We start from the raw sequence: 144,179 nt of genomic DNA on the forward strand, positions 1-144,179 counted from the left end.
GTTAGAATCTGTGCACTGACGAAGAGTGAGACAATTGAGATATCAAACGGACTCTTGTGCAAAATCCAAAGGTATTCCCCGAAACTAGACTTCTTGAGTGAACTATAGGAGAAAACCCCATGCAATTTGACATTGTATAGCCCTCCAAGTCCACACCTAAAGTTGCTGAACTATTCTGAAAAATTCTGCAGAAACATGTTTTGGTCGATACTATTGGTCGATACCATCAACCCAATTTATCTACCAACAGTGTTGCTCAATCCGGATTTAAAGATTCTGTGGAATATTCCCTACTCTATTTATTCCATCCTCGTGTTTTGAACCCTATTCTAATCATTGAGGAACCTGAGAACGTGGATGAGACTCCTAAGAACTCCTCCTTGGTAATGGTGAAGCATCTTCCCCACTAATCATTGCCAACCACTCACTTCCACTTTCTTGCTCTTCTCTCAAGGTATGACTCTCTCTCCTAGTCTCTTTCTCACTCATCTTTACTCTCATTTTACTGTTTGGACCATGGCCAAGGTGCTGCAACCTTGCAAACACCTTGCCATGAGTCTTCTATACCTCATACATTGATGTTTTCCCCAATCTGCTATGATTTACTTACCTTTTGATCATTTACTATGCATTTCCATGATTTGTTGCTTACCAACTTACTTTATTTACCAAAACTGAGATGAAGACTATGATTAACCTAATCTATACCTTGCATATGATTTCAATATTGCTCCTAAGTTATTCCCTACCTAATCCACTATGTTTTTTCCCAACTTGCATTAAGAAATAGCCAATGCCATGATTAACAACTCTTGAACTTGATATGCCAATTTGGGGATTTCTAATTTGACCATTGGATGATGTTAATTCTATGATAATTAGGGTCTCTATAGTGTGTTTAGACTATTCCCCAAGTTTCGTATCGATCCGAGACCCGAAAGACCAACTTTGAGCCAAAACCCAACTTGCTATCCGAGACTCTTTGGGTCGATACTATTGGTCGATACCATCGACCCAAAGTATCGACCAACAGAGTTGCTGTTAGCAACTTTTGCCTAATTTTGATTCGTTCGATCTCCGATTGTTCTGATTTCTTCTCTAATCCTTCATATATGTTTGTTTAGGGTTTTAAGACTAATTGGGCCACTTGCTTGTGATCTTGGACCATCTTCTTCTCCAACTCAAGTTAAGGATAGTTATCGTTACAATTACTTAGGATGTGTGGTTTTGACTTGATATTCCTAACATAGTGAACATAATCTCTATCTCATGTTCTTACCATTTTAGACATGCTACATATGTCTTATAATAGTAGCATTGTGTTTACATTAGTTTTATTATAATGCCTTATTATGTCTATCAATTTCAATATATGATGAATTATGTCAATGTTATGAATAGAATGTTTACTATGATGTTGTATCTTGTGAATTGATATGATGGACTTGGGCATGTGATTGCTTAAGTATAACTTGGGATTGAGAGTACCCTACTGGTGCTTCTGTCCTTGGACATCAGAGGGAATAGTATGGGATGTTCTTCGAAGATGTCCATCAACGCTTTCCCGGGTTATTGGATGACATACATAGGACTTGTCTAGTGGTGTTTGGCTAGGATGTCCCTATCATATCAGACCCGAATCGGAAGGGCATTGAGACCGAAAGACCCGTGGTAGTAGTGTGGATTTGTGGGCGCTCAAGACCGGTAACCACTCCGTGAGAGGACATAAATTACATTACGGATACCCGAAAGGGGCCATTTATTGGTAGGGGCTCACGGGCACTCAAGACCTGTGAAATGATCCGTGAGGGGACGTGAGAGCTTCCCGTCTACTATTTGTGGCTGACCAATAGGGTTGATGAGTCAGGTGAGTAATATCCGTGACTCTGGTGTGAAGGATACCGGAAAGGATCCCGAGAGGGGAGGAATGGACGTATCTGGAACTGACATGACATGACTAAGTAGATGACTTGCATTGGGCTAGGCTTTACCTTGACATGCGCCAATACTTAGGCCAAATGGTGATGTGAGAGAGTGGTGACCAAAACCCCAACCATGGATTTGTCCGAGAGGGATGCAGGACCCAATTCCCCCCGGTGATGAGTGACTGAGACTACCTAAAGAAGTATGGTGCTATGACCTAAAGCATGTCTACCATAGATGACCAGCATACTTAGAGTAGAATCATATTGCATCATATGTCTCATATCATCTGCATTATTTTATTATTGTTATCATGTGGATTATGTGTTGTGGAATAACTACCTTGCTGAGTTCTTTTGAACTCATTCTCTTATGTTGCAATGTTGTGTTAGACTACTCTACAGGTGATTATTCTGATGGTATGTTACCCGAGGCGGACTCGGATACCCCATACTACTATCCGGAGGCTAGCTACCATGAAGACTTCGATGACGATACCGAAGACGATCCTTCGGCGTATCAGGGTTAGCCCTTGGATAGTTTGGGAGCAGCCATGTTGGATCTCTATGGTCTTCACTTTTGAAGAGAACTTATTTATTGTAGAGGAGACTTATGCGTAGATGCCCATTCCCTTTCTTTTATGTCTGTTAAACTTGAAGGAAGCGTAATAACTTTTGAATTATCTTTATAACTTGGGATTTGTAATTAATTAGATTTGACCTCACTTTCCGCTTGATTGAAGGAGTGGATACCGCCCACTGCTTTCTTAATTTTATCTAATAAGATATTTATTTCCGCACTTTGATTATCTTTGGTATCTCATTTCCGAATTCTATTATTATCAATTGCTTAGTTTGATATTGATTGTTCATGATTGTGTTATCGTCAATGTGGGTGGTGTGGTCCTTGGACTATGGATCTTTGGGGCTGTGGATCACATCCCGGGTATGCCAGATAGGGTACCGGCTGGGTGGATGTAACAGAAAGGATCCTTTTGTCCCTTGCGAGGTATTCGGCAAGGTGACCCCTTTCCCCATTTATTTTGGATCTCAGATTCTTAACTCTATTATGAATGTGCGGAAAATCAAGGTTTGATCAAGGGTATCAGTGTTAAGAACAAGGCTCCCAATATCTCTCATCTCCTGTTTGCTGATGATTGCTTAATGTTTTCTGAAGTGAATCTTTAGCAGGTTAGTCACCTCAAAGCCTGTATGGACCTCTATTGCCAACCTAGCAGCCAAGCAATCAATGAGAGTAAATCAACCTTTACTTTCAGCCCTAATACTCCTGTCCGCTTTCGAAGATGGTTTGCTAGAATCCTCAAAATTAAATATGGCAAAGGTCCTAAAAAATATTTGGGTTTGCCCTCTAACTTTAGTGTCAAGAAGTCATCTATTTTTAAAGATGTGCGGGAGAAAATCAACAAAAGAACCCTTGGTTGGAAGGCTAAATTACTCTCTCAGGCTAGGTGTGAAACCCTCATTAAATCTGTTGCCTCTGCTATTTCTTCCTATGCAGGATCTCACTTCCTTCTATCGGTGGAGCTTCAGAATGACATAAGGAAATCAATCACTAATTTCTATTGGGGACAGAAGGGAGATGAACACAGAGTACACTGGATGTCATGGTTTAGAGTGCAGATCTAAGGCTAAGGGTGGCCTTGGCTTTCGGGATCCCATACTACACAATCAGGCTTTGCTTTCAAAGGTGGCCTGGAGACTGTGGGCTCATCCTAAATCCTCTTAGGCCAAGTTCATTAAATCAGTGTATTTCCCTAATTGTAGCTTCCTAGAGGCTCGGAAAGGCTCAAGCCCTTCGTGGGCTTGGCAAAGCATTATTAAAGGCATGGAAGTCCTTCAGTTGGGTCTCCTTAATCTGATTGGCAACGGAGTCAACACCCCAATCTGGGATTCAAATTGGATTCCAGGCTTACCTAATTTCAGAATTTCTTCTGCTAAGCCTAGCAGATGTTCAATCCAATGGGTCTCCGATCTTATTGAGCCCATTACGAGATCATGGAACAGGAATTTATTACAGCATCTTTTTACAAATCAGGAAATGAAAGGAATTCTGAAAATTCAACTCGGCCGAATACCTTCTGAGGACTCAGTATGTTGGGGAGGAGCTTCCAATGGAGTATTTTCTGTCAAAAGCTCTTACCATCTAATGTGCAATGGTAGGGATTCCCAAGCTCTGCTATCTCCTTCATCTTCTCATCAGCATTTATGGGAAGGAGTATCACCTAAGGCATGGAAGTTGATATGGAAAGCCCAATGTTACCCTAAAGTTCAGAACTTTCTATGGAAGGTAGTGAATCAAGCTACTGCTATGGAGGATAATTTACAAAAGAGGCAGATCAAAATCGACCCTACTTGTAGAAGATGTGGTAAAAGATGTGGAGTCAATTGATCACCTCCTGTTTGAATGCGATCTATCTTGGGCAATTTGGTTTGGTATGGGGCTCTCTGGTATTGTGGAATCACTAGATCAGAAATCCTTGATAGAGATCATCAACAATTGGGGGCAAGCTTCATTTTCTTGATTCGAAGGCAAGCAAGGAGGCATTCAGTCTTTTTTCTTTCACTTGCTGGTTCTCCTGGTTGGCAAGAAATGATCTTTACTTTAATGGGTCGAGTTGGAGCCCTGATCGGATTGTAAATAGAACCTGGAAGGCTTATCATGAGTTTTGGTACACATCGAAGTCGGCTAATAACTTCTCTGATGGTGCGATTAGGGTGTGGATCCCTCCTCCAACTCCCTCTATTAAGATAAACTCTGATTTTTCCCTCTTTGAAGAAGAAAACCTTGCTTGGGGTTTGTGTTGAGAGATTTCAAAGGATCCTGTCATTTCGCTACTTCAATTCCCTCTGAGTCTTCTTCTATCCTCACTGGAGAGGCCATGGCTATTAGAGAAGCAGTCTTGTGGGCGAAGAATGAAGGTTTGATAAATGTCTTCTTTGAAAGTGATTCGACGACCCTAGTTCATTATTTTGTAGACCCTTTGTGCCCTGTTCAACTAGATGCCTATTGGGTGGTGGAGGATATTCGTCAGTTGTTAGCTTTCGAATCGTCTTGGTTTGTTCAATTTGTCTCTAGATGGACTAATTCTGTAGTCGACAGTCTTGCTAAGAAGGCCCAGTCCATTGCAAGTAGGACTGTTTGGCCTAATTCTGTTCCTTGGCTTCTTGAAGCTTGTAATCAGAATGTCTTGGCTTTTTCTTGCCCTTCAGCTAATTGAATATCTATTTACCAAATTTTTTTTTTTGTTATTGTCTCTCGCCATTACCTGCCACTCCTTGAAGCTCATTCCAAGGAAGAAAAGCATTTATTTAGAATCAAGGCTGAGGGGGTAAAAGGCATATTGGGCATACAAATGTTGTGCATACATACATTTGGGCATTTATGTTTTTTTGGTTTGCCAATCCCGGTTTCCAAGGCTTTGCGCTGACTAATCCGGTGTTCGACCCGGTCGCACAACTGGCTGTGGTGGGTGAGTCTCCCAGCGGGGAATTTTTGCATCCACAAGGTTTCGATACCGGAACCTTGCTTAAGCGGACCAAGGGATTTTTTGGGCATTTATTTTCAATTGCATTAAACTCACTCAAGGGGTTAGGTGTCACATCCTTTGATAGGTAATACATTTTCTTTATACTTGTATTCTTGTTGTAGTTCTAGTATAGATTGGATTATAATTGTGAGGGAGTTCTTGCCCATTAACAAAGACTGTAAAATGATGCTCATACCCTAGTAAATTTTTTTCTTTGAAATGTGATTGTGCCCTACTGTAAATCTCTCTTGAGATAAGAGAAAATTGAATGTAGACTTTTCAGTTAAACCACTATAAAATTTATGTGTTGGGGTTGATTGCAATTTACTCAATTTACATTATTTACTAATTTAGTTCCAATTTGCAATAAACTGAAAATTTTGCTTAAACCATTAGTAGTAATCTATTCACCCCCTCCCTCTTTGTTTACATTTATATTCTTCTTCTTCTTCCCAAATGATGAAAAAAATTTCCTCCTTCACCTTGGGGCCTTGACCAACTTGTGTTCTTATTGATCCACCACCACCACCACCACCACCACCGAACCACCTCTTCCCTTCCGTATAATCCTGCTAGGAAATCCTCTGAGATAATAGATCTAAATTTGCTACCAACGCTCCTCCCTCCTCCTGAGGATGTCAAGTGGTATGGCTTTGGTATGAATCGTATGATATAGAAAATGAATATCCAAAATTAAAACTGTACCGTATAATTTTGTATTTACATTTACAAAACAATTACTGTACCGTTAGGGTACAAAAATGATATATATAAACCGTACATATATGGTAGTAATAATATACAATATATAAATGGTACAAAAATGGTATTAAATGGTAAATACAGTCCAATTTTGGTATACATTGTCTAGTATTGCACCCAAAGACGTTAGCGTACGGTATTGCAATACCATTTTTGAAATGGTTCAGGACAATACAGTCCTACACTGACGGTTTTGGTATAGGGTTTCAATACCAAATTGACACTCTTACCCCCTCCAAACATGGTAACTCACCCACTCCTCCAGATAAGACAATCGCGAGGGAAAACAGAAGTATTTTGAGACATTTTCAATTTGCCCTAGCTTGTAAAGGTTCAAAAAACCAAGATAAGAAAAATGAACGAAGGAACTATAACGAAGTTGCAAGGGTTTACCCATGGTAAATTATTTTAGTGAATTTCACCCAGTTCGACAATCAGCGATACAAAAGTCGCACCGAAAACAAAATTTTTAAAATTTGTTGGAATATGTCGAAAAATCGCCGATTTACCGGCGAACCAGCAAAATCTTGGCTAATATCACCAGATATTTTTTCGTTTGCAATCCTGCAATTCTACTAACAAAAAATCCAACCACATCCCTGATATTTGCTGATCCTCTGCAGCTCTACAACTCAAACACCAGCAACAAAATCTAGTTTAGAAGGTGTGAAATATGCTCTGAAATTGAAACCCTTCCATCTTCCGTTGTCTTCTCCTCTCAGCGTCAAAACCACTGCCTAAAATTGAAACTCTGAATCTATGGAACCACCGCCTCTCTCAATGTTTCTCATCTTTTTATTCCGTTTAAAACCTCAATGAAGTTTGAAGAGAGAAGAAATTTCTTCTCTTTTCAAAGTGGGTGGGGTTGCATGTGAGATAAGTTTGAAGAGAGAAGAAATTTATTCTCTTGGGGTTCCCTGAGGATGGGAATTATGGGTTAATGGGAAATTTGAAGTGTGAAAGTGGGTAGGGTTGCGTGACATGGTTTCATGATAATAGGAATTGAGATTTAGGAAGACTAAATTGAGGAAATATCGGCATCGCTGATTCGCTAGTTTCGGCAACCAACGAAACGTGAAGTCTCGACAAGATTTCGTACTTTGGGTTCCCCTAAGGGAGAAGGCACCAACTGTGGCTTTGCCCAAGGCCTACCCCTTGCCCCCTAAGATAAAAACCTGAAAAATATGGTTTTGGCACCTGCAATTCATCCTGTTCTCAGTTCACTTTCCCTACTTCCTTATCTGCTCTCCCCTCTCCCCACCCCTAACCCTCCTTCACCCTGCAACCCTTCCCCCAACTCCTCCCTTCAATCTATTTGTTCATTTCTGTTGAAACCTGCAACTTCTCACATTAGGTGTCAAATTGAAAGCCTTTCTATTTTTGCTTTTCTCAAGTCTCATAAAAGGCTAATACAAAACCCTTGAGATTGATGTTCAAATTAAATACTTGATCCCATGGCGAAGGCACCTTCTTCCCACCATCCTGTTTTCCAAGCTTTCCCAGTGTTCCAGAATTTTATGATTAGGGTTTAGCCATCGCAATGAAACTTTGGTGGTCTAAGATTCAATTTGGTTGATTAGGGTTGGTTACAGCTTTTTCCCCCTTGAGAATGAAAAGTATTTTGGAAAAAAAAATAAAAAAGTTCTTAATGCTAACGTTTTCAATCTACAATTATGAACACGTTTTCAATCTACAATTATGAACTGGGTCAATTTGTCAATCATGCCATTAATTTAGCAAACCTTAAATCCCCTGATACTGTGATACAACATCCCACCAGCCATCCTGCTGTTCTCATGGTTGCAGCTATTAAAACCCAAGCACCCTCCGGCCGCTTTCTCCCTCCTCTCTTAAGAGAAGTTGAAGAGTCGTACAGACTTAAAAGTTTAAAGAAGTCCTTAAGATTCTGTTAAAATCAAGAACAATTTCATTCTTCTGGGAATTTACATATGTTATAGGTTTTGCAGCCTATCTTACACTCAATGCTGCTACATTTACAGGATAAAATATGTTTCAGTGGTAGGTTCCCCCTGTTATGGCATCTGTTCAGTTCGTCAACCACCCGTTTAAGTGACTCACTTGCATCCCCCAATGCCCAAATTAAGGATATATGAGGGCGCGGATCCTGTTGACATCCACAACAAAATGATTCAAAATCTTATAACAAGGATAAGCAAAACCATGACCGAAGCACCAATTCACTCTTCAATTATTATTTTAGATGATGTTGTATCAAAGGATAGTGATTCTAACCTTGTAAAACTCAGGGAGATTGTGTAGCCTATAAATCTCATCCACAGTGTGAATCTGTCTTGTAATCTGCAAGTACATGAATACAGGATAAATACAGCAAGGTTGAGATGAAAACTAAATTTTTGAGAGTTGCTGGCAAATATGTTAGCAATCTGAGCATATATACACAGGAAGAGGTCTAGTTACTAGAAAAATACACCATTCTACTGTAAACAAATTTCAATAGCATCCGTCGTTGAAACCTGAAGTGCATCCTCAGGGGGGGGGGGGGGAGAGGAAAGAAAGAAAGAAAAATAATCATCGAACCAAATACTGAGTGAAGTGTAATCCACAGATCTAATGCATCAGCCACTCGTCAATCTTTCCCAAACGAACCCAATACAAGCCTAGAAAGTGGGGTATCCATATTACCAGCAAGCTGACTAGCCCAATCCAGTAATAAAGTCCAGCACAAAGGTGACCGTAAACTAAATGTACTATGACTACTACTCCAGATCTCATTGGTATCTTAATATAGATCAGATTTCAGTCCAACAACTTATTGGAATTTAGGAATAAAATCCATTGTTGTTGGTTATCTTATGCACCTCAACTAGGATTGGTTAAAGTTACCCAAGTAATTAGTAACATATGGAATCCCATAGATGTATTACTGGTAAACTTTAATCAAGAATAAAAACTTATTATATGGGCTAATTTGAATGATATGTTGGGAATGACCCGAGGCTTTGAAGCTGTACATGGAAGACACATTTTCAAAGAGAATGAAAGGAGATCTAGTTTTGAAAATTTTCTGAATTGAAAAGATAGAGGTGCCTTTAGTTACCTCCAAAAGAGGGAATAATATTAGTCAACTAGATTTCTTCCAACAAGAAGGTCCAATATAATGTTAATTGTTAAGTAAGAACTTTAAGGTTATAGCTGGAGAAAGTCTAACCACAACAATCCCTGACTGCATAGAATGGTAAGAAAGGTAAGCTTATTTCCTTAGGAGAATATGGGGGCGCCCAAAAGGAGATACCTCTAAATTGTTTACTGAAGAAGTAGTGAAGTGAAGTGGGCCATTGAAGGAGATACTAATTTGATGTGGACTGAGATAACCAGTTGTATTAAGAAGGTAAGAAAGTTGTCCCATGTGAACCTAAAAGAAAATGTCATTCCTTCAGGAGACTTGGTGGGATGATGACATTCAGGCAGCCATTTAGGACTGAAAAAGCTAGTCCTCAACCATCGCAGAGGATCTAAAAATAATAGATTTGTCAGAAGATTGTACAGAAAGAAGGATGTAGATGCATGAATTCATAGCAATCACAAATGAACGAGAAAAATCTATCTATAAAGCAGATAAAAGTAGGGTTATGAAAAGTAGGGATATCAACCATGTTGGAAGTCTTAGAGTGAAGAGATAGATAAGGTTATTTCTGCAGCCTATCAATGAAGATACTTTGATCAATAGTCTTTCAGAAGATTGCATCACCAAGACACCATATGTGGTCATACACAAAAACTTATGTGGTTCAAGTAAAAGAAGCTTTAAGGATGATCAAAGTAAGCATAAGGGCCCAAACAAGGTCCCAATACATATGTGGAAAAGCTGAGGAATCAAAAGTTTTCATCATAGCAAGGTATTAAAAAGATTCTGAGCACAAAGCATTGTGAATCCAATTTGCAAAAAATTAGGTGATATATGGAACTGCAATAATTATAGAGGCATAAAACTAATGAGTAATATTAATAAATTATGAGATAGGAATTAGGATTATGGAAACCACGAGACAATACACTACTTAAGAGACTAAGAACCCATCTAGACATTTATAGGTCTTTGTTGAACATGGTCGTGTCACTAGAAACGACTTTCCCGAAGCTTATCACTCATGGGAGCAACTCTCAAACCAACTCTAATATGATCATTCCTTATCTTATCCTTCCTAGCTTTGCCACTCACCCATCTTAGCATTCTCATTTCTACTCCATTGAGTTTATTTATATGATTCTTTTTAACAGCCCAACATTATGCACTGTATATCAAAGCTGGTCGAACGACAGTCCTACAAAATTTTTCTTTAAGCTTTAATGGAATACGTCGATCACACATGACCCCGGATGCACCTCTCCTCTTTATCCACCCTATTTTAATTCTTTAGGAAACATCATCCTCTGTATCACCTCTTTTATTTATGATTGAACCTAGGTACTTAAAAGAATCACGCTGAGAAATCTCCTTATCGTCAAGTTTCACCACCTCATCATCTACCCTATCATGACTAAAATTATAAACTAGATATTCTGTTTTTGTTCTACTTAATTTAAAGCCTCTTGATTCCAAAGCTGCTCTCCATGATACATAGACATAATTAAATGTAATTACAATGGTGGCAGCAGCAACTGTAAGAATTGAGGGTGGAAGGGCAAAATTCCTCTCAAGAATAAGATTAATACAACAGTATCAAGTATACTTGAATACAACTGATTGTAGATCAATGATCCATATGGCCGATCCCATTTAGTTGGGATTAGGCTGATATTATTATTTTTTGCCATACATTTTTCCACTGGGAGCAAATAATGTCATTTCACATGTCTCAAACAGTGTTCAAGATAATGACAGCTCTTGATTATGCCATAATGATATCTAACTTCCAAAATCTCTTTGAAAACCTCTCATTAACCCCAATTTAAAAACTTCTGGGAATCAGACGAAGAACGATAAAACTGAAGGTGTCAAGCTCTATTCCACATATAGAGGTGTAATTTACACACTCCTTTCACATATGATTCAGGCCAAGTCCAGTATCTGCTACTAATGCCAATTATTTCAGTAATATTAACAGTAGATGGTGCAGTCTTAGCATCTCAACTTCCCAAGAACAGAAACTGGCTGCAAGGTGTAATTAATACAGTTATCAGTAGTTTATTGAATCATAGCAAACTTAAACCCTAACCATGTGCAACCCCATCAAGTATTGAAGTAATAAGAATATTAAACACGTGGTTTACAGTTGTAGAACCAAACAGTCATTTCCAAATAAAGAATTGCATAAATCAGAAATAATTTCAAAGGACAAAAGGGTACCTCAGCCAAGCCTCTGCTAATAACTTCCATTGAAAGGAATGATCGCGTATGGTCATCATTGACAAAAACTTCCCACTTATCAAATTCTATCCAGTATCTGCTTTCAATTTATTTACAGCAAAAGTGAGTTCAATGTCATGAAAGCAAAAGAAATATAGTAATTATTTTCCGACCCTAAAAAATGAACCAAAATTTATTATTGTGAAAGTTGATTCAACCGTCTCCGAGGCTGAAGTTTCTGGCGAAGCATTGTTACTATTGAATCAATTTGATGCACTCGAATTGGAACAGTTCTTCCCAAACTTATGTGGAATTCCCTTCCTAAGGCAACTTTTTCCAGCTTCTGATTGTCTTTGGACAGCACATCAAGTGGAATGTCAACGTCCACGACATGAAGGCCAGGCATGAGAGATGCAATGTTTTTCAGTAACGGTGCCAGCTCTTTCCTTGATGTAAGGGGTATATAAACTGCAAAAGTGAAAAAATTATGCAAATACCAAACTCCAGGAACATGGACAATTTAAACAGTGTTAAAATAGTTCATATATTTATTTAAGTCATCACCAAATTCAAATAGATCCCAAAATGCATTTGAAGTAGTACTCGAAATTTGTATAAAGGTGGATGCAAAGAAATTCCAAGTGTAAAAACTTAATAGCTAAGATAGAAATGAACCCTCCTTGTGTGGTAGTCAAGGCAACAAGGTGAGGTGAGGCAATATAGGACAATGAAAATAAAGGCGACACCAAGTAGTCTTGAACAAAAAAAGGACCACGGCACCTACCCGTCGCTAGGCAACACTTGACGACGCATTGACAACTATGCTTCCTTGAGATTAGTCTAAGAAAAGGGCATACACAAGTATGAACCCTGCAGGTTCTTTTTTGAGGGGGAGGGGGGTCATAGACTCATAACGTATGAACACTTATGCGAGAATAGACTAAGAATTTACAATTATGAAAGTCAGCATTCTGAAAATTAAGATAACCATTGGCATTTAACATGGAGCTAAGAACTTGAAAACAAAATCAGAAATTCTTCAGGAGAATGATTCACGCATTGTACCAGCTAGCTATCATGTTCCTTTATATCACATGAGTTCAGATCATGATTGAGAAGCATAGACTTTTCTTAGAGCTTTAATGCCCAATAAATTACATTAAAATGTTTTGTTTTTCCTTTAATAGGTAAGGCTATAGACCCATTCCCTGGCAGGCCGGACTCCCTAATACATAGAGTTTGATAATTGTGGCAGCTATTCCACAGGAGATTTGAAGGCAGAGGCTTTGTAAAGATTGTCACATTTGGAATGGACCTCCCTCTGTATTGGATTTAATTATTGTATCTTAGATCCTAATAAAGAATAACTCTCCTATGTTGGAGCTGAATAGAATTTTTTTCAACTTAGTTTGTCACATTTCCACAGGAATTATGAATGTAGCTATGCCCCAAAATTAAATGAATATGGATGACATCTCTTATGAAAGACTAACTTATAAACAACAGTTCCAAATGTAGTTATGTCCCAAAAATTAAATGAAGACATGAATCAATAAGAAAATGGTATTCAATGAAAGAAAGATTATAATCTGGATTCTATCCCTAATGAGACTGTATTTTATAAACAGAAGTCCCAAATAATCCTTGAATCCAGTCGATAATCACAAACAAGCCTAAAAAACAAACCTAGAAATGAATTTCATATCTGATGTCTTAAAACAATAAACTGTGAAAAAGGAATGTCAATTATTTTCAACAAGCTTAAGTAGAAGCAGCAGCAGAGTCACAGTACTTTTCCAAACATAGTTGAGATTGGGGTTGCAGGAGCCGCAATTGAAAGTTGGAGAACGAACAACAGCCAAGTTTAGTTGGTAGTTGTATAAAGTGTAAAAAGCTATCCCACTAGGGGGGTCTTGGGTTCTAGCCCCAAATTGCAGCAGGTTTTGGATTGTTAGATGTCGATATCTGTGGAAAAATTTTCAGCATTTTGTATGGAGCTCTTCTGCATAGCAACAAATTATGCATCAGTTATTCTGGATGAAGACAGGGTCTTCAAATAGCAACAGATGTAAGCTTGATGGATGATTTACTGTGGCCTCTTAACAACAGCTTGCAGCAATCAAAAAGATATTACAGTGCTTGCGGCAGTCTTGGAATAGCAACAGCAGTAGGGAAAACCAAGCATGGAAAGGATGAAGAGAAATGAGAAGAAGATAGGATCATAGGAGAGAGAGAGAGAGAGAGAGAGAGAGAGAAAGAAAAAAGGGAGGAGGGTGTTAGGGGCATAGAAGGACATTTCGGCAAATTTCGGGTGAAATTTGCCAAAAATTGTCCGGTTCGCTGCATACTGAAACTTTATCGGCACCAAAAAAGAAAAATTAAAAAGATCAGCGATATATCACCAAAATATCATGATAAATTGCCGAACAATCGATTTATCAACCATTCGGCGATTTTTTTCGCAAAATATCGCCAAATTATCAATAAATTCAGTGATAAAATCTCATTTTTGGCGAATTATCAACTCTTTTTTTATGTATTTTCTCTCTCTTCTCTAGAGCTTCTCTCTCCTATTTCTTGCACTCTTGCCATTTTTTCCTCGATCTTTGACATATGTGGTACATTTTGCTTCATTCTTATTAAGATTAAAGTGATTAATCACACACAATCAAACAAAAATAGGAAGAAAAGAGACAAATTTTACCCAGGTTCACCTTAATGTGAGGCTACGTACAACATTAGGTTTTTCACTATATTCTTTTTAAACAACTCGTTACAAATCTTATGTTACAAGATCATGATATTCACAGGCCCAAGCTCAAAGTGAGCGGGACCCCGTGTTCGTCGGCAACAAAATGTGAAGCATGAGCCATATTCAACAATTCTTGATGGGTATAACATTATTTGTGACGATCAAGCGGGATTTCACACAGATCTGGGAGTTCTAGTTTTGGCTATATGTAGTCGAGTATGTGTCGATTAACAACGCCAATTTGGGTGATGTTTTAGGCCAAACTAACAATCCCACTATGTTTATAGGCATCAAATTAGGCTAGACACCAAATTTGGGCCGAAAATAACCTAAAATACCCCCCGAAACAGGGGACCGAAACTGGCTGAAATTTCGGCAAATTTTCGCTGTTTTGCCAGTTTCTCCAAAGGGCAAAATGGTGAAATTCGCCGAACTTTCGCACCTTGGTTAGGGGATGGGCTATTCAGTTTTGGGTCTCTCACCTGCAGCTATTCCAGCTCTTGAACAAGGATTTCACTAACACAAGTGAGAGCACAAATGCCTCATAATTTCATTAAGTATCAGCTTCTTGCTGTGAATCTCTTTACTCTATGTAAAGAATGAGGTGTAGCTTACAGAAAGAGAAAGTAAAACCTAGCAACTCTTTGGAAAATAGAAACTAGGAAATGCTTTACAACTCAACTATCTAAACAAGCAAAGACAACTGAATAGAAGCTCAAGCCTATTTCCCAAATACAAAAACAAAACCTAACCTATGGCAGCAGTAGGATAGAGCTTTTCTCCATGTGAAAAGGCCCATAAGATCTTACTCTGAAAACATCCATACAACGCAAACATGGGTTGTGACACTGTTTATGGGAACAGTAATATGAATGTTGTGTTGACATCTTTTTCTTGGCCCTTCTAGAAGACCTACCAGGCTGGCTTAATCAGGCCCATCTGGAACTGATTCATGCACCTAGGTTCTTCTTCTGGTAATCATGGTATCTACATCAACCATCAGAAGAAACTATATCCTTGCCTATGCTCCAGCAGTGTGAATGTCGCCTATCACTGAACAATATAAGAATGATGTCTCAAAAACCTTTCCGCGTTCTAAAAGCATATGATTGTGCCCTTGGCTATGCTCCAGCGGCGTGTATTTAGCTTATCTCTGAGCAATATAAGAATAACTATCTCAAAAACCTTTCCTCATCCTAAAAGCACATGTTTGTCCCCTTACTATGTACATACACCAAAAGCAATATAACGTTCCAGAAAAAAGGAAGGGAATATATAATCAACTACTTTCATAATCAGAGAAAGTAAAGAACTTCCTGACATGGATCAGTCTTTCTTATTCTGAATACATGGCTCCGATGTTGATAATATTTTTCAGAACACCCATTTCGGCAAATTTTTCTCCACACTGCCAGTGTGGGTGACTTTCACTGTTAAACAAATTAGTGTTATTAATGCATTTTCTTTTAGTAAACAAAACCTGTTTGCATGGGAACAAAGGCAACACACCTAGAAGTGCCTATGGTTTTTTCCATCTGATTCCTGTAGTTCTCATCTAAATGTGTTGCACCCCATACCATTTTAGTAGAATAACAAGCCACAGAGCTAGTATGAAACTTCATATACATAAAATTAAGAAACAGACAATCTTATTTTTTTAAGAAAAACACCATGTCATGGCCCCAATAAGGAAAGACTCTATTGACTGTGCAACCAGTTCTACCACATGCAAGATGATTCAACAACTTTGATAGTAATAGATGGATCTAGATTGAACATCTTTTCAGGTTCAAGACCCAAACTAAAATAAGATCAGTAAGCATGGATCAAGAGACATGAGGTAAGTTGCTTCTTCTTTCATTCAATAGTCTTTGAATGCAAAATTGTATTAAAAAGGTTTTTCAACTTTAATGCTGACAACACCATTTTATCACAGCATATTTGGATTTCTTGCGTTTCATACCTTGCTTTGATGCTTTGATTTATGATTCGTTACCTGATGACTTAAAGCACCAGCTTTGCCAAGTGATATCAGTCAAGATCACTAAAAAGGGAAAACTATTCCTAAACAGCACACCAAGGGAGGGTTCCTTTGATAAACCAAATATCTGCCACCTATAATTTCAGATGATGCAAAAAATTTTGTGGACAGACAGATCTAGAGTTTCCTTCCTCATAGTTAAAATTTCGTTTGAGAGAGAATTCTTCCAGACTCAAATTCGTGAGTGGGAGATGTATATTTATAATATTTGAATTACAAGTTGAATATTTGAATTTGAATTACAACTTGTTTACAATCAAACTCTGCAACTTGTCGACACTCTGACCATAACTCAAACTCTCTTTGATCGGTTGGTGATAAGATCAATTGAGGATAGAGTTAGTTACGGTGGATTCGGATTTGAATTTGAATTCAAAGGCTTATCCTTAGACTCCCCCGCAACTTCATTGGTCGGGGATAGACAATGAGCTTGGATTTTAATAATTTGAATCTCGGAGCAGATAAACCTCAATGTTTGCAATTTGGTCTCCTGTGGGAACGAATTGGATTGAACAATCTTTGGTGGCAACTTGTTCGCAAACAAAATGATAATCAATCTCAATGTGTTTGGTTCGTGCATGGAAGACAGGATTAGTAGCAAGGTAAGTAGCTCCAATATTATTGCAGTATAGAGTTGGTGCAGAAGTGACAACCCCAAGTTCACACAATAGCTAATGTAACCATATCAACTCAGCGGTAGCAATAGCAACCCCTTTGTATTCAGATTTTGTAGAGGAGCAGGCCACAATGGGTTGTTTCTTAGAACTCCAAAAGATCAAGTTAGGGCCCAAGTAAACACAATACCCACTTGTAGATTGTCAATCAGTAGTTGAACCGGCCCAGTCCGCATCACTAAAGGCAGTGAGAGAAAGATTAGTTGTGGGCCGAAATAGAATCCCATGGGATGGGGTCTCTTTTAGATAACGAAGAATTCATTTAACCGCAACCTAATCATCAATTGTAGGGCGATGCATATATTGACACAGAAATGCTATATCGGGCGTGTGAGTCAAATACTGAAGGGCACCCATTGCACTTCTATATTGGGACGAATCATCATAAAGGGGAGGTTTCTCAAAGGTTGCTACGGTGATGGAGGTTGGGGCGCTACTGATTTGGCTTCATGCATATTGGTCCTTCACAATAAATCTAAAGAATATTTTGACTGGCAGAGATGTAAACCGTGTGATGAGCGACTGACCTTGACCCCTAAAATCTAGTTTTAAGTCACCAAGATCTTTGATGGCAAATTCCTTGCCAATGGCTGTAATGACATAATTAACCTCAGATGAACTAGATCCAGTGAGGACAATGTCATTCACTTATACAAGAAGCTATATTGTTTGATGTGCTGAAGTACAAAAATATAGTGCCGTGTCAGATGAGGACTGTGAGAATCCCAGAGTGAGTAAATAACTGCCACGCCGATGAGACAATACCCTAGGGGCCTGTTTTAACCATATAAAGCTTTTTCAAGGTGACATATATAAGTAGGTCTCTCTGGATCAATGAAACCCTGTGGTTGAACCATATAAACCTCTTTAGATAATTCACCATTTAAAAATGCATTTTGAAGATCCAATTGGCGAAGAGTCCATCATTGGGCAACTGCTAGCGATAGAATCAAGTGTATGGTAGTAGGTTTGACAACGACACTAAAAGTGTCAAAATAATCAATTCCTTCACGCTGATGAAATCCCTTGGCAACCAAACGAGCCTTATAATGTGAAACAGAGCCATCACTGTTTCGTTTGATTCTGTAAACCCATTTATTTCCACCCAAATTCATGTGGGGCCAATGAGGAACTAGACTCCAAGTACCATTACATAACAGAGCATCAAATTCATCGCTCATAGAAAGCCTCCATTTGGGGTATTTACTAGCAATGGTAAATGAGGTGGGTTTAGTTTTAGGATTATCAATAGGAGAGGTGGCTAGGAGGTTAAGTTTAGAGAAGGTTTTGAGATGACCCATTTTGGATCTGGTTTGCACATGGAAAGGTTGAGGTTGAGTTGGTTGGGATGGTGGAGGTGGTTTTCGGGCTAGGTTTTTAGGTGGGTTATGGGCTAAGGTTTCGAGTGTGGTGAGAGGTTGAGATAGAGTTTTAGAGATTTCAAAATTTGAATATGAATGTGAATTTTGAGTCGGAAAGAAGAATTCAAAATTTGAATTTGATTAACAGTTCGGGTGGGGTGGGAACATTCAAAATTTGAATATGAATTGGAATTTTGGGTTGGATGGGAGATTTCAAGATTTGAATTTGTATTAGAAGTTTGGGTGGGGTGGGAAAATTTAAAATTTGAATTTGAATTGGAATTTCGGGTGGGATAGGAGATTTCAAATTTTGAATTTGAATTTGAAAAGAGACTATCAACTGTAACCATGGTGGGATTGGAGTGCGAGCGGGATGGGTGGTTGGGAGGTTGAGTTGCAAAGGGAAACTTGGTTTCATAAAAAACTATATGTCTAGAGATGTAGGATTGGCCAAGAGTTGGATCATATATACATAATCCTTGTGTGAGTTGTTGTATCCAAGAAAAATACATTGTTTGGAGCGATATTGAAGCTTGTTTTTGTTATAAGGCCATAACCAAGGAAAACATGCACATCCGAAGATTTTGAGAAATAAAAGATCTGGATCTTTGTGATATAATACCTGAAATGGAGATTTTCCCCAAATACCAATGTAAGCATTTTGTTGATTAAGAAGACGGCCGTTTCAAAGGCGGTTGACCAGAAATAAGGGGGACTGAAGCACGAGCCATAGGAGTGATGCATGTTTCTAATATATGTCTATGCTTCTGTTCCGCACTCCCATTCTGTTTTCAGAAGTGTGTAGGCATGAGTACTGATGAGATATACCACTCTTTTTAAAAAAAATGATCAAAATACTCATATTCTTTAGCACCATCAGATTAAAAAACTTGAATCTTGAAATTAAAGACATTGGCTACACAATAATAGAATTGCTTGAATACTGAAATTGCATTAGAATGACGTACAAGTGGGAAAAAATCACGTAGATCTACTGTAATCATCCAAAAACGAAATATAATAACTATAATCCTGTGTAAATGGTGACAGAGAGGGGCCTCAAATATCAGAGTGCAATAACTGGAATGGAGTTACAACCTTTGACTTATTCAACTTGAAAGGTAATTTATGTGATTTTCCTATATGACATAGGATACACAAAACTGGTGGAGTAGATGAAAGTTGGTGCAGGCCAGAACTACGAAAGAGAGAGTCCAAAGTTCCCTTTGATGGATGCCCTAATTAGTCATGCCACACTTCTTGAGACACGTTCGTTGAGATAAACAGAGGGAGATGCGGATGGTTGATGGAAGCGATAGAGGCCAGCTTCAATTGATCCTTGAAGTAGAACAATCCCTATTTCGAGATCCTTCACAAAGAAAGAACTTGGAGGAAATTCCACATAAACATCATTATCACGTGTAAATTCACTCACAGAGAGCAAATTTTTAGTATTAGAAGGAACATGTAGTACTTTAGATAAAGTAAGAATTTGTGAAGGGGTTGATAGAGAAGCACTATAATATTTTTTATATGCAAACCTAAGCCATTACTAATGTGAAATTGATTAGTACCATGGTAACAAGGAAAAAATTTCGATCAACACCAGGATTTTAACCCTAGAAAAGGCCGAAATTTTTAGGTTTCGATCGAAATTCGACACAAGAAAAGGTCGAAATTTTTAGGTTTTGACCCCTATTATTTTTTTTTAAAATTTCGACCCAAGTTTTTGGGCCTTATATGACGTCCATTTCATATGATTCCTTGCCTCTTACTTAATTAAAACATAATAAACACAATGGAACTAATATTTTGCCTAAAAAAAAAAACACTACAAATTTATCATTCAAGTATACTACCAAATGACTGGTTTTGACAAGTACAAGTTCTATTGCATACAGACATAGAATCATCAGCATACATAAATTGTTTGATAGAATAGTTACATATACAACAAGTCAACAAAATAAAATGACCAACTAGATCAATTAAGTTGAAGCCCATATATCATATATACATATGTATTTTGAATTAATTTAAAAAATAATTATTAAAATCAAGAAATGAAAAAAATGGTAGTAAATAATAAAAAAATAAGTTTAACAAAACACAATCATAGATCATAGTCCTAGACTAAACATATATTAATTTTAAGGGAATATAAGATCATTAAAGGCATAAACAAAACGAAAATAAATAAAAGGGATGTTTGGAATTGTTGGGTATGGCTCATGCTTCACATTCTATTGCTGTCAGAGTTACCTTTGTAGCTGTTGTGGCTTAAGAGGTGTTTGGAGGCAAAAGATGAGCAAAAGAAGTGGTTGAAGGCAAACGAGTCATGGAAATTAGGTGAAAATGGAATAGAAATCAACAAAAACCGAGGAAAAAAAGTTGGAATGTTGAAATGGTTGAAATTTTGGTCGAAACCTTTGAAATGGCTGAAATCTCCAAAATTTCGGTCGAAACCTCCGAAATGGTTCAAATCTCTGAAATTTTGGTCGAAACCCATAACTTCTCCGAAATAATTGAAATTTCATTTTGGATTTTAAAAAATGCAGGCATTTTGGTCGAAATTTCTTCTATGCATGGTAAGGCATTACTGTATCCATGTGGGTTACATTGGACGTAACATGATGAGTGACACCTGAGTAAGGGTACCGAGAAGGATCAAATGAAGCCGTGGGTGCTGCCATGAAAGCTTCTGAGGAAGAATTCAACTTGGAGGCATTGGCTCTTGGTGCATACCGAAAATAACATTGCATCGCTGTATGATTAGTTTTGTTGCAAACCTGACAAGTAACCATAGGGGTAGGGAGGAGAGGGGGAAGATGCGTTGCATGTCAACCACAATTGGAGTAACCTTAAACTCGTCCTCTACCATAGCTGTTAGAGAGGTCACAATTTCGGTTAGGGGGTGGGCGGGTTGATCTAGTGGATAGATTAACTTCTGATGAAGGCAAGTGAAGTTGTTGTCTTGTTTGATCTTTGAAGATTTCTTGATTCAGTAAAAGGCCTATGAAATCATCTAGACGAGAGGTAATAGAGGTGGCAAAGGATTCATATTCATGACCTAGAACAGGAAGCACTGTGAGGATAATATCAACATTGGAAACTGATGAGTAACAACGGTGAGATGGTCAACAATAGATTTAATCTTTTGAACATACTCGGCCATAGAAGAGTGGCCTTTGCGAATTTGCAAGAGTTGGTATTACAGTTGCATTACGCAGGCTTGAGATTGGGAGGCATAAGTTCGTCCAAGGAAGCTCCAAACAGGGTGGGAAGTGGTGAGACCAACAATTTGAGAAAGAACACTTTCAGAAAGGGAGGAGATGATCCAAGATAAGATCATCTAGTCTTGCTTGTGCCATTAAGAATATACAAGTTTAGGAATGGAGGTTCGTGTGGCTGATGTGGTGGAGGGATTAGGTATGGTCTGTCGAGGAGGTGGATTGGTTCCATCAACATAGCCATAAAGGTCATGTGCATGAAGTAAAGGGAGAAATTGCGATTTCCCTAGGAGATAGTTGCTTCCATCAAGCTTTACAGGTAGGAGAGAAACGATGTTGGTAGTTGAAATCAGAGGAGAAGCTATGGTAGTGGTGGAGCTGGAGGAAGTAGGTAGACTCATTGTGGGGAGAAGAGAAGGCCATGAGGATCGTGTGGACAGAGGTCAAAGGTTGAGAAATTGATACCAAGTTAGAATTTCGTTTGAGAGAGAACAATTGAGAGAGAATTCTTCTACACTCAAATTCATAAGTGGGAGATGTATATTAATATTAAATTGAATTACAATTTTAATATTTGAATTTAAATTACAACTTTTTTACAATCAAACTCTACAACTACACTTTAACCATAACTCAAACTCTTCTTGATCGGTTGTAAATAAGATCAATCGAGGATAGAGTTAGTTACGGTGGATTTGAATTTGAATTTAGAGGCTTATACTTTACGCTCACATATCATTTTCCGGCCTAGATGGAGTTTACCAAGTGGCAAATAAAGCTTTGGAAAATTAGAGACTATGAGAAGGTTGGTGCATGCCAATTTATGGCCAATTGAGAATGGAGGAAAGTGGAACTAAGGGTGCATGCTATGGTCACTCAGCCCTCATCAACAGCTAAGAAGACAGGGGAGGTTGGTATACAGTGTAGATGAGGTGTACAGGGCACAGGTCCTTGGCATTTTCCTATAAATAGAAGAAGAGAAAGGACTTCAATGTGACAAAGACTTGCATATCAACAGAGGAAATAGAATCTGTCATGTGGATTTTCAATTCTAGAGATACTCTTTAGCGTCTGTACATGTATTCTTTTGGGGATTTTCTAAAAGTGATACAGTGGGAGAAAATCTTGTTAATGGGTCCATGAGTAGACTGGCAGGTGAGGGGTGTAAGTTGTAATTCTTATCGCAATAGTGAAGTGAGCTTGGTGTGATCGCCTGGTGCACTTAGGCCACTATACAAAAACAGAGGAATCCTGTATCTTTGCATCCACTACCTTTTTCAAGTTTTTATTGCTTTTTTACTTTGATTACATATGGCATGTTCCTAAGTGCCGGTTAATGCAGTTAATTTATGCACATTTATCCCCTAAAGACTTTGTCTATTATGAATTTCCTAGTTTCTGTTATAATAATAATAATAAAAACGAAATTGTTTTATGCACATAAGCTTCTACATGAATTCATAACTGCAACCTAAGGGGATAGAAATTAGAAACAAATCAAACAAACAGCAAGACAAGTCAAAACTGATGTAGAATAGTGACTAAAAGCTGAAAGTGAAATGGGTGAGAACCTGGAATAAAAATATGTAGAGCGTAATTCCCCTCAACATGTGGAAAGCTCCTAATTCGATTTCCCTGACCAGCTTGCAAGTACTCTAATGAAATCAACATACCCACAATATGAGCACCCAACTGATAAATACCATTAATCAAAACCAACAGTATCTGTGTCTTTTCTACGCCGGAATAATATCAAACCAGATCATTCTACAGTAGCAAGGACCCAGCAAGTAAAGCGAAAACCTAAAACTTGAAAAGCCAATCTCATACGAGAACAAAGAAAGGAGTAATTGCCCTGGAGGTCATTACCCAGAGAGTTAGGTGGCTGAAGAAGTTCCAGAGGCGGTGGTGGCAAACATTTCAATTCTTCATTATTTGAATTCTGGAGTTTGCCGTTGTTGCTTCTTCGAGGCGAGTCTTTCAACTCGGAATCGGAGTTGGACTCGGAGGAAGAACTTCCGTATGTAGCTCTCAGAGCATCCATTCTCTCCCTCCACCTAACCCGTGAATCTTTTTTCTAGTTTTACTCCTTTCATCACTTCCTCACTGAAACTTGTAAGTACAAAACAAGGTATATATTTTCCCAAAATTACGGTTTTGCCACTGTCGACTTTTCTATTTTTCAGCCATGGACATCATTTGAAATTGGGAAGCGCGCCACAGGGGGGAGGGGGAAGTTTCAATCTTCGGAGCAAGCGATTAACGTCTTCTAGTTCTAGGGTTGTTTTTCAGCTATCTTTTTTTCGTATTTCAGCTTAAATCTCATCTCTTTGAGCAGTAGAGCTTCGATGATCCATTGAAAGGAGAAAAATGAATAAGGAGAATACCTTAGGCACAAGCAGTCTGGCTTTTGATGAAGTTACGCCGGAACAGAGGGCCAGAATATCGGAGAAGTTCAGAGCTGCAAAGGCACTTCTTGCTCGCAAGAGACCCCGTCATGACGCAATCAGTCCTTTTCAATGTTCTCTCAAGTTAGTTAATTAAATCCTTTTCCTCAAATGCAATTCACTCTTTTTATTTATCTTCAACCCTTTTGGTTATCTGGGTTGTTTTTTCTTTCAGAAATGAAGTGATATATCCTAAGAAGGACCCACCGGTCCTGGTGTCTGGGAATCAAAGACCGCCTCTTGCCATGATAGATGTGAACACTCCTTCACCAGCCCGTAAAGGGTCTAGAATAACGGATGCCAAGTGTATTATACCGTACCCAGAAAGGTTATCTATCAAAAACAGTTATGGTCATCTACAAAATGATGATGTATGGATGGGAAAGGCTCAGACGGATAATGGATTGGTGGCGACATCTATCATTGCATCAGAGCAGCAATCAGAATGCTCTAGTTTAATTGATGGTTTCTCCTCTCCTAGTATTTTTACTGAAGAATTTGACGATTCTGCTCTGAAAGAAATTGATGCCTTATGCGACCAGCAATCAGCAACCAAGCCAGACAGTAGCAAATTTATGTTTGATTGTCAAACGAATCAGAACGGTATGGGTGATCAGTCTGATGTTGAGTTGATTGCAGGTCGGCCGCTTGAGGAAATTGGATGCATATTGGAGTTAAGGGATGAAACAGAGAAAGGGTCTAATGGGTCAGGTAATTCTTGTGCTGTGGAGACTGAGAACCTGCCAGAAGCCTATTCTGAATATTTGCAGTCTCTGAATGACGAACAGAGGGAGGCAGCTTGCAGTGATATTTCAGTCCCTTTAATGATTGTTGCAGGCCCAGGAAGTGGAAAGGTTTGTTTCTGACACCAGATGTCCTTATTTTATCCTTTATTTTGTTATAGCATTGTTGTTCCATGACTAAAATTTCCTTTTTGGTTCTTACACCAGACATCAACCATGGTTGGGCGTGTTTTGATGCTGCTTTGCAAGGTATGGCTAACTATTTTGTGAATGTGATGCTTTTTTTGTGCTTGTGGTCATTATCACTTACTCTTCAAAATGGTCAGGGCATTGATCAATCCAATATTCTAGCCATGACTTTCACAACAGCTGCTGCCTCTGAGATGAGAAATCGGATTGGTTTGGTGGCAGGGAAGTCAGTAGCAAAGGAACTGACAATCAGTACTTTCCACTCATTTTGCTTGCAACTTTGCCGTTCACATGCTGAGAAGTATGCATATGTTTATACCAACTCTTTAATTATTAAATATGAATGCTGGGTAAATATTTTGGATACAATCTGTCCATGAATTGTGGTTGGTTGGGGACCTACATAATCATTTCTATTAGTTTGAGATTACTAGCAGTAATTCCTGTCTTTTGACAGTCTGAGATCCTACCTTGGCTGCCTTCCTTCCCTTTTCCACTTTGGGATTGTTAATCTAATTATTCAGTCACCCAAATAAACCAAAAAGTTTTGAGTTTCTTACTTTCTATTATTAGGATATTTGTGAGTTTGCATGCCAGTTTTATCTAACATTTATGCATATATATAAAATTGTTTTCAGTTAATCAAAGACTGACTAGTCATTTTGATGCCCTGGTACTAGTTGCTCAGCCTCAGTAAATTTCTCACTCAGAACTGACTTGTCATCTTCTTGAATCAGGTGGCAAAGCCATTGAGCCAACTGACATGTTTTGTGAGGCATTTAACATAAATAAAATTGATTAACATTATCATCTATGATTTTATTTTTCTTCACAAACAACTTTGGAGTTATAATTGCAATTTTTTTTTTTCTGTACTAACTTCATTAATTATTTACTATCATTAGTTGGGTCCTGGGGATATTGAATAGATTGTTAGAGTCACACAAAGAGCTTGGACACCTAGATGAGCAATGCCTTGACAACTCCAAGAACAACAACCATAACCTTATCCCAACTCAATGGGGTTGGCTGTATGGATCCGTAAGGGCTAAATAGTAGTGATAAGAGAAGTAACAACAGTCAATGTAAGCATAAGCGAAGATCATGCTAGATCTCGCTCTAGTCAGTGTTAGCATAATCGAAGATCATGCTAGAGAGCGAGATCTCGCCACCTTGAAAAACCGAGATCTCGGTTGAGATATGCAATTTTATAGCGTCAACTCGGTGGCCTATCTCGGTAGGTTTTAGGGTCTCAATTGGGTTGAGACTTGGTATTTAGCCTATTTAAGGCCTTTTGAACTCATTGGTGACCTTGTATTTATTAGAAAAGAACCCTAAGTATGATTTCTAAGTCTACCCATTGGGTGAAACCGACATGTTGTAGGATTAGGGATTGCAAGCTTATACAACAACAACAACAATAAGCCTTGTCCCAACTAAATGGGGTCGGCTACATGGATTGTTGCCTTCCAATCAGTTCTGTTTGAGGCCATGCTAGATTCAAGGCCTAAGCTATGCATATCCTTTCTCACCACTTCTTATAAGGTTATCTTAGGTCTACCCCTAGCTCTTCTAGTTCCTTCAATTTGGATTATATCACTTTTCCGTATAGGGGCATTTATAGGTCTCCGTTGAACATGGCCGTGCCACCTCAAATGACTTTCCCGAAGCTTATCACTTATGGGAGCAACTCCAGACCAACTCTAATATGATCATTCCTTATCTTATCCTTCCTAGTTTTGCCACTCATCCTTCTTAGCATCCTCATTTCTGCTACACTGAGTTTATCTATATGATTCTTTTTAACAACCCAACACTTTGCACCGTACATCAAAGCTGGTCGAACGACGGTTCTATAGAATTTTCTTTTAAGCTTTAATGGAATATGTTGATCACACAAGACCCCTGATGCACCTCTCCACTTCATGTGAAACCGGCATGTTGTAAGATTAGGAAATGCAAGTTTTTACAACATGTAATATAGAACCTTTAAGGCATATAAATGAAAAGCAAGTGTATCCAATGCATCAAATAACCTAAATGTCATCAAAATTCCATCCATATAAGTATCACAATCTCAATTTTCAAGAATAGAATAATAAAATTATACAACCATTAAAAGTTCTATATAAGTCAATAAATCATAAGTTCATAAGACAAATAGAAAATGATTGACCTTCCTTAGATGTTGTAGATGTGCTAGGAGTAATTGCAAGTGAAAATCCATTTGAAACCTACAAAAAAATCTGCAAAAATTGAGAGTTCTTGCAAGATATGACGAGATCTCGAGCGAGATATCCCAACTCTTTGATCTCAATCTCCATCTCGTCTCGCTTCTTTGAAAAGGTGAGATATCTCGTGAGATCTCCCACCATGGTGAAGATAAGTAGAAGTGGCATTACATCTCTTTACATGGGATAAGCCGCTCGGGTCCTTGTGAAAGCATATCCTTTCATGCTACTTATTCAATAGTCCGTTTTGACCTACCCTTACCTCCTTTAGTTCCATCCAATCGAATTTGATCACTTTTCCTTACAGGTGCCTCTAACGGTTTTCTATGGACATTCCCCTAGCACCTCAAGTGGTGGTCTCTTAGCTTTTCCTAAATTGGTGCAATGCCTTGATAATTATGCTGCCCATATCCTTGCTTCAGCTGTGCAGTTCCTATGTAATCTTTGGATTCGTCATCTTTATTAGATTAATAAAGCAAAAATTGTCATCCTTTTACATGCATTACTAGATGTACTCTTTTATGGGTGTATATGCACTGACTAAGTTAGTGAATTTACAGGTTGGCCCGCACATCAGAATTTTTGATTTATGGGCATGGGCAACAAAGGCGGGCAATCATTGAGGCTGTACGGTTATTGGAAAATGATAGGAAGAGTGAACAAAAGCTTCCTTGTGAACTTGATGAGGGTTCATGTAATTTAAAATATTGTAAAGAAAAGTCAAAGAAGTGGCATAAGTTTGTGACGCAGGTTAGTATTGAAATTTATATTCCATCTTTTATCATGGCTTGAAATTAGAGAGATTTTGTCCAAATTGCTAAAATATTTCAGTTTTTGGTTTTACAAGAAACTGAAATTAAATGACTCAAAATTTTACCGAAAGATCTAGTTTTAGGGTGATATGGCCTAAAGATCTGAAGTTTTTAAGCTTGCCTTTTTCTTTGGTTTACCCCCAAAACACCTCATAGGGTTCTAAATCCCCTCCCATCTCTACTTTACTATGGAGAACATTCTGTTATCCTCATGATAACAGAGATGACAGCGACGCACTTCACCACAACCCCTACAAAAGAAAATGATCCATGTTTGCCCTACATGTTGTCTCCAACCACCCGCCATAAAAACACTTTGCATTTAAACCTACACTGTATCAATATCCCTTATTTTAATATTTATTGGTCTCTCTTTTTCTCTTTGATTCTCTGTAACTATTGTTGTCCCCTGTTAGTTTAGTGAAGTTATATTTATGGTGTTACAAAACTGTATCTTCTTCTGCTTAAAGATATGAAACATTTCAGGCTAAGGCTTCTGGAAAGACTCCTGCTGAATGCCGAAAAATGGGTGATGAGATAGGAGTGAGATGCAAATTCTGTTCTTTTTACATTTTTTTTTTAATTTAATGTTTATCATGTTTTGTGGAAATTGATATCCTTATGATTCTTAGCTGTGGATGTGCACCAGGCTAGAGTTCTTGGGAACTATAATGAAATTTTGAAATCATGCAATGCTCTGGATTACCATGATCTAATCAGCTGTTCGGTTGACCTGCTAACTGGTTTTCCTGAAGGTCAACACCATTCATTTCTTTTAAAGTATGCAAAAAACTGATATCTCTACTCATGTTACAAATATTTTCGATGCAGTATATGACGAGTTGCAGAAGTTGTGGAAAGCCATTGTTATTGATGAATTTCAGGACACAAGTGCCATGCAGTATAGTCTGTTGAGGATTCTTGCTTCTCATAACCGTTTAACAGTTGTTGGTGATGAAGATCAGGTGTAATTTTCTTTTTAGTAACCATGATTGAAGAAATCTAGCAGCTTCATTTAATTTTGGAATTTGAATAATTTTCTTTTATGCTTCTAGAAGTTTTCTGAGGTTTACTCTTCTATGTATCTTCTTTACAGTCTATTTTCAGTTTCAACGGGGCTGATGTTTCGGGCTTTGATTCATTCCGTAAAGGTTTTCCAGACCACAAAGAGGTGTTTCTCATACACATTTTGCTGTGGTTCTATCATACTTTGGCGATTCAACCATTCAGCATGTTTGATATTTAGCAAAACTCTTACAGCAACCAACAAGTTGCGTTGCACCATGATTTTGTCAGTCGGTTTAAGTAATCAGGGTTTGTTCTGCAATTTCAGTAATTTATTTGTATTTTCACAGATTAGGTTAACAAAAAATTATCGCTCTACACGGTATATTGTGGAGGCTGCATCATCTCTTATTCATAATAATAAGAAAAGGTGCAAGTTAAAACAAGCTGTCACTGATAACTCTTCGGGTGGTAAGGTATCTTGTGTGTGAGCTCTTTGTTCAAGATCAGTGGTCACATTTCCTCCATTCTCTGTATTTGCTTTTGAGAATTTATGTATATGGTCTGCAACAAGCAGATTATTTTCAAAGAATGCCACAATGAGGATGCACAATGTGCATTTGTTGTTGATAAAATTTTGGAAGCAACTTCTGATGTTTCGGATGCTAAGTGCTCTTTCAGCAGTATAGCAATTCTTTATCGGAGGCAGGTAAAATTATGGTTATCCCATTTCCTCGTCTCTCTAGTTGTAAACTTCTCAAAGTTATATCCAGAATCAATTATTCTTTCCTGTTAACTCAGGTTTCTGGTAAATTATTCCAAACAGCTTTCCGTGATAGGAAAATACCCTTCAATGTTCATGGTGTAGCCTTCTACCGGAAAAAGGTGGCTGATATTCTTATCTCATTCATTTTATTTTTGAATTAGTGTTGAAATTTTTTACTTTTAATCTAATGTACTTTAAATTTATAATACAGCCAGATCCTATGACAAACAGATTCATGCTAACCGTAAACTAAAGTAGAAAAAGGAGTGATTGCTGAGATCTCCACTTCATTCCACAAGCCTTAATTCAATGATGAGTTCCTTGGTGGATCCATCCGACAAGATCAAGTGATGGTGTCTCATATATATTAAATTGAATCTCATCCATGATATATAAATAGCATTTTTTTTCTTCTATCAAAATATGTTGTATTCAAACAATTTTATAAACTAGAAAAAATATGCTAGGACTACTCAAAAAATTTGAACTACATGGATTCGTAGACTAGGTCTCTGAACTAGACATATGAACAAAATCAAACATGCATATACAGGTCAACTATCAAAAAAATAAAGTTTTGGGGAGAAGACACATACCTTTCTTGCTTGGATCTTTAAAGCACCTTTAATCCAGCATCTTGAAGCAAATGAATAGTTGAATGGTGAAGAAATAAGAAGCTATGCAGAAAAAAGAGGATTTATTATCAAAATTTTTTTTTTTTGGGGGGGGGGGGGGGAGGACTCGAGACGTTTGAGGCGAGATCTGCTAAACCAAGCAAATCTTGTTGGAGCAGAGGAAATTAAAGGCTTCAGGCACATGTTTGCTCTGTTAATGAACTGAAACCTGTTACTTTTTTATTTCTCCATCGGTTTTGTCTCTGTTCAGCCAGAAACTGAGACACTTAGTGAAATTTTGTCAGGTATTGACGGAAATTTTTTCCATGCTATAAGTAATTACAATTACTAAAGTAGTACCCAATTTCTGATGTGTATTATCTTTAGTTCTATTTTTTAACGAATATTCAGCCAGATCTGCATGATTCTGGTAGTAGTATTTGATTTGGTTAAAAGTATTATCCTACAACAGGTAATCAAAGCCATTATTGCTATGCTTCGGACAACACTGCCTGGTTGTGATGATGGCCCATTTCGTCAAGTGTTCAAAGCATTATTGCCCTGTGACAAAGAAGAAAAGAAGAGGGTATTTGTTTTAATTGCCTCTCAATAATTGACTACTTCTGAATTCTGTATTCTAAGAGAAAAGTACTCTTTATAGATTTGTCGTCCTCTAACTCAACACTGTGTCACTACATGCAGGTAATTAATCACGTTGACAAAATATGCACTACTAGGAAATGCAGCTTTATATCAGCTGCTTGTGATATCTTTGCTGCCAAGATCTCTGGTACCTTCAAGAGGTCTTTGTCCAAACATTTAAATGTCATACCTTGGCACCTTGCTTTTCATTTTTGTTTTCTTTACCTTTTTCTCTTTTTAATTTTTGGGTGAATTTAGCATGAAACCTTGTTAGCCAAGGAACATAAGATGTTTTCTCAGTACCACTGTCATGGTATTATAAATGTTTCAACACAGTTCCCATAGGAAGGCTCACCAAACAGTTCTGAGCATCTGCCACATAGTGAGCCTAGACAAAATCTTCTGCAAAACCTGGACTAGGATGAGTGTGCTGTAGTGGCTAGAATATGCACCATAGGTGTGCATAGACAATTAGGAATCAGGGATGTATACCAAAACGTAGAAGCTACTTATTGAATTAGGCTCTGAATTTGACACAGCTTATGCAGACCATGTTCTCTTCATCCAATGGTCGGAATTGTTACCATCTGTCCATATGGCTCAAGAGTGGAGCCGTATAACACATATTTTCTTTTGGTGGTATTTTAATTATGGTTATTGGTAATATTATTTTATCTCAATATACATACACATTTATTCTGATAAATGCCAATAGTAGCTTTTCTTGATGGATTACTCGGTAGGGAGTTACATACAAAGCTGGTATATTGGATTTCTATAGTTAGAATGTATATGAATGTGAACAAGTAATTTGGTCAGGGCTTGGAATGATGCAGGACAACCAACATGGAACCTGGACCAACTGAACCAGGCCAACTCAAGCCACCCCTCAGTTCAGATGGTCTATTAGAAGGCCAAAAGAGGTTAAAAACACTGTTCACATGAACACTATCACAGCCCATTATTTGGCATATTGGGAACATTCATATAGGATTTTGTGGGGCCTGAAATCAGATTTTATGAAGAATTTATTCTTAGGAGATTTAGGTCCTTAGTTTCCATTTTGATAGTTTCCATTTAGTTATTCTATTAGTTTCTATTTCCATAAGATTTTATTGTCACTAGTTATTAGGATATTAGTTTCTATTTTTAATATACTAAGTTTCTATTTCTTGTAAAGCTTTATCCAAGCTATAAATAGGCCATACATTGCAATAGAAAAGAAGACTTTTGGAATAGAAAAAATGAAGTTAACTTGAGCTTTAGGCATTTGCAGCCATGGTGGGAGATCTCGCGAGATATCTTGCTATCTTGTGATATAGCGAGACGAGATGAGAGGCGAGAGTGGAGAGATGGGAGATCTCAAGTTTAGATCTCACCACCTCGCCAATATCTTGGCGAGATCTCGTGTAAGGTGGTCCAACCACCTCTTTAGGGGCCCCCTGTCTTGCTCGAGAGGCATATCTCGCCTCTCTCTAGCTGGAAGTGAAATTTGGCCGGAAAAGTCAATTTTTGGCCGGAATTTGTTAGGGATTCAACTTCTAAACATCATCAACACATCTACAACAGCAGATTCAAGCCTATTTCAAGTGATCTTCAACAAAGGTATGATTTTCCCCCAAATTTGATTTTTTTCAAATAGAAGGTTCTACAATGGGTGTGTGAGTGCAGTATAAATAAATGTTGATGATCAAGCTTTGATGTACACTTACATGGAAAAAAATTTTAATATGGAAAAAAATTTTAATTTTCTGTTATTAATATTTTTTTGAATTTTCGTGTTTAAAAAATATATTATCTAAAAAATTAAAATAAAAAATACTTATGATATGAATGTGATTATTACTTATGTTAAACTGCATTTAGAGGGCTACAATCCCATGTATTCATATTTTGATTATCATGCTTGCTGTATTTAGTTTTATTTTTTTGATTTAAATAATTAAATAAAAAAATAATATTTTATTAAAAAATTATCTTTTTTTTTTTTTTTAATTTTTAAATGATGCTTATATTATGTAGTTTATTTAAAAAATAAAAACATGTCTTTTTGAGCATTGTATATATGTTATCTTAGAACAAAGTGTGTGTTTTGTTATTTTATAAATTGTTTTTACATAAAATAATTATAAAAAATAATATGTTATTAAAAATTTATCTTTTTTATTTTTATTTTTTTAAATGATGCTTATATTATGTAGTTTATTTTAAAAATACAAACATGTTTGTTTGAGCATTGTATATATGTTATCTTAGAACAAAGTGTGTTTTGTTATTTTATAAATTGTTTTTACATGTTTTATGTATCTAAAAATTATTCTAATGATTATTTGTGAACATTCATGTATGTATTTCAGTGCTGTACAATTGTATCTTAAATGGCAACTAGTGAGAGTGGCGGCACTGGTAGTGGGATCAAGGACATTGCTTGGCAACATGGGGATCCACTGACTGCCGACAAGAAAAAATCCTGATGCAAGTATTGCCTCAAGACTTTGAATTCTGGTGGTTCAACCAGATTAAAGCAACATTTGGTTGGTGGCTACAAAGATGTTTCCAAGTGTCCCAAGGTTCCTTATGAAGTGCAAAAAGCAATTGCATTAACTTTAAAGGGAGGGAAACAAAAAAAGGCGATGGTATAAAAGCAAAGGGAATTTGAGGATACAGTGCTGTTTAGACCTTTTGTTGATGTTGACGAGGAGTCAAGTGATGATGAAGAGAGGAGGAGTGTTATGGGTGTTGAGTCACGGGCTGAGTGGAGACAGATGAAGACTGCAATGGAAGCTAGCAAACAGTCCTTACATGTTGAGAATGTGAGGCAATATGAACAAACAAGAGGAGCAGGTGGTTCGGGGTCAGGGGCATCTATGCCACCTAGACATAATTTTCATGGAAATGAGAGGACTGAAACGAGGAAGACTAGACATTATGATGCCACATTTGACCAAGACCCCTCTCTCTTTAAGCATTAAGACATCTATCAAAGAAGCATTCCATATATATTTGCTGGAGGTAAAGAAGGCAGTAGGGAGGAGGAAGCTAGGTTGGCAATTAGTAAATTCATGCTATACAATAACATTGTAGCCAATGTAGCCAAAACACCATACTATCAGGGGATGATCAATGCAGTTGCTAGGGCAAGTGTAGGGGTTAAATGCCCAACAGCTTGGGAAGTAATGAATAAATATTACCAAAGGTAAAACAGGAGGTGGATGAATACATTGGTTCATTAAAGGAAAAATGGAGTACATATGGTGTTACTGTGATGGCTGATGGATGGACTGGTCCTATCCTACTAAACAGTCCATCATTAATTTTATGGTGAGCTGCAATGGAAAGACATCCTTCCTTAAGTCGGTGGATGCCTCAGATAAAATTAAGGATGCTGACTACCTTTACAAGCTTCTTGGGAGGTGGTCCTTGAGGTAGGGCCAAAGAATGTTATCCAAATTGTCACAGATAACGGTGCTAACTTCAAAAAAGCTGGTGAAATGTTGATGAAGAAGAAGAGCAGCAGGATCCACCTTTTTTGGACACCATGTGCAGGACATTCGATTGATCTTATGTTGAAGGACTTGGGGAAAAGAAAGTCAATCAATGTTGTGGTTGACAGGGCTAGAAGGGTAAGTAATTTTATTTATAACCATGGTTATTTGCTGGAGATGATGAGGAACCATTGTAAGGGTGATCTAGAACCTGGATTGACTAGATTCGCCACCAACTATGTAGCTCTGAAAAACTTCCAGAAAAAAGTGGTGGGTCTACGGCATATGTTTGCAAGTGAGGAGTGGTTTGATTGGTGTGGATCTAGCCATCCTGATGCAGTACTAGTCCATCAAACCATTGCTGATGATTCCTTTTGGAGGCAGCTGAATTGGACAATGGGCATTATAGAGCCTATTGTGTTTGTTTTAAAGATGGTCGATTCGGAGAAGAAGCCCACAATGCTCCACATATATGCTGCCCTCCAGCAAATGAAAGAGTTGGTTGGTGCTGCAGCCCTTAGCTCCTTCAAATCCTACGAGAGGATCATTGATAACAGATGGGAGACACATTTGATGCATCCTTTGCACTTGGTTGGTGAGTCACTTTTAAGTCTTTAAGTTTTTATTGTATACTTTAATTTACATTCTTAATTTGTTATAAGTTATAACTTATAATTTATAAACAAGTAAACAACCAAATCAATAACCAAATTTTTTATTTCCACAATGCAAGCTTACTACTTGAACCCAAAGTACCATTACAAGAATGATCTAGGGCTTAATGTAAGCTTGATGAATGCGGTGCAAGACGTGGTGGAGAAGCTTGTGTCAAATCCCGTAATGCAAGGGACAATTAATGGAGAGGTGAGAACTTATTCAATTGTTTCTTCAACTTCTTGCATTAGTGCATTAAGCATATACATAATACAATAATTGAAAAATTAGTGTACAGTTCAGGGAGTTTAGGGATGCCTCTAGGAGTTTTGGAAAGCCTTCTACAATTGGAATTAGGCAAAAAAATGATCATGGTAAATAGTTCATTACTATAAGTCATTAAGTCTATAACTCCGTAAATAATAACTGATAAATTATATAAATATTAATATTTACTTGCCTAATGCATTCTTATTTTTGGTTATGCAGTTGACTGGTGGGTGCTATATGGAACTAGTGCGCCAAATCTCAAAGACATAGCAATTAAAGTACTCTCACAGACTTGCTCATCCTTTGGTTGCGAGAGGAATTGGAGCACCTTCTCGCTCATCCATAGTAAGGTACGGAACAGATTGGGGAGTAAAAGGCTCGAGGACTTAGTGTATGTGCATTACAACATGAGATTGAGAGTAGGGCACATACAAGATGATATAGATGACGACAATCACGAATCGATTGAGTTGACGGATATATTCCACAAGCCCCTGGCAGAAGATGAGGAAGATGATGTCATATATCAGTGGGTTAGGGATTGAGGTGGCCCAGTGCTGGATGGGCCAGGAGGGCAGTCGGATCCTACCATTGCTGCTGCTATGGGCCCAGATGCTGTGGTTGAGCACGTGTCTTCTGATGAGGGTCAGACTGCTGTAGCAGCAGCAGAAGGACCAACTGTACCATTTGTGGAGCCACCTAGTCGACTTGAAACAACTGAGGTGACAACTAGTAGTGGGGGTTCAGATGATGCCGATGATACTAGAGGGCCAAGTGGCCCAAGTCAGCCATCGAGTCATGGAGGCAATCAGGCTGGTGGTGTTGCTGGTGGAAGTTAGCGTCAACAAAGGGAGTCACCTCCCCCAAGTTTGAGTCATCCGACACATGCGAGCCACAGTTCCCCTATCTCTCGGACTTATGCTAGGAGTAGGAAGAGCATATCAAATCAGGGGCAAATGAATGATGATGCGAGCATGCATGATCTTGAATTGAATGTGGGAAGCATGAGCCTAGATCATGGTCACAATGATTCACAACAGCAAAGTTTGGATAGTTTGCAGACATCGAGGTACCTATACGGGGATCAAAGCACCGGGTCATATTACACTGGGTATTCTTCTTATGGAGATCATGCTATTCCTCAAGACCCTGCACCTGGAGAGTACACTTATGGGAGTGAAGGTGTGTTGTTAACTGAGTGGTTTAGAAACCCCTACCCACATACTCAACAACAATATGAACAACAACAACAAGAATGGCACTTTCACCCACCCACGATTGGTGGTTATCCCAGAGTGCTATTCCTCCAGTATTCTGACATGGAGACATATCAGTTCAATATAAACCGATATGTGACATACTACAGTGATGGGTAGACTTGGGAGTCATATGTGGCCACCGTTCATAATCAATTAATGCAGAATGTTGAGTGATACTCTTATAGTCTTGTAAGTTGTAAGTTGTAATCTTGTTACCTTTGTCTCTTGTACTCTTGTCAGTATTGTGACTTGTGAGTTGTGATTGTGAACTTATGGATTATGATTTATGACTTACTAAAAGTCTAAAACTTCTTATGGTTGTAAAATTTTGAAGACATTTAACTATTTAAGTTCTGTGATAGTTTGATCACTTGAATACTTGATGTGTAATGTTAATGTATTTGATACTTGATAGTCGATAACTTCAAGTCTTGAATTACTTGATATCTTTAGTCTTTACATTACATGTTGTCTAACTTTGCATTTCATAGAATTTCGGTTTTACACATATGGTCGACTTAGAAGACATACTTAGGGTTATTTTCTCTCAAATCTAAGGCCACCAATGTGTTCAAAAGGCCTTAAATAGGCTAAATATCAAGTTTCAGCCCAACCGGGGCCCTAAAACCCACCGAGATGGGCCACCGAGATTACGCCAGTTTTTTTGTAGATCTCGACCGAGATCTCGCTCGAGATCTCCCACCATGTTTGCAGGCCCCCCTCCTCTTCTTCTTATGAGTGTTCTTCTCCTTCTTCAAATCTAATTCTTTTCAGATTTTTCCCCTCTTCCCCCTATTTTCATTATCCTTCTTTTTTTCTTTATTCCATCTCCCACTGTGGGATCTCTAGATGTGTCCTACACACTAATGGAAGGGTTGCAAACTTCTGTAGAGAGTTTCCAACCCCTCTTTGACCTTAATCTTATTAGTCTCATGCCCAAACCTCACTATTGGAGGTTTTTTCTGGCCATCATGTATTTTCACGTTCCGATAACAGAAAGTATCAACTACACTGATAGAAGATTCCTCACAAGTTTTCATGTCAAATTTATCATGAAAGCCAACTGTCATGCCAAACAACATGGCTCAAGATCTTGGTTTTTGTGGCCATCTCGTGAGACCTAAAAACCAAAGTCTCATGAGATCTCACTGAGTTGGGATTGTTACTCCCAACTAGATGCCTTAGTGCGTTTTGGTGTCTTTTGGGTCTGAGACTTGCTGTTTAGCCTATTTCTGACCTTACAAACACAATGGTGGCTGCTGATTTATAAAAAGAGTGCAATAAATATGAGTTTCATTTCAGAAACCAAGTTTGAAATTGCTATGCTGAAGATGCTTCCTAAAATGGCCTATTGTATGTATCTTATATTCAATACAACCTTGGCAAGAATGATATTCTGTGGAATATATGACTCATGCTCCTTTAGGTTCTTTAAATTCCGTAGGTGGCGTAGATACCGAGATCAATGCGGTCAATTATGTCTCTCCTAGAAGTTGGTTGGCTACCTCTCATTTTGTTCATTATGAGTATATAAGTCTTCAAAGTCAAACAAGTCTAATACATTAAGCAGTAAATACTAGAAGTTTTTACTTGAAAAAACCTTCAATCCTCGCACTAGATGGAACAAGAGCAGTGTGGAGGAGGTACAACAAAGATTCTGACAAAAACTGTAGCACAGGTAGAAGATTTGAAGAACCTGCAAGTTAGATATCTTGCTCAAGTTTTGTGGAGTTCTTGTTGACTCAAGCAAGATACATGAATCATAGAGGGGTTAGGTTGGTTGAAATGTAGGTTAACTGAAAACTCGATTTAAGATATCAACTTGGCCAAATACTACTTCTGAGTCTTGCCCTTCTAGAAAAGAGAGATATCTTGTGAATCTTGTACACTTTTAAGTGACAAATTCTTGTTTGAAGGTACGGAGCTTATGGGATGATGTATCCAGCCCCCAGGCAGCCCCAAAAGAGCCTAAAAGGGGCCCAAGCCCATCCAAAACAAGGCCCAAACAAAGGGGTGCCGAAACTGACCAAGGGGCAAAATGGTCATTTTCACCACCTATAATCAAGTCTATTTATTGGGGACACTTCAGAATTGTTTCTGAACTTTAAATTTTGGTTTTATTTTCTATAGTGGAGTCTTAGTGATTAAGTAATTATTGTTTCCTTTATTAAGAGTCTTTTGAGTTGTAAATTAGGAAAGAGTTATTTCCTAATAAGGAGTCCTAATTGTTGAGTTAATGTTGGTCTTTGATTGTTAGTTGGAGTTGTTAGTAGATGATAGGGATCCCTAATTTTAGGAAACCTTATTTTAAAAGGGGTTCTATTTTGTCTAGTTCTATTCAAGTAGTTAAGTGGAACCCAACTTAGTAGGGATTTATTAGTTGAGTCTAGGAAGGTCAGTGAAGGCTACAAATAGCCTAGTTATTTGATGTAATTTTTCAGTTTTGAGTGTTTGAGTCAGGGTCTCCTGTGTGGGTGGGCCTTGGCTGGTGTCAAGGATCTCAGATTATTGTCATCTTCTTTAATTCCACCAGCATTCAAGAGAGTTCAAGCATCCAAACAATCAATCAAGCAAGCATTCTCAATCTCCATGCAAGTACAGGTGCCATCAATTAGTCCACAAGCCTTCTCAAGTAAGTTACAGTCCTCTCCCCACCAACCCCAACCCCCTTCTGTCCGCATACTTCCCTACGCCCCTCCCTCTTTGTCTGCAACCTCCCCTGCCCTGTTCCCTCTGTTTCAGATCTGGAGAACCCTCCCAACCCATACATCCTTTACCCCTTCCCCCTCAATCCTGGTGAAGCCCAACCCTTCCCCTTGCAGCTGTGGCCTTCTCTGTTTCTTCTTCCCCACATTTTCAGTCAACCCCAGCCCCAAAACCCCCCATTGTTAGGATCGCCTAGGCCTTAGGAGCCCATCCCTTCCATTAGTTTTTTCTGATCAGTCCATTAAACTTAAGTTCTTAGTTTCCTGCACTTCATCTTCTTCACTGAAGTTGCAGAAATTTCCAGATTTGCAGAATTCTCTCAAACCACCCTACTTCAGCCCTACACCTCTAAGCTGTTTCTGGACCATGGAAGAAAATTCGATCGAAATGGTTGAAATTTCGATCGAAATGCCTGCAAAAATCCAAAATGAAACGAAATGTAGTAGTAGGCACGAAATGTATCCATATCGTTTTGTATCGACCAAAATTTCAGTCTATACGAGTTGATATTTCGGCCCGATACCATATCGGGCCGAAACGACACTTCTACAAATTATAAAATACCCAAAATCGAGTCGTTTTCGACATTTCGACGCTGTTTCGACATTTCGAGTGATATCGCCCTCTGCATTTCGACCTCATTTTGAAATTTTTGTTGATTTCTCTTGCTTTCATCCCATTCTACACCTAATTTCTAGTATTCCATTTCCTTCAAACACTTGATTTGCTCCTCCATTTGTGCATTTTCTCAAATCTTGCAAGATGAGTGACCAACTTCTTCATTTTTTGATTTTTGTATAATTTGTGTTTTAAATTATGTTAGATTGCTTCCAAATTTATATATGTTTACTTTAGAGTGTTGATCTATGAATTTGTAGTGTCAAAATTATTTTTTGATTCTTCCTACTATTTTTTTATTTTTCTGTTATTAAAAATGATTTACTAAATTATGTATATTGTTAAAAATGTATATGTATAGTACATGTATAAGCTTCAAATGAATGTATGTGAGAGTTAAGACACCATATTGCTGTGATGGTGTTGAATTAATTTTTTTTTCTGTTAATTATGTAATTTTACTGCATTTAATATATATTTAAATAATTAAAAATATATATTTAAATATTAAAAAAATAATTAATTTCTGTTTTAAATTTAAAAATAAAAGAGTATTAGTGGAAGCATGTATGCAATTTTTTGAGCATGTTGTGGATATTTTTAAGATAGTTAGTGTGTATTTTATATATTATAAAATTATTTATATATTAAAAAATACTTATATAGTTATACATATATTTTATTTTTTATATATTTAAAAATAGAAGGTTATTATTAGAAGCATATATGTCATTGTCATTTTTGGAGCATATTGTGGAGCTTTTCAAGATACTTAGTGTGTGTTTCTTGTATCAGGCACTCTATTTTAAAGATGTCAGACATAGCTTGGGATCATGAGAGGCCACTAACAGCTGATAAGAGGAAGAGCAAGTGTAATTACTGCAAGAAACAAATAGGAGAAGGTGGGGCCACTAGATTGAAGGTGCATCTAGCTAGTGGCAACAGGGATGTAACAGGGTGCCCAAAGGTGCCTGTAGAGGTTAAGAGGGCAATGGCCTCATACATTAGTGGTGGAAAGCAAAAGAGGAAAGAGAAGAGAACACAGAGGGATGAGTTCGAGGATGCCTGCTTAGATGACCTTCCAGATCCTGAGGGTTATGGTAGGGATGAGCGGGGAGACAGTGACCCTGATCCAGAGGCCGATCAGCTGAGGAGGGCGATGATGATGAGTAGGGAGCAACAGAAGATTGATGACATCAGGAGGCAACAGAGGGGTCTGGGTTGTGGGTCCTCTAGAGAGCCAGTAGGTATGGGAGGCATAGGTGGCTCCCAAGTCCCTATGAGGAGGTCTTAAAGTGTGAGGTAGGATGCTCCTATCCCACGGGCCCCTACAAGGGGTCGAGCTTCCTCAGCACATCCTACAGATCCGGATCTTGAGATTCTTCGCAATGATCCGGCCCTATTTGCGAGGCTTGAGCATAAACAGAGAAAGTTGAAGCACTTATGGGGGAGTGTGAAGGAGAAAGTGGGGATGGCTTTCTCCAAATGGGCACATTACCATAGTGTTCCAGCACATACAGCCTAGGGGCCCTACTACAGAGATATGATTGACCAGATAGGCAGGGTTGGGAGTGGTGTACAGGGCCCCACTCCATATGAGATATATAATGTGTATTTGCCTAAGCATAAAGAGGACATAAATGAGTACATTAAGGGATTAAAGCCCATGTGGAATCATTATAGAGTGACTCTGATGGCTGATGGTTGGACTGGTCCCACTAGACAGTCCATCATCAATTTCATGTTGAATTGTGATGGAAGGACAGTGTTCCTCAAGTCAGTAGATGCATCCGGTGAGAAGAAGGATGCAAAATACATTTACAAATTACTGAAGCAAGTGGTGAAGGAGGTTTGAGTGGAAAATGTAGTTCAAATTGTAACTGATAATGGCTCCAACTACAAGAAAGCTGGGTTGAAGATGCAGGAGAACTCCAGGCATCTAAAGTCTAAACATATAGTATTAATTTTCATTTGTAAATACATATATTTACATTACACATACATGTACACTTTATAACTTTGTATTGATGGCTTGATGCCTTGATGGATGGACATATATAGGCTCTTTTGGACTCCTTGTGCTGCTCACTGCATTTACTTAATGTTGAAGGAGATTGGAAAGGTCAAGCTTGTGAAGAATATCGTGGTCCAAGCTTGACATGTTAGCACCTTCATATATAACCACACCTATGCATTAAGGATGATGAGGGACAAGTGCCAGGGTGAGTTAGTGAGGCCAGGCATAACTAGATTTGCTACTAATTGGATAGCACTGTAGAGCTTTGAGAGTAGGAAGACTGGCCTTAGGAGTATGTTTGCATCAGAGGAGTGGTTTAACTGGGAGGGTCTTCATCAGTGGGAGGAAGGAGAGCTCAGTTGACTATCCTTGATGAGACTTTCTGGCACAATGTGAGGATAGTGGTGAAGATGCTTGAGCCTGTGGTGAATGTGTTGAGAATGTTAGATCAACAAAGAAAACCTACTCTAGCACACATATTTGCTGCAGTAGATAGGATGAAGCAGCAAGTTGCTCAAGTCCACCCACGCGGCAACAAGAAAGTCCTTCAAATCATCAACAGTAGATGGGAGTCTATGTTACAGCATCCACTGCATAAGGCTGGTGAGTTGTTAAGTCTAGTATTTAATTTAATTTTCATTATGTTATCACACTATTAAGCATTAACTATTCCCTTTTATGACATATTTTTTCTTACACAACATACTATTTAAATCCCAAGTACCATTACAAGGACAATCTTGGGATGAGGCAAGATTTGATGGATGCTGTCCAAACTGTGGTGGAGAAGTTAGAACCGGAAACAGCTAAACAAGCATTCATCCTTATGGAGTTGAGATAGTGATTTGAATCATTTGATATTCACAATGTGTAGTTTTATACTAAGTCATTAACCTAGTAACTACTAACTAGTTATTGTTTTTCTCTTTATATATTAGATAAAGGCTTTTAGGTATGCCACTGGGAGCTTCGGTCATGCTGTTGTTGTATCGGGATGGGAAACCGCCCCTCCGGGTAAGTTCATTCATTTATTTCATTATACATTTAATTATTATATTCTATCTTTAATTTAGTTATTTAAGTATTAAAATGACTTGGAGTCTATGTTTGTTGCAGCTGAGTGGTGGTTGCAATTTGGATGTGACTCACACCACTTAAGTGTGATTGCAAGCAAAGTGCTCTCCCAGACATGTTTTGCCACTGGTTGTGAGCGAAATTGGAGCACCTTCAGCCTCATTCACTCGAAGAGGCGCAACCGATTGGGTGTGAAGCGTCTAGAGGACCTTGTCTACCTACACTATAATATGAGATTGAGAAAGGATCATATTAGATAGAGGATGGATAGAGAGAGCACCAATATCGAGTTGGCCGACATATTTGAGATGGATGATGATGATAACCCAGTAGTTGACTGGATCAGGGATAGTGGAGACGGATTGCTGGATGAGGAGGGAGGTATTCCCAATAGTCAGATTGCAAAGGAGATGGGGGTTGATGTGGGGGACTTCATGGCCTAGGAGAGGAGGCCACATGCAGAGCCCGCCCGTCCCTTCGTGCCACACCCTAGTGCATCCACCCAGAGTGAGGATTTGATTTTCTGGTCCGACACTGAGGATGAGGTGACTCAAGTCTCCGGCGATGACGACGATGGTGGTGATGATGACGATGATAATAGAGGGGATGAGGAGGGTGTGGGACCTCGTGATCAGGATTCACCTGATCCTAGGGACAGACCACCACCACCACCACCACCAGTATGTGAGAGTCAAGGGGGGTAGGACGACCACCGAGATTCACTGGAGAGAGTCAGTTCACCCACGTGACACTGGATTCACACCATACTGGAGCTGCATCTCGAGGCAAAAATGTTTCCTCTACATATTTGAGGAAGGGGAAGGGGAGACAGCACGGCTGGAGCACAAAGGACACGCCATCATATGGGTCCTACCGTCCATCCGATGCCGAGAGCTTGGTGGGATCTATGAGATCGATGAGCATTGATGATGCTAGAGACTCCTCCACCTCCAGAGGATCCGGATGGCATAGGCCTGCAGAGTCCTCATATGATACTGCTGTGGAGAGTATTGGTTCTATCGAGTCGTCGTATGGTTATGGTCCTTATGGACCATATGGTGTCCCTCCTGGCTATCAGATTCAGGGTCAGGCCAGTCAGCCACGACTGGAGCCTTATGGTTATGAAGCGGCCTATGGAGCTTACGGTGTCCCTCCCACTATCGATTATCGGAGTTAGCCACTGGGATATTATCAGTATCCTTATCCTTCTCCTAGTCATGAGAGCCAGGGTGCTGTTTCATTTGTTGAGCAGATCTTCCACACTATTCCACAGCCACAAGGCCCACCACCACCAGTTCCTTTGGAGATTCACAACTTCCCACCGTTAGGGAATCTTATTCATGTGGATGAGACCACATACAGAGGTGCAATTCTTGACTATGTCCAAAACTATATGGGGCGGGGGCAAACATCATGGGAGTTGAATTGTCATTTGTATGGGGTGCAGACGGAAGATGGAGACCTTGATGCTTGAATAGAATAGACTTGTAAGTAATAACATTCCAGCTTCTTCTCTGATTCATGTACTATATACTTGGAATGTTGGATGTTACATTTTCAGTAGTTTTTTTAGTAAACTAGTAGTTTTATAGTGTTTATTATGTTTGAAATAGTTAGTATGCAAAAATCCAAATCAATTTGAGTGCATTTGAGCTCAAAATTGTGTTTTCAAGAATCAGGAAAAAAGTATCCAGTTTAGGTCGAAATTTCGACCGAAACCTCGAAATTTCGACCTTTTCCAAGGTCGAAATGTTCATTTCGATCGAATTTTTTACCTTGTTCTGGACTATAAAATAACAACTGCAGAAGTCTAATCTGCTGAACCAGCAGCCTGTTCCCCAATACCCTAACCTAACCGAAACCCTAAACCCAGTCCTACTTGGTCTGGGATTTGATTTACCAAGTCTGAATTCTAATTCTCATATAAATTCAGATGTGAACTTCAATTCTAGCATACCTAAGCAGAGTTAAAGCCCCATAGAACCTCTAAAAACCCTAACCTAAACACCTATAGATGTTATTCAGTGCTGGTTCTTATTAAAGAGGGTCCTGTTTGAAAACCCTAAACCAGGGTTTGCATCATGGGCTCCCAGGAAGGCTCATAGGATGGATTAAAGAGTGTTGGGACACCTATGTTATCTATTCTCATGATCTCATCAATGGAAGTCTAGTAGACTCTTCTGGGAATATAGAATCAGGTAGGGAACTCTCTCTCCCTTGTTCATTATGGCAATGGAGGCACTTACATGACTGAAGAGAAAATTAGATGTGGGCGGAGAAATCAAGCTGCTGCCTAGATGCAAAGCCACTCACCTGCATTTTCACTGATGGCCTAATTATCCTTGTGAAGGTTTCTGTTATGTCTAGTTTGGAGGCCTTATTGGAGTTTGCTACTTACTTTGGGTTGTATCTTAATAGGGGTAAGTCCTCTATTATATGATGGGGCCTACCTTAAATTAGTAGTCTGGAACTTTGGGAACTATCGGGTTTTGTTGGTTGAGTTCTATTAGGAGTTTTAGTTCATGTAATTTTCAATTTTCTGATACCTAGGTAAGGGTATTTATGTAATTGTGTTTGTTTCAAAGGGTTTGGGATCACATTGATCCATCTAAGCCATTCTCCCACAATCGATTTTCTCAACATGGCATCAGAGCAAAAATCGATTATGGGAAGAAGAGAGAGAGAGAAGAAAAAAAAGGAGAACTAAGGAAAGGGAAGTTGTTTACCTCTCTTTCTCAGTTACACCAACGTTGCTGCAAACGCCGCCATCACCATCGAAGACCTGCAATAACTGCCTCCACCATTGAAGCCTATTGCCTTAATCACAATCGAAGATTTGCAACTATGCACCCATCGCCTCCTCTACACCCATCTCCTCTCGTACCATAAAAATCCCATCGCCTTGCTATCACTTCTCCTTTGCGATGTATTCTACAGTCTTCTATTGCTAGTGCAACCTCTACTACTGCTTCATCCACTACCCATACTAAGTCTTACCTTGCTATTGTAGGTAAAACTTTTATAGGTGTTTGCTCAATTTCTGCTCCTTGGATCGTTGATATTGGAGCCACAGATCATATGATAGGTTCATCCTCTTTTTTCTTAAATTATTCTCCAACTTTCGAGAAAGATAAAGTTCGAATTGCTGATAGCTCTTATTCTTTTATTGTTGGAAAATGGACCATCCAACATTTTTCATCTCTTTCTTTGTCTGAAGTTTTGCATGTTCCTTCCTTATCTACTAATTTACTTTCAATCAGTAGTCTTACACATGACTTGAATTGTGAAGTGACCTTCTTTCCATCCTACTGTGTCTTCTAGGCTTTGGTAACGGGAAAAAAGATAGGACGTGGTAAACTAGACAATGGACTTTATTTACTGAAGCCGATTAGAAGATCTACTTCTACTTTGGCCCAAGGTAAAAAATTCGATCGAAATGAACATTTCGACCTTGGAAAAGGTCGAAATTTCGAGGTTTCGGTCGAAATTTCGACCGAAACTGGATACTTTTTTCCTGATTCTTGAAAACTCAATTTCGAGCCTCAAATGCACTCAAATTGATTTGGATTTTTGCATACTAGCTATTTCAAGCACAATAAACACTATAAAACTACTAGTTTACTAAAAAACTACTGAAAATGTAACATCCAACATTCCAAGTAATCAAGTATATAGTACATGAATCAGAGAAGAAGCTGGAATGTTATTACTTACAAGTCTATTCTATTTAAGCCTCAAGGTCTCCCTCTTCCGTCTGCACCCCATACAAATGACAATATAACTCCCTTGATGTTTGCCCCCACCCCATATAGTTTTGGACATAGTCAAGAACTACACCTGTGTATGTGGCCTCATCCACATGCATAAGATTCCCTAACGGTGGGAAGTTGTGAATCTTCAAAGGAACTGGTGGTGGTGGGCCTTGTGGCTGTGGAATAGTGTGGATCTACTCAACAAATGAAAGAGCACCCTGCCCCTGGCTCTTAGGAGAAGGATATGGATACTGATAAGGTCGCAGAGGCTGACTTCGATAATCGACAGTGGGAGGGACACCATAAGCTCCATAGGCCGCTCCATAACCATAAGGCTCCAGTCGTGGCTGACTGGCTTGACCCTGAACTTGATAGCCAGGAGGGACACCATATGGTCCATAAGGACCATAACCATACGTCAACTCGGTAGAACCAATACTCTCCACAGCAGTATCATATGAGGACTCTGCAGGCCTATGCCATCCGGATCCTCTGGAGGTGGAGGAGTCTCTAGCATCATCAATGCTCATTGATCTCATAGATCCCACCAAGCTCTCGGCATCGGATGGACTGTAGGACCCATATGATGGCGTGTCCTCTGTGCTCCAGCCGTGCTGTCTCCCCTTCCCCTTCCTCGAATATGTAGAGGAAACATTTTTGCCTCGAGATGCATCTCCAGTATGGTCTGAATCCTGTGTCGCGTGGGCGAACTGACTCTCTCCTGTGAATCTCATTGGTCGTCCTCCCCCCCCTTGAGTCTTACGTCTTGGTGGTGGTGGTCTGTCCCTAGGATCAGCTGAATCCTGATCACGAGGTCCCACACCCTCCTCATCCCCTCCATCATCACCTTCATCATCACCACCATCGTCGTCATCGTCGGAGGCTTGAGTCACCTCATCCTCAGTGTCGGACCAGAAAATCAAATCTTCACTCTGGGTGGATGCACTAGGGTGTGGCACGAAGGGACGGGCGGGCTCTGCATGTGGCCTCCTCTCCTGGGCCATGAAGTCCCCCACATCAACCCCCATCTCCTCTGCAATCTGACTATTGGGAATACCTCCCTCCTCATCCAGCAATCCGTCTCCCCTATCCCTGATCCATTCAACTACTAGGTTATCATCATCATCCATCTCAAATATGTCGGCCAACTCGATATTGGTGCTCTCTCTATCCATCCTCTATCTAATATGATCCTTTCTCAATCTCATATTATAGTGTAGGTAGACAAGGTCCTCTAGACGCTTCACACCCAATCGGTTGCGCCTCTTCGAGTGAATGAGGCTGAAGGTGCTCCAATTTCGCTCACAACCAGTGGCAAAACATGTCTGGGAGAGCACTTTGCTTGCAATCACACTTAAGTGGTGTGAGTCACATCCAAATTGCAACCACCACTCAGCTGCAACAAACATAGACTCCAAGTCATTTTAATACTTAAATAACTAAATTAAAGATAGAATATAATAATTAAATGTATAATGAAATAAATGAATGAACTTACCCGGAGGGGCGGTTTCCCGTCCCGATACGGCCACAGCATGACCGAAGCTCCCAGTGGCATCCCTAAAAGCCTTTATCTAATATATAAAGAGAAAAACAATAACTAGTTAGTAGTTACTAGGTTAATGACTTAGTATAAAACTTCGAGTTGTGAATATCAAATGATTCAAATCACTATCTCAACTCCATAAGGATGATTTCTTGTTTAGCTGTTTCCGGTTCTAACTTCTCCACCACAGTTTGGACAGCATCCATCAAATCTTGCCTCATCCCAAGATTGTCCTTGTAATGGTACTTGGGATTTAAATAGTATGCTGTGTAAGAAAAAATATGTCATAAAAGGGAATAGTTAATGCTTAATAGTGTGATAACATAATGAAAATTAAATTAAATACTAGACTTAACAACTCACCAGCCTTATGCAGTGGATGCTGTAACATAGACTCCCATCTACTGTTGATGATTTGAAGGACTTTCTTGTTGCCGCGTGGGTGGACTTGAGCAACTTGCTGCTTCATCCTATCTACTGCAGCAAATATGTGTGCTAGAGTAGGTTTTCTTTGCTGATCTACAATCCTCAACACATTCACCACAGGCTCAAGCATCTTCACCACTATCCTCACATTGTGCCAGAAAGTCTCATCAAGGATAGTCAACTGAGCTCTCCTTCCTCCCACTGATGAAGACCCTCCCAATTAAACCACTCCTCTGATGCGAACATACTCCTAAGGTCAGTCTTCCTACTCTCAAAGCTCTGCAGTGCTATCCAATTAGTAGCAAATCTAGTTATGCCTGGCCTCACTAACTCACCCTGGCACTTGTCCCTCATCATCCTTAATGCATAGGTGTGGTTATATATGAAGGTTCTAACATGTCGAGCTTGGTCCACGATATTCTGCACAAGCTTGACCTTTCCAATCTCCTTCAACATTAAGTAAATGCAGTGAGCAGCACAAGGAGTCCAAAAGAGCCTATATCTTTCCATCCATCAAGGCATCAAACCATCAATACAAAGTTATAAAGTGTACATGTATGTGTAATGTAAATATATGTATTTACAAATGAAAATTAATACTATATGTTTAGACTTTAGGTGACTGGAGTTCTCCTGCATCTTCAACCCAGCTTTCTTGTAGTTGGAGCCATTATCAGTCACAATTTGAACTACATTTTCCACTCCAACCTCCTTCACCACTTGCTTCAGTAATTTGTAAATGTATTTTGCATCCTTCTTCTCACCGGATGCATCTACTGACTTGAGGAACACTGTCCTTCCATCACAATTCAACATGAAATTGATGATGGACTGTCTAGTGGGACCAGTCCAACCATCAGCCATCAGAGTCACTCTATAATGATTCCACATGGGCTTTAATCCCTTAATGTACTCATTTATGTCCTCTTTATGCTTAGGCAAATACACATTATATATCTTATATGGAGTGGGGCCCTGTACACCACTCCCAACCCTGCCTAGCTGGTCAATCATATCTCTGTAGTAGGGCCCCTAGGCTGTATGTGCTGGAACACTATGGTAATGCGCCCATTTGGAGAAAGCCATCCCCACTTTCTCCTTCACACTCCCCCATAAGTGCTTCAACTTTCTCTATTTATGCTCAAGCCTCACAAATAGGGCCGGAATATTGCGAAGAATCTCAAGATCCGGATCTGTAGGATGTGCTGAGGAAGCTCGACCCCTTGTAGGGGCCTGTGGGATAGGAGCATCCTGCCTCACACTTTGAGACCTCCTCATAGGGACTTGGGAGCCACCTATGCCTCCCATACCTACTGGCTCTCTAGAGGACCCACAACCCAGACCCCTCTGTTGCCTCCTGATGTCATCAATCCTCTGTTGCTCCCTACTCATCATCATCGCCCTCCTCAGGTGATCGGCCTCTCGGATCGGGGTCACTGTCTCCCCGCTCATCCCTACCATAACCCTCAGGATCTGGAAGGTCATCTAAGCAGGCATCCTCGAACTCATCCCTCTGTGTTCTCTTCTCTTTCTTCTTTTGCTTTCCACCACTAATGTATGAGGCCATTGCCCTCTTAACCTCTACAGGCACCTTTGGGCACCCTGTTACATCCCTGTTGCCACTAGCTAGATGCACCTTCAATCTAGTGGCCCCACCTTCTCCTATTTGTTTCTTGCAGTAATTACACTTGCTCTTTCTCTTATCAGCTGTTAGTGGCCTCTCATGATCCCAAGCTATGTCTGACATCTTTAAAATAGAGTGCCTGATACAAGAAACACACACTAAGTATCTTGAAAAGCTCCACAATATGCTCCAAAAATGACAATGACATATATGCTTCTAATAATAACCTTCTATTTTTAAATATATAAAAAATAAAATATATGTATAACTATATAAGTATTTTTTAATATATAAATAATTTTATAATATATAAAATACACACTAACTATCTTAAAAATATCCACAACATGCTCAAAAAATTGCATACATGCTTCCACTAATACTCTCCTATTTTTAAATTTAAAACATAAATTAAATTTTTTTTTAATATTTAAATATATATATATATTTTAATATTTAAATATATATATATATATATTTTAATATTTAAATATATATATATTTTTAATTATTTAAATATATATTAAATACAGTAAAATTACATAATTAACAGAAAAAAAAATTAATTCAACACCATCACAGCAATATGGTGTCTCAACTCTCACCAACATTCATTTGAAGCTTATACATGTACTATACATAATAATTTTTAACAATATACATAATTTAGTAAATAATTTTTAATAACAGAAAAATAAAAAAATAGTAGGAAGAATAAAAAAATAATTTTGACACTACAAATTCATAGATCATCACTCTAAAGTAAACATATATAAATTTGGAAGCAATCTAACATGATTTAAGGCACAAATGAAACAAAAATCAAAAAATGAGGAAGTTGGTTACTCACCTTGCAAGATTTGAGAAAATGCACAAATGGAGGAGCAAATCAAGTGTTTGAAGGAAATGGAATACTAGAAATTAGGTGTAGAATGGGATGAAAGCAAGAGAAATCAACAAAAATTGCAAAATGAGGTCGAAATAGCTCTGGCGATATGGCTCGAAATCTCGAAACAACGTCGAAATGGCGAAACAGGGTCGATTTTGGGTATTTTATAAGCTGCGCAAGTGCCTACAACTATATTTCGTTTCGAGTTGTATTTTTGCAGGCATTTCGATCGAAATGTCGACCATTTCGATCGAATTTTCTTCCATGCTTTGGCCGCATATTCTCATTAGGTCTATTCGATAATGTCAGGCTTTCATTATTTGCATTATAAACTTGGTCACCCCCCCCCCCCTCTATAGGAAATGTTAAAAATGTAGTTCCTAATTTAGTTTCATTTTGTAATAAGGACAAATTATTTTGTGAAACCTGCATTTTTGCCAAGTAGACCCGTTGTACTTATTTACCTTTTCTTCATAATAGATTCTTTTGTATTAATTCATACTGATGTATGGGGCCCTTGCTAATGTATGGCTATTACTGGTCATAAATACTTTGTTACTTTTATTGATTGTCGCTCTAATTCTACGTAGATTTATCTTTTAAAACAGAAAAAAAGAGAGAAAGATTTTCAATGTTTTTGTCATTTTCATACTATGATTGAAACTCAGTTCAACGCCACTGTGAAGATCCTTCATATTGATAATGGCACATAGTATATTGATATTGAATTTCAGAGATATCACTCTGACTTTGCATAATACACCAAACCAGTTGTGCTGATACAGTTGTCTAGAATTGGGTTATTGAAAGGAAGAACTGGCATCTATTAGAGATAGCTTGTTCTATTATGATTCATAGTTGTCACGGCGACGAGGCGATGCGAGGCGGTTTTAACTAGTTGCGGCGATGAGTCGATGAGGCGCCCTCCGAGGCGCTTTTGAGGCTGTTGAGGCGTTTTAGTGTACATCTCATACACTAATTCATTATAAAACATATCTTATATATAATAAAAAAACTAATATTAACCATTTAGCCTACCTCAAGTCATCCAACATACTACAAACAACACATAGTAGGTCCTAAATAAATTTCAAGTATCATGCTATCATTAACAAGAATCAAGATACGATAAAATGTAACTAAATACTAAATAGTAAACACATAGATGCATGAACAAAACAAATAAACACTAGACAACATACCTTCATTAAATGTCACCAACACTAGCACCACCTACAACTCCATGGCTCCACCTCCACCATCACCTACAACTCCACCTCTTCTACATTGTCGAGCTGTAGCCAAATATCCTCACAAGTAAAAGAAGAAAATGAAACAAAGCATATCTAAATAGAAAGTTTTAAATATTTAAGCAAACAGTCCCACTTATATCTAAAATCTAAAATCCAAAGCCCAAATATACCAACACACCCATATCCAAAATTCCCAATAAAAATCCACAATTCATATCCAAAATTCCCAATAGAAAAGTATAAGTCAGCTAGTCATAATCATCATCAATTAAATTGGTAGCAAGTGGGAGATCTTCTCGAACTTGTTGTTGCTCCAAAGAGGTAGACCTCAAACCAAAATCATCTGCAATGTTCTCATCATCATGCAAGTCTTCCTCTTCTTCCATGTCTCCATTAGACTCAGAGTCATGTTCCTCTTCCTCAACCACCCTCTCCAAAGACCTGCGGCCGCGACGTGAGTAACATATATTAACTTCACAGTCTCCACCAGATGTTGATCCACTTGGTTGACCTCTCCTCGGTCTATTTTGGCCCTCAAGTGATGAAGATGCCCCTATAGCTCTATCAACAGTGCTCCAAGTAAGATCACCCTCAGGATGGACTAAATCATCAGGCTGATTAACCATCCACTCACTGCTCCAGTCAAGCTCATCAAGGAGTAGTGGATCATAATTTCTAATCTTTAATCGCCTTTCATCGAACTTTTCTTGAAGACGGCAATTGTACTGAACAAAAGCTAGATCATTCAACCTTTCATGTTCCAGCCTATTCCTCTTCTTGGTGTGAATCTGAATTCATAAGCAATTGAAAAGAATCCCAAGTCATTCTTCTAAATTTAAATTTAAAAGTGTTTTAAATACTTGAATCACTTAATACTTACAAACTCAAATGTGCTCCAATTCCGTTCACAACCAGAGGAAGAACAACAAAGGCCTAGTATCCTCCGTGCAATCTTTGTAAGCTCAAAAGCAATTCCTCCATGTGTACCCCACCATGCAACTATAGTATTAAAAAAAAAAGATTAACATAATAGGTAAAGTTACAAACCAAATAAGTATAACTAAAAATAAAATATACAAGTAAAAACTTACGAGGACTCATAGTTGTACGCTGTCTGATAGCCATAGCTGTGGAGAAAGGACCTCTAGCTTCCTTGTACTCATCTACATGGGACAATATCTTATCTTGTTGATGTGCATCAGGCACTAGTCTTCCAATAACTTCATTGAAAGAAGTTTGGAGAGAAGTCATCAACTCATAATCATCTACATCATCTAAGTTGTAGAACTTCCCAGGATTCAAGAAATAGGCTGCACCATATAGAGGTCTCTCCATTTGGCACTCCCATCGCCTATCAATGATTTGTATGACTTTCTTCCAAAGTCGTTCTTTGCCTCCAAAATTGTCCTTTATTTTTTTCTTGGCCTCTTGCATGGCTACAAACACTTCAGGCAGTGCGGGTCTTTCATCAGCATCCACAATCCTCAATACAATCATAAGAGGTTGTGATGCTCTAATACAATCCTCCACACCATGCCAAAATGCTGTAGAAAAAGTTGTTTCAGCTACTTTCTTCCCTGCTTCTGTCTTGGACAAATTGGAATTTGTCCACTCCTCAGAAATGAATAAGTGCCTTAAATCATCCCTGTGTTTCAACAAGCTTTGCAATGTCAAGAATGAAGTGGCAAACCTAGTCACTGCAACCCTCACAAGATCTCTGCCATTTGTCTTCTGTCTCAAGGCCTCCAGCAATCTTGTGTGCCTATAAATGAAAGTGGTAATTCTCTTCCCCTGAATTATCACTTTCTTATATTGTTTCAAATTCCCAATGTCCTCTAACATCAAATCAAGACAATGGGCTGCACAAGGAGTCCAATATAATTTAGTCCTCTTTTCCATTAATAATGCCCCTGCTGCTTTGTAATTTGAGGCATTATCAGTCACCACTTGAAGTACATGGTCTTCCCCAACTTCTTCAACTTTGCTATCCAATAACTGAAAGAGCATGTTTGCATCTTGCACCTGGCTAGATGCATCCACAGAACCAAGGAAGAATGTTCCCTCTGGACAATTGACAAGAAAATTGATGAGATGCCTACCCTTTTTGTCAGTCCACCCATCAGACATGAGTGTGCATCCATACTTCCTCCAATACTTTTCATAATTTTTCCTTATCTCCATTGTTCTTTCTTTTGCACTCTTCAACAAAGGCACCCTGACCTCATGGTAACTTGGGGGCTTATACCCAGAACCATATTGTGCAATAGACTCAACCATCACCTCAAAGCTTTTAGCTTTAACTGCATTGAATGGAATGCCACACTGATACATCCAATCAGCAATGTGGTTATCCACTCGCTTCTTTTCTTCAAGAGATCTCATTCTATTCAAGATGGTTGTTTGAGTAGCACCCTTAGCCCTCCTTTCTTCAACAAGTTCTTCAGGAGTGCGTCTAACATGCTTATCCATGGGACCCCTTACTGGTGCCTTATTAAGGGCACTTTTTAGTCTCTTTGATGCAGTCCCAGAGCTTGGTATCTTGGAGCACACCTCAACCTCAGACCCCACACTAGGTAATGTAGTTCCTCCACTAGAGGGCCTAGGGGCAGGAATAGGATGTTCTTCTCCAATTTGAATGTCATCATACTCCTCATTATCCAAATCAGTAACAACAGCCCTCTTTTTATTTTTCATCAACATTGCATTCATCTCTTAGGCAATTGCTGCAGTGGTCTTGGTGCACTTCACAACATCCCCATATCCACCCACTAGATGTTGCTTCAATCTTGTAATTCCTCCTTTGAAGTTTTTGTTGCACAAACTGCATCTGACTGTATTCCTATCAGCAACATCTGGCCAATACCCATATTTCCACCCTGGGTCATTTGACTTGGCCTTTCTCTTTGGGTCTTTTGAGGGATCATAGGCTTCACCCCCACTAGGAATAGGCTGACTAGGAGCAGCCGCTTGATTATCACTTGAGGGCTTTGAGGTCATTTTAAATAACTAGTAAATATCTACAACAAAAATCATGAAACATACACATATAATCAGCCAAAATTAAAAACAATAATAAAATTGATAATGATACCAAGCTTCTATTTTGAAAAATCAGAAAATATAAGATGAAGATGATGACTAAAAAAATTACTGTACATGGTGATGAAGCTGATCAGCCGATGCAATTGTTAATAGAAGGATCCACCACAAGCAAATCGGAAATTCAGAATACAGGAACAGGATATTGAGTGAACCAGGGGAGCCTGTTGCAGAGGTTAGTTTCTATTGTGATCATCAAATTATAAATGTTTAGAAATGTTGGTATGAATTAATCTGGAAGTTAATTTGTGTTTTTGTTTTGGGTTTCAGGTAAAGCAGAAGCAATCATGCAAGGGTGAACCAGGGGAGCCTGTAAAGAAGAAGCCAAGAAGGTTTACTGACCGAAGCAAAGCTGATGGAAACAAAGCATCAATCTCAAATTCTCAACTGTTTGATGCTGAAAACAAATGGTTTTCTGAAAAATTCATGCTTGGGAGCCAATCGCAGGAGAAAAAAAAAAAAAAAACATTATACAGTGATAATACAGTCAATCAGTCATACATTAAGGCAGTATGCAACAACCAAACCAAGAAAAAAAGAAGAAAAAAGCAAGTTGTAACAATCTTACAATCGCAGGAAAAAAAAAAATTTCCGGCGACATACCGTCGCCTCAGATGGTGACGTAGCCGCTGCAATTTGATCGCTGCAACTAAAGTGGCCTTCGTATGAGCCTATGAGGAGGGGAAAAAGAAAAAAAAAAGTAGCAGTAAGAATCGAGTGACCAGAAGTAAGAAGAAGAAGAAAAAAAAAAAAGGTATTCGGCGACTTACCGTCGCCTGAGATGGAGACTGAGTGACCGCTGCAAGCCTACAACCGCCGGAGGAGTTGCAGAAGAAAGAAGAAAGCTGAGAGCCTGAGATACGATGGAGTTGCAGTCTTGCAGAAGAAAGAAGAAGAAACAGAGTCTGAGTCGCACGAGTCCAAGTCCAAATCCTCTTCAAAGGCTGTCGCCGGTGACGCTGGCTGTCGCCGGTAACGCTGGTTGTCGCCGGTGATGACGCTAGTTGTTGCCGGTGTCACTGGCGTCGCCGGTGGTCGTTGTCGGAGTCGTTGCAGAGGGAGAGTAGCAGAGAGCGAGAGAGAGACTGAGAGAGACAGCGAGATAGGGTGGAGACTTGAGAGTACCGATTCGATCGATTTCAATCTCGTTTTTCCTTTTTTTTTTTTTTTTTTTTTTATTTTTTTAATTAATTTAATGTTACAAATGATAGTATGAAATAATATGTAACACCTATATAACAACTCACCCATTAGATTCTTTTCGATCAGAATCTACGTTTCAAATTAAATTTCACCTTTGATTTGGAATCAAATAATTTACCATTTTGAAAACCCAATAAGGCGGTCGCCCCGTTAAATATGGCGTCCGAGTCGTCTGAGGCGACGACTCAGAGACGCCTCATCTCTGAGGCGCCCGCCTTATGACCATTGCCTGAGGCGACCATCGCCTCAGGCCTTATAATCCCGCCAGGACGCCAAGGCGTATGCCTAGGCGACGCCTTGACAACTATGTTATGATTGCTATGGATGTCCTTGACCAATGCTGGAGTGATGGTATACTCGTTGCCTCTTACCTTATGAATAAAATGCCCAATAGGATACTTGGTTTTAAATATCTTAATGAGATTCTCTTAGGAGACTCTTCCTTTGTTATTCCTTCAAAAGTTTTGATTGTGTGTGTTATGCTAGTATCATAGCCTACCAAAGTAAGTTGGCTCCTCGCAGTCTACACTGCATATGGCTAGGATATTCTGCTACTCAGATGGGGTACAAATATTATCATTCTCCTTCCAAGAAAATCATTTTGTCTATGAATGTAATTGTTAATGAGTCTTGCCCTTACTATACTCTATACACCTTTCCAGGGGGAGAGTCTTAGAGGAGAGTTGTTTCCAACTCTAGACCTTCCTACCACATATATAGACTCCCACACACTACCATAGCACAACTTAGGAACTCAAGAAGAGTTTGACTAGGGGGAGACTTCGGCCAGTGTATTCGGAGGACTTAAATTTTCTCCCTCCATTTTTCAAACCATATTAAGAGCTTGGTCGTGGGAGACCACTCCTGTGAGGCACACTATTGAGGTTTTCAAAACAAAATTGACCAGGATAAGGAGGTGTAGACGTATCAGGGGAAGAATTACAATCAGCTAAAGCAGGTGAAGAAAAGTGACATATTACTACTTCAGTTCCTTGCTCAAAGGTATATTATACTATTCCCCCTATGGTACCTTCTACTTATCTTCCTATTGCTGTTAGAAAAGGAGTTAGATTTTGTACTCAACATCCCATAAGATCTTATACTTTAACATTCCATAGCTAAATATATTTCTTTTCACTCTTTCTCTGACTTTTACCGTGCTTTTATATCCTCTCTACCATCTATTTCTATTCTTAAAAGTTGGCTGGAACCCTATGTTGCTAAGAGATGGAAGGCAACTATGGTAGAGGAAATGCAAGTAATGAAGAAAAATGATACTTGGGAGCTAGTTACACTTCCTTTAGGAAAAAAATTTGTGGGCTGCAAATGGATGTTTGTGGTTAAACAAAATATGGTTGGATCAATCAATAGGTTGAAGGCTAGACTAGTTGCAAAGGGGTTTACCCAAATCTTTGGGATCAATTATCAGGATCCTTTTGCCCCTGTTGTGAAACTGAACAATGCGAGAGTTCTATTATCTGTGGCTGTAAACAAAGATTGGAACTTGCCCCAACTAGATGTAAAGAATGCCTTTTTACATGGGGAGTTGGAAGAGGAAGTCTATATAGAGATCCCATATGGTTTCTCTGATGAAAATACTACAGGAAAAGTTTGTCAATTGAAGATATCAATTTATGGGTTGAAACAGTCTCCTAAATGCTCGTTTGAACGCCTCCAGAAGGCAATGATCTCTATTGAATACGAGCAAAGCAATGCTAATCAGTATCACACTTCTTATTGTCCATGTGGATGATATTATCATCACAAGGAATGGTGGTGAGGAAATACAAAGGTTGAAGAACTTTGTTAGCAAAGATTTGAGATCAAAGATTTAGGGAAGTTACAATTTTTCCTAGGAATTGAGGTGGCTTGATCAAAGAAGGGTATATACCTATACCAGACGAAGTATGTTCTAGATTTATTATTAGAAGTGGGAATGTTGGGGTGGAAAGCAGTTGATACCCCTATTGAGGATGGAGTTAAACTTAAGGAAAAAGAGGGAGAACTAGTGGACAAAAGAAGATATCAAAGGCCAGTAGGGAAGCTTATTTACATGTCCCACACCAGACGAGACATTGCTTATGCTGTAGGACTAGTGAGCCAGTTCATGCATGATCCATATTCAACTTGTATGAAGGCTTTAGTTCATGCATGATCCATATTCAACTTATATGAAGGCTGTTACCAAAATACTGTAGTACTTAAAGGGAACTCTTGGAAAAGGAATGCTTTTGTCACCCACTGATAATATAAGGGTAGAAGCTTACACTAATGCAGACTGGGCTAAGTCTCTTGACGGAAAGTCAAGTTTAGGTTACTGTAACTTTGTTGGAGGTAATCTAGTTACTTGGACGAGTAAAAAAACAAAATGTGGTAGCTTTATACAATACAGATGTTGAATACAAAGCTATGGTTCGGTTTAGTTTGTGAGCCACTATGGTTGAAAGGTCTACTAGAAGACATTGGAATTCAAGTTCCAAACCGTATAATGTTGTATTGTGACAACAAGGCTACCATTAATGTTGCCAATAATCATGTGCAACATGATCAAATTAAGCATATTGAAATTGACATATTTTTTTCAAAGAAAAGTTGGAGCAAGGGCTAATCTGCATACCTTTTGTGAGATCTAGAGACTAAGTGGTAGATATTTTCACTAAGGGTTTGAAGGAAGGAGATTTCCTTCCCGTTGTAGGCAAGTTGGTCATGCCTAATATCTATGCCTCAACTTGAGGGGGGAGTGTTGGTTAAGTTCTATTAGGAGTTTTAGTTCATGTAATTTTCAATTTTTTGTTAACTAGGTAAGGGTATTTATGTAATTGTATTCTTTCCACCTCATTATAAATAAAGGGTTTGGGATCACACTGATCCCTCTAAGCCATTCAACCACAGTTGATTTTCTTAACAGGTTTCAATGAAACTAAGTTACCTATAAGGTATCTTGGTGTACCTCTCATTTCAAGGAAGTTCTTTCGTATTGATTGCAGCCCTACTCCCAAAGTCCGTAGGTGCTGCCAATGCTGACTATATTTGTAACAAGCGGGGCATGAGTAATCGCTATTCTCCAATTTGAGGGGGAGTGTTCGAAGGGTATTATTGGAAGAGGGCAAGTTGGGAGGATCTTAAGTTCGAGAATCCTACTTTCCTTTTCTTTTTCAGTTTCCTTTTTTGTTTGATTTACTATGATAGCTATAATCTCAAGAGCATTCTATATATAAAGACATTGGCTAGGAGGCTTACACGATGAGTAATGACTCCTAGCCTCTTCTCAGGCTTTGATCTTCTTCCTTTTGCCATTCTAGTTTCCTCTCTAATCTACAACATACCATGGAATGTTCTTAGGTTCCTCCTAGTGGTAATTTCATGGCTTTGCATTATGATGGCTCCTAACAGGCGATAGAGCTGCCTATGGAAGATTCACTAGAAATGGGGATGTTGTACCTATTAGGTGTCAAAATCTAACCCAAACCATCAAAACCAATCAAAACTGACTGATAAAATTAAGACTGGAACCAAAACGCAATCTTAACACATGGGATTTGGGTTTTGATGTTTAGTTGTTCTTGGTTTCGGTTCAGTCTGAGTTAACGCAATGGGCTCAAAAAGATCGACCATTTGAGCCTGATTTTCAATAAGTCTACTAATCCCTAATAGGCTACTGTCTTTTTCAACTTCCATACATATATGCTATTAGATCCATTAGAAGTTAAAGGTTAGTACTTACAAATATATATATATACAAATATATACAAATACTAGCAACTAGTTAGCCATCACTCAACTTGATTAGGTTTAAACTTCTAAGGATGAAAGCATACATGCCTATGCATATTTTAGTTGTTGTAGTATTCATTAGGTGAGAATCAAAGTGCTTAATGCATTCAATGATTAAACCTTAACAATGTTCCAGTTTTTTTTTCTTGAAGTGATTTGTTTTTTAATTTTAATTGAGGATGCTATGTTGGATATCTGTAAATTGTAAATACAAATATTATTTATTAATGATAGGGAAATAAGAAATAGGAATAACTCCTATTGGAAATCCTAGAGTGGTAGAGATTATTCCAAATTAAACCGATTTAACACGATAGCAGCCTGTTACCAAAAGACCCAGAATAAACTAAAACCAAATCGCACCAAAACCAAAGCTGTCCGAAAACCAAAAGTTTCTAAACATGTGGGATTTGGCTCATTCATGCCTTACCTGAATCTGATTCAGCTCAACCAAAATCATGATGGACCTACTGTCTGACACCCCTGCCTATTATGGCATATGGAGGAGTAAGTGATGATTTCTCTATACTGAATATGGAGCTGTCCGCCATCCAGTTTTGGCTTTTGTATTGCAAAAGGACTTACTGAAATTTCCTTCAGATCTGATTCAAAAGTAGCTGTAGATATGCTCAATGGAAAGATAGTTGGAAAGAGAATCTATTTTAGGGGCTGTGAAGAATAGAGATTCTTTATATCTACTTGCAGAGTGCAGACTATATGGCTGGTCTAGTTTCTAATACCTCGGAAATTGCTTTGCCACCTAATGAATTTACTGTTGATCTTGATGCTTTGGTGCAGGCAGGTATTAATGAGATGTATTATAGAAGCTAAAGTGTAATAATTGAGTTTCACTTTTGGTGTTGTTTGCAGGGCATGTCCTGTGTGGCTCATGGTAGCTGGATAGGGTTCTCTGAGGTTGCCTGTTTCTGTACTTCTTCTCCCTCTTTAATACAAAGTAACTATCAGAAAAAAAAAGGGAACGTATATCCACTTTCCCATTTAAGTCAAACTGTGCACTTGGTTCAGATACAGTAATGTAGGCTCAATAAGATTGACAGGGTTGTCAGGACCTAGTATATAAACCAGCCATATCTAGGAGTTTTGGTTGGAAAAGAGGGGGGAGAGGTTTCAGGGTTTCAGATGGAGCTGGGACTTCAGGATATAGTGATGAGGGGGATGTTGAGTGGGATTCCATCCAGGTTGAGAAAAAATAGGAGGTCAAGGTCTGTGGAGTTGCAAGGGTCTGTGAGGAATGCATTTTGGATTGAAGGAGGAAGGTGTTGGGAGAGATTCCCTTTAAAGTTTGTTGCATCCTGATGGACACTATGTGATGACTTTGTAGCTGCGTTTTATGGAGTTGGTGTTCGGATTGAGCCTAGGGTTTTGTGGAATGGGGGGACTGTGACAAGAATAAAATTCGTTGCTGTAGTGGATATTCCTTGCTGGATTTTTGGACGCTTCTGAAGTAAAATATGGCTGACCTAGGAAACAGTAAGCAAAAAGAGAAAGGAAAGGGGAGAGGAAGAGAAAGCATGGAGTGAAGACTGCTTCTACAGTCATAAAGGGTCTTGGGGAGCACTCACCTAGGTCCCAAGCTTCAGCAGCTTGGATATGACTGACCAGGGTAACACGCAGATCTGTTCCACCATAGAGATGACAGTAGTAGCAGCAATAGCTCTTCCAATCAGAAGAATATAATTAATCAAGTCTGCCTATTACTCTCTCCCCATGGGGGCATAAATAAGGGGCTATAAGAAGCCAAATCCAAACAAAACGCTCATTAGTAATGGGAGTAACTAACTATTAACAACTAGGGCAACTTGCTAAAACTCAGGAAGAGAAAACTAAGTCAAAACAACTTAAAGGTCCTCCACTGTATGGAGGCTCTAACCTGACCTATGATAAGCTAATGACTCTATGATTAATTTGGTAATCACGTGAGAACTTAAATCAGCCACAGTTGAACCAAAATTAAAACAAATGAACCAATTGACCCATGGTTCACTAAAGAAACTATTGAAAGAAGACCAAAATCAAGATACTTTTAAGTATCTTGATTTTTGTACTCAGCTCTGTACCCATGCTTTAACATCCATTAAGCTGGTTGATTACAGTAGAAGCCCATGAAATGAATATTCAACCGATACATATATCAAACTAGGTTATTTTCTAAGAAAGGAACTCTCCAGTTTGGTCATTGGTGCTGGTTCTGCATCATATGGTGGTTTGTCTCGTAGTTCACTAGTAAGGTATTGTCAAAAGACAAATAAAATCAATCTTATTGAGTGGTACTTCCCATTTGACCTCTAAGACATTTCTATGATGAAAGCTTCAAGATTTCGGATATTCTGATTAAAATTGTTCATCCAATTCTGTTTTGGAATCAGAATGTGCTCAACTACTAAATAGTGAGAGCTCTCTTGGGTTTGACATTTGAGTATAGTTAATTGATTTAATTTTTTCCCCTTGTTAGCTGCTAAGCTTGCATGTTATGTTGCTAGCGTCTTCTATGCTAATTGATTCTCAAGTTGGAGTGTTTCTGAATGATCGCAGGAGTCAACTTTGTCAAGGACGCAAGGTTTTGTCTACACTAGAAATGATTTCAAAACTTGTTCAGAGGGTAAGAACCATATTTTTTTTCTTCGGGAAACGTGAGTTTTTAGAATCTCAATAGTGTTAATCTATAAGTCTTATGTGTTATTTTGCCCCCATCTTTCTAAAAAAAGAAGAAAAATCTCCTGCTGTCTTCTAGACGCTCGGTTACATGGTTCAATGCAGTGAATCACTTCAGGAGTTGCAATCAATGGCCCAGGAACATCAGGACTAGGCTTTTTTTTTTTAATGCTAGTTTGGCCTTCTAGATTGTTTTTATTGGCTGAGACAGATAACAATTAGGTAGGAAAACTATGCTTGCTCACCTGGCCTGCTCTGGTCAATAACCACCTAGGATCATTTGGTTTTGTCCTGAAACATTTTTCTGATCAATTGAGACATTTCTCCTTTCGCATCACAGGAAAGACTCATTTGACACTAAATATTGGATTTACAGGAACAATCTATTTCAGTTGTCATAACTTCAGTGGCAAACATGTTGCCTCAGGTATACTTCCTTTTTTACTAAACCACTTAGCACTCTTAACAGACTATCAGAGGTATGTTGCTGTTCTTTTTTCACATTTGGTGGAAACTTCGTTTGTTTGCTATTTATTTGTGAACATATTCCATGAACTAGAATTTGGCAAAACCTTTGCATGAACCAACTGCAAAGGGGGTTTGCCCGGGTCGTTGTGCTACATGGAAGGATATTTTGGTACTTTAGGTCTGACATTGAGACATCAGACAAGTTATGATCTGGATTGGCCATGTATCAAATATCAGTCTAATTCAACCATATACTCTCACATGTATTGGCGTGCATCCTATTGCTAAAGCATGCGGTAATATGCTCCCACTTGGTATTCCGTTATTTTTCATGTGGTTGACTTTGTTTTGGCTGAAATTTGACAAGTGAACAGGGGAGCAATGGGGAATAAGCATCTTTTTTCTTTTAGAGGTGTTTACATACTATACACAGGAATATTTATATTTATAGGGAAAAATTCTTTAAAAAAAAAAGATTTTCAACACTGGTTAATTGAAATCAATTTTTATGATCACATGTTATATAGTTGAAAAGATTTACCAAATCCCTGAATAAGTAAAAAGTTATTCTTAAGACCCTATGCTACCACAACATTCTTCTAGCTTCTCGCCTCCTCTCTTCAACTGCAATGTTCCTTCCTCAGTCATCTAAAATTTATCCTTCTTCCTTCAAGTGCAACTGCTCCTTTTCCCTCTGAAACACATCTCTTCCTCCCAGTAAACACCCCACCACCACCCACCCACCCCCTCCCTCCTTGCACCTTCTCCAATGTCCATTGCAATTCCACTCCCACCCCCACCATACTTCCATTAAGAAATCATTCAATAAAGAAAAAAATAAAAATAAAGAAAAACATGGATCTCCAAATAGGTAACTGTTTTTCCCCAAAAGGGACTACACTTCCAATGGTTCCATTAGCCATAATGACAAGCAAATTCCTTGGAACTCCAAACAACTTGACCTCCATTAATGGATTATAAGCAAAAAGGATTCTGTCCATGGTGGCTATCCAACAACAACAACAACAAGCCTTTTCCCAAAAATGGGGTTGGCTACACAGATCCTTGCCTTCCAGTTAGCTCTATTTAAGGTTATACTAGATAAAAGGTCTAAGCTGTGCATGTCTTCTCTCACCAATTCTCTTAAGGATTGAGTTCTTCTAATTCCTTTAATCTTGGTTAAATTGCTTTTCTGCACAGGGGCATTTAAAAGCCTCCCTTGAACAAGGTTGTGCCACCTCAATTGACTTTTTTGTTGTTTATCATTTATTGCAGCTACTCTCAGTCCAGCTCTAATATGATCATTCATTACCTTATCATTCCAAGTTTTGCCATCATTTATCTTAGCACCCTCCTTGCTATGCTGAGTTTATCCATACGCGTCTTAACAGCCCAACACTTTGCACCATACATTATAGCTGGTCGTTTGACAGTCCTATAGAATTTTTTATTGATCTTTAAAGGAATACGTCAATCACACGAGACCCCATATTCAAAATATTAACTCCACATTCCACATTCAGAACTTAAAAAATCAATCATAGATTGCATGAGAAGCTAGAGAAAAGGAAAAAAAAAAAAAAAAAAAAAAAAATTTGTTGGGTAAAACTGAACTGCCTTTTTCTTCAATAATCTGGAAGACTCTAACCAAAGAAGCAAAGTGAAGGATAAATTGGATAAGAGAAGGACAAGTAATAGAGGGTGAGAGGGAGGGTTGGAGTGGGCAGCACTAAAAAGGTGGGGGGAGAAAATGCAAAGAGGAGGGAGGAATTGGGTGGCTGTGGTGGTGATGCTTGGAGGATGGAGCAAGTCTTAGGAGGAGGAAGGAGCGACACAGTTTAAGGGACGAAGCAAGAGGGTTTGTTGGGAGGAGGATGGACCAGGTTTCAGAAGAAGGAAGATGGAAACAAGTAAGGGTAATTTAGGATTTTTATTATCGTTTTTAACTTGTTCAGAAATTTGCTAAATCTTTTTAACTCTCCAACTTTGGTGGTAAACTTAATTGTAACCATGGTAGAAGATCTCGCTCTCGAGCGAGATCTTGCCACCTTGAAAAACCGAGATCTTGACCATCTCGGCGAGATCTCGGTCGAGATATACAATTTTTTGGCATCAACTCGGTGGCCTATCGAGTTTTAGGGTCCCAATTGGGTTGAAACTTGGTATTTAACCTATTTAAGGCCTTTTGAACACATTGGCGGCCTTAGATTTGTTAGAAAACAACCCTATGTATGATTTCTTAGTCTACCCATAGTGTAAAACCGAAATGTTGTAGGATCAGGGAATGCAAGGTTATACAACATGTAATATAGAACCTTTAAAGTATATAAATGGAAAACAAGTGTATCAAATGCATCAAGTAACCTAAATGTTATCAAAATCCCATCCATAATTCCATATGAGTATCACAATCTTAATTTTCAAGAATAGAATAATAAAATTATACCACCATTAGAAGTTCTATATAAGTCATTAAATCATAAGTTCCTAAGACAAGCAGAGAATGATTGATCTTCCTTCAATGTTGTAGATGTGCTAAGAGTAGTTGCAAGTGAAAATCCATCTGAAATCCACAAAAAAAAAAGGAAAAAATTGAGAGTTCCAGTAAGATGTGGTGAGATATAGTGAGATATGGCGAGATATCCCAACTCTCTGCTAAATTATGTTTAATTAAAACTCTAATTGGCACGTGGTAGAGTTTTAAAGAACTAGGGACTCAACTATTAACTCAGTCATTACTGGATTCTAGCCATGAGCTCCGACGTCTCCCCCCCCCCCACCATCCACCTCTCCTTCCCCATCTGACTTTTTCTGCAACCCCCCATCTTCTTTCACCCTTTCCACCAATCCTCCTGGACCTGAACCTGCCATCCCTTGTTCCCTTGAGTCTCCCCTGAAAGCCTGGAACTCCCTGTTTAATCCCTCCCTCTCACCTATCCCTCCTCTACCTTCCCACAGCTGCAACCTCTCCTTCATCCTGCTTGTGCCCACCCCAAACTCAGCCCCCGTGGTTCACTGCCCTTCGGAAGCCACTGCTGATAGTATAAAGCTTTGGAATCTTGTTGTGTATGGCCAATTTCTTTGCCCTTGCCCTCCCCTTGGCATTGTTAAAACCTCGCTGTCTAAGCAATGGCGCGCTCAAGGTTCTTTGGAAACTCACCTAATCGATGCAAATACTTTCCTTTTCAAATTAGCCTCTCCTTCTTGTAAAGCAAAAGCCATTGAAGGATTTTCGTGGTTCGTTGGTAAATCTCCTATCTCCATCAATTCTTGGGAGCCTTCTAAGCCTCTCTGCAGGTTCGACTTCAATATTATTACCCTGTGGATCAACCTCCTAGGACTCCCCTTGGGCTTCTAAAATCAAGACTGCCTCAGTAGATTAGGCTCAGTAATTGGTCACCCCCTCCGCTCGGATTTGAAAGCTTCAAAATTGGAGCGTCTTTTGTATGCTAAAATCTGCGTAGAAATCTCTGCAGCCAAGCCCCTTCCCCCTTATATCATCATCGAAGATGACAATGGCCTGCATTACTACCAAATCATAGCCTATAACTGGATCCCTGGAAGGTGCGACGCCTATGCCTCCTTTGGTCATGAAGAATCCTCCTGCAAATCAAGTTTCTTAAATGTCAACTCCTCTGATGGAATTTTGCCCAAGCTGAACTCTATGAATCCACGGCTTTCCAGTGAAAATTGCTCTGCTCCGCTGCTTGAAGAAAAATGGAAGAAAACCTCTCAAATATAGCTCAGATCCCCTTGATAGACTTGCTGGAAAAAGTCTTTATGCCTGTTATCCCTGCCGACACATCGCTGGCGCTAGCTCCGACGAAAACTTACCGAAGAAACAAGAAAAAGAAAGAAAGGAAAAAAAATCAAGGATCTTCTGGTTCTGCTCCTCTGACTCCTCTGTCCTCTGCAAACCCTACTCCTCAAGGGAACGACGTTGCTCTCTCTGACACTGTTCTGCCCAAAGCTCCCACACCTCACATTGAAGGCCCGGTTGACGATGCTTTAGCCTCCAGGTCACCGCGAGATCAAGCTCTCCACGTCCCTGCCAATCGCGACAGCCCTGGTATTGCACCATTCCGTCCATCGCCTTCGCTTGCAACAGAAAAGTTGGTTTTGCCTTTACCGCCTTAAGCCATCGCCTGCTCCATGGCAAAGTCTACTGCTTGCCCTTTGAACTTTAAAGGTTGTGTATGCCTCTTCCCCAACTCCTTTAACCCTCGCTTGCATTGGGGTGGGCCCTGCTGAAGCTTTTAACCCTACTACATCCTTATCCCCTTCTCAACCTAAAGGCCCCTTTTATCTCGACCCTTTGTGGGCCGTCTCCTTTAAACCCATCTAAACCCTTGGTTCCCTTAGCCAATTCAAAACCTCCTAACGCTCTTAACTACCGTGGCCCAATCCACCGTCAGCCCACTAAACCCAACATAATAACGAACCCAATTACTGCTTCTGACCCAACCCACTACCCTCCACCTTGGCCCAACAAAAATCCTTCCATTGTTTGGAGTCCTCTGAACCAGACTCCCCCAACCCCTATTTCTTCTACCAACCACAGTGAACCCTCTCCATCAGAACATTCAGATTACCCCTTTTATCCAATCTCTCCTAATTCGGACTCATCAATTGACCCAAACCTTTTTTAAACGCCTTCCCCCCTACATTCCCCTTTGTGTGAGACTCCCCCTCTATCTCCCCCTGCTTGGTCCACTGTCTCCCAGCTCCCCACTTTTCTTGCTGCCATTTCTCCATCTAGCAAAACCGATGGCCTCTCCTCTCTTCAATAGTTGCCATGTCCGTGTTCGATATTCTCATTTGGAATGTTAGAGGGTTAAATGCCTTCCATAAACAAGCTGATGTGAAATCTCCATTCGTGAGTCTAAAGCCTCTATTTGTGCCCTCCTTGAAATCCATATTCACATGGATAATGCCCCTCAGATCGCCAAGGCCATTTCCCCCTCATGGTTCTTCCTCTCCAATTCTAACATTGCTGCCCCTAATGGCCGCATTTGGATCCATCAAAATTTCAAAAATCCCTTCTCTCCTCGTCTTCTCAATCCATGCACCTCAAGCTCATTACTCCCTTGTCTCCCTCCCCTCTCCTTCTCACTATTATCTATGGCTTTAATCGGCCATCCGACCGTTCCCCACTCTGGGAGGTTCTCCGCTCATTGGCTCTCTCCTCTACAGGCCTTCCTTGGGGCATTGGGGGCGATTTTAATATTGTCCGATATTCGCATGAGAGGGTTGGTGGTAACCTTCTAGACCCTGCTACAGTGGAAGATTTTAATTCTTGCCTTGACGATGCGGGACTCTCAGATCTTCGTTGGTCTGGCCATTTCCTCACTTGGTAGAACTGGAGGATTGGGGAAGCCCGCATCGCCTCCAAGCTTGATCGCTTCCTTGTCAATGAGTCCTGGCTCACCTCCTTCCTTCTGCATCCTATGCCTTTTTCTCCCCTCCCAGCGTCTCTGACCACTCCCCCTGCATCCTCCATATATTCGATCTCCCCTCCACTGGCCCCAAGCCATTCAAATTCTTCGACATGTGACCTTCAACCCCTCTTTCCTCCTTACGGTTATTGAGGCTTGGAATCAGCTGACCCACTGTAACTCTCTCCCCTTGATTACTCTGGCCTGCAAACTTAGAAACACTAAGTCCTCTCTCCGATCCTGGAAGTCTTCCACGTTTGGAATCATCGCCTCCCAAGTCACCTCTTGCCGTTCTAATCTCTCTAGGATCCAGCTCCTTCTCCATAGGGACCCCTTGAATCCCTCTCTCGCTGAGGAAGAGCGTTCTCTCTCCCTTACCCTCTCCTCCCAGGAGGAAAGCTTTCTTAGGCAAAAAGCGAGAATCAAATGGCTCGAACTTGGGGACGTAAACAATGCCTATTTCCATCACTCCCTCAAAGGTCGTTTGAACTACAACTACATTTCTGGTCTCCTGTCTATGAATGGATCCTGGATCACTGATCTCCCTAGTATCAAGAATGAAGTTGTCTCTTTCTTTTCCAGTCTTCTTTCTTCATCTTCCCTCCCTCCTCGGCCCTCTCTCCCTCCCTTTCTTCTTAGCAAGTTCGTTTCTCCCTCTAATCTGGACTCCCTCCGATCCTAATGAGATCCTCATTGCCATCCGCTCTCACAAAGCTAATTCAGCCCCTAGCCTTGATGGTTTTAGTATGGGTTTCTTTTTGTCTTCCTAGGAGTTCATTGTGGATGATCTCATCCATGCCATTCGGAGTTTCTTTCTTAATCCTTCACTGCTCTCCTCCATCAACCAAACTTTCCTCTGTCTCATCCCTAAGAAGCCTAGCGCCTCTTCTCTTTCTGATTTTTGCCCCATTTCCCTTTGCAATGTCATCTACAAGTTCATTTCCAAAATCCTTGCCAATCGAATCAAGAAAGGTTATTCCTTCTCTGGTGAGCCCTAACCAATCTGTTTTCATCTCAAGTCGGAGCATCTCGGATAATATCCTCCTTTGTGCGGAAATTGTTCGAGGTTTCAATAGATCTTCCCACTCCCCGGCTGCTCTCCTGAAAGTGGACCTTCATAAGGCCTTTGATTCAATCTGTTGGGATATCATCAGCGAGGTCCTCTCTGCTATGGGATTCCCTTCGGCTTTTGTCCACTGGATTGAGATTTGTATCTCCACCCCTCGCTTCTCCATTATCACTAATGGCTCCCTTGCAAGCTTCTTCCACTCCAGGGTAGGAATCCGCCAGGGCTGTCCTCTCTCTCCCTACCTGTTCACCATGGCTCTCGAGGTCCTCTCCCGTATCCTCCAATCTAATACAGATCAGTTCCTCATCTCTCCTATTCCCAAATGCACATCCACAAACCTCACCCACCTTGCCTTTGCGGATGATCTCATGATCTTCACCAAAGCTGACCATCAATCCATTTTTCCACCCTTCTTTCCTCCTTCTCCTTGTTTGAATCCCTCTCCAGCCTCCGTGTCAACCTCAACAAATCCACTCTCTTTCTCTCCGACGTCTCGAATGCTACTCGAGCTTCTCTCCTGCAGCTCTTTGGGGTTCAGTCCTGGCTCCTTTCCTATGACCGACCTTGGCCTCCCTCTTATTCCTGGTAGGCTCACCTGCCATCACTGCTCTCATATGCTTGACCATATTAGGAAAAAACTTCAGCTCTGGAAAGGCAAGCTCCTATCCTTTGCTAGGAGAGTGGTGCTCATTCAATCTGTCCTTCAATATTCTTACATTTTTTGGGGTGGCATCTTCTCTATCCCCAAATCCATTATTCAGTCCATGGAGTCCCTCTTCTGTGCCTTGCTCTGGGAAGGTTAAGAAGCTTCCAAATTCCTTCATCCCGTCTCCTCGACGGCGGTCTGTCGCCCCAGAGTTGAGGGTGGCCTTGGCTTACATCGTATCCTTGATGTTAACTTGGCCTACCTCCTTAAGCTCATTTGGAAGATTGCTTCCAAGCATGACTCTATCTAGGTCTCTTGGGTCTATTCTTACATTCTCAAATAGGATTCTTTTTGGACTGCTTCCTGCCCCTCAAACTCTTCATGGATCTGGAGGAAGATTCTCCTCCTTTAGCCCCATGCTCTCTCCGACATCTCTATTGAAGTCTCGGATGGTTTCTCCACCCTTTTTTGGCTAGACCCTTGGCATCCATTCGGCATTCTTCCCCGTGCAACCTATGAGACCCACATCCCTAAGATAGCCACACTAGACTCCTTCATCTCTTGCAAGGCCTGGGCCCCTCTCCCCCACCCTAGTCTCACACATGTTTGGAATGTGCTCCCCCCAATCCTCAACCTGTCCCAAGATACCACCATTTGGTCCCCTTCGCCTTCCAAATCATTTACCACCTCCTTTGCTTGGAATCTTCTCCGCTTCCCCCATCCCCCTGTCCCCTGGTCCTATTTGGTTTGGTTCAAAGGCCACATTCCCTGTCATTCCTTCACCCTTTGGAGAGCTTTCAACCATGCTGTCCCTACCCAATCCTTCCTCATTAGCCGCCACATCCCCGCCAACCCTAACTGCACCCTTTGCTGGAGTGGTTCAGAGGACATTGACCACCTTTTCTTCTCCTGTCCCTTCTCCCGTCCCCTTTGGGATAGAGCTCTTGCTTCCATTTGGCCAGCTCGAGGCGCTCGCACGGGTTCGTTCGTGATTGGTATTGGATCTCGAGGAATTTTGCCGGTCACTCCATTTGCGACCGCCTTGGCAAACTAGTGTTTAGTGCCGTCATCCATCACATTTGGTGGGAGCGCAACCTTAGAAGATGGAATCCCAAATCGTGATCCTTAGATATGATTTGGAAAGCCATCTTCTTTGATATTTCTTCTAGATTGCTCTCCCTCCCCCACTCCCCCTGTTGCTGACAGCCCCAGAAATAGGTTGATTGTTAGTTTTTGCGGCCTTAGCTGCTCTTTCCTCTCCCCCTCTTGAGCTCCCTGCTCTTCCCCCCCCCCCTCCCCTTTTTTCCTTCTTTCTTGTCTGCCCTTTTGTATTTTTCTCTTGTAGTGTTGCGTTGTTTAATATATTATTCATTCATCCAAAAAAATTATTAACTCAAATCAAGACTTCTTAACCAAACTGGAATTAAATTCCAGCAACTAAATAGGGGCTGAAAATGCCCAAAATACCCCTCCTAGAGGGTTCAGCCAGCCTAGGGAGGCTTCTTGGGTGCATTTTGTGGGCCCCACTTAGGGTTTCAGCGAAGGGGCAATTTCGTGTTGACATAACTTGATTCAAGTTGTAGAAGCTTTTTTCAACAAACCAGCAGCCATCTTCAACTCCAGCACCTTCTCAAAGTTAGGTACACACCCCCAGGCCCCTTCCTCCCTAGGCCATCGCAGCCCTCCCCTTCCCCCTTCTCTCTTGCACAGACCCTTGAACTCTCGCCACCCCATTGCAGCCTCTCCCCCACCCCGGCTGCCCCCTAGGACCCCTCCCCTACCCCCTGCAACCTTTCCCAGTCCCTCCCCCACCTCTCCCCTACCCTGCAGCTCCCCATTCCCTCTCTTCCTTCTATAACACCCCTCCCGCCCCCTTTTCTGACTTGCGGCAGATCTGAAACAGAAAGAAAAGAAGAAAAAAGAAAGAAAAGAAAAGAAAAGAAGGAGAAACTAGAGAGAGAGAGAGAGAGATCAAGAAGATAGTCCATGAATTTACAAGATTCCAATCGACACCTAAGAACCAACCCATACCTTCTCAAAACCCTAACCGCAACCTTTCTTTTCAGCTCTATTGTAATTCTGGGTATCTTAAACCAGCCCATAGGGATTTTGTTAAAACCCTAATTTTCCCTATCAACCCATGGGAACCCAATTTTATCTCCTTGTCCTTCCCTCAAGTCCCATCTATATCAGAACAACCCATGTCAATCCTAACTTGTCTCTAGGATCTTTCCAAAACTTCCTTAGAGATCCACAAACATCCTGTAATAATTTAGACTTGTTATCTAGAAGATTCTGGGTGAACCCTTAATTTTAGGGAAATTATCCCAGAAGTCCTAACCCTAAATCAGGTTCACATTGCCTTCCTTCTATCGTTGCATTTTCTGTTTCAATTGGAAGATAAAGGATGTGAAACAACTAGGAGATAGATGAAATAGAAGGTTGAAGTTAAGAAGAAGAGTGCCAATGGTAAAATGACGTGGATTGGAGTATGGTATCCTCCACATCCATGTTACTTAGCTAATAACAAAGGAATTATACTTAGCAACCAGACAACAATCTGGTTCCTCAAGTACCCCTAGTTACCAACTCTAGCAGTTTCCCCTCAAACTGGCGAAAATTATCATACATTCCCAGCTTCCACAAAAGGGCACTGCACTAAGCTGATCAGGAATGAGACCCTTGGAATAGATGTCAATTAATTGATTAAATAAAAACAGTACAGATGCAGTCCATCAATTATCTCTTGGATGAAGTGCTTGTCCACCATAATATGTTTTGTTCTATCATGTTGCATGGGACTGTGGACTGTATTTATACCAGCAGTCTCAAAGGTCTTTAGTTTCAGATCCCAGCTCTTGGACGGGCCTTTTGAACCATAAGAAAGTACAATCTCTGTGAGATATAGCCTAGATCAAGCAAGTTGTTTCTTGCTTCTCCAAATGAGCAAATTACCCCACACAACTGTCCAATAACCTGATGTAGATTGTCTGTCTGAAACTGAACCAGCCCAATCTACATCAATGTAACCTTCAATCTGCAAATGGTTGTGCTTGTCTGCTTGACATATAGGATGCCTTTTCCTAGGGCAGGAATTCAAGTACATGAGGTTCTGTTACACAACATCCAATTGCCCACTTTTTGGAACATCTATAAACTGACTCACAATTCACAAGTTACCAAGTCACAGTTCCAACTACATAGATGATATATGGGTTAGTCGAGGAGAGATAAATCAACTTTTGTACAAGTCTGGTAGTCCCTACATCAAACAATTGTTGTCAACAATCTTCCCCTAACTTGAAGATTCTTGATTTTTGTTTTGACTTCTGAGCATACTGGCTCACTCTTTGACAGATTACTGGGCAACTTTTTCAAATCAAGAGTTGACATCTTGGTTCTTCAATGTCTAGCATTTTGTGGTGGTTATCGTCTTAAATTATTTGTTTTCAATTGATGCTTGATCACAAATCTTTTAGCAAATGACATCTACAGCAATAAAATTAATTCCTCTGCTCCTCTAATAAGGCTTCTCATCTTGAGTTTTTGTAAACAATTTTTACTGACATATAGGCACAAAAATATGTTAGTGATGTTAGCATTCATGTTGCAGAAATACCCTATTGGTTCTTCAATATTTAGCATTTTGCAGTGGTTATTGTCTTAAATTACATTTATTTGTTTTGAATTGATGCTCGATCACAAATGTTTTAGCAAGTGACATCTGCAGCAATAAAATTAATTCCTCTGCTCCTCTAATAAGGCTTCTCGTCTTGAATTTTTGTAAACAATTTTTACTGACATATAGGCACATAAATATGTTAGTGACGTAGCATTCATGTTGCAGAAATACCTTCTTGAGCAACGTGCTGTTGTAGATGTTGATGGAGGGAAACTATTGAATGAGGACAATGACCTTAGATCTGTAAGTTTAAAGTAGCTGATTTTTATAGACCTCTCCAAAGAAATTTTTTTTTTTTTTTTTTTTATTATATTTCTAATTATTTTTGTTTCCTTTTATAGAGCATAGGGTAATAATGTGGTTCAAGACTTCAAGTTCTTGTTCTCACCATCCTCCCTCAAAACTGGCTGAGATGTTGGGAAGTTAGTTTTTTCTTTTCTACCAACTCAATTGACCATTTTTATGGGCCAACTGGGTGGAGGTGGGAGGGGATTCAAAACTGGGTATTTAGCCTATTTTTTAGCCTTGTTAACGCAACAATACTATAAGATTTATTTTTAAAAAGGAGTAAATTACATATACACCCCCTGGGTTTGCTAGCTATTACAAATGCCTGACACCATTAGTTCTAGAATGGAAAAAAACATATTACTTCACTCTCCTGTCTTCTTTCTTCTTCTTCCTCCTTTTTTTCCCCTTCCTTGTAAGTCAAAATAGGTTGTAAAGAAGGGCAGTTTGGAAAATTTGAACATAAAATAGATGCTGAGTTATCACATTACCCAATTATTATAACAATAAGAGTGTGTCTAATATTTAATTTGAAACATAGTGGTTGCAAACATAATAAAATAAATGTAAAGTGGGTGTAAATGCAATAGTTTGTAAACTCAGGGGGGTCTATACATAATCTACTCAAAACTGCTATAATGAAGGAAAAATCCTAAATACCCTACTCTACATATTATTTGGTCACAAAAATAAAGCAATCATTAATTTAATGCAAACCAAGTTAATAAATAATTGAAATGTTCAAATTAGAATAAGTGATATACTTGCAAGTACTGAGTACATCACTTGCATTCTGAATCAAGGAACTTTTTGTATGCCCTGAGTAGGTTTTGTATGTCATACTATTGCTAGATTTGTTCTATAGGTAGTATAGATATGGTTGCAATTTGCTACAGGGACAACTCCAAATTTCCCAGTGACCAAAAGCACGAAGTTGGTAAAGCTTCCTGCAGCGATATGCACTAACTGAATCCAATTTTGGCAATTTCTTTGGTGTTGTATTATGGCTAGGGCCTTTTTATATGTCAAATTAAACCGAGGTCTTAGATTGAGATCTGACAAAATTATTTTCGTTCTGTAACTGACATACCATCACATCTTCCTTCTCAAAAAGAGAAATATCTCATATATCCCGGCAAGATCTTGTAGGTTTTAAATTATGAATGATAGACCCTCCTGGTTGGCAACTCTTGCAAACTTTGGTTATTATTCTATGCGAAGACTCAAGAGAAATAATGGAATGCTTTATTGGTAGCTCCAGTGGGGTACTTCTAACAATACAACTGAGTGAAAACTAAATACCGAAGGCAGCAAGAAAATTTAGAGAAATAAGGCAAGAGTCATGAAAACCCCCAAAACCTATCTTGGGATTACATGAGACGGGATTTTCTGCCTAAAAATGCCTATCAATGATCCCCCTCAAGTTTGTGTGTAGATACCACACATGGGAACCAAAATAGGATGAACACCCATCCAATCAATTCCTTAATGAAAACATCAGCCAGTTAATTTTTATGCTCTGTAAAGGATATGCAGATAACTCCACCCTCTAACTTTTGTTTCATTAAGTATTTGTCAATCTTCACATGCTTTCTTTATCACGTTGCACTAGGTTATTAGCAATGCTTATACCCGCATTGTTGTCACTATATCATCGTCAAAAGAGTATTAGGAACATCAAGATCTGAAATAGACCACTTAGCCATAGCAACTTGGAAATCCCTTAAGCCATAGCATGAAACTCTACTTCAATACTTCAACACTGGATCCTGCAACAAGATTTTACTTCTTACTGCTCCATGTGACTAGATTAACACCAATAATGGAACAATATGCTGAAGTAGATTTTCGATGATGTCACCCTCCCTAATTAATGTTAGTGTAGGTCTCTATATGGAGATAAGAGTGCTCCCTTTCTAGAGCTGACTTCCAAGTAACGAAGAATATAGAGAATGGAAACAATGTGAGTGGTAACAAATATATGAATTGACTAACCAAGCTTACTGTAGAAAAAAATATGTGGTTGAGTGTGGCAAAGGTTGATCAGCTTCCCATGAGTCTTTGATAATGGCCCTTATAAATAAGTTCACCATCTTTTTCTTTGAGCTGAGTGGGGACTTCCAAAGGAGTATCACAAGGATGACAACCCAACCACCCAATGTCACTAATCTTAAAAAGGAGGTCTAGGAAGTATGGGGTGTTCATAATATGCTTTTCCCTATGGGGTGTTCATAATATGCTTTTATATCCATCCAGAAAAAATATTCCTTGCCATTATCATTGTGTAAAGGCTTGACTTTAGCATCAAACTGATTTTTGATAATTTTATAAAATAGTTGGATGCATTGAAAAATTTCACTCTTGTTGCACTTCAAATTCACCTTAGTAACACGGGTGTGACAATCTATAAATGTTACAAAGTAACTAGAGATAAAGGTACAATGATTGGGACCCCATACATTAGAGTGGTTTAGTTTGAAGGTAAAGGAATGTTTATTTTATTTTATTTTACTTATTATTTATTATTTATTATATATATTAGAAGGAGAATAACTAGAATGAGTTTGTTTGGCAAAAATGCGAGCTTCACATAATAACTCAGCCTTATTACAATGCTAAAATAAATGCAAAAAAAAAAGAAGGGAAATCAATGTCTAAACAATAGGGAGACTTAGTCCATGCTGAAGGAGCTCAATATCTGAGGCAATCTAGTGAAATTGAGGAGAAGAGGCTGGTATAGTAGAGCAATATATCCACATATTTATTTGAGAAAAGAAATGTTGTAAGTAAATAACTATAGTTAAAGTTATGTATGATGGTTTAGTGACAAGTGTAAGAATGGTGGGGGGGGGGGTTGAGGGGGGAGGAGGGACAAGGTGTTGAATTCCCGATCACAGTTGGGCTACATCAAGGATCACCTTTAAGGCCATATATGTTTGCACTTATAGTGGATAATTTAACCAAAGACATTCAAGATGAGGTTCCTTGGTGTGTGCTTTTTGCGGATGATGTTGTTTGGGCAAATGAGACACAAGTAGGGATTAATGGCATCGCCAAGTTAGAATCATGCAAACTTTGGAATTAAAAGGCTTTGAACTTAGTAGAACGACGACGGAATATTTAGTGTGTAACTTTGGCTGTGATTTGACAGATGCTGAGACTTGATTAGAAGGACATTCCACAAAGCGATTAGTTTATGAACCTTGGCTCTACCATAAAAAAAAAAAGGTTATATGCAGGATGATGTTTTCAAAAGAACGAAAATTGGGTGAATGAAGTGAAGAGGTGCATCAAGGGTCTTGTTTGATCAACATATTACTTTAAAGCTCCAAAAAGAAAAAACTATAGGACTGACGTGCAACAAGCTATGTTGTAGGGTGTGGAGTATTGGGCTTTTAAGAAGCATCATAGATAAACTCAGTGTAGTGGAAATGAGGATGCTAAGATGGATGAGTGGCAAACTAAGAAGGATAAGATAAGGAATGATCATCTTAGAGCTGGTTTCTAGTTTCTCTAATGAATAATAAGCTACAAGTCAATTGAGGTAGAAGAACAAGATTGATAAGTTGATTGGAAAGCAAGGATCCATGTAGCTGACCCATTTAGATGGAAAAGGCTTGTTCTTGTTGTTGTTTGTAAGCTTGTAGGAGTGCAGCACACTCTAGCAAGAACCGCTATCACACTATGCACCTTATGATGTCCAATCTCCTTTCCTACAACCACATCCTGTACAACAACAACCAAAAAAAAAAAAAAGAAAAAAAGAAAGAAAGAAGAAGAAGTAACTTCACAATTCAAATCTCCAGTATGAGAAAAAGAGGGAATGTGTACAACTCAAGATTAAGCAGGGTAGGAGGGCAGTGGATGAAAACTTCTCCAGAGCTAGAAGAAAAAGATCCATTAGCTACACGAACCTCATCTTTCCCAGAAAATAATGAATACTGATGGAATTGGTTGGAAGACAATGGTTTTTTATAGGTATCCTCAGGTCTATAATCCAAGAATTGGATATAGTGGAGGCATAAAAATCTGGGGTAGAATACCTGAGTCAGCATGAAGGAGTAGCAGAAGATACAGATGGCTTAGAGTTGGTGGGACACTTTGCAACAGGCAATGGAGAGCTTTCAGTTCCTCACTGGAGAACCCTAGAAATTGTCTCATCAGATGAATTTTGAACAGTCGCAATCTGATTTACTTGAGTTTTTCCTTGGCTTTTACCATGGCCAGCCTTCTGGTTGGCTTCAAAGTCTGGGTTTTCATGTAATTTCTGGCATGTAGCTTTATTATACCAAATCTTTCCAGAATGCTTACATTTAATAGCACCCTTAGTGTAGCATTTTGAACTGAACCTGATCTAGATCTCAAGTGCAGAGCCATCAGCTACAGAAGGAAGGGAGCATAGTTGCACGACGACTTTCTACGACTTTCTCTGTGTATTTACTAAGAGATATAATTCCTTGAGTGTCGAAAAGGGGTCTTGACTAAGAAGTTGAGTTCGAAATGGATCATTTACGACATTGAGGCCAACCAAGAAATCATAGACATGGATCTTATCCCTATTTTGTGATAGGCTGCAATATCTTAATCAGTAGTCATCTGAAAAGATACGGTAATGATCAAGTTTCTGCAATAGAGCAATAAGTGTATTGTAGTATCGAGAGAGTAACATCTCCCTTTGGTTCATGAAAAACTGCATGTGAAATTCATAAACCTAAGCTTTTTTTCCTACCTTTTAAGATAAGTTTGTTTGGCAGTAGTCAAATACTAGCAGCAGTGTCCAATAACAAATAAGTTTGATGCAGTTCAGATTTCATAGAATGTATTAAAATGCCATAACAACGGAGTCATGTGAAAAATGATGATCCAAAAGCAAACTAGCTAAAGTTGGCTTCAAAATAGTGCCTGCAATATGGCCAAAAAAAGCCCCAGCGAGTGATGGTAAGGTAGGATGATCTGGAGTCTGGACCACATATTGTTCCATCAACATTGTAATTGGGGACATTAGAGGTTGGTAATCATTCTTATTAGTGCCATTAGGTGTCTCAGATGAGTAGTTTGAAGAGGCTACTTCTTCAGATGTGTGGATCATATTTCTAAAAAAGGTAAAATAGGCCTGACTGGAAAGAAAATTCCTGAAAATTTTCTGTTTGATAGAATCGATTCAACAGAGAAGTCAGATCTGCTGTAGGGTGAATCTCCAAGGTTGAAAGCCAATTCTTCTGGTATGGATCAATTCATCAAGTATACGGAGATAAAAACTTGGCGGAATCTGAGAAAAATGCTTTATCTTTAATTCATAGATGATGTAATGGAGAGTAGCATCAAAATATTCAAATAGATCACCTCATAGTGCTGCCTTTAGGCTTGAGAAGAGAGCAAAGAAAAAGACACAAGAGAGAAGAAGAAGAAGAAAGCGTAGAAAACTGTGGTGGAAAGGAGGGATTGAGATTCTCTCAATCAGGGATTCAGAAGAGAAACGACTTTGATACCATTTAGAAACTTAGGAGAGACGTGAATTGCTTTATTAATAGCCCTTGTGGGGTATTCATAAAATACAACTTGGGAAAACAAAATAGAGAATGGAACAAGAAGAATAAGAGAATTGGGGCAAAAAGATAGGAAAAGGAAAAGACAGCACGCACCCCCTTCCAAAAGAAAAAGGTCATTTTGGGACTAGTGTGATTTTCTACCCAAAAAAGCCCTTCAACAGCTACCATTCATTGAAGAAGATTTTCATCAGGATAGCCCAACCCCATTTTCGACCAAAGTAGAAAGAATATCGCTAGGACAGACTAATGCGAAGAAAAGAATGAAATCTACCTTAGATAGATTTTACTAAAGAGGATTCCTAAGGTTTTTGCATGAAACCTTTCATAGAAACATACATGGTTCATATGTCACACCTGCCATGTCATCCTTGTTTATATTCAAACGAAGATTATGTTACTTGTTCAGTATTTATTCCTAGATTTTGTAGGCCTCACATGATGCGGGCATGCGTCAGCATTAGTTACATTCTTGGCCGGAGCAATAAACCTATTGAAAGCGACTCATTTTGCAATAGAGAGGCCATGTATGAACGATGCAATTTTACTTCCCCATGTAGCTACTTCTAGGGTTGGGTGTAGGCCCTACAAGCAAATGTACAAACACCTTTACATACTGTGTACCTAATGTCCTTACAGTAAATTTTATCTAAAATATCGGGTTCAATGGAACTTTTCATGCACTTTTTCAATCTGAGACTCTAGATGAATTTTTTTTTCCATTTTTTGGTTATATATGGAAAAATAGATATAAATTGACCACAATTTTGTCTATTCTCAAATTTTTTTAAGCATAGGAGCTTTTCTTCTAGTACTCAGAACTTAGAACTTAGAAGTCAAAACTCTTTATCTTGAGAGTGATATAAAACCTGGTCTCCAAAGGATGGAGGTGTAAGAAAACTTACCAACTTGAACCCTGGTCCCACTATTTGATTATTTACTAAAATCTCCCTCTAGGTGTGCAGGATGAACTGTTTGGACGATTTAAGTAATACTATTGAAGGACACCTAGAGTTACTTTGCATTTGTATACTTGGTGAACATATAATAACCAAACCTTTGCATGCTTCCAACTTATTACTTGGAAAGGCTGATTTGTATATAGCTTAGGTGCTTTATCTACCTTTGGTTTCATCGGTTGTTGCTTTTCTGGTACAATGTTACTACTTATCCTAGTGAGCTATATGGCCACTAGGCCAGAAGCTTCTCAAGCTCAAGGATTTACTTTTCTAGTTTGAGACCAACTTCTTGGAGCTAACATGGCTCAAGGAGTCAAGGATGTATTGGTTTTAGTTAACATCTCATTTTTTTCAGTCCAAGAGATGGGGAAACCACCTCTCGTTTTCTTCTATGATTTGTTTATGCTGAGGATCATTTGTGGCATGCAGGAAAAGCCTGTGCGCGGCTGCAGTAGGATTTGACAAGAAATTGGTCAACGGATGTTGAAATTGTCCTTTTACCAATTAATTTCATAGAAAATTTTCATTCCTGTACCTGCTTTTCACCTTGGACTATTTCCATGATCCCTCTAAGCTGATATACAATCTCGCATAGCTGCACTACTTTGATTAACATTGGCTTTTGTGATGATTGAATCTGACTTTTCCTGAGTTCCAACTTATATTAGATTTGGCTTAGTTTTTGTACTTATATAATGTCCTCTTGGCTGATTAGTTAGGTTGATGTAAGATTTGTTCCTACTCCACGAATGCAGGTCCTTCAGTATTTATTAGATGATGTCTCTGATTTCTGGACAACACATATCAGTAACGAAAGGGAAAGTGACAGTAAAGTAGAAGAAAGAGGCTGTGTTCATATACTTAAGGCTTTTCTTGATTATATGTCTGCCAGAGAGGGCGAAAATTTTAGGTCCAGGAGACACAACAATGAAAATTCAGTCACATTGACTACAATTCATCAGGTCTTTTTTAGTAAATGGATATGAACTCTTTCATGCTGATCTCTACTTATCACTTCTTTCTCTTTGATGATATTGAGTTTTCTACTGTTTCTGTGCAGTCTAAAGGATTGGAATGGGATACCGTTTTTGTTGTCAAGGTATGCTACTAGAGTTGTATGTTATTGACTTCTTCTTCATAAGTCTTATACATGATGAACATAACAAAAGAGAAAGCATCACTCCTTAGGAGCCATGGAGCTGCAGCGTGGTGTTACTCATGTGCTGCCTCATCACACCACTGTTGCACCCTAATTTCAAAACTGGTTTATATAAATGACATTGACGAGATATTGGAATTTTTGTTCAACAAAAACTGTAAATTCAGTTAGGGGTCGACAAAAGCTTGCAATATTTGCTTTTGAACATTAATCCATTCGTAGTTGGATTCCATGCTCAATATCTGACTCTTATCACTGGCTACTATGTTTTTGTATTATACACTATACGATTTGGCTTGATGCATTTGGAACTAATTCTTACCTTCAACACCCTATTCGGTTGGTATAGGCAAATGAATCTGAGATTCCTCTGTTGCATGAGTTTAATGGTGCTGTCAATGAAAATGGGACCTCTCTCGAGGTAATCTCTCATCTTCTCAAATTTAGTCAGTTTCTGTATCTAGGTCAGCACCAGTTTCTTTATCAAGATTTCACATTCTGGGGTCCTGACCTTTTAGCTTTTGTAGGAAGAACGACGTTTGTTGTACGTGGCAATGACTCGTGCTCGGAAGAAACTTTACATATCATATGTTATAATGAATTCGAATTGGCAGGTTAGATAAGGATTAAATGATTACATTTTTTTCTGCTTCTCTCCACACTCAGTTTAAGTAATGAATTTGCGGCCTTTCAGCTTCTTCAACCCTCACGCTTTCTTAAAGAAATTCCAGAACATCTCCGGGAGGTTCAGGTGTAGTTTGCTGTCCCATTTCATTTCTAGTATTTCCTAATATTATTTCCTATCTTTTTTTCATCCCCTTGTGCTGCTGCTATGACCTGTGATTCTAAATCTTTAATTTGTGAAAAAAATTTTTGGATTCAACTTATTTTCCCTTCTGTGATAAATTCACAAGGTAGTTACTAAGTTTGGTCAATTGAGCTTTTTATTGTTTCTGCTCCATCACATGCCTTCTTGATTTGTCTTTAAGCAAGTACACCCCACAACCTAATGGTAAGTGTCAGGACTGAAGCACATTCTGAAATCCCAATTAAAACAGCTAAGTTGACTACTCACTCATTCTAACCATTGGATGGGTAGGAAATGACATGGATAGGCGAAATGTCAAATTTGAGAGCTATCTCAATGTATAGTCTTCCACCTTCTATTTTTGGTTATCCCCTTATTGTAACCATTAATAAACAAAATGTGTTTTTTTTCTAACCATTCATGGAGAAACTCAAATTTAATGCATAATAAAGTGACAGACAGCTGAAAAACTGAATTTAGCCTCATGAAACACTGACATATGGGAGATGTCTTTGGTTGGATTCCTGCCAATTGTGATCAGTTGGAACAACACTACCAAAGTAAAGTATAAACTGGAATAAAGGAGAGGGTTCCTCAGATGCCTTTCTTCTAATGAACCTGTCTGAGGGTTCTCCTTTTCAGAGTATTTAAGACATCATTGTTTTGAATCAACAGTGAACTTAAGGGGCGTGTATTGCCAACTTTAGATTGGTGTTCTAGGCATAGTTGTCAAGGCATCGCCTCGGCGTCTGGGCTCCTTCGGAGCGCCTCAAATTGGCGTGGCCTTATTTTTAGGCAATGAGGCGTCCGTTTTTTTTTTTTTCTTTTTTAAATCACGAGAAAGATGCCTAATCGAAGGCACATATTGAAATACTTATTAGATTCCAATTGTAAAGTATCTATTGTTTGAACCTATATGCATATGTATAATGACGCTACATGTGATCAAATGTTAAAATAAAAATAAAAACAAACAAAATCGAAAGAGAATAAGTTCTTGACTCAAGTCTCACACTCTCACGCTCACTCTAATCCCTAATCTCTTTCTTTCTTCCTCTCTCTTCTTCTCTTCCGTTCCCGCAACGACACTCCGGCAAGCAGTGGCCAACGACAAACAACTTCTTCTCTTCCTTTCTTCTAGCGACTTTTTATTTAGGACCTATTATGTGTGGTTTGTAGTATGTTGGATGACTTGAGGTAGTCTGATATTTAGTTTTTTTATTATATAAGATATGATAGATTTAGAGTGAATGAGATGTACACTAAAAATTTCACTTAAAACGCCTCAACCGCCTCAAAAGTGCCTCAGAGCTCGCCTTGTCGACTCATTGCCTCAATTAGCCTAAACCGCCTTGCATCGCCGTGACAACTATGGTTCTAGGTGCCGCTTCCCCCTAAATTGAATCATACTTAGAATGGCAGGGACTCGTAAAAGGTTTAACTGGTTATACAGCCAAATGTCTATCTCTAATTCACCATTTTGATGCTCAAAAGGTTAAGTGCAAAGTTTTCTAATTAATTATTTTAGGTTTGATAATAACTTCATCTATGTATTACTATCTTGTCTGTTTGTAGGGTGAGTTGTCTACAAAGATACAAACTGTGCCTCCAAAGTATTCTGAAGAAACTCCTCAGTCAGCCACTGCCGAACCAGGATGTGAACAGTCCACTAGAACAGAGTTGGTCCAAGCTGATTCTGGTAATGTTGAATCTGATGAAGTTTCAGAAGTAGAGCTGGTTGTAGCATCTCATGGGAATAACTTTCTAAAAAGGTACCGTCTAGGTTGGGATTATTCTCGAGACATTGGCACCAATTCCTTTCAGATTGAATTTGTTGTTTCAATTTGCTCCTGATATAGCTGTCATTATTTTACAGATTCAGTGTTGAGGACCGATCAATTGTCTCCCGTTTGTTCCATCAATGGGCAACTAAGAAAGCATTTCAAGACCCAAAACGGTTGCTAGACAAGGTTTTCTCTAATTATTTTTTTTAGTTGTTTGTTGTTTCTGTTATTATTTTTGTAGTTGGTTCTAGTTTTTCCATGAAACTTTCTAATATGTCTAAATGTTTATCAATCTGGAATCCTGTTACGGACTTACGGTAAGCCTTTGAACTCACAAATACTTTGTGGTTCATTATTTATGTGAAACTATAGAGCTACTAATTGCTTGTGTTTTCTTTGATTAACAGCTTTGCTTGTATCTTATTTTTCTCGTCTTGAAGAATGGTACTATCTTATGAAAAAAAATAAAGTGATATCGACAAGTTTGACTAACCAAAACTTTTACTGTAAAATAGTGAAAGGGATACAGAATGATAGATTAAGTAAAACGTTTAAATACAGAGGGCAAGGAAGGTTGTTGGTTTTTTAGTGTGAAGATCTTTTCTATGGTCACTGGAGATTCTTAGAGGGGTTTCTTTGCTGGATGGTAGTAAGCATTTGGTGTGATTTGATTTGAGTTTGGGTTCATTAGACATCTAACTTAGAACCTTAGATCATCATGTTCTCTTGTAATTGGTTCAAGTAAAAGCATGCTGTAGTAATTAGTTAAAAAATAATGGAAGATGAAAAGATAAAAGTTCAATTAATCCACAAAATTATAACTTTTGTTCAAAAGAACGGATAAAGTTCCTATCAAGCCACAAAATTAAAGCTCTCATTCACATCATCTGTCTCCACTTGATCAAATTAACTTTAGATCGTGAAACCGCAGCTAAACAGTTGGTGGACACAGTTTTAGCCCCCGAGTTCAAGGCACTCCCCGTGGGACTCTGCTTGGATTTTGAGTTTGGGTGGTAATCGTCCCTGCATGAATTTATTTTGATGACTTCAATACCCAAATTTCTCTTGTTAAGTTGGACAACAATTACTTGGGTTGGGCTCACTCTGTGCAGTTGTCATTAAGAAGTAGTGGAAGCCTGGGTGCATCATTGGTTCTGTTAAGCCTCCAGTGGTTACTGGCCAGACATATATTATTGTTGTTGATTTGCTTGTGGATTCCATTCATGTTACTACTGTCTATTGTTCTCATTCTTTGATGTTGCGCACAACATGAAGAATATTTAAGTTGCTATAGAGCATCCCCTTGGTGAAGTTCTCTCAATGTTTACCAATGTCTGCTACAGCTACTTGTGCTCAGGATTATAAAGTTTTCAATGCGTAATTTTCCCATATGTGGCATCCACCCCAGATTGGATTAGATGTGATTTTATTCTGCACAGAATTTATTTTATTTCCTTAGCTCTTATTTATTAGGTTAGGTTATTACTTTCGATATTTATGTAGCTTGGACTAGCAAGCAATACTTAGGGAGACTTGTTTCTTTTCCTTCATGTTACTTGGATGTCAAGCAAGTCTACTTTAGGGTAGTAGCATTGAAGATATTTAAAGATCTTGTAACCAGATTTGAGGATATCTGAAGATCTCTCTAATCTGGAAACTTTTCAATAATAAATACACTATTGAGGGGTAGAGCTGCATCTTGCATAACTCTCCATGCCCTCCTCCATCTCCATTTCTTCTCTTTTCGTTCTGTTCTAAGTTGTTTCTAGTTACTTAAATTTTAATTCTGTTACATCTCTCATCCTTAAAAGTGCAATCCTCTTGTCCAGAATCAAAATTGTGTAAAGGTTCTTTTGTTTGTAACAAGATTGTAAGTGGTGTTGTTTCCCACCACCTATTGTACTGAAAAGGGATCACTAACGAAATTCTCTTTAAGGTTAGAGAGGAATGGTTGTGGACTCAATTCAGTTGAACTGCTATAAATCCTGTGTGTTGCCCTATCTTGTGCTTATTGCTTTCTATTGAGTTTACTTTGGCTTGAATTTTGTTTAAAAGAGACAATTTCCACTTGCTCAACTTATTCATCCCCCTCAAGATTTATTTACAAATATAACTCCTTTTGTAATCCTAATACCTAGATACTTCTAGTTGAGTTGGAAAATACCAACTATTTGGATCGATCTAACTCTATGAAGTTATCTTTGTAAAATAAGGGAAATTTGGAGTACATAATTGGTTCTATCGAGGCACCTAGAACTACTAATCTAGGATGTCTGAAGGGGGGACTGAGAACTCCATTGTTAAGAGTTGACTACTTTTGCCAATGAATTCTGAGATAGGAAGTCGATGTATTAGAAAGGAGACTGTAAAGGAAGTTTGGGATAATGTTTTTAGGACATTGATCAAGTGGGTGGTTTATTAAATTCTGAAGAGGGTAATCACTATGAAATAGGGTAACTAAAGCTTTTCTGACTATTAGAACACTGTCATTGGTCTTCAGGAAGAATGTGATTACTACAGAGATCATCAATCGACCAATCCTGGGGATGAGGTAAAGGTGTTTAGGATGCTTGAAGAGGAAGGAGTAAAGATTTAACTTGTTGGATTAAATCCAGTTCTTGAGCCAATTCCGCTTCTCTTTTTCTCCTGTTACTGGGGTCTTCATTTATTTTCAATCAAAATATCTTTCTAACTTCTTGAAGTGATGTCCAAATTAGCTAGGTTCTGGTACAAAAGTACGACTTAAAGTAGATTTTCAATTATTGAAATTTGTTGTTGATATTGCCAAACATTAATTATGGTAAATTTTCACCCAGAAGAAAAAGAAAGTTGTAGTACGAGTATCTATCATCAATTTCTACGAGTACCTATTATCAATTTCTACTTTTGATTTTGGTGGGCCTTCGGGCAATGATAAGATTACTCCATTATTACCAAGGGGTCATGGGTTTTAGTCTGGTAAAGCCTCTTTGTGAAGTAGTGGTAAGATTGGTACAATATGACCCTCCCCAGACCCAGCAGTGGTGGGAGCCTCATTCTGTGTGCACTCTATTTTATTTAATATGCTGGATGATTAGTTTGTGTTGTCAGTTTTAATGAATTACATTAGCGTTTCATTCCCGTTTTGTATTTTCCATTTTTTATTTGTTGACTTTCCCAAGCACTTTTTTCTTCTGCACAGCACATTTTTCTTTTGTGGGGTTGGGTGGGGAAGGGGGTGGTTCAAAATTAAGCATTAGTACTACATGAAATTTGGTGATATTCTGAGTGATTATAATTTATACATGTGATTTTTGTAACCAGGTTGGGTTTGTAATTGATGAACGTCTACGAATCAAAACATCCAAAAGCAAGGTCGTGCAGCTTATTGTAAACCAGTAGATTTTTATTCTCTTTGTTTCTTAGTCAACTGGCAGTAGGTTCTGGAAATTGTTCTTGAGGGTACCTCTTATGAATCTAACAGATACTGATAGTAAATTCAATTTACCAATGAATTGTCTTTTGATATTCTTATTACTTACTGAAACAGTAAATGATTTTCCAGGATGTTTTGCGTGCACTAAAGTCTTGCTTGAGGAGTGATGAAGCATTTCAATATGCTGAATATGTGAGTTAATTCCATTATGGTTCTATTGACTTAGGGTAGAATGTCTATGACGGGAAATCATACACTGGTGATAGAAGTCCCATGGCTGTAAAACCCAACCCTCTTATAAAACAAAGATGCCTCCTTATTTTACTAGTGAAAGTTTCCTTTGATAGGTTCTGAGATGGGAACAAATCCCAGCTGATCAGCGTGCTCATCTTTTGAGGGAGAAGCAGGTAATTTTTTTCTGTGGAAGTGTGAATCACCTTAGATTTTCATCAGTGTTTGGAGTTATTCCCTTGCAATGCTCTCCAGTGGCCAATATGTCGTTAATCAAATCTAAGTACAATACTGCCTCTTTACAATCTTATATAGAAGACTCATCTAAAAAGAAAAGGCTTTCCTAAATCCTTAACTAATTGGTATCCTAAATTGATTAGGAAAGTGAACTACAAGGAAATAGACACAAAATAGGATTCTAATTGAACTAATAAGATAAATCTTGCTTGCCTACTTTCATCATATATTTTATGGCAATAAACACTTAGTTTCAGATGCTTAATACATGCATAACCTATCCCAAGTCTTTATTCCATCAAACTAAAGCCCCCTGTGTGACTTCTCTGCATCAGTTTATCTGTAATGTTTTAATATGTTATGAGAGTATAATATATTTAGGGAATGTATTAAAATGACAAGAGTATAGTCCCTAGTGGATAAAGTATGTCACATTTTATCTTTCTTCTCCATTCAGTGATTAAACAGAACATGAGGAATCCCAGAACAGAACAAAAAGAGGGGGAAAATAACCTGATGCACATTAATTGTCCTGGTTTGCAGGGTCTCCATTGTTTTCATAATTATTGCTTTTAACCTACCTATAGGTCCTTTTTTGTGCTGGATCCAGCTTCAACCATTCAGCAGAGTCAGAAGATGGGCATTTTAATTTCATTATGTGTTACATGCTAAATAAAATCACAAAAAGTTGTCACAGTGGCTCTATGTTGTTGTTCTGTGAAACTATGTGCAACTAGTTGTTAATAGGATCAAGTATACAGAGCTGGCCAGGCAATTTGATGTGTGAAATGTGAAATTCCCTGACTTTACTAACCAATCTGGGTCTGATATGTATGAATATGCTTGTGTTTTGAAGGGGTGGGCTTTGGTAGTTTGTATTGAGAAGAGTTTTGGACAGCTTTTTATGTCGCCCCCTCCCCCCCCCCCCCCCCCCCCTCAGGAACATTTTCAGAAACTGAGGATTGAGAATGCAATGAGTTCATCAACAGCTACATCCAAACAGGTTATGGAAGCTGAGTTTATTTAATATCTAAGTTGTGCCTGCTTCTCTTCGGCTAAATTAATGCATTATTATTAGTTACTTCTGTTCACATTACTTGATATTGTAGCATTTGTAGTACTTTTTATTTCAGTCATAGATGACTTGGATTAGTATTCACAATTTGAGATCAAAAGAAGATTAAACATACCATAATGTTGCAGTTGATTACATGATTAAATATGTAAATGCTCACCCATTACTCCTGCTTGCTTTACTTGACTTACAAGTGTTGAGAAACAAGATATTGATAGAATGGCTTATCAATCAATGATCTCAAGCCCTCTATTTATAATTAAGAGGAAAGTACACTATTACATAAATACCCTAACTTGGGTAACAAAAAATATAAATTTACATAAATACAAACTCTAATTGAACTCCTAGTAGAATCCAATACTCCCCCTCAAGTTGAGGCATAGATATTAGTCATGCCCAACTTGCCTACAATAGGAAGGAAATCTCTTTCTTTCAAACCCTTAGTGAAAACATCTACTACTTGGTCTCCAAACCTCACAAAAGGCATGCAAATAATCCCTTGTTCCAGCTTTCCTTTGACAAAAAACCTGTCAATTTCAATGTACTTAGTTCGATCACGTTACACCAGATTATTAGCAATACTAATAGCAGCCTTGTTGTCACAATATAACATCATAGGGTTTGGAACTTGGACTCCAATATCTTACAACAAGCTTTTCAACCATAGTAGTTCACAAACTCCACGAACCATAGTTCTATATTCAGCTTTGGTACTGGATAAAGCTACCACATTCTATTTCTTACTTCTCCAAATAACTAGATTACTTCCAACAAAGGTACAGTAACCTGAAATTGACTTTCTGTCTAGAGATCCAGCTCAGTTTGCATCAGTTTATGCTTCTAATTTTAAATTATCAGTGGAAAACAGAAGTATTCCTTTTCTAGGAGTTCCCTTCAAATCCAGCTCAGTCTGCATCAGTGTAGTATTCTGGTAACAGCCTTCATATGAGCTAAATATAGATCATGTATGAATTGGCTCACTATCCCCACGGCATAAGCGATGTCTGGCCTGGTGTGGGAGAAGTAAATAAGCTTCCCTACCAGCCTTTGATATCTTCCTTTGTCCACTAGTTCTCCCTCTTTTTCTTTAAGTTTAGCTCCAGCTTCAATAGGGGTATCAACTACTTTACACCCCAACATTCCCACTTCTAATAATAAATCTAGGATAAACTTTCTTTGGGATAGGAATATACCCTTCTTTAATTGAGCCACCTCAATCCCTAAGAAATACTGTAATTTCACTAGATCTTTAATCTCAAACTCTCTGCCAAGAAAGTCCTTCAACCTTTGAATTTCTTCACCATCATTCCATGTGATGACAATATCATCTACATAAACAATAAGAAGTGTGATGTTAGTACCTAACTTCTTCACAAATAGTGTATGATCAGCGTTGCTTTGCTTGTACCAAATAGAAGTCATTGCCTTCAAGAGGCGTCCAAACTAGCATTTAGGAGATTGTTTTAACCCATAAGTTGACCTCTTCAACCGACAAACTTTCCCTGTAGTATTCATCAGAGAAACCATGTGGGATTTCCATATAGACTTCTTCCGCTAATTCCCCATGTAAGAAGGCATTCTTTACGTCTAGTTGGTGCAAGTTCCAGTCTTTGTTCACAGCTACAGATAACAGAACTCTAACAGTGTTTAGTTTAGCAACAGGGGCAAAAATCTCCTAATAATCAATCTCATAGGTCTGGGTAAACCCCTTTGCAACTAGTCTAGCTTTCAGCTTGTTGAGTGATCCATCCATATTTTGTTTAACCACATACACCCATTTACAGCCCACTGGTTTTTTTCCTGGAGGAAGTGTAACCAGTTGCCAAGTGTCATTTTTCTTCATTGCCTGCATTTCCTCTTACCATAGCTGCCTTTCATCTCTTATTAGCATAGGCTTCTTGCCAACTTTTAGGAACAGATATAGAGAATAGAGAGGATATAAAAGCACGGTAAGAGTCAGACAAAGAGTCATAACAGACATATTTGGCTACGGGATGCTAAGTGCAAGATCTGACTCCTTTTCTCACAGCAATAGGAAGATCAGAAGAAGATACCTTGAGGGGAACAGTAGAATATGATTCTGGAGCAGGAGACTGAAGTGGTAACGTGTCACCTTTTTCCACCTACTTTAGCCGGTTGTAATTCTTCCTCTGATAAGTCTGCACCACTTTATTTTGGTCAATCTGGTTTTGAAAGACCTCAATAGTGTGCCTCACAGGAGTGATCTCCCCCTGGCTAGGTTCTTCACATGGTTCAGAAAATGAAGGGGGAGGATTAGAGTCCTCAAGTATACTAACCGAAGTCTCCCCTTGGTCAGGAAACTCCTTTTGAACTCTTAAGTTGTGTTGGTGTGTGATAGGAAGATTTAAAGTTGGAAAGAACACCTCTCCTCTAGGACTCTCCCCTGGAGAAGTGTATAGTAAGGACAAGACTCATTAAAAATTACATCCATGGATACAATGGTTTTCCTGGAAGGAGGATGATAATATTGTACCCTTTCTGAATAGCAGAATACCCCAAAAGTATGCAGTGTAGGCTGCGGGGAGCCAGCTTACTCTAGTGGGTTGTGATTCTGGCATAACACACACATCCAAAAATCTTTGGGAGAATAATAAAAGAAGAGGCTCCCTGGAGAATCTCATTAGGACATTTAAAACCAAGTATCTTACTGGGCATCCTATTCATAAGGTAAGAAGCATTGAGTATAGCATCACTCTAGTATTGGTTAGGTACATTCATAGCAATCATAATTGAACGGGCTATCTCTAAAAGATGTCGATTCTTCCTTTCAGCAACCCCATTTTGGGCGGCCGTATCAACACAACTGGTCTAGTGTATTATGCCAAAGTCAGAGAAATATATTTGAAATTCACCATCAATATACTTGTGCCATTGTCACTGCGAAGGATCTTCATAGTGGCATTGAATTGAGTTTTAATCATATTATGAAAATCACAAAAACATCGAAAAACCTCATTTTTTTGGTTTTAAAAGATAAATCCATATAGAAAGAGAGTGACAATCAATAAAAGTAACAAAGTACCTATGGCCAGTAATAGACACACGTCGGCAGGGACCCCACACATCAGTATGAATGAGCATAAAAGGAATAGATATTCTATTATGAAGAGAAGGTAAATAAGTTGAACGAGTTGGCTTCGCAAAAATGCAGGCTTCACAAAAAAAATTATCCTCATTACAAGAAGAAACCAAATCAGGATATATTTTCTTAAGAGTTCCTAGAGGGGGGTGACCTAGCCTACGGTGCCACCTGTGAAGGTCTGATATTACCAAATGGACTGGATTAGAAGATGTAGTCAGAGCAGAAGCAGATCCTCCAATTGGCTCAAGCAAATAAAGTCCATTGTCTAATTTACCACGTCCAATCTCCTTCCCCATGACTAGATCCTGAAAGACACAGTAAGATGGGAAAAAGGTCACTTTACAATTCAAGTCATGTGTAAGACTACTGATAGAGAGCAAGTTAGTAAAGAAAGAGGGAACATATAAAACTTTAGACAAAGAAAGTGATGGGGAATGCTGAATGGTCCCTTTTCCAGCAATGGAAGAATAGGAGCCATCAGCAATTTGAACTTTATTCTTTCTAGAAGTTGGAGAATATTGTAAGAAAAAAGAGGATAAACCTGTCATATGATCTCTGACTCCTATATCAATGATCCAAGGAGTATAAACTGTAGAGACTTGGAAGCTTGTAAAAGTTTTATCTGTCAAGTGGTAGAGGTTGTAGAAGACTGCAGAATACGTCACAGAGTAACTAACTCCGCCTGTGAAAAACCAACGTCTGCAAAGGGTGTGGTGGAAACTATCTCAGAAAGATTAGCCTTTGGTTTTCCCTTTTTTTTAGCTCTTTTTTGCTCAAAATTAGTAGGCTTCCCATGCAGTTTCCAACAATTAGTCTTGGTATGATATGGTTTGTGACAGTGCTCACACTTGACAATCTCTTTAGCCGGATCAGAATTAGTGCGAATAGACTGTAAGGCTGATTTCTCCATAATAGGAGTATAAAGCATGGCTAATCGACGACTTTCCTCACACTGAACAAGAGCATAAGACTGTTCTAGTGTAGGAAAGGGAGAACGACTTAATACTTGCACTCTGATCTGATCATACTCCACATTTAAACCTGCCAAGAAGTCATATACCTGAATCTTATCAATGTGCTTCCTATAAGTAGTCACATCATCTGGGTTAGTGGGATGATAATCCCCATAATGATCCAACTCTTGCCAAAGAGATTGCAACACGGCATAATATTGGGCCACAGTCAATTCCTTTTGGGTAGTCTCATGAAGCTTCTTTCGTAGCTCATAAACTTGTGCATCATTCCCCAGCTGTCCATATGTTTCAGTAGTAGCCTTTTAGATTTGGGCTGCAGTATCAAGTAATAGATATCCACGGGCAATATTTGGAAGCATGGAATTCAAAAGAAATGACATAATAAGAGAGTCATTCGAGATCCATTTTTCCTGTGAAATGCCTGTGATAGTGGGTTTGATAATGGTGCCCGTAATGTGTCCAATAAGTCCTCTTCCAGCAATAGTCAGGTAAGCAGATTGGGACCAAATCAGATAATTGGTTCCATCAAATCTTACCGAAAGAGATTGAAGAGTGGGGTAAGAGCCAGTGCGAGCAGGAGTACCATCAAAAATTGTCATGTTGACAAAATTATCTGCAATTCTTCAATCTTCACCCTTTCGAAGTAGCAAAAATGTCAGAGAATGCAATAGCCAAACAATGATATGATCAATCTACTCTTCTTCTTCTTCTTTTTTTGTGTGGCTTAACAGAACAGTAGATTTGGAGAAAAAAACAATAATATGGTTTGGTTTGGTCTAAATTTAAAGAGAACCAAAATATGGTTCGGCCAAAGAGCAATAGGTCTAGTCTAAATTTAAAGAGAACCAAATATGGTTTGGTTTGGTCTAAATATAAAGAGAACCAAACATATGGTTCAGCCAAAGAGTAAGGGTTTAATGGGATTCTAAGTCTGAACCATCGTGGTGTTTCAAACTTTCAAAAGGTTACCTGGCTTCGTGGCGATGGCTGAAGGTGACTATGGCGGAACTTCGAAGGCGATGGCGATGGCGATGGCGATGTCTATGGTGGGTGAAGTACATTTGGTGGCTTCGATGGTGATGGTGAAGACAACGGCGGAGTTCTTCTTCTTTCCCTTTTTTTTGTTCTTGGTTTTGTCGAATCGAACTCACCGTATGCAGCGGTACTGAAGAACAGCCAGAAAGGGTGATGAGTTTTGATGGGTACTGAAGAACATCCAGAAAGAAAGGGCGATTGGTTTCGATGGGTCTTCAATGGGTTTGAAGAACTGCCAGAAAGAAAAGGCAATGGGCGATGGGTTTCGATACTCGTGACCAGTGACAGCGAGAGAGAGAGGTGAGGAGGTAGGTTCGACACTCCTCTTTTTTTTTCTCACTTCCCTAATCAAATTTAGGCTCTGATGCCATGTTGGGAAACACAATATTGGTAGAATGGCTTATCGATCAATGATCTCAAGCCCTCTATTTATAATTAAGAGGAAAGTACACTATTACATAAATACCCTGACTTGGGTATCAAAAAATAGAAATTTTCATGAATACAAACTCTAATTGAACTCCTAGTAGAATCCAACAAGTTACAACCAGTGTATGGAGTATTTATTTTTGTCTCATCTATTATGCCGTAGTGGATCACTGAGATACTGATAACGTATTTGTAGATTCGTACAACTGCTGTTGATTGTGTTCAACGTTGGCCCTAATAGGACACCTAATAGGTTCAAGTGATTTTTTTGCAGTTAACTAGAGGAAGAAAGAATGTGTTGTAAATTTATGTTAATAGTGTTAGTATTCTGCTGGAAGAAATGGAAAGAATAAATAATGTTTTGAGACTGTCTGACTATTCAAATCGATAAACGTCACCCCACACTTGAAAAGCGTGCAACTTGTAGACTGTCGTTGTTGTAATCATGTGTAGTAGTCGACTCATTCCTTTTAACAACTAGCAGGTCAAGTTAATGTATTGTCTCCAAGACCAATTAACATTCTATCTACAGAGTAATAATTTTCAATTTCTATTCGGAAGGGGGTTGAACTATTCCTTGAGAGAGTAACAAAATAACATACCTTTATATCTGTATAATCCCACTTTTTTTTTTTTGGGGGGGGGGGGGGGGGGGGGAGGGATGGGTAAACTTTTTACATAAAAGAGGGAGAAATGCACAAAAGTAGGCAACCTTAGATAATCTACTTTAGGGCCATAGAGGCTGAGATCCCTGATACAAGCAAGACAGGCCCTGCAAAAACTAGCAAAATTAGAACCCAATTATAAAACTCGAGTTCATATCTGTCAGCGGCAAATTCGTTAGGGAGCAAACTAATTTCTGGGGAATTAAAAACTAGACCAACCATATTGCCTACTGGTTGGTTTTGTTCCCTCCAAGCATGGAGAAATTCTTTCCTTCTCAGTCTGTTACTCCGATTCAGAATAACACTCTCATAAGACTGAACATTGCATTGTCCAACTATCCTTCCATTGAGTATATCTACTGCCAACTTTGAATAGGATCTGATGGAAACTTCAGGGAATCCTTTTGCAATCCATAAGCTGATACCCTTTTGGATGGCCAGCAGCTTCATACCCAGTATGGCATATTGGTACAATGGTCCCATTTCTAGTCAATCCTCTGAAGGCAACTCTATCATCTGTTAGGAAATCATTATATTGCAAGGCCATCGAACTACTTGATGGAAACCAAGAATATCTTGGTATGTGAACATTCCACATGATATGGATCCTCCCACTGCTTTGGATCCTTATCACTAGATAAGGATAGAGTGAAACACTTGGAAGTAACATGTTCTTTGATGGTCACTATTATTGGTATCTGGATTTCATTTTATCCCTGAATAACCTATGGTTCCTTTCAGTCCATACATGGAATACTTAGCATAGAGTGCCAAATTCCCTACCTAACTGATTTTATCTTCCTCTCTGAAGTAATAGAGAGCTGCTTCCTCCAAGGTTTTAGGTGGTTTATCAGTTGCTGAGCACGGCTGAAAACATCCTTTCAGTCCATACGTGGAATTCCTTAGCATAGAGTGCCAAATTCCCTACCTAACTGATTTTAACTTCCTCTCCGAAGTAATGAGGAGCTGCTTCCTCCAAGGTTTTAGGTGGTTTATCAGTTGCTGGGCACAGCTGAAACTGTCCTTCCAAACCAATGAGGTGAAACTGTATGTTAAGAATAAGCAACCCCTGGTCTCTGGGCTTCCCAACAGAATATGCAAGTATGCTGATCCTTATGAGATTGTCCCTAGTTGGCGAGGCATTCATAAGACTTCTCCAGGTAATTAAAAAATGTTTTGGGATGTTGCCTGTGAACAAAATGCAAGTGCTCCAATCCACCTTCCTCCCTCTCCTAGTAATATCCCAGGTAGACTTGGAAAGTGAATACTCCAGCTGAGTTTCCTGTGCAGACCACCTACTCTTTAGACTCTAAGTAAAGCTTTTGTAGATGAGTCAGCCATCCTCAAGCCGCTGCTAGTTCTGGAGAGAGATGAAACTAGTTTTCTAACTGCCAACTTCCTTCACTTAACTTAATATATTCCCACCACTAAGAGTCTTGTTGACCTCGACTCATATCTCACTCTCTCTCAAAAGCATCTGAGTAAAGGCTCATAGGGTGCCACCTGTCCATCCATAACCTTTAATCTACCCCATCACTGATCATTTTCTTAATGAAAGGCTCTACTTTATCCCTGTACATAAGAACTTCACGGTAGACCTAAAAGTGGTTTTAAAGAGTCTTCACCATCCAGATTGAAACATGTTTCAGATGTCTACTGCGCATCCATTTCACCCATAAACCCTCCTTTATTGGAACTATTCAATAAATCTGCTTCATGGATCCCACCACATATGTGTCTTTAATTCTTTTTAGCCGAAGCCCTCCTTAAAGCTTGCAGATGGAATTCGAAGAGATCAAGTGCATTTTCTTTTCCATAGTTGGGCCAGATCAAAGGAAGTTAGAAGATGTAGGTTCCAGTTTAGTTATCAGTGTACCTAGGAGGGCAAATAGTCTTTGACCAGTAGGATAGAGGAAATCAGCTGTAATCCTCTTGCAAAGGATAGGAATCCAGCTTCCCACCCTTTAAGCTTGCTTCCACTCAATCGAGAATAGGATTGCAATCAGTAACGGTGAATTTCCCTGAGACGAGAGGTTCCTGAAGATACCTAACAGGTTCCTTAGTTTCATTAAAGCCCATTAATTCTATTAGTTCAAGTTTATTAGTTTGAGTTGGATCCCTAAGATAATAGAAAGCTTATCCCTATAGATAACAAATTCAATCAAGGCCCCAAATAGGCATAGTAGACTTGTTGGAAGCCTACACAAAGATCATTAGGATCTGGTTGTCCACCTCTAACTTTCTCATCAGTCCTATAAATCCATCCATAGCTAGAGTAACCACGTAAAGGTAAAGAGGGGTCCCCCTGCCTTAAACCGTGTTCCCCTGAGAAATAGTTTACAAGGCTTCCCATTAATAAGAATATAGCATATAGGTCTCCAAACACAAGCTCTACACCCTGATGAACCTTCTTGGAAACCCCATAAGTTCCATATGTTCAAACAATTACTTCCTACTCAAAGGTCATATGCCTTCAAAGATCCACTTCATCACATCTGTAGGGAAAACTGTGTGTTGGGAAATCCCTCACCACATCATGGCAAACCAAAGGTATTATCAACTATGGATCTTCCTTTACGAAGGTAGACTAATTATCACTTACCAAATCACCCATAATACCTTGCATCTTATTAGAGATGATCTTGGTAATGAATTTATATTAGTGCATTACACAGAGCAATTGGCATATACCCAACAAAAGTAGACATATCTGCTTTTTTCTTGTAAAATTATTCTGTGATTTCTTTGATGTTGGTTATTACACACATTTTGATTATACGATCTCCCCCCCCCCTTTTCTATTTTACCATCAAAATTTTCTGTGGACTGGGGTATATATATCATATTGTCTTCTTTACTGGAAAGCTCTTCCATTGTATGCTCAACAGGAATCAGTTTGATGTTTTTTTAAACTTTTTCTATTGCAGATTTCTTATCTTCAGAACCTTGGTTGCACTGTAGTCCCTACATCCCGTCTCCATGCCTCTCACTTGATCGAGCAATACAAATCCCTGTGATGTGAAGTTGTAGCTTAGGATTTGGAGTTTTAAACCAATTTTGTATGTTAAGATGCAAAGATGATGTGAAAGTATCAAAGTATGCTACTATTGTTGTCTTCTCTTATGGTACTTAGTAGGAATGAGAGCGAGTTTATGTTGTAACTAAAATGAGTTTTCCTTTTAAGGTTATGTACTTCAAAGTGAATTTTCTTTGAAATGGTTGAAGCATCAATTTCATTCTTCTGAACAGCTATATTAAGCTTGGTTGCATATGTTATTCTGATACTGGACGTCCAGGTTCATTTCAGAAGTATTCAAGGCTTCAAGCAAGTACCTATTTTATGGTTTTATTGGTTGAAGTTTCTCAGCCCTCTACCAGGAAGCTCTTTTTTTCTCATGTTAGAGGGAATCATATGTAGTATTGGCTGTTGAGGTGACTGGTTCTGGCTATCTGAATTCAATTTGGTATTTCATCTATGGGGCCTAGCATCTCTGTTATTTAGTAGAGACACCAAACCTGATGCAATGGTTGAGTTATAAATTCATTCCATGGCTAATGAGTGAACTTGAACTGCTTCCGTGAACCAAAAACTGCTGATAGATGATCGTGTCCCCAAACCTTCCAACTGCTGATTTCTAGTATATGTATACCTTTTTAGATCTTATACACCTTAATCCTTTGCCATTTCTTAGTTTTAACGAATGCTTTGACCCCATTATCTCCGAAGGATGGTGATGTTTTCCTTCCAATTCCTGGAGGACCATTTATGTCACTATATTAACACACCCAAACGTTTCATTCTTTATCAAATCGGCATCATTATATCATCGAAAAGATATATAAAAAAAAATTACATGCGAGCCTCCCTGCTTTGCAGCCACTAACAATGCACCTCCCCCACTTTGTGAACCTTTCCAACCCCCTCCTCCCCAACAATTAACACCGTTATTTAGCTGTTAACTATTAAGGGGAAATTACCATCTTATCCTCAACAAATAAATAGATTAAGAATACAAAATGAAATCCCCCCCCCCAATTTGTTTTTTTTTTAAAAATTTTTTTTTTTATTTTTTTCAATTCCCAAAAAGGGGGGCTCTCCCCTCTCCTGCCCCCGCGGTGGGGGGGTGGTGATGGTGGGGGGGAGGGGCCCTGGGGGGGTGCGCCGCCAGCATTCGTTGCTCTCTTTTTCTTCCCCCCCCCCCACAGAGGGGGCGCTGTGTTTTTTTTTTTTTTTCTTTTTTTTATTTTGCTTCTGTAGTGCGTAATAAATGCGCACTACGGTGGAGCGAGCCGTCCGATCTAATCGGACGGCTGGGATCATCCTCCCCATTAAAAAATCCAGAAAAAACCATTACCCACCTCATTAAGTGTGTGAACAGAGTTCGGTTCGGTCTGATGCAAACCAACCGGTCCATCTGGGCGGTTCGACTGGGTTTAGTATATCTTATTAATGGTGTATTACAAAACCAGCCTATACGTATATACGGTTGTACAGTAACCGTATATACAACCAGTTCAAATTGTTTTGAAAATACGAAACAAACCCCTGTTCTAAACCACCCCGCCCATTTCATTTTCATTTGTGTTTTCGTTTTTGGCTAATTTGAAGCAACCTTACCAAGCTGGAGAAGAAATCGAAGGAGAGAAGAAGAAGAAGACCCCTTTGTGTTTTCGTTTTTGGCTAATCTGAAGCAACCGTACCAAGCTGGAGAAGAAATCGAAGGGGCGTCGTTAGTTGAGAACGAAGAAGAAGAAGAAGAAGCGAGAGGAGAAGAAGTGGCGAGTTGAGAACGAAGAAGAAGAGGAGAAGCTCCAGCCGATTTTGAGAAATCTAGGGCTGAGATTGTCTCGTCTCGTCTCTGCGATTCTTCGCAGCCGTGGTGAAGGACCCAGGACCGCGAGAGCGAAGGGAACCGGCGGCGCGGCTGCGACCATTCTTTTGCTATCTTGATCGATCTTTCTATCTTCATTCTTAACCAAATCAAGAATCGAAACACCGAGGTCTTGAGTCGCAGTGGCCTTCGTCTTCTTCCATTTGATTTAAACAGCGCTCTCGATCAAAAGGTAATAACCAACTCTTAAAACCCTTACCAAGGAATTTCTGATGATGTGGTCGAAACCCTGATTTTGTCGTTGATTAAAGCTGAAAAATGCTCTGTAATAACTTGGTCGGTTTCTTTTAGTACTTGTTGTTTTACCTTTTTGTGGGGTTGTGGAGGGGTTTAATTTTGTTGTTCTGTGTGCTGCAGAAAATTGATGCATTTGGGTATGTGTGTCTTAATGGTTCTCATTTCAATTGGTAAATCCTGTAGAGAGAATGGTTAGTTTAAATTTTTCGAGCTGCTATTTTGAACGGTGACCTTGTATAATGAAGGGTGACTGTGTGTATCTGGGTTGTCATTTGTCTCCTTGTTCAAGTGGGTTTAATGGGTGCAATTTGTTTATCTATTTATTGTAAGTCTTGAACAAATTTACCCCTGGGTCAGTTGTTTGATAGGTGTGGTTAGTGGCACATTTCCTTTCTAAAAGTATGTGAAGAACACTTGTGCATGAGTAGCATAACAGTCTGTTCCTTCGAGACCCAGTCTATTGCAGCTTGTTACAACTTTATTGTAAATGTCCCAAAAGTTTTATCGAGGTTCGTTGTTCTATTCTTGACTATCGTGTTAATTGTAATTTCATCGAAATCTTGTATCACAAAGAATGTAGCCAATGAATGGAATCCTATTGATTACTGGATGTTGAGGAGAGTACCAGCTTGCAATTTTTAAAGTCAAAGTAGAATTGAAGTGTCTTTGCCATGGTTTCAACCCCTACATGCATGTAATGCCAAAGGTTAACCTCATATCCCTCGGAGAGCTGTATCTACATCCATTTTATGAACTTTGAACTTGAAGTGAAGAGTAATCGGTTTTTATATAACTTTGAACCTCATAATCTTTTTGAAGGCTATAAATAACCTACTCATGCAATGTAAAATTCAGATATGTTGACTGAAATTTTGATTTGAAAAGATACTTGAGAGGAGTCATGGGATCCCAAGGTAGGTGACCTGTGGCTGGATTTGTGGCTGTGTTTCTTCCTTCTGCATTTTATTTCCCTTTATGTGGACCTAGGTTTTCCCTATTTGGTTTTGAAAGGATCCATGTAGCTGGCCCCATTTAGTTGGGATAAGGCTTAGTTTGTTGTTGATTTTTTGTTGTATAAAACTTGTAAGAATTAAAAACAATAATCAGATGATGGTCTTCTACACAGTCAAAATTTGGTTGGACCCTTTTGTTTATTATTTTACGGTTTAAGGCTGCAGTAAGTGATGGAAATTTTGGATTCTGTAGTTTTCTTTCTTATTTTCTTTCTTTTTCATAATACTGAGTTCACACAATAAGTTATTAAATGTACAACGTGAGAACATTGTCTCCTTGACATCAATAAAACTCCTAAAAGCTGCAGTTAGGTTACCTCATATTGGGTTTTATAATGATTATTTGGTCCAGTCTTTGTGAAATAGAAATACTACCCCTCATCTCATGGCGTGAATACACAGACAAATTTGTTTTTCCTTCTAGAATGCTTAGCTTCTAAGATAGCCTATCTTTTTCTCTATATGAGTTTGCCACTTGTACAGCTCTCACATTAGTTATATGATTATGGTGGAAAAAGAAGAGGCAAATTATCCTCTGCTTCTCTTTTGTCTTAAATTTGTTTCAAGCTAATTTAAGATCAGATGTGACGATTTTATTGCAGTCAGTACATACTCTGAGGTACTTCATGATCCTTAGAGTTGGTTTGTGAGGAGTACTCATAAGCCCAAAATAGCTGTATTAAATTTGTCGAGTTACTTAACAAATCTAAGTTTATACTTTGTGTAATCAATACATACTTACCTACCATAACCGTCAGGATCTTTATGTATATGCTTTGCTACCAAACTCATATCCCTTCAATCGGTGTTCCACCTGCAACATATATAGTCAATTGAGAATGCTAGTCTTCTCACTTTAATATTGTTTGTCGTAGTGGGTTGTTCTTTTTTTTTGACCTTAGGAAGATGGCAATCGTTTCATGCTTAGAATGCTCGTCTTCTCTCTTTAATGTTGTTTCATCCTTAGAATAATAATTTGATTTGTTATAGTTTACTTTAATTTGTGTAATATGTTGATTATCCAATATGTTTTTTGATATGTGCAGCAATTAGAGTTGGACTAGTATATGGGCCGTAAGATGGCAGCAAGTGGAAAGCATGTGCCAACAAAGCGGAAGGCTATGGCAAAGGATAAGGGAAAGGGAAAATCAGTTGTAGAAGCTGATGACGAAAGGGGCTGGTTCAATGATGATTATCCCCAATGCGATCCCAAAAGATTAAAGAAGCAAGCTATAGCTGAAGGAAGGGAAGTGGACATTCATTCTTTCGAGGTTGTAGGTCTAGCAGCCAGATTTAGAGAGATTGGTTGGGAAAAAATACTTGAGGTAAATACCAAGTGTTATGACGACTTGGTGAAAGAGTTTTATAAAAATTTGATTGTCCAAGGAGTTGGGGAAAAGTTTGGAGCCGTAAGCAAAGTTAAAGGGGTGCAAATAAAGTTTGAAGGTGCAAAAGTATTCTGGGAGCCTAAGAAGAAGTTCAATGACCTGATTAATGTGGATGTGACATATAGGGATATAATGCTGAATTATACGGGTGACACGAGGCATGTGAAGCTGAGGCAGCTGAAACCACTTCCGCACGCCATTGCATACATTGTGCAACACAATGTTGTACCTCGCAGTGGTCACCATGAAAGCTTAAATTCATTTGAAGCTTATGTCACTTATTGTGTGCATACAGGTAACAAGTTGAACCTACCGTACATCATTCTGAAAATGATGCAGTACGCGAGATTGGCACCTAATCGGGCTCTCCCCTATGGCAAACTGTTGACACACATTTTTGAGTATTATCATATTGATCTCGTCGGCGGAGGAAGGGAAGAAGGAAGGAGGGGGAAGAAGAAGAAGAATGATGCAAAAATATCTGCCAGTAATTTTCATTTTGGAAAACCATTGGGAGATGTAGGAGCAGAGGGTGCAAATGTAGGAGCACCGGTTGGTGAGGGTGTTGATCAGTAGAATGGAGCTAGATTGTCAAAATTTGAGAGAGAATTTGCTATCCTCAGGGGTGATGTACGGTATATTCGTTGGCGCTTAGATCAAATTGCAGAAGAGTTGCAGCTTTCGGATCTTTCGGAGCACTCAGATGGTTCTTCTGATTCTTTAAATAGCTTGTTGAATGATTGAGTTGCTCAAATCATAAAAGGATAAGGTAATGTTATTTGCAAGGAACTTGTTTGGAACATTTCGGGCGTATTTTCTAAAGATGGAATGTTATTTGAAGTTGGATGTGTTAAATAGATTTACAATAGACATTGGTTTTTTTTTTTGTGAACAATTTGTATGTCACATATTTCTTATCTTTTGTTATTTCAGTGTGTGTGAATGACTATGAATATGATCGAGTGGTGAAAAATGATTTATTCTATTCATACTGCCATTGTGACTTGTTATATTGGTTTGTAACATATTGTTATTGCATTGGGAGTTCAGACATGATATGAAGGTTGACCATTATTACTGAGTATCCAGTAATATTAATCTTAGAAGGTAATTGTTGTTTCCAACCTTCTGTTTTGGGAAACCATCAACGATCCTTTTGCCATGGAAGCGTGTGTTTCTACGTGATGCTTTATATTTTCTCTCCCTTCGTCCACTGTGTTATTTCTTTCTTTATCAGTTACCAAGTTGATTGATGTGATCACAAAAGAAGAAGAAAGAACAAAACAGACCCAATCAGAGAGGGTCAACAGCTCTCGATCCCCAACATCTTTTCATTTCTTGTCATATGTTAACATGACCATTCTGAGTTCCGGAATCCCAAATGGAAACTGGGTATGGCTTATACTTGATACTACCTTATCCCAGTGAGATATATGCTCTTTACTAAATTCTCTGATTCGGCTTCTGTGTGCTCAGGATAAATGGAAAAACATGAGTGTCAGTGCCAACGGGCAGGGTTGTAGAGAAAAAACAAAGGGCACAAAAGGTAAAGGCTCTTCCTGCCCCTCCAGCTCCCACCAGTCAGAGTCCAGTTGTGTCTGCTCCAGTTGTGTCTACTCCAGTTGCAGAGGATGCTCGTGCTGATGCTGTGATGGATTCTGGGCCCTGCTCACAAGATGGCAAGCTTGCTCCTCCTAAGTGCGTCTCCTTTCACTTTAAGTCTTATACATGTCATTTATATGGACTTTGGTTATTAGGCACTTCCTTATGCTTGTCGTCAGTGGTTTTTTTTTTTTTTTTTGGCTGTCTGTGTGTGTGTGGCCTAGATGAAGCCATTATGGCAGGCAGTACCGAAGTGGCTGGGCTATAACACTCAGCAGACTAGGCTATTTGTAGTTATGAAGTTACCTGGGGTACAAGGTGAATCACAAGCAAAATTATTAGCAGCCTTCTGCTTATTAAGTTGAATTCAATTACAGTGTCCATATGTATGATGTGATTAAGTAGATATGCCTTAGAGTTGAATATGTTTAGTTACTCTTAATTATTGGAAAGAAAAGTGCAAATGGCCATCTGGCTAACTGAGACTAGTTTGCAAACCCCAAAGAGAAAGTTAGATTTTACCATGAAGATACATCAAGTAGTTGTAGTGTGTATTATGTTTATTTGTTTCTTTCTTATTTCTATGTTGTGTTACTTTAGTTAGTGTATCCTGAATAAAGTGGGAGTTTTAAAACTAGCTGATAACTCTCAACCATTATGACAAATACTGAGTTGTTTAGGGGTTGCTACAACTTTTTGAGTATCTTGTCTCCTACCTTTCAAGGTCTCAATCATCATGATTGATTCCTTCTATGGTTTCAGAACCTGCTCCTGCTAGCGATTACACCGGGCCGAAATTTTCCCCCATCTCAACTCATTTTGGTGGCTGATGCTGGTGACTTTGAAGGTCTTTTGGGACAAAGAATTTCCGTCCAATCTATTTTAGGCCTTTTGAATGCATTGTTGGCCTCGTGTTGATGAGAAAACAGTTGTAACTGTACCTTCCATTACAACCCCAAGTTTGAAATCTTTATGCTGAATAAATGAAGATGTACACTCATAAAACTTATTGCACACATGATATACTTAATATATAACATATAATATGAATATTAACTTCGAACTCAAAATTTGTGATGTATCATATTTCGCACATGGTCATCATTATTATTAAGTTCATATGACACGATGGGCATAGTTATGAGTTACAACATGAGAGTACAAGACTTAAAACCCCACTAGCTCACTCTACATACTCGAGCTTTAGTCAGCTCCAAATAATCTAGTTTTTACGCACATCAGTGAGTGACTTGATGGCACTTGGGTGTATTTGCATAAACTCTAACCAAGTGTTGTTTCAACCAAGGATCAAATTCGAGATGAGGTTGAAATTTCAACCATGGAGGTCGAAACTTGGGAATTTTGTAGGACAACTCAATGGATGGTTTCGGCCTTGTTTTCATGGTTTTTCTTAATTGATTGATTTTTGCATACAACCTATTTAAAGCATAAATAACTTAATGGCAGGTGTGTTTTGCTAGAGAAACCAATGAAGAGTTATCATTGAAATAGTAGTATTTAGAGGCTCTAACAAATAAAAAGACTTATAAAATTTAATAAATTACATAAGTACTGCAAATGTTTCATACAAGTGCAATAGCGAAATAACCTCAAAGTAAATTACCAAAAAGAAACTTTTGAACTCAATTCCAAGTTCAGTTCCTCTGGGGATCCATCCCACAAGGACGCGTAGAATTTGGTAATATCTGATCCATTGCATTTGATTCTTTGAGTACTGGACAAGACTGCCATGTTATGGTCTTGGAATATTTATTTTGGTAGTTCGATACTGTGAATCTATAGGTGTCATCGTTAGCATAGGATAGATATCCCACCCTAGGGAATGTATCATCAGGGAAGGGACTGTAAGAGGAGGAGAATTGTACCGGACCAAGTGGGTGTAATGGATATCTAAAGATGAAGTTCACAAGTGATGCACCTGATCCTGATCCTGATCCATTCCAATATCTATGTGCAGACATACTACTAGCATCAGCAAATGATCCCCCATCTCCAACAACTCCACCATATACTACATAAGGAGTATAACCATGGAGTAAGTAGCAAATGAGGTGAAGGAAGACAAAGGATTGATGATTTTTAAGTGAAAAAGAGGTTAAGAAGAGGTAAAAATGGCAACAAATGAGGGAAATCTCCAAAGTTTTGATCGGTGGTGCCTGCGGGCTGCGAGTGCTGTGAAATTTCACAGAAGTTGACCAAGATTTGGGACTTTTAAATAGGGTTTCCATAAGTTGATCGAAACCTCAAGGTTTTGACCCAGGTCAATACCAGCCAAAAAGTTCTGCCTCCTAGTTACATCTCAACTTGGCAAAAAACCAGAATTGCGGTGGTTTAAACCGAAATTGGACTATTGTTTCAACCATGCCTTTCCTCCAACAATGACTTCATTATAGTTGTTACACATTGTCTTTTGTTTTCTTGCATTGATCAGGAATCCATGTTGCCATGCAATATTGTCATCCTTCGTGGTGTGGTATTAAGAAGTAGGAACTAAAAAGCAACCTAAATATCAAATTGGAAATCATTATGTTCAATGCCATAGTGAAACAATTATGATACTTCCAATATGTCTAATTGATAATATCCAAATTTTGCTAACACATGTTCAGTTACCAGCAGGGGAGCATCAGCGGTGGTGACAATGTTCTTCTTTGATATTGTGGTGACAATGTTCTTCTGCTGTTGCAGGCGTTTCTTTAATACGGACACATTCTATTTCAGACTGACTGGATTTTTCTATTCCATACGTGTACTAACAATTCAGTCCTGGTTACCTTGTTTCTCTATGATAGGTGGTGCATTTGATGGTGACAGACAGATGAGAGAAAGTTGAACCTCCATGGAAAACCTTATGTGGTACAATATTTGTCTTGTGGATATTTGATCAGCACTTGTGTTGCACTCGTGCCCGAGATACAACACCACGTTGAATGACCACCCCATGAAAGGCACCACACTGATTCTTCTATGTGTGCAATTCGTTGTTAGCCCTCCGAGTTGATCTAGGATCCATTTTAATATGTTCACTAAACCTTCTCCATTGATTGGATTATTTTCTTTTATATCCCCGGAGTTAATGTAAATAAATTCTCTTACTTAATATACTCTCTCTTTCCATCCACCTTATTCAATCGAAATATCAAAGAAACTGAGATTCATTATTTGTTTACTACTTTGGTTGGTTGCGTTTAGTGCTCACCGAATACATCCATATACACACTTGCCGGGAAATTCAACTTAACCTAATCATTAAACGTACTGATATAGGTTGGTTGACTTTCTCTCACCATACTAAATTGAGGAACTAAATTTAAGGAGGTTGGGGTTTGTTACAGGTTGAAATGGTGTTTGGTAATTCTGTGCATGGACTTAGATGAAACAACACATTCACATTAGTATTTGACTACATTGTCTGAACAGATCGGTTAATTTGTTTCTTAACAAGTGAATTGAATATTTTGCCGTACCGACAGATTCACGCATTTTTGTTACAATGCAAATCAAGCATACATTCATATGTGAATGGCATTTTCAGGAATTCAAAGTGTTATTTTTTTCATATGTATGAACGTGAAAATGTGCTAGTTTTTTTATTATTTCGTAACACGGAATTTGATACTTTTTGTTCTCGGGATGAAATGGGTTGGTTCCTTTTAAAAGGAACCAACCCCTTTGGTCTATGTGTTCTCATGAAGAAAGTACTTGGTTCCCTTTTAAAGTTCGTCAACCTATTTTCTCTCTGTGTTCATCAGACGATAGGGGTTGGTTCCCTTTAAAAGGGAACTGGCCCATTTGCTCTCTGTTTTTACAGACGAAAGGGGTTGGTTCCCTTTAAAAGGGAATCGGCCCATTTGCTCTCTGTGTTCACGACGAAGGGGTTGGCCCTTTAAAAGGGCTGGTTCCCTTTTAAAGGGAATCGGCCCATTTGCTCTCTGTGTTCCGACGACGGGGGCGGTTCCCTTTAAAGGGAATCGCCCATTTGCTCTTGTTGGCCGAGACGAAAGGGGTTGGTTCCCTTTAAAAGGGAATCGGCCCATTTGCTCTCTGTGTTCACGAGACGAGACGGGCTGGTTCCCTTTTAAAGGGAATCGGCCCATTTGCTCTCTGTGTTCACAGACGAAAGGGTTGGTTCCCTTTAAAGGGAATCGGCCCATTTGCTCTCTGTGTTCACGGACGAAAGGGGCTGGTTCCCTTTAAAGGGAATCGGCCCATTTGCTCTCTGTGTTCACAGACGAAACGGGCTGGTTCCCTTTTAAAGGGAATCGGCCCATTTGCTCTCTGTGTTCACAGACGAAAGGGGTTGGTTCCCTTTTAAAGGGAATCGGCCCATTTGCTCTCTGTGTTCACAGACGAAAGGGGTTGGTTCCCTTTAAAAGGGAATCGGCCCATTTGCTCTCTGTGTTCACGAGACGAAACGGGGCTGGTTCCCTTTAAAAGGGAATCGGCCCATTTGCTCTCTGTGTTCACAGACGAAACGGGCTGGTTCCCTTTAAGGGAAGCCAGCGGTCCGACGAGGGGGAGGGAACGGCGGCCAGGGTAAAGGGAACGGGCCGTTTCGCCTCTGTGTTCATCAAATTACAGGGGCTAGTTCCCTTTCAAAAAGGGAATCACCCCATTTGGTCTGTGTTCAAAGAGATGAAACGGGTTGGTGCCGTTTAAAAGAGAATCATTCCCTTTGGTATGTGTTCACATAACAAAACGGCAGAGATCCCAATTTTGTCATCATGAATTTATTTGGGTTCGTAGTCAAATTAATATGTTCCATCACACTGTTATAGTCACTGGAATTATAAATTGAAGACTTACAGTAATGTTTAAAGCCACAGATGTAACACTTATAAAAGGGAATCAATAATTTAAAAAAATAAAAACCATAAATGGGTTTGAATTATTTGTTTCATCACCGTTTAACTCTCATATGGACAATATATATGAAAGATTATATAATTGATTTTGTACAATATCATATATTAGAGGTGAACTTGTTTTGACAAGTACTTCCAACCCTTCAAATACATTGTGATAAGTCTTTGACATAGATAGAGTACATTTTTTTGAAATAAAGTACTGAACTACCCATCCACTTTACTATTGTCCTACTGTATATGTTACAGTTGTGACATTGAACGTACGGGGGTTAAATGTTTCTTGAATAAAGTACATAACAAGAAAGTAAGAATAGCCAAACACATAAGAACAAAATTAAAGATGTTCCAATGTAATTTGGTCCAACAGTCTTTGATTTTGCCGTTGATGATTAAGGGTTCGCCTTGCAGCAGCCAAATTCAGCGGATTGCGATGTGGGTCGTCAAATATTGGTGGCAATCTCACCTCATGTCCTCTACTATTCACACTTTCGTATGACGTTGAAGCTGTAGAACGTACATACGTTGCTGCTTCACTGCCACACATCTGATCTACCCAAATGAAAGAAAATGGATGCTTTACACCATTTGGGCACCTATAAAATCTCCGACCTGGATTTTTTTTTTGTATTTGAAGTGAGTTGCAACATCCTCCCTTGCCCGCAATAGCATAATGGAGTGGGTTGCTCCATACTTGTAGATGACCCATCTTCACAATAGCATCCACCCATTCCGGAGTTTCGTATCACTCAAGCGCAGACAAATTGAAGACTTGAAAACACATTAGTGATTGAGTTTTATATAGAGCTATACAAATGTAACCCCTTTGCGAAGACAATGTATTATTTTAAACCCAGACTTTGAAGTACACATATACGTAGATATTGTGAGTAAACCCAGTGTTATGCACTAGTACTTTTATTTCTTTGAAATCGTAGGAAGAGTAAGAAGCTGAAACCAAATGCAACGGGAGTTGGTTTACATTATTCAAAAAGCCTACAGATTCACAACGGAAAGTAAGGGAGGATTGTTCGTACCAAAAGTGGATGTGATTGGCTCTGATGTTGGTAGACTTATAATCACGGGTATCGGGGAGAAGTGAATTCCAGGTAATTGTTTGAGATAAATTACACAGCAATTGGTACAATGCTGAATGTGATGTGCTAGATTGGCATCTATTTAAGCATTTAATATCTCTGACTGCCCTCATTTACCCTGAAATCCACTTCAACTATCTACGAAAAACATAAATACAAAACCAACAAGGGGAAGTTTAAGAACAACCATGACAGGCATGAGTGACCTGGTTTATTATTATTAGTAATATTATTATTATTATTATTACTATAAAATTCATCCAGAACAAAAACGGTTTTTTTTCCAAAATTTAAACCTACCCGACTTTGGTTCATGGTGATTAACTTTGTAATCAATTAAAAAGTAAGGGAATTAAAGTATGCTATGTACAAGCGTGTCTTTGGTAGTATTTAATAAAACATGCTATTTTACAGCAATCCACATACACTAGATTCCATTTACTGAAGAACACCCAAAAGAATTTAGGTTAACATTCCAGAAATTCACAGATAAACATGTGGATTGATAAGGTAAATCTTACTTGTTAACTGAACAAAATATTCTTAACAAGTGAGACACAGAAGAAGCAGGAAGTAAGAGCGCAAGGAAAGATGGAAGAGTCGAATCTGGAAAGCGTGGAGAGTGTTTATTCTTCTTCATAACCTTAACACCAGATACCTAGAACGTTTGGTCTAAAACGTTCGGACCCCTTTGGTCTGATACATCATTCTTCTTCTCCTTGGATATGGTAACTGGGAATATTTCTCTTAACCTACTCGTTGCTGCTTCTAGGGCTGAAATCTGCAATTTTGGTGAGAGATAGGCTACGATTGAAGTTGATAATTCAAATGGAGAAGGAAACATGAAACGAGCTATTTATTTGTTGTAAATATGGGCTAGGCCCAGGCCCATATGAATCCTGAATCAACTTCAATAAGTGTCCACATAGTGTGAACTCTATTGAGCCCAAATTTAGTCCAGCCCTGCTCTCTTTTACCCTCATCAGACTGCCCGAAGGTGATTCGATCAATTTGATTGGCTTTCACTAACCATGGTAAGCCACTATTACAATGATGTGAACAAAAAAATGGCGCCAAACTGGGGAGCCATTACTTGTCAGTTGTCACCTCTAAAGCAGAACCTACAATTTTTTGTCTCGATTTCTGTATAATGAAAATTTTCTTCTCTCTCTGTATAAGCACATTAGTGATTTCCCATTTGCTCTCTGGAATCGATTGAAGCACTGGTTTTGGTTATCTGAGTAAATTTGTATTCGTTGAAGCAAAAAAGAAGTGAAAGATATCTAGTTATTCATGTGTCACTCTGAATTTGGAAGAAAGTTGTACGCAAAAAAATCGTAGATAGTATCAGCTGCTCTCACGTTTCTCCCACAATATTATTCAAGTATCCCTCAAATCTTAAGAGAACTCCATTTGAGCCTCTGTTTTGAAGCAGAGCAAGACCGTAACAACTACGTGGTGGCGTTTACCTCATTCAAATAGCATTTGGTGAGTCCGATCATTTTGTTTCTATTATTTCGTATAGAGAGTGGCTTCGTTGTGAAAACATTCATTATGGTTTGTTATTGAATAGATTTTATATATGTGTATCCTATTTTATTGATGTTGAATACACATATACGTTTGCACCTAGTTGTATTTCCGTCCAGATCGTTTTTGAACCATTATTGGTATGTTATATTTCCCTGCAAATCTCATTATGACCTACAATTTATATATATGTTCTGTGGGAATTGTTTGTATGACCATTTTGTACACTGTTTTAATTCTTTGTATGACCGTAAATAGTATCAGTAGGATTGTTTATACATCTATTCGACTAACAATGTCCATTAGGACTTTATTTTATATTCCCAACTTGAAGAATGTTTATGGTCTTTTTCTTTTAATGTTATCAAATTCGTGAGAACGCGAACTTTGTGTTCAACCTATCTGTACAATCTATTCTACTTGGTACATAATAATGACAGATTTTACTCTTTCTACAACCCATTTTTGTCTACTACTACAGCATGGTTAAATGGTTATATTGTAGGTGAGCTACCATTATAAAGGAAATTTCTCATATTATATAATTTGATATTTATAATTCTCATGCATTTCCATATTTATTGTACACATTACATATGAAAGCGAATGACTTCTATATTTTCCTGGTTTTGGGTCCATATGTCTTGTGTAAGTCGTTGTTATTCAGTTTATTAAATCAATTTGTGATACGATTTTAAATTGCACCGTTGTCTCATCGACTTAATTACTTATGAGTTTTATGCATCGGGAAATTTGTGTTCCCGGATGTTGTCATGTCATTTTGTACCTTAAGGCTTCATCTTTGTTGTTTATGAATCTTTAATCTTCGTGCCATTCCTAACTTTTATTAATGTGTACTTGTGGTTAACTATCAAAGTTTCATCAAACAATGGATGACAATGTGACACCTCGATTAGGCATGGAATTTAAATCATTTGATGAAGCGTATGATTGTTATAATAAGTATGGGCGCATGAGTGGGTTCAGCGTTCGGAAGAGTTATTTACACGGGAGCACGACAGATAAGAGTGTCATCGTGCAACGGTGTTTCTTGTGTAGTAAAGAAGGATACCGAATAGAAAGAGAGGTGAAAGGGAAACAACATCGTCCCTGAAACTAGAACAGGCTGTTTAGCAAGGATGATTGTAAAAAGAGATCATGAAGGACGATTAGTAGTTGACAAATTTGTGGATGAACACAACCATGTTCTTCATGTTGAAGAAGCTGCACATTTGATGCGCTCCCAGCGTGCAATATCAACTACCCAAGCCACAGAAATAGCAATGGTGATGAACTGGAATGGGAACAAGATTGACATATAATTTGATGGGTTTGCAAGCAGGGGGCAATGAAAATCTTGGCTTCACAAAGAAAGATTTGCAAAACTATTTGAATAACAAACGGCAGCGTGATTTGGCATATGGGGATGCCGGGAGCTTGATGCTATACTTAGACAATCAACGAAACTTAAACCCTGCATTTGTGTATTCTGTACAGATGGACAGTGAGGACAAATTGACTAATATATTTTGGGCTGATCCACAGATGCAATGTGATTATCAACTATTTGGTGATGTAGTTGTGTTTGATACTACCTTCTGCACAAACAAAGAAAATAGACCGTTGGGTGTGTTTGTGGGATTTAATCATCATAGGACTCTGGTCGTATTTGGAGCTGCCTTGCTATATGATGAGACCACTGAGTCATTTGTATGGTTATTTCGAACTTTTTTTGGAGTTAATGGTGATAAGAAGGCAATTACAATCTTCATCGACCAGGACAGTTGCAATGGCGAGGGCACTAACTGAGGTTGCACCTAATACACGCCATGCATTGTGCACTTGGCATCTATTGCAAAATGCAAAGAAACACCATGGATATTTGATGAGTGACAAGTCACAGTTCTTCAAAATTTTGAACAAATGCATATACCATTATACGAAGTTGATGAATTTGAATATGCATGGACCAATTTAAGAGAAAATCAAGGGGTTCTAAACACTAGTTGGCTAGATAGAACATATGAAATAAGGGAGAAATGGGCATGTTGTTACATGAAGAAGCTGTTTCACACTAGGTGTGAGGAGCACACGAGTTGGCTGAAAGTTTTAATGCTGATTTGAAACAATGTCTTGGCCGCAAACTTGATCTTCTAAGGTTTATGAGACATTTCCAGGATGTTGTGGACGCAAAACGTGCAAATGAATTGAAAAAGGAATTTGATGCACGTAATGAAGTTCTTGGGGGTGCACATTCGTTGAAACCTATGTTGAATCAAGCTTACCAGTTATATACTCCAACTATATTCAAAGAGTTTTTGAAGGAGTTTGAGTTGGTGGATAGTCACGCTATCAACAGCTAGAATGTCGCAAATATGTATGTTGAATATGTGATTTTGAAGGCAGATGCGACTGGTTCCTTTACAGGGAAAGCATACAGAGTATTGCGTAATACAGAGACCGAAAGCGTAACATGTAGTTGTAAGAAATTTGAGATTGTTGGGATCTGTTGTGCCCATATGTTAAGAGTGTTCCATTATCTCCAACTCATGTGCATTCCGATAAAATATTTTTTGCTGAGATGGAGAAAATCAGCCCGAGATGTGCACCTACTTGACGGGACACGAAGAGAAGGGGATGCAAGGTTTGAGGCTGATGGAGAAGTAAGTTGCTTACAGCGAACTAGGCTAATTACTCCGTCATTTTTGAAAGTCATTAACCAAGCATGTGAAACAGGTTTTGGTTATAACATACTATGTAAGCATCTGAATGGGATTGTCAACGATCTAGAAGATGTAGACGTTCCTTTACATACTGACCATCCCTCCGAAATAAATGGTGAAGCGTACAGAATTTTACAGTTAAAACCAAAACAGTCTCAGAAAAGGGGATCCGGAAAAAGAATCAAGCCCTGGCATGAAAAAAGTAAAAAGAAGAGGATTGTCAACCTAGTTGAAGGACGGGGCTCCATACAAGTATCATTGCCGAGTCTCGATTATTTGTCAATGTTTGACGGCTATAACACATGCTCAACTCAGGTAAATTTATTTTCTTTTTCAGCCAAACATTGACATTGTTCATATAATTTTACTGAGGTTGCACAATTACTCTTAACTATTTGTGTTGTTGGATTATACAGCACGTACCTTCCTCCCAATATTCAGTACAAGTTGGTGTAAGTACTGATAATTCTTCATCTAAGGTAAATGCATTATTCTATTGCTCATTTATCTTAATTTCAAACTTTTTTTTTACTTCTATTTTGTCGTTGGATTATACAGCACGTACCTTCCTCCCAAAATTCAGTTCAACTTGGTGTAAGTACTGATAATTCTTCATCTAAGGTAAATGCATTAAGTGATAATCTCTCGTTTCTATTGCTCATTTATCTTAATTTCAAACTTATTATTTGCTTCTATTTTGTCGTTGGATTATACAGCACGTACCTTCCTCCCAAAATTCAGTTCAACTTGGTGTAAGTACTGATAATTCTTCATCTAAGGTAAATGCATTAAGTGATAATCTCTCGTTTCTATTGCTCATTTATCTTAATTTCAAACTTATTATTTGCTTCTATTTTGTCGTTGGATTATACAGCACGTACCTTCCTCCCAAAATTCAGTTCAACTTGGTGTAAGTCTTGATAATTCTTCATCTAAGGTAAATGCATTAGGTGATAATCTCCCGTTTCTATTGCTCATTTATCTTAATTTCAAACTTATTATTTGCTTCTATTTTGTCGTTGGATTATCGAGACGTACCTTCCTCCCAAAATTCGATCTTGCGTTGGTGACGTTTGAGGATGCAGAACGAGTGTCTCATTTTCAGACAATGAGGGACATACATGGGTTTATCATATTCAAACATTTTGTATTCCCCTTTATTTTGTATATGGATAGTGGTAGTACTTTGTATCAAACGATGAGGGACATTATCTGTATCATTCAACTATATTGGTTTCAACACAATTTTATTTTGTATATGCATAGTGGTAGTACTTTGTATCAAAGGATGAGGGACAATATCTGTATCATTCAAACACACTGTTAAAGCCTTCCGATGATCTTTCGACCTGGCTTTTTGGTTACATCTTATCCAGCTTAGCAATGTGAGCAAAATAAATTTGATATCCAACAAGCTAAAGGAAGCACTCATATTGATTTTAAGATTCTTGATCCATAAAAGATAAGTAGAGTAGAGGAGACATCATGTCATGTTGTAGCATGTCTCTTCATTGAATAAAGGGGTTGGTTCCCTTTATAAGGGAATCAGCTCATTTGGTCTCTGTGTTCACAGACGAAAGGGGCTGGTTCCCTTTAAAAGGGAACTGGCCCGTTTCGCCTCTGTGTTCATCAGATTAAAGGGGCTGGTTCCCTTTAAAAGGAACCGGCCCATTCGCCTCGTCAAGATTACAGGGGCTGGTTCCCTTTAAAAGGGAAGTGGCCCATTTGCTCTCTGTGTTCAGCAAACGAAAGGGGCTGGTTCCCTTTAAAAGGGAACTGGCCCGTTTCGCCTCTGTGTTCATCAGATTAAAGGGGCTGGTTCCCTTTAAAAGGGAACGGCCCATTTCGCCTCTCGTGTTCATCAGATCACAGGGGGAGTAGAGGAGACATCATGTCATGTTGTAGCATGTCTCTTCATTGAATAAAGGGGTTGGTTCCCTTTATAAGGGAATCAGCTCATTTGGTCTCTGTGTTCATCAGACGGAAGGGCTGGTTCCCTTTAAAAGGAGGCTGGCCCGTTCGCCTCTGTGTTCATCGGATTAAAGGGGCTGGTTCCCTTTAAAAGGGATGCCCGTTTCGCCTCTGTGTTCATCAAGGGTTACGGGGCTGGTTCCCTTAAAAGGGAATCGGCCCATTTGCTCTCTCTGTGTTCATCGGACGAAAGGGGCTGGTTCCCTTTAAAAGGGAATCGGCCCATTTGCTCTCGTGTTCATCGGACGAAAGGGGTTGGTTCCCTTTAAAAGGGAATCGGCCCATTTGCTCTCTCGTGTTCATCGCAGCGACGAAGGGGCTGGTTCCCTTTAAAAGGGAACTGGCCCATTTGCTCTCTGTGTTCATCAGGCGAAAAGGGCTGGTTCCCTTTTAAAGGGAACCAACCCATTTGCTCTCTGTCTTCATCGAAGACGAAAAGGGCTGGTTCCCTTTTAAAGGGAACCAACCCATTTAGTCTCTGTGTTGTGTTCAGACGAAAAGGGCTGGTTCCCTTTTAAAGGGAACCAGCCCATTTCAACATGAGAACACAGAGATGGGCGAAAGGGGAAGGTTCCCTTTTAAAAGGCACCAACCGTTTTCATAACTCTCAACACAGAGACCAAAGGGGCTGGTTCCCTTTCAAAAGGGAACCAGCCCATTTCATCATTGAAAAAATAGAGACCAAAGGGGCTACCAGTTCCAAATGAATATACTCCCTCTTTCCATTTAATTTAACGGTTGGTAGTGCTACCAGTTCCAAATGAATATAGTCTTTCAAATTTATGTACGAAATGAGGAATATTGGGGGGGGGGGGGGTGCACATTCGAAGTGGAAAATGAAGTGATTATGTTTGAAGTCTTTTTTCAACCCCAGGAGTTTTGATGGAAAGAGGGAGTATCTTATTGATTCCCTTTTCAACGGAAACAACCAGTTTAATTTAACGGATCACAGAGACGAAAGGGGTTAGTTCGTTTCAGAACGGAGCAATGTTAGTGTTAACAACACAAGTTTAAAAGAAATTCCATTTCCGAGTTCATGCGTATGAAGAAATAACACAACGCATTTAAGACGAGGAAAAAAATTCCATTTCCGCGTTCACGCGTGTATGACTATAAGCAAAAGATACAATTCTTTGGAGAACAGAATTTTATTGCAAATAAAATTGAAAAAATCAGCCAATCTGCTGCGAAATCGGACAAGGTAGTCAAAGTCTCATGTTAATGCACAGTTTCATCACTGCCAAGCATACGAATTACCAAACACCACTTCAACCTGTAACAAACCCCAACCTGCTTAAAATTACTTCATCCATTCCGTATGGGGAGATAAACTCAACCAACCTATCTCATTACATTTAATCTTAGCTTAACAAGAATTTTGGGTGTGTATATGGATGTAATCCATGAATTCCACACATAGTATATTCAAATATCAAAATATAGTATCACACATAGTATATTCAAATATCAAAATATAAGAAATATAAAGAAACAAGGGACCGGGAACCTTACAACTTGTTATCTGTCTATTAAATAAGCATTGTTCAAAGGATTCAAACAAAGAATCCCATTCAGCAAAACATCCAAATTAAATTTAACAACAATAGTCAACCTATTCAGATTGTGATGCGGATCCTTGGACTTCAGCAATAGGTGGTGACGAGTCCGAAATATCTGGGATGCCCAGCTTATTGGCAACTTGATCCACGCGCCGAAGGATCTTCCGCAAATGTCTTGAGGTTCGTGATAATTTTTTCTCAACACCCTCAAATTCATCTCGACTCATGTATGGATCAACACCAGCATGTGCTCCTACACCTGGAGGCTGCACTCCTACATCCGCCATCTCAAGATGGAATTTTTTTCCATGGATTTTAACTTCATTGTTCTTCTTCTTATTCTTCCCACTTTCACAATCCTCCCCCTCAAGATCAATCCCATAGGTAGTAAAGATTTGGGTAAGGAGTCTACCATATGGGAGAGCACGATTGTGGGCATCTTTCGCATACTTCATCATTTTGAGAATTATGTACGGCATGTTGAGCTGCGTCCCTGAATGAATGCAATGGGTGACATAGGCTTCAAAAGAACTCAGCCGTTCACGGTGACCTCTTCGTGGGATAATGTTGTGTTGCACTATGTAAGCAATTGCATGAGGAATTGGTTTCAGGTCCTTCAACTTCACGCGGGTGTTACCCGTGTAGTGAACCATTATATCACTATAAGTGCGACCAACATCAATGAGGTGATCAAACTTCTTCCTAGGCTCCCAAAAATATAATTGTCCTTCACTTGAGACTCCTAGCCTTTCACCCGACTCACGAATATTCAAGGCAATCTCCACCCCTTTAACATTGGACGGGGCATATAAGTTTCCCTCCTCCTCCTTGAATCTCAAATTAGAATAAAAAACTTTAACCAGTTGGTAATAACAATTAGGAGGTAACTTAAGTATGTTATCCCACCCAATCTGCTTAAACCTATTTGTTACACCTCCTCTACGAAAGGAAGGGATGTCTACATCCCTTCCTTCTTCTATACTTTGCTTATTAATGAGACTAAATGACGCTTTTGCATCGTCATCCACCAAATATGAAGCGTCGGCTTGCTGTTGCTTTTGCTTCCCTTTTTTAGCCCCTTTGGCCTTCTGTTGAGTGGTTGCCTTAGGAGCCATTTTCCGGTGAGACTTATGGTACTTTTGGCTGCATGGATGCAACAAAACATATTAGCTAAACAACATATTATTAAAATGAAACTAAAGTATAACAAAACAAATACTAATTATACAGATGAGAGTCATGAGACAACATTAAAGAGAGAACACAAACAATCTAAGCATGAAAAACATTCAGTCCACACATTAGTTATTCAAAATTGGATGCCAACCATTGGCCTGGATTGAAACCTAGCCCCAACAAGTCATATTATAGACAAACATTTCCACACCCATGTGCCAAGCATCCACCCACACTCAACACATCACAAACAGAGGGAAATAACCCTCTAATGTTAACACCAAAAATGCTTCAAATTTACAAACCCTACCAAGTTAAAATACAAACCATTAACAAAAAAACGGGTTTGATCACAAAATTATCAAAGTGAAGTACTTTAAGTTCTAAACATTAACGAATGAAGTGATAAAATATCCACAGATTGCATAACAACATCGGCATTTGAGTATCTTAGCCGAGGACCCACTTCTTGAAGCATTCCACATGTTACTAAAGGTACATCACTATAATTTGTAGGTCATAAAACCTTTATTCGCACTTATAATAATCTTAACCTAGGCTAAAGTACATCCACGAGCATCATCACCTATCAAAAGCAAATAATAAAGGAAGTCCAAATCACAAAAACAGTATGACAACAAACAACCAAATTATTAAATGCCACAATATCATCAACAATGCTCGTCACCACCATTTTTATTGCTCCCCTATTTGGGAAACCAACTTATGTTTGCCCAATAATGGATGTTATCATTGTTTCAAATATTCTGTTTTCAAAATTTATTCAATAACCTCGTCATTGTAAATGACTCCATTGAGAATTACGACACTCCACTAAATAGTTGTATATCCAAAATATTAAAATGCATTGGTTTGAGCAGTGAATATGCTAAAGATAGGATCTTATACGAAGGTATGCATTAGCGGGAAATCAATTATACTATAGCCATCGACATGAAAGGACTTCATCCAAATAAAAATAATAAAATATGAGTGCATGGGTGATGACCAAGGTCCCCGGGAATGAAAACCACATATATCTCAATATTGTCCCGGAGAAGTTGCATCATCAAAAGGTTCGGTCATTTATTTGAAGGGCAAGATGGCAAGATGAACCGAAATTTCGAACCTTGTTAGTAGCACACATCAAAAGCCTACATCTTTTTTCCCCTCTCTCTCTTGACCTCTTTAATTATGAGGTATGTCCTTGCTAGATGAGCTAATCCCTAGAAGTTGAGACATTTACATGAAGACTTAAATAACTGTAAAATTTTTCCAATGTGCAGAAAGTGATGGAAAGATTTCCAAGTGCCTAATCACAATAAATAAGTCAAGGTTTTGCATCCAACAATCTCAACAGCTTCTTGCTTTGTGCAATACAAGAGTTCAACTACACATTCAGTAGGCTGAGAGAAAAGTATTCCCTATAAAACAACACACACTCGTTTGGATTGTATTCGAAAAATGCCAAATACAACCAACAAACAACAAAAGAATGGATACGACCCACTTTTACTTTTCTTCTTTTTTCTGATAGAGTAATAGACAAGGGCCAGAAAGCAAAGATGTCAAGCTATACATGAATACATGAAATGCAGTTAAATAGACCCCATAAGGAGGCCATGAATTTACATAATACCAGAATGCGAAAAACAAAGACACTGGCCACTGCATACAATTGGATCCCACGAAAGTGCCAGGCACGAACAAAGTATGTATATCTGTCCACCCTTGCTCAGAAGTATGCTAACGATTTTGACAACCTCGATTTCCATGAAAATGACATATTCCAGTGTTCACAATGATGCCTACCTCTTCTTATTAGGTAATTCAAGGGAGTAAATTTGGAACCAGAACTGACTTTTTAAAACAAAAGAAAACCAAACCAAATACAATTCAATATAGATTTAGTATCTAAGGCAAAAGCCAAACCGTAAAGTACTAAATTACTTATTCCCTAACCAAACCATGTATAGTGATTTTAAGTAGAACATACCAATATATATATTATAAATATGGTCTATTAAATCTGTATAAACTCCAAATAGAACAAGAAAAATATCCAAAAGAACAAGAACCGTTTATGAATCCAACGAAGTGTCTTTGAAACCAAACCTACTCAACACACTTTTTGTAAATGAATATGCGTGGGTTGGGAGGAGGAGGGGGTTGTGGGTTAGGCTCAATGGGCATGGTTGGAAAGGATAAACGTCGGCGGAGGGAGGGGTTGGAGGGGCTGGGACGAGGGGGGAGACAAGGGGCGCCATTGACGGTAGGCAAGACGGAAGAAGTCCGAGAAGTTAGATAGGGTGTTTGAGAGAGAGAGAAAGGAGGGAGGGGGGAGCAACAATAATCTTGCAAGAACCTTGTGCTGGAGTGAGAATTGCAGGGGCGACAAGGCCAACATGATATTCTTCTTTGAGGTGGATGAAAAGGGTACAGATGCCAATGGAGCATCTATAACTAGTGCTTCGGTCAAAGACACATCGATGTCTCACAAGGTAGAGCGAGTTCTTCGAGAGGGAGAGCTGTAAATTGAAATTGCAATAGATCCTACGAGATAATTAATAGCAATATGGTCTTCCTCAAGGAGAGTAAAGGCCGGTGACTCGGTGGTGTCACAACCTACAAAGAGATAAAAACACTTGTATCGGGGGAATCGGCAGCGGGGGCGGTGCAATCCGGAATCGATTGACCTCGGCACTTTCCGATGAGCTGTTGCAGTCCAACATTACGTATCGATACGGTAGAGGGTTGTTTTTAGGGATACGTAGGGAGTCAGCTGAAGAGATAAGGCCCTATGGAGCAATGTCAGGGGGTAGCAGCTAACCATAAGCAATGGTAGAGTGGCCATGCATTGTTTCTAGCCATGAACAATGACTCTGCTGGCATTAACGGTGTCAGTGGCTTCCCCTACTGGACTCTCCAATAGGGAAGGGGGTGACAAATAGGCGGGAGATTCCGAGTGGGTCTACAGCGGTGAAGGGAGTGGTTCGGGGAGGTACGGGGGAGGGATTAAAGGATTTTACGGGAGGAATGGTTTGTAGTGGCATCGGGGGCCAAGGTACTAGTGAGGAACAGTTAATTGCCAGGCTTTACAAAAAGCGGGGTGGATAAAAGACTTCACAGTAACGACAATGGGGAGGAAGGTTTTCAAAAAGGAATTCTTAGTTGAAGCTCCAACCTTCTTTTTCCTAAATAAGAATAGAGGGAGGCAAAAGTGAGGACGCAAAGGCTTCCGTACTAATTCTCACATACAACAACTTGGGTGGAGCTAATTGTGGCTTTGTGCGAGTGAAATAGAAAATTTTAGACTAATTCAAGCACAAGTCGTAGTCATTTAGGAGGTCTAAAAACCACAAACAAATTATATTTGTGAACATTGTAATAAACTCAACAAAAGACACTATCAACTGCTTAAACTTAGGTAAAAAATTGAAATCCACATAAAAGAAAACACAGCAGAAATTCATTAACACACGTATCTCGAATCACACTCGAGAAAAGTAGAAGAACCTCTACAACTTAACAAACTAACATAGACACAAAAGTAACCACTTCTATATTTTGAGAAACCACAGCAGCCGGAAGTGAACAATTTCAAATGAACAAAAAAAAAATTAAGAAGAAGCAAAATTCACAATGAAACAGCAAAGGAAATAGAACTTGTTAGGGATAAATTCGCACCTGTAACCGGACCAGAGCAAACCGCTAGAGCTGTTGCCTAGGCGGACGGCTGATTCTGATTGTTGGGGCTTTACATTTTGAAATTAAACACAACTTTGGTTTGTCTTCTCCGCCGCGTCAAACTGCTGCTTCTCGAGCTTCTCCGCTCTTCCCAAGATATTGACAACGATCGAAGCCTCAAGGACTTGGAGAAGTTCGAGAAGCAAAGCGAGTTCCGGGAACAATAAGAAGCGAGAGGAGAAGACGAACCGAATTCCTATTTCATTTCAAAATCAAGATATTGAGAGCAAAAAAATTCAGATAGGTGTCCAAGACAGGTGTTCACATTTTTTACCACCTTAGTAACTTAAAGAAAGCACTCATGCATCCTCTCGACCAGTTCCTAACCCGAGGATGATACAACTCTATTTCACTCAAATATTCTACCGACTTGTGAAGCCTGATAAGTTTTCTATTCTTTGGTGGAAGGACACCAAATAATAGCATAGCAGGGAGCAATACAAAGGTGAAAACAAATCCTAAAGATTGCAAAGAGAAGTGAACCACATTCCTTCAACAACATGGTTAAACAAGACACCACATTAAAGAAGAAGAAGAAAAATATCACAAAAGTAAGAGATCTTGGAATACAATATATAACAACTACTACTTAACAAAACGGGTTTGATCACTATCAACTCATATTTAAACATCTGGAGAACGATGGCAATCTGAAGAGTGGTAGGAAAGGGCTCTCATTCAAAGGCTGGCACCATAAAATTTTATTCATAAAAACAACCTAACCATGTGCATCAACCATACAAAATAGAATTGGCAGCAAATCTCTCAGGTATCTCAATATAAGCCGATCAGGCTTCTTTCGAAAGGGACCACAATGATGCTCCATTTAAGATGATGCAAAAAATTATCACCGAAAAGGTAATCTGTACTTTCGAACACTTTAAGTTGGCTAATCACATTCAACATGCAAAGCCATCATCGGCAGCATAAAACTTCATCAATAATACCAACTCAAACTATCAATTTTTTTTTTTTTCTCATTAACACTACCAACTTAAATAGATAAACAATATGTAATCATTAAAGTAATGGTTAACTAAAGGAAGGCTGTCATTCCAACATCAATACCCATAAGCTCATTGAAACCCAAAATAGCGTTACTCCATACAACAAACAAAATGGTCCAACACAATTTTGAGTGTGTGGAAGAGCATCATCTGATTAGTTTTTTTAAATCTTACAAATGAATAAAACAATAAAACAAAAAATCAACAACAAACTAAGCCTTATCCCAATTAAATGGGGCCAGCTACATGGATCCTTTCAAAACCAAATAGGGAAAACCTAGGTCCACAGAAAGGAAAATTTTGATGCAGAAGTAGTTTTAATGATGTCAAGGAGACAATGTTCTCACGTTGTACATGTAACAACTTATTGCGTGAACTCAATATTATGAAAAAGAAAGAAAACTACATAATCCTAAATGAGGTAACCTTACTCCACAACCCCACAAAAAGGTAAAACAACAAATACTAAAAGAAACCGAACCAAGTTATTCACGAGCATTTTTCACGCTTTAATCAACGACAAAATCGGGGTTTCGACCACATCATCGGGGAAATTCCTTGGTAAGGGTTTTAAGAGTTGGATATTACCTTTTGATCGTAGAGCTGTTTAAATCAAATGGAAGAAGACGAAGGGAGGCCCTGCGACTCAAGACCTGCACGAATGTTTCGTATTCTTTGATTTGGTTAAGAATGAAAGATAGAAAAGATACGATTCAAGATAGCAAAAGAATGGTTCGCTAGAACCTCGCGACTCAAGCTACGGGGTTGCTACTTCAAGCTACTTCGTCATAGGTCCTAAATGAGGTAACCTTACTTGAACTTCACCAAATCGAAGCTTAGAAACGAAGAATTGCAGAGACGAGACGAGACAATCTCAGCCCTAGATTTCTCAAAATCGAAGCTGGAGCTTCTCCTCTTCTTCTTCGTTCTCAACTGCCACTTCTTCTCCTCTGCTTCTTCTTCTCTCCTTCAATTTCTTCTCCAGCTTGGTAAGGTTGCTTCAGATTAGCCAAAAACGAAAACACAAATGAAAATGAAATGGGCGGGGTGGTTTAGAACAGGGGTTTGTTTCGTAAATTTCAAAACAATTTGAACTGGTTGTATATACGGTTACTGTACAACCGTATATACGTATAGGCTGGTTTTGTAATACACCATTAATAAGATATACTAAACCGCCCAGATGGACCGGTTGGTTTGCATCAGACCGAGTCGAACTCTGTTCACACACTTAATGAGGTGGGTAATGGCTTTTTTGGATATTTTAATGGGGAGGATGATCCGAGCCGTCCGATTAGATCAGACGGCTCGCTCCACCGTAGTGCGCATTTATTACGCACTACGGGGGTAGTTTGGGGGGGGGGGGGTGGTGTGGGGGGGTGTTAGATAAAAAGAGGGGTGGTGTTTTTTTTTTTTTTTTTTTTTTTTTTTTTTTGTTTATTTTTTTTTTAATATTATTGAACTATATGATTGCTAGAAGGATCAAGTCACGGTGATTGAAAGGGTTGCATCCAAAAAGATAAGCAAGGTAAATGAAATTTCATCTAATCTATGGGTAGCCAGCTACTTGATGTGATGCCTAGTTATGCATTGTGAAGACTAATAAGAGGACATCTTGTACAAATGTAGAAAAAAGCAGGGAGAATGCAATGATTTTGCCTATAGAATGTCAGTGTCATGTCATGGCTAAATGTATAGGAAAATAGGTACGTGTCCATTAATCAATAAAAAGTACTTGTTTAAGCCAGATTAAATGGGGGAATGAGGATTAAGAGAAGCCGGGGTTCACAATTTAGCTTTGCTTCATGATATGGGAATAATAAAACGAACCAAACCGGTTTGGTTCTACCCATGGCCGACATGTTGGTCCGTGTTGCCAGATGTCGGCCGACACAGCGACTCGGGCAACATGTCGCCAAATGTCGGCTGACCTAGCAGATAGAACTAGAGAATGGGAGTCAACCCAATAGTCTGAAAAGACTAGTAGGGGATATTTTGTTAATAGCCAAGTTCATAAGGAAGTACAAATAGATAATCTTTTAAAAAAGTTAGAGACTTTGGTAGTTAAGGCTGCACCACCATCACCAAGTCAAGCACATTTTATTGACAATTCTATTGCTATGTGTGCATGGTGTCAATCTCCTACACATGTAATTGAGGAATGTCCTAGCTATTCTGGAGGCCAATATGAAAATGTCAGTACGATGTTTCCAAACCCGTACAGTAACACGTACAATCTTGGGTGGAAGAATCATCCTAACTTTGGGGTTCGATGAAAAATTGAACCCTTGTTTCGAAGGGTATTTCAGGTCATTTTGACTTGAAATTTGAGGTGTAGTCTAATTTGAGGCCAATAAACATATTGGGAGTGTTATTTTGACCTAAAACATCACATAATCTAAAGTTTATAATTAGCACATGTCCGGCTATATGCAGATAAAACTGGAAGTTTGAAAAAAATTCATATAAACTAATGTAAATATGTAAGCAGAACACAAATACACAATAGTAAATAGATGTACTAAAGTTTACAATTCATTATACAATAATGTTGAGTATGGCTCATGCTTCACATATTGTTGTCGACGGACACAGGGGTCCCGCTCCTCTGTGAGCAGGCAGGGGTTCGAGGAGGCCGCCCTGATAAGCATATCTTGATTGAAAGGTATACCCCTCATTTGTCTTCCTTGTTTATTTTTTTTATGCATGCATTGAGGACATTGCATTATTTAAGTGTGGGGGGAATATCTTCTTTGTAAATTTTAACTTTGGCTTTTGGTTAGTGTACATACTCTTCCAATTGCTATGATGTGTGAAATGAGAGTGATTTTGGTACCCATCATGAACACATAAAAACCCTGTTGAGAGGAATGTAACTTGTATATATGTTGAGATGAGAGTTTCCTTAGAAAAATAAAAGGCCCTTAACTTAAGGCGTTGGACCATCTATGAGTTTTGTGGGTCCTTGTTTCTTTGGCTAGAAGTTGAGATCAATTTTGTGTATGGCATGACAAAAAAAAGAAAAAAGAAAAAAAAAATGGTAGAAAGTAAAAGTTGAATTCCTTGGAACTAGACAGGGCACTCCGACTCAGGAATCGAGGTGACTTGATCGAAACTCTTAGGAAGGAGATTATTGAAAAGAACTCTCGCATCACTGTCTATGTGGGCATATGCAAAGCAAAGCTACAAAGTAACTTGGGTTTCTGGTGTTTGCTCCACCATGTCATTCAAGCCAACCGTAGTAGAGTAATGTAGAGTTCACTACTAAAAAGAAAAGAGAGAGATAAATACAAGTGTCATCAATGCCTTGGTAAAATTGTTTGGTCAAAAATACTTCAAAACCTTAGTACTTGGTCCCCTTACTTTATGAGTGGTTTTGCTTAAAGGAGAGGTGTACTTGAAAGATATAAGGTGAGTCTTTGATTGAGATATATGCTAAGTCTCAAGAATCAATATGGGGTAATAAAGTTCAAGTGTGGAGGATCTTAAATCAATGGTGAGAAAAATTGTTATAGCTATTGATCCTGTATGAGTACTTACCAATTGTTAGAGTTGGAATTTGCAGTGTTTTATTTTGAGCTAAAATTGGAATTTTGGATGTACATTCACTGCAAACATCCACGAGACAAAACTCGTCCTCTAGGGGTAACCTAGTGGTTTAAAGGCCTGTTGCACATGCTAAGTGTAACCGTGATTCCTACGAAAGTGAGTTAGGATTTATTTTGTTGCACTAGTTTCTTACCTGCATTTGTATTTTTCTTTAATTTTTGCTTGAGGACAAGCTTAGTCTAAGTGTGGGGGAATCTGATGAGCACATTTATGTGTGAAATCTTAGGGCATAAAGCATGCATTTTATACACTTAGAGTGGAGTTACCTTGGGTTTTATGTTGTTTTTGCAGAGTTTAGGACTTTCCAAGATTTAAGCAAATATTTGGAGTTTTGGGCTTGAATCATGCTATTTTACACGTCAAGAAGTCCATTCAAATTCTCAAATTCGAAAATGGGCCTGATCTGGAGCATGCTGGGCTAGAGATGTGTGACTATGGGCCAACTCCGAAATATTGAAGAGATAAAGAAGGCAAATTTGATCTACGGCTGAGATTTTAAATCAAATCTACAAAGATATTATTGAGAGAGTCCAAATGGAAAAGAGTCCTTGCATACCTCAATATCTTATCTCATATCTTGGATTTAATTAAAGAAAGAAAAAGAGGAAAAAGAATTATATTCGGAAAGAAAAAGAGGAAAAATCCCGTTTTTGAATGCCTCTGTCCAGTTTTGATCAAACCCTTCATCGAATGGTCATCCGATGTCCGATCGTGCTGATTTTTGGAGAAGAGCTTCACGACTACTTAAACCTCAAATCCAACGGTGGAATTATGCATCTGATCTCTTTAAGTTGGCGCGATTACTACGTCAAAACCCTAATTGGTTGAGTCAGATAGAAACCCTGAGTTTTATTCAAATTCAGCCGTACTTCATATCTCATGTAAACTCTATAAAAGGAGAGCATACTCCATCAAAGGGAAAACATGTTCTAGAGCTTAGTAGAAGCATTCTTTCTTCTCTCTTCAGTTTATTTAAGTTTTCTTTAGTTTTCTTTGCTTGCATTAGTGAGATTTAAATTTCTATATTAAATGTTTAGGTTTAATTTTTTTTTTATGTAATGGCAATTCAAGTTCAAGCTTCAAGTTCAAGTTCAAGTTTCAATTTTTTTTAGATTCGTTTTTCTCTGGGTCTAGCAATTGCAGATTTAGATCATTCTAGATCTAGATCTGGTTGTTAGGGTTGGTTGAGATTCGAATCGTTTGTTCAATTCGCAAGTAAGTAACCTTCTTTATTAATCTTCTCTCCTCCCTCCATTCCCGCTTCTATCTACCCCTCCATATTCTTAATTTAAGATTTACTTTCAGCATTATTTATTGTTCTGCCTATTCATTCATAATCTCGGGCCACATAACCGGAGCAAGCCTACAGTCGTGCCTTTGCTTCTGGTGACGGGTGGTGTTGCATCTGCATTTTCCTGTCTTTTATTTATGCATTGATTGTGTTTAATTTATTGTTCGTTTCAATTCGATTGCATTAGACGTATAGATTAGGATCGTTTAGTTTAGTTAATTAGTTAACAAAAATTGAATCATTCCACTCTCGCATTACTATTAAGAAGTTGAATTATAAGTGGCATATCTCCTTGAGATCGACCCGTTAGCTACACGATACCGTGCGCTTGCGGTTACTTTTAAAATTTCACAAACAATATGCAAGGAAGGGTTGGGTTTATATAGGCCCAAACCACACCTCCTCACAAGGGGAGAATCAATCCTCCACTAATGGAGAATCAATGGTTTGTCCCTCCTCCACTAATGTGAATAAACCCCCTTGATCTAACCTCCCCACTACTTGGGGAAGTAACTCTCATATTCACTTCTTTGGAATGAATAGGCTTTAACCCATTCAAAGACCTTAACCCCCACTCATGGTAATGGCCATGAATGGTCAAGAAGTTGAAATGAGAAATAAAGGTCAAGAGTTAGAATTTGAGTAATTCCACCATTCAAGTTAGCCCACCTCATCACCATGATCAAGACCTTTAAGACCCATGACCAATGTCATGAAGAGCCTCATAACCAAAGTCATGAAAGGCCTCCTTTAACCAAGGTCATGAAGGGCCTCCTTTACTCATGGTGCCTCATTATGCCTCATTACCACCCTTACCTCATGGTGCCTCATTACCACCCTTACCTCAAGGGTCCCACACACAAACAAAACAATTAAATAAAAGAAATGCAAAAACTAATTTTGAAACTTAATATATAGATAACATAGATTTTAATAAAAAACCTAACAATCCCCCACAAGTTTCAAAATTGCAAAAAAGGACTCGTGTTGTGACTTTATTAGACACTAAAGGACACATCGTTGTAGGTGTCTTTCGGACTTGAACCTACACTAGGTCTAATGAGTCGCGCTACAAAGTACGGGTAGAGTCAGACTCCTTGAACCTTTCCTCATTATGTAGCTGACCGCCCCATCATCCATGTCCTAAAGGTCGACTTTTGGAGCTACCTTTTACACTACACATTGGACTTTTGAACCAGCCATGTCCCTTATCTTGGATTCATGAATGTTTAGAGCACTCGCCTATAAGTTCTCATTAGTGGCGGCCAAACCACCTACACCCACTTAGGTTAGTCTCTGATGTGCACCACAACTAACACACCCCCACATTCCTTGGGATTAGACTAATTAAGAGCTTCGCTCAACCTTACCCTTGTGGTAGTACTATTACCTTCATCTACACCCTAGAATGGAATAATTATAAATGGTAGTACTGAACCGGTCTTCCCATGACTTCGTTTGTACCCCTTGAACCTAATTCAGGTATTTAGCCTCTTCACATAGGTAGGGTATCCATCATGTGACCTGAGGATTAGGCATTAACCCCATTCCTGTAGATGCAATACACAAGTTTTTGACAGACATAGCCTTTGTGAACATGTCAGCTTGATTCCTTTCTGACTTCACATAATCGATAGCTATCATTCCTTCATCTATGTACTGTCGCACAAGATTGTGTCTAAGGCGTATATGCCTCCTTTTACCATTGTACACCTTATTCTTGGCTAAGTGAATAGCCGCTTGGTTATCACAATGTAGTGATACCGATGGCGTCGGTTTTTCCCACAATGGTATATCCGCCATTAAACTTCTAAGCCATTCGGCTTCTCTTCCTGCCTTCTCTAAAGCTATGAACTCAGCTTCCATGGTAGAACATGTTCCACATGATTGCTTTGTGGACTTCCAAGAGATTGCACCACCTGCTAGCGTAAACACATACCCACTAGTGGCTAAGGATTCGTTTGTATCCGAAATCCAATTAGCATCGCAATACCCTTCTAAAACTGTTGGTTTACCACTATAGTGTAAACTATAGTCTATAGTACCTTTTAGGTACCTTAGTAATCTATCAATTGCACTCCAATGCTCTTTACTTGGATTTTGAGTATGTTGACTCAACTTTCCTACTGCAAGAGCAATATCCGGACGTGTACAATTCATAAGATATGAAACTGAACCAATGATTTGTGCATACCTTTTCTGGTTCACCCAAGTTCCTTTTCAAATGACATCCCACCTCAAAAGGTGTTTTGACTGCTGAAAGTTCATGGTAGCCATATTTTATAAGTATGTTTTCCACATAACGAGCTTGAGATAGTGAAATACAATTCCCTTGCTTGATGATCTTGATCCCAAGAATCATATCAACTTCCCCTAAGTCTTTTGTGTCAAAATTAGACATCAAAATATTCTTAGTTTGATTCACTACTGCCAAGCTCTTCCCCATTATCAACATATCATCTACGTATAGTAGAATAAATACGCCTTTACCACCGTGAAACTTGCTATATAAGCACCTTTCGGCATTGTTGATGATAAAGCCATTTGAAATTAGAGCCTTGTCTAATTTTTCATGCCATTGCTTAGGCACCTGCTTCAATCCATATAAGGATTTTCGAAGCTTGCAAACTTTTTGCTCTTGTCCTTTTACAATACAACCTTCTAGTTGTTTTATGTAAATTTCCTCTTCTAAATCACCATTTAGAAAAGCAGTTTTTACATCCATTTGATGGATGACCAAGTTATGTATTGACGCAATTGCCACCATAACTCTTATTAAGGCAATTCTTGACACAGGGGCAAATGTGTCAAAATAATCGATGTTTGGTTTTTGCCTAAATCCCTTGACAACAAGTCTAGCCTTGAAACGATCAAGGGACCCATCACTTTTTAACTTCTTTCGAAATATCCACTTGGTCTCGAAAGTTTTAGAGCCAATTGGTAAATCTACCAATTCCCAAGTATTATTCGTCAAGATTGAATCAAGTTCACTCTTGATTGCCTCCTTCCAAAAGATGGCATCTAGTGATGTGATAGCCTCTTTATAATTAAGAGGATCCTTATCCACCAAGTAAACAAACCACTCATCATCCTTATATTTGGGTCTTTTGAGTCGTTTGCTTGTTCTTGATTGATTTCCATCACTAATACCCAATTGATTGATATTCTCTTCAATTGGATCCAATTCCCCATTGATCAATTGGTTCTCCTTACTTATAGGTAAGGCTGAGTTAAAGGGGAATATTCTTTCAAAAAACTCAACGTCCCTTGATTCTATGATGCTATTTGGTTCAATAACATCATCCATGGATTTAATTACCATGAATCGGTATGCCGTGCTATTTATCGCATACCCCAAGAACACACAATCACATGTTTTGGGACCTAGTTTCCTTTTCTTGGAATCCGGTAATAACACCTTGGCCAAACAGCCCCAAACACGTAAATGTTTTATACTTGGTTTTCTACCAAACCATTTTTCAAATGGAACCATACCGGTCTTGTTATGTGGGATCCTATTTAATAGATAACATGAAGTCAACATGGCTTCCCCCCATATATCAATTGGTACATTAGAACTCAACAACATTGAGTTCATCATCTCTTCAAGAGATCTATTTTTCCTTTCCGCTACCCCATTTGATTCCGGTTGGTAAGGAGCGGTCGTTTCATGGATAATTCCATTTTCCTCACAAAACTTATCAAGATTAAAATACTCAGTCCCTCTATCGGTTCTAAGTCTTTTAATCTTCTTGCCAAGTTGATTTTCAACTTCCGTTTTGTAAGATATAAATGCCTTTCCGGCCTCATCCTTTGATTTGAGCAAATAAATCATGGTATATCTAGAATAATCATCTATGAAAGTGATAACATAATTGTTTCCTCCCCTTGACTCATATGACTTATAGTCACTTAAGTCACTATGGATCAATTCCAAGAGATCACTCTTTCTATCCATAGTCTTGTGAGGCATTTTAGTTAACTTAGCCTCCACACAAGTTTTACACTTGTCCTTGGGAGATTCCACCTTTTCGGTGATCATCCCTAACTTGCATAGTTTGGTGATATATTTTACACTACTATGACCTAACCTACCATGCCACAAATCAAAAGAATTAGACGAAACAACAAAGTAAGCAGAAGAGGTACTAGCCTTTTCAATTACAACATTGGAAATACTAAGTACAAACAATCCCTCACTAAGATATCCCTTTCCCACAAATATACTGTTTTTAGTGATAATTGCCTTATCACTTTCAAAAGCCAACTTCATTCCTACTTTATTAAGCAAAGGAATTGAAATTAAATTTCGCCTAATATCCGGCACATGGAGAACATTGGTGAGAACAATAGTTTTTCCCGAAGTAAGTTTCAAAGTCACCTTACTTTTTCCCATAACAGGGGCACTTTGGGAGTTTCCCATAAATACCTTTTCATCATTTGAGCCCATGGAATAGGAGGAAAACATTTTGAGATCACCACAGATATGTCTTGTAGCACCGCTATCCAACACCCAATCCTTTGGTTTTTCAACCAAATTGGCTTTTGTGATCATAGCTACAAACACATCATCTTCAACTAGGTTCACCTTTTCAACTTTTTTCTTCTTGAACCTACAATCTTTCTTAAAATGGCCAACCTTTCCACAAACAAAACAAGTCAGTTTCTTCTTCTTAGAAGACTCATCATATTCTTGATGACTTTTCCTCTTCTTGTTTTGCTTGTTGGTTTCCACCAAGTTCGCTTTTAGGCGACTTTCTCCAAGGTCTTTTTCACCTTTGTCTTTGAACCGGTTCCTTTCTTCAATCTTGATCCTTACAACCAACTGGTCTAAGGTCAATCCTGTCTTCTTATGTTTCATAGACATCTTGAAAGCATTCCATGAAGGTGGAAGTTTCTCAATCAAGGCACCGGTTACAAATTCTTCAGGTAAGACCATTTTCTCTTTTGCTAGCTTCCCAACCACAATTTGAAATAAATCAATTTGGGTTGATATTGTGTCACTATCTTTTATAGTAAAATTTAGAAAGCTAGCCACCAAGTATTTCTTTGAACCAGCATCTTCAAGAGAATACTTTTTAACCAAAGCATCCCAAATCGAATAAGCATATTCTAATGAACTATACACATGGTATAAGTCATTAGATAATGCATTCAGAATTCGATTCTTGCATTGGTAGTGTCACGCCCTCCCAGCCGGTACCCTATCTGGCATACCCGAGAGTGTGATCCACAGCCCGAAGATCAGGTATCGAGTGATCAACCTCCCACATAAACAATAACATAATCATGAACAATCATAACTTGAGTGCGGAAGATAAATCATAGATCCAATAATGAAAGAATGAATCATAAACGAATCGGAATAATAGACATAATCAGAGTATCAAACAGATAAGTAAAGTGAAGCAAAAATCCCACTTTACATCCAGCGGAAAAGTAGCTCTAAAGAATAAACTAGATAAAAGCTAATCCCAGTAGCAAGTACATTGGGTAACTAAATTATTCTCCACTTTGTAGACGACATCCTTGTAGGTGTAGATCTCATAAATAGCACAAGGACGCTTCCACTCAATGGTCGGACTAAGCATCGTACGGAGCATAACCACCCGTGGGATCTTGAGAGTAATTGTGGTAACCGCAATCACCTTCCACGGAGATATGTCTCTTCGCCTTGCGCTTCCTCATAGGAACCGTCATAGTACTCAGTACTGCACGGGATAGTCTAACAACATTGTACAATAAAGGAATGAGTTTCAAAGAAACTCGGTAAGGCGATTAAAATCCATAATAACATAAATGGCGGGATTCCGAACAATCATAAATGCAATATGATATGAGACAATCAATGAATGAATGAATCTAACTCTATGTATGCTGGTCTCTATTGGCGGACATGCTTTAAGTCATAGCACCGTACTTCTTTAGGAAAGTCCACTCACATCCTCAACCATTTAAGATATCTTGGATTCTCTCACGGATCATTTCACCGGTCTTGAGCAGCCGATTGGTAATGGGTCCTTCATCCCTCGGGACAAACCTTGGCGGGGGTTAAGTCAACACACTCTCTCACAACCATTTGGTATAAGTACTGGCGCATGTCGGGGTAAAACCTAGCCAAATGCAAGTCTTCTACTTAGTTACATCAAGTCGAGATCCAGATACTTCCATTCCTCGTCCCCGACGATCCTTTCCGGTATCCTTCACACTAGAGTCGGCGTATCCTATGGCACCGACCAACTCGGACTACGGACTCATCAACCCTATTGATCATCCACATATGGTAAACGGGAAGCTCTCACGTCCTCTCACGGGTTGGTTACCGGTCTTAAGCGCCCGTGAGCCCAAGTCTAACCATATGCAACCCTACCAATAAATGGCCCCCACAATGTGATTCCTGTCCTCTCACGGGTTGGTTACCGGTCTTGAGCGCCCATGAATCCCCATTGCTACCACGGGTCGTTCGGTCTCAATACCCCTCCGATTAGGGTCCGACATAACAGGACATCCTAGCCAAACACTACTAGACAATCCTAGATATGTCATCCAACAGTTTAGGAAGGTGTCCAGAGGGCATCTCCGGAAATATCCCATAATATTCCCGTAGTAGTCCAAGGACTGAAGTGTCAAAAGGACACCTCTCCTTTCCAAACCATACGTAAGCATACACATGCATCAATTCATATCATCACATATATGGTAACTCCATATATGGAAAGAAATCGATAATTACAATCACTTGTATAACATTGGTAAGTAAATCATACATGAATCAATTCAATATGAATAAGTAATGCTACTGTAATCAAAGTTATGCAACAGTAGTATATCATTGTAAGAATCTAATTTAGGAAACATATTAATGATATTCAAATATAGAAACTAGATTCATGCTATCTATGTAATTAAGGAAAATAACCATCCTTACCTTTTATAACTCGCAAAGAATCCTAAGAAATCAAGTAAGATCTTGGCAAACTTGAGAAGAAGGTCCTAAACAAGTATATACAACATATTAGGAAAGATCCCTAGCAGAATATATATCAAAATATCCGAAACAGACCAATTCTGGAGTTGCTGTACTCATTGGTCGAGTGGATTGGTCGAGTGGTCCAGTCGACCAATCGATCGACCAATGCGAGACGATAGCTTATAAAATCAGAGTTTTAAGATATGAAATCCGAATTTGGTGGTTCAAAAGGGTACTAATCAAGGGGTAGACTATATCCGTAGTATTCTAACATAAAGGGGACCTCAAAACACTAATCAAATCAAAGTATCAAGATCCAAATTAGGAAACAAAAAGTTACCATAAATAAATCAAACATGGATCTTGATGAATTTTGAAATAGAAAACAAGGACAAGAACTATAGGAGGATGGATCATTGCTTTCGGTAATGAAAACATGAAAACATGCATAGGTCTTCATGGAATAAGGCTTAGAAGCATAAATCTAAATAAGGAAATAAAACCTACCATATATGTACTATCATGCATCATGAAGAACACATAGTAAGGTAGAAGAGAACAACTAGAATTCTATGGATTATGGATCATGGAAAGAAAACACAACTATTAACCACTAACATGATCAATGAAAGAAGATCCAAAGAGATCAGAATTCAGATTAGAAGATTAACAGAGATTAAATCATAGTTTGATCATGAATCCTTCAAAAGCTTGCAATGATCATGGTTAAGATCATTGTTCTAGCCTTAAATCCTTAGGATGATCATGAGAACATGTTCAGAGATGTTTGCAACAGAGAATGCAACATCTCTTCTACTGTCTCAACTCAAAAAGGAAAGAAAAACAAAGATGGAGGAGAAGAAGAGAGAGTAGACATACCTTTTGATGCAAAAAGAAGAGTTCCGACGAAGATCCACCAAGAAAACTCCAAGGATGCAAGAGAGATGACTTGCAGAGGTCTTTGGTTCGTTCCAGAGGGTTTGGAGGCAGCAAATACGAAGTGGACTCGAGGTTAGACTTAAATAGAGCAAGAATCAACCTAATTGCCAAAGACAGCACCCATTGGTCGAGTGGATTGGTCGACTGGCCCGATCGACCAATCGGTCGACCAATCTTGACAAAGAAGGCCAAAACAGGGAATTGAAGGTCCAGATCAAATCCAATCCTAAAGGGGTTTTGCACACAAGTCAAGTGACTTACCTAGTAGGTAGAAATGCCTTCAAACCAAGATAGAGAGCACTCCAAGTCCATCAACTAATTAGATCTTCATCAGGATTCTGTTTCCATAAATAGAACCTCATCATCAACCTTCATGGATTCAAAGCCAGACACCAAGTCCTCTACTGGGATGGCCCAAAGCTGACTTCTTACTTTACTTCGGGTCATCGGACCTACAAATAACAAGGTTTCCGGGTCAAGGTTAGGGCTGGGTTTCACAGGTAGTCCGCTTGAATCCAAGCCACCCTTTTGCCCTCCTTAACAAGATCAATACTTTTTTCTGGCATGGGTTCAGTCAAGGCAAATGCCACCCCAATTTGGGCTAAGGAAAATAGCAACATTTGCCTCCACCTTTTGAAGTTTTGACTTCCAAACTGTTCGATTTTGTCGAACTCAGTGACAATCCTCATCTTACCCAAATCCGGGATAAGATCTGTCACTGTTGGAATTACATTAGTGGGGATTGAATCATGAGTAGCAAGGAATTGATATCTTATACCATCTATGGCAACGAAAGTGTCGTCACCTTGTTTGTTGACATTACCTTCAACGGTATTGTTTGAAGGATCTCCTCCGGTGTTAATTCCATCAACAACCTCAATGTTGTTGTCTCCGTCTTTGTTGAAGTCGCCATCTCCAAGACTTGCCATTGGATCTTCCAAATCAATTACCTTAAACTTGTTGGGGTAATTGTATTACAAATTCTTCAAACATATAAAGTGAAATTGCAATACAATTGAGAGATGAAGATCTTTAGCAAATTTGAAGAGCTTGAAGTAGCAACCGAACGAACCACTGATTGATGAGGTTGAGTCACACCTTGATGCTGTCTTTAAGGTAATTGATGCACCCTACTACCAAGGGTTCTTCGCACCACCACCTCCAAGATAAAGCAACCTCCAACTAGAAGATGAGATAGTTCTTCTAGTCCCTTCAAGGAGCCAAAATCTAGAGCACAACACTTAGACAACTCAAAAAATAAATGAACTTTGTAAAACAAATAATGTGAGTGGGGAGTGTTACAATAGCACACAATATGCAAGGAAGGGTTGGGTTTATATAGGCCCAAACCACACCTCCTCACAAGGGGAGAATCAATTCTCCACTAATGGAGAATCAATGGTTTGTCCCTCCTCCACTAATGTGAATAAACCCCCTTGACCTAACCTCCCCACTACTTGGGGAAGTAACTCTCATATTCACTTCTTTGGAATGAATAGGCTTTAACCCATTCAAAGACCTTAACCCCCACTCATGGTAATGGCCATGAATGGTCAAGAAGTTGAAATGAGAAATAAAGGTCAAGAGTTAGAATTTGAGTAATTCCACCATTCAAGTTAGCCCACCCCATCACCATGATCAAGACCTTTAAGACCCATGACCAATGTCATGAAGAGCCTTATAACCAAAGTCATGAAGGGCCTCCTTTAACCAAGGTCATGAAGGGCTTCCTTTACTCATGGTGCCTCATTATGCCTCATTACCACCCTTACCTCATGGTGCCTCATTACCACCCTTACCTCAAGGGTCCCACACACAAACAAAACAATTAAATAAAAGAAATGCAAAAACTAATTTTGAAACTTAATATATAGATAATATAGATTTTAATAAAAAAAACCTAACATCCACTCCCATGGGGAGGTCTTGGGTTCACACCCATTTGGCGGGCATTTATGTTAGTAATGTCTCCCCCCTCCATTAATATCAACTCGCCAGCTCCAAAAATAATAATAATAATAATAATAATCTATAGATTTTTTTACACAGCACCCACTATTATTAATAGAGTGAAACTAGTATCCACTCACTATTATGGTCTAAATTACATGGCACTCACTTTCAAAATTACAAGTTAGCCATAATTACCAATTTTTGCTAAGTGGGGTGTAAAATAACTTAAATGTCCTTTGGACAATAAAATGATGGTTTTATGCAAGTCAGTGATTATTATAAGACGGTGATTGAGGCTTGGTTGAAATGTTGTGTTGTTATGGCTGGGGGCAGCGCGGTAGAAGGTTTAAAGCTTTTTGGCGTCCTTCCACAAGGAACTACATGAAATGCAATGTTGATGCAATGGTGCTTAAAGGAGGGGATTTGGTACAGGTGGGCGGTGTCTTCAGAGATGGTGAGGGGAGATAGAAGAGAGGTTTTGTCCATCGCATCCACGCCTGTCAGATGATGGAAGCGGAACTTGCAACAATTCTTGAAGTTGTCAAGTTGACCGCAAACTTGGGATACCAGCAAGTGCTCATAGAATCAAACTCAAAAAAGGCCATTGACCTTTGAGTCCTTACTGCGTAGAGGTGGGTCGTTTCATGCGATATGTTGAAGAGATCTGGGCTCTCGTAGGTGGAATTAGTCAGATTCGGTTCCAAGACATTGGAAGGGAAGCCAATAGAGTCGCTGATTCTATGGCTAAGATCAAGATGTCTTCATCTCAACTGTGGGCATTTTATCAAGTTTTCCACGAGAATTGGAAGATCTACTTAAGGCAGATTTAGAGATTTATTTGAGTTAAGTTTTATTTTCTTGGGCACTTGGCCCCATTCTGTATCGGGAAAAAAAATGACTTAATTACCATTTAGTACCCTCTCATACCCATCCCTTAGGTGGGTAAAGGGATTCTCTCTTCACTCATCTTCTTCCTATGCCTTAGCGGAAACCACCCACCTTTATCTTTCTCTCTCTCTCTCAACAAGAACTGAGTAGAAGGATCATGAGAATGCCTTTGTGGCTTACCTCAAGTAAATGTCTTTAGGCAATGAGAGCAAAACCTCAATGATTTTGACTAAGAGTTTTTTGAAATCTTTTTCTACACTGGGATCCGCGTCCCCATTTACGTTTCCCATCAAGATTGAGAAACCATTGTGAAATATTTTGATGTTTCAATTCTTCTGTTTGATTGATTAAAGAGGTAGCAAAGCATATACAAGTGCATCTGCACGGAATTCGACTTTCCCTAATTCTATTAATTGCACACACAAAGTGGCTCTTGATGCTTGATTCAAATAAGGTCTTTAAAGTTTTACGATAATGTTGAGAGTGAGCTCTCTTTGACCTAGACAAAGCTTTAGAAGCCATTGGGAAAACTCACAAGCTTTCCAGAATAAATAAACAAATATTTAAAGTTGCCTGAAGTTAAGTCATTATTTTTGTTGCAGTAGAGATCGACAAAGGAATATTTCTATCTATTTAGTAAGAGAAAAAAGAAACAAGAACGTGAACTAGATTGTTTTGGCATTTCAACTGGAAATAGTTATTATTACTTCTTTCTTTTTTTTTTCTTCTTCTTCTTCTTCTTCTTCTTCTTTTCTTTTTTTTTTTTTTTTTTTTTTTTTTTTTTTTTTTTTTTTAAGATTAATAATCAATTGTAGGTTTTCTACCATATGTTGATATCTATTTCATATTCATCACTAGAAAGATGAAATGCGGAAACAACGAATGCTTCTCCAGCTCTCTCCTTAGCTGCAAAGAGAAGTCGTCGTAGAGACATCATTATCCAAGTTATCTTCCGACTGCTTTGTGCATGACATCATTTCCCTCTCTCTTGTCATCCCATTTTTCAACAATTTCAAAGAGAGAGGGAGAGAGAGAGAGAGCGATGAAGGTAATTAAGTGGGGGTGAGCAGTGAACGCCTATGGGAAGGGGGTGTGGTAGTTTCTGGCGGTGATGGCAGTTTCTGGTGAGAGATAAGAAGAGTATGGGTGAAGTGAGGGTATTAAATAAGGATAATTAAGTCATTTTATTGCCTAAAAGGCATTTAGGTCATTTTACACTCCACTTAACATAAAATGGTAATTGTGGGTAACTTGTAATTTGAAAGTAGATGTCATGTAATTCAGGTCATAATAGTGGGTAGACACTAGTTTCATCCCAATAATAATAAGTGCTATGTAAAAAACTCTAATCCATATTAGTTGTCAATAGAAAGAAATATGAAGCCTTGTAGATTATCTGAAACATGTTGTAGTCTCAAGATTCTCAACTAGATTGATTGCTTTTAGTTAGTCTTTTAATTTGATGTTGAGGCTAGGAAAGTAAAATTCTAGAGATTTTTTAAGAAATTTAGAATGCATCCTAGGCACAAAATATTTCCTTGGAAAATAAATGACCCACATAATGGGATTTCGGTGCTTAGCAAAGTGGCCAAGTGGTCAAATTCATATGGCACATGCCGAATTTGCTGTAACGATCAAGAAACTAGTTGCCATATTTTCTTTTCTTGTAACCATGCTAAACATATTCTTACAACTGGTTCTTTGGGACTTAGGACTGAATTCTTGAGTGCTCTTTTTTCTTTTCTTTTTATTTTTTATTTTTTTAAGGAATGCTGACTTATTGATTTATTTATTAACCGTTGTCCCAAATTCTCTTTGACTGAAGGAATTGCAAATAAAAACCCCAAGGATATGACTAGTGAGAAAACTGTAGAACAAAATGCATCTTATAGACCTTGGTATTCAGTTTGGCTGGAAACTAATTATGGAAAACACTCTTGTTGTTGTAGGCTTTAGAGACCAAGGAGAAGAATTGAAGTGGTTGATGTTAATGGTTCATAATGGATGATGCTATCACGTGGAGAAGGATGGACAGCTTTTTGGTTTCTGTTAGAAGTAGCATTTGATGGGTTAATAAGAGGTTCGGAGTTAGGTATTAATAGGAACTGGAATTTAAAAGTTTTTTGGATTAGTTGTAGTAACCACCATAACTTGGTGACCATCTCCGACGGACAAGTTTAGCCATGTACATTTGTCCCAATTTTGCAAGTTGCAGCTAGGCATTTGTCTTTGTTATCCCCTATGAGTCGTTGTCTAGACATTTGGAGCTTTTTTTGTTCACCTTGATTGTTTGATGGCCTCAAGCTACTTTAGTCTAAGTTGTACTTTTGTTTGATTTTAGTGTTCTCTTTTCTATTAAGAAAAAAAAAAAATGGCATCAGCTTCGGTTTGATATCAATATAGAAAGCTATTTTTGACAACCATTCAAAACTACTAGCCTAAAATGAAATTTTCATCTTTAAAAAATATTGATGCTTTTTCTGTAGTGTTTTGATGTTGTATCAATCTCGATTTTTGTGATATTTTGGTCATTTCTTTTGATTTTTAGGCGATTTCTCTCGTGATTCTATAACAGAATCTTCAGGTCAATAGACAATCTTACCAATTTTGTCCCAATGATTCAAAATTCAAAGGCATGTGCCAAATGTGGTTAAGGAAGAGAATCTACATATAATAATTTTTTGAAACAATTCAAACTAGGAAGACATTTTGTAGCAAAATCTTCAAGATTAATTAGCAATCTTGTCAATTATATTCTTGTGATTTAGGCCTCAAAAGGCAATGTACCTCTTATGACTTCTTCTAATATCTTCCGTCTTCCCAGGAATGCTGTGTTGAGCTTTTATCAACACGTGGAAGCATTGAGCCGGGTTGGTCGCTTTGACTCAGCTCCTTGCTGCAAACTTGTGAAGAGAAATTGGCCAAGGCCAATTCTGAAATAGACCAGTGACTGAGCTACCGTGGAGCTGAGAAAAAGCATGAGGAAGAAGTGATCTCCCTCAAGGAAACTCTTGAAGCTTCGAGAATTCGTGTCTCTGCTGCCGAGCGCGAGGCCAGGAAGCAAAAGGCAGCTGCCACGTTGTTTGGTGACAGCTTTGAAATCAAAAGTAGGGAGCTCGAAGAACATCCGAAGTTGGCAATCCCTAGCAAGCCCGAGCATATAAAGCCGGACCTTCGGAAGGAGTGCATTCGGAAATACCCGAACAACGTACCTTTCTCCGAATTGCTAGGTTTCTACAACATTCGGGCTTATCGCATGGGGCGGAACGACGTTTGGGAGCAGATCCTTGGAACGATCCC

At 38.9% G+C, this 144,179-nt stretch overlaps 2 protein-coding genes across 4 annotated transcripts; one reads left to right on the forward strand and one right to left on the reverse strand.

The window, feature by feature from the left end:
• Nucleotides 1-7,915: 7,915 nt before the first annotated feature.
• On the reverse strand, nucleotides 7,916-23,675 carry LOC149029218 (U6 snRNA phosphodiesterase-like protein). 2 transcript variants are annotated; one of them, XM_089141150.1, is made up of 6 exons: nucleotides 23,489-23,675; nucleotides 23,191-23,274; nucleotides 11,780-12,029; nucleotides 11,562-11,658; nucleotides 8,486-8,551; nucleotides 7,917-8,357 (listed from the first exon to the last, which is right to left on the reverse strand). In XM_089141150.1, the coding sequence occupies exons 1-6, from the start codon at nucleotides 23,661-23,663 to the stop codon at nucleotides 8,160-8,162; spliced, it is 870 nt and encodes a 289-aa protein (XP_088997276.1). In that variant the 5' UTR covers nucleotides 23,664-23,675; the 3' UTR covers nucleotides 7,917-8,159. The 2 variants fall into 2 exon arrangements, with proteins under 2 accessions (XP_088997280.1, XP_088997276.1); XM_089141154.1 differs by lacking the exon at nucleotides 23,191-23,274 and having other exon boundaries at nucleotides 7,916-8,357.
• Nucleotides 23,676-23,841: 166 nt separating this feature from the next.
• SRS2 (P-loop containing nucleoside triphosphate hydrolases superfamily protein) lies at nucleotides 23,842-99,733 on the forward strand. Of its 2 annotated transcripts, XM_089141160.1 has the most exons (29): nucleotides 23,842-24,150; nucleotides 24,242-24,920; nucleotides 25,017-25,058; nucleotides 25,136-25,299; nucleotides 27,790-27,979; nucleotides 28,528-28,584; nucleotides 28,691-28,796; nucleotides 28,873-29,006; nucleotides 29,138-29,212; nucleotides 29,397-29,522; nucleotides 29,624-29,755; nucleotides 29,848-29,931; nucleotides 30,899-31,012; nucleotides 31,129-31,229; nucleotides 63,271-63,337; nucleotides 63,767-63,817; nucleotides 74,856-74,933; nucleotides 82,239-82,445; nucleotides 82,544-82,582; nucleotides 82,992-83,063; nucleotides 83,170-83,256; nucleotides 83,337-83,393; nucleotides 85,026-85,222; nucleotides 85,327-85,420; nucleotides 88,538-88,588; nucleotides 88,779-88,841; nucleotides 88,997-89,056; nucleotides 90,058-90,120; nucleotides 99,329-99,733. In XM_089141160.1, exons 1-29 carry the CDS (start codon nucleotides 23,990-23,992, stop codon nucleotides 99,416-99,418), a joined length of 3,441 nt encoding a protein of 1,146 aa, XP_088997286.1. In that variant the 5' UTR covers nucleotides 23,842-23,989; the 3' UTR covers nucleotides 99,419-99,733. The 2 variants fall into 2 exon arrangements, with proteins under 2 accessions (XP_088997286.1, XP_088997291.1); XM_089141165.1 differs by lacking the exons at nucleotides 29,397-29,522; nucleotides 29,624-29,755; nucleotides 29,848-29,931.
• Nucleotides 99,734-144,179: the final 44,446 nt, after the last annotated feature.

This window comes from Hakea prostrata, chromosome 1 (assembly GCF_041222555.1).
Source record: "Hakea prostrata isolate BN-2017 chromosome 1, UWA_Hpros_2, whole genome shotgun sequence".
NCBI lineage: Eukaryota > Viridiplantae > Streptophyta > Magnoliopsida > Proteales > Proteaceae > Hakea > Hakea prostrata.

Bases quoted from the DNA above. Each gene is read 5' to 3' on its own strand.
- LOC149029218 (XM_089141150.1), bottom strand. From the start codon at position 23,663: ATGGATGCTCTGAGAGCTACATACGGAAGTTCTTCCTCCGAGTCCAAC. The intron at 12,030-23,190 runs GTTCTCACCCAT...TCACTTTTGCAG, and splicing joins TCTACATATTTTTATTCCAG to TTTATATACCCCTTACATCA. The intron at 8,358-8,485 runs GTTAGAATCACT...GGATGTCAACAG, and splicing joins ATCTCCCTGAGTTTTACAAG to GATCCGCGCCCTCATATATC.
- SRS2 (XM_089141160.1), top strand. From the start codon at position 23,990: ATGAATAAGGAGAATACCTTAGGCACAAGCAGTCTGGCTTTTGATGAA. The intron at 29,213-29,396 runs GTGTTTCTCATA...GTATTTTCACAG, and splicing joins GTTTTCCAGACCACAAAGAG to ATTAGGTTAACAAAAAATTA. The intron at 29,932-30,898 runs GTGGCTGATATT...ATCCTACAACAG, and splicing joins TAGCCTTCTACCGGAAAAAG to GTAATCAAAGCCATTATTGC.